This window comes from Xenopus tropicalis, chromosome 5 (genome assembly GCF_000004195.4).
Source record: "Xenopus tropicalis strain Nigerian chromosome 5, UCB_Xtro_10.0, whole genome shotgun sequence".
In the NCBI taxonomy this organism is placed as follows: domain Eukaryota; kingdom Metazoa; phylum Chordata; class Amphibia; order Anura; family Pipidae; genus Xenopus; species Xenopus tropicalis.
In genome coordinates, this window is record NC_030681.2 from 49620216 (window position 1) to 49764394 (window position 144179).

At 39.1% G+C, this 144179-nt stretch overlaps 4 protein-coding genes across 5 annotated transcripts; 1 reads left to right on the forward strand and 3 right to left on the reverse strand.

The window, feature by feature from the left end:
- The first annotated feature begins 3941 nt into the window (after positions 1-3941).
- Positions 3942-65520, forward strand: shprh (SNF2 histone linker PHD RING helicase, E3 ubiquitin protein ligase). Of its 2 annotated transcripts, none has more exons than XM_031902141.1 (30): positions 3942-4048; positions 8817-9453; positions 9611-9740; positions 10945-11163; positions 12453-12531; positions 14020-14170; positions 15037-15142; positions 15794-16050; positions 16650-17219; positions 18876-19127; positions 19786-19864; positions 20249-20412; positions 21509-21765; positions 22894-23015; positions 24627-24715; positions 31315-31407; positions 32051-32158; positions 33171-33313; positions 36288-36461; positions 49595-49657; positions 50545-50770; positions 51206-51349; positions 52224-52325; positions 53506-53577; positions 54681-54869; positions 56653-56745; positions 57897-57983; positions 59754-59932; positions 62437-62517; positions 64341-65520. In XM_031902141.1, the coding sequence occupies exons 2-30, from the start codon at positions 8842-8844 to the stop codon at positions 64435-64437; spliced, it is 4938 nt and encodes a 1645-aa protein (XP_031758001.1). In that variant the 5' UTR covers positions 3942-4048; positions 8817-8841; the 3' UTR covers positions 64438-65520. The 2 variants fall into 2 exon arrangements, with proteins under 2 accessions (XP_031758001.1, XP_031758002.1); XM_031902142.1 differs by lacking the exon at positions 3942-4048 and adding an exon at positions 6980-7143.
- A 12521-nt stretch (positions 65521-78041) lies between these two features.
- Positions 78042-90175, reverse strand: sult6b1.6 (sulfotransferase family 6B member 1 gene 6). Its single transcript, NM_001142102.1, has 7 exons — positions 89939-90175; positions 87677-87786; positions 85088-85177; positions 83570-83696; positions 80976-81070; positions 79747-79903; positions 78042-78352 (listed from the first exon to the last, which is right to left on the reverse strand). The coding sequence occupies exons 1-7, from the start codon at positions 90135-90137 to the stop codon at positions 78225-78227; spliced, it is 906 nt and encodes a 301-aa protein (NP_001135574.1). The 5' UTR covers positions 90138-90175; the 3' UTR covers positions 78042-78224.
- A 3249-nt stretch (positions 90176-93424) lies between these two features.
- Positions 93425-110529, reverse strand: sult6b1.5 (sulfotransferase family 6B member 1 gene 5). Its single transcript, NM_001097337.2, is given in 7 exon segments — positions 93425-94107; positions 95598-95754; positions 98891-98985; positions 101024-101150; positions 102636-102725; positions 106669-106778; positions 110287-110529. Coding segments are annotated over 7 exon segments (906 nt in total). The 5' UTR covers positions 110486-110529; the 3' UTR covers positions 93425-93979.
- Positions 110530-115496: 4967 nt separating this feature from the next.
- On the reverse strand, positions 115497-129451 carry sult6b1.4 (sulfotransferase family 6B member 1 gene 4). Its single transcript, NM_203993.1, is given in 7 exon segments — positions 115497-115687; positions 116170-116326; positions 117487-117581; positions 121381-121507; positions 125656-125745; positions 127302-127411; positions 129184-129451. Coding segments are annotated over 7 exon segments (918 nt in total). The 5' UTR covers positions 129395-129451; the 3' UTR covers positions 115497-115559.
- Positions 129452-144179: the final 14728 nt, after the last annotated feature.

Here is a 144179-nt window from a genome sequence, read left to right on the forward strand (position 1 = left end):
CGGAAAGGAAAAACCCAGTGTGGAGGAAACCTCTGGGGAACCACTGCTGAAAGGAATGCCCTTCCCTCTGGCCATTTAGAGGTTAAAGGAACAGTAACACCAAAAAATGAAAGTGTATAAAAGTAACTAAAATATAATGTGCTGCTGCCCTGCACTGGTAAAAGTTGTGTGTTTACTTCAGAAAGTCCACTATAATTGATATAAATAAGCTGCTGTGTAGCCATGGAGGCAGCCATTCAAAGGAGAAAAGGCACAGGCACATAGCAGATAACAGATAAAACACTATTGTATTCTACAGAACTTATCTGTTATCTGCTATGTAACCTGTGCCTTTTCTCCTTTTTTCCAGCTTGAATGGCTGCCCCCGTGGCTACACAGCAGCTTATTATATAAAGTATAGTAGTGTTACTGTAGCAAACACACCAGTTTTACCAGTGCAGGGCAACAGTGCATTATATTTTTATTACTTTAAAGCTCTTTCATTTTTTAGTGTTACTGTTCCTTTAATGCAGTAACTGGGGGAAAATGTTGGACTATGGAAAGACTTCTTTGGGTGTGTAGAGGTGAGAGGTTGGCTCCGATGCTCTGTAGCTCGCTTTACTGGGTCCTGATCAGAAACAAATCAGAAAAAGGAAAAATTAAAGAAGTTAAACTTTTAATGTACATAAAGCTGTTTATTCTTAAAAACTTTTAAATATAAATTCTCTTTATCTTCACAAGTCCATAGAACCTATTTTATTATTATGTTGCAGATACTGAGACAAAGTTAAGCCAGTGAATTACAGTGCCTCCTGTTCTTACTAGGAGATAATTCAACCAATCAGCAGGCAGTGCATTAGTGATGGCAGAGCTGCTTGCAGGCACAAGGACACTGTGCTCTTTTCATAGGAGACAATAATGAATTGAAATTTCACAACTTCTGGAAATATGTTTTGTTCATACTATAGATTTATTTTAGTCTTTCCATCTCAGAAGGATTTCACACACTTCCTATAAAATATTTGTATAAAAGGAACTGCCCTCTATAATTATGTGAGACATATGGCACTGGGTATTGCTGCTTGACAGGGCCACTGTTTGATTTTCAGGTCTGGTTAAAGGGAACTGCATTTGCAGTACTCAGAATGATCAAACAAAGGCATCATGGACTAATGCATGGCTTAATGGCAATATTGCTAACAAGTCCCTTAATATAAGGACAGAAAATTTGGGGCCCCAAGTTATTTATATGGGGCCTCCCATGAACACAAATGCGCAGGACACACCCCTTGCTTGTGCATTATAAACATCTGATGTTGCTCTATAATAAGCAGTTCATATAAAGATTCCATTGAATAATGTGCTAATAAGACATTCAGTTTATTGGGGGTCAGTGGAGTTTGCCCTAAGTAAACCCCTTTCCACCTACCTGCCCCTGCTCTGTGCTGTCATTGCTTGATATGCAAGTTGCGTATGTTCTTGCATAAGTTACATAAACGGTGTGAGTTTAGGGGCCCAGATATCTTGCTGTGGGGCTCAATAACTAGTCAGTAATAGTTCATAAAAAGCTCAGATCACACATTCCTAAGGAAGGGGGAAATGAGTTCTTATGCATTCTTATGGGAAGGGGGAGCAGGACAAGGGAGGGGGAGAGATTAGAGAAATGAGCAGACTCAAGCCCCAAACCTGAAGGAACCCTAAAAGAAAGGAAGTCTGATACCAAAGAACATGTTCCCAAAAAAGGAGACAAGAAATCCTGTGCTTCTTTTGATAGAGGACTCAGTGCAGTGTTTCTGTGAGTGCTTATGGCTGTAAACAGACCTTTCTGATAAAGCTTACTTCGTTTTTACCTTTCCTTCTTCTTTAATGTGCTAATAAGTCTGTTTGATTGGGGGGTCAGGGGAGTTTACATGTACGTTACATACAGTAAGTTTCTTTCAAGGTAAAGTACATTTTGTATAATTAACATCAATTTTCATAAGCCTAGGGGCCCAATAAAGTTGTTGCGGAGCCCAATAACCAGTGGTTCCCCTGCTGAAAAGTTCATGGACCTATCAGCAAAAACAATAAACATGATCTATAGGAAACTTGTCTAACTTGTGGCCATCCAAGTCTTGATGAAATGCAACTCCCAGTGTAAAAAGACGGAGGCTCTGAGAGGAGCGGAGGAGACGACCAGGAACGTGCAGGGAGACCAGTGAAGAAATGTAGTGAGGAGCAGAGGAGTGAAGGGCTTTGAATGTTAGCAGAAGGATTTTGTATGCTATCCTTTGCTTAACAGGCTGCCATGCTAGAGAGATTATGGGATATATTTATCATGCTGTGTAAAAAGTGGAGTGAAGCATTATCTGTGATTTTGGCCAGGGCAACCAATCAGCAATTAGATTTCAACAGTCAGAAAATTCAATCAAAGCAAAGCATCTGATTGGCTGCTATGAGCAACATCACCAGTGATGTTTTACGCCACTTTTTACACAGCAAGATAAATATACCCCCAAGTGAGGATGAACAGGTTCCCTCTTAGGAGAGAGCAGGAGGATCATGGCAGCAGCGTTAAAGATTGATTGCAGGGGAGAGAGGTTGGACTCTGGAAGGTCGGTTAGTAGGAGATTGCAGTAATCTATGTGAGAAAGGATAAGGCCATGGATTAGTGTTTTAGCAGTAACTTGGGAAAGAAAGGGTCTATCTAGGCAATATTGCGGAGGAAAAAGCAGCAGGTTTTGGCAGTATTATTAATATGGTTACAGAAGGAGAGGGACTGGTCAAAGATAAACCCAAGGCAGCGTGCTGAATTAACAGGGTTAATGGTCATGCTGTCAATAGTAATAGTAAAAGGAGGAGAAGGGTCAGATTTGGGCGGGAAGACCATGAGCTCTCTTATAGCTAGGTTAAGTTTGAGGTGGTGTTGGTTCATCCAGGAGGAGATAGCGAGGAGGCAGTTAGCAATCTGGGTTTGGACATCAGAGGTTAGTGAAGGGGTGTCTAAATATATCTGGATGTCATTCACATATAAGTGATATTTAAGACCAAACGAAGTGTTAAGGTCTCCTAAAAAGAGAGTGTACAGGGAGAACAACAAAGGACCAAGTACAGAGCCCTGAGGCACCCCCACACTAAGCTGAATCGTGGTAGAGGATTTGTTAGCAAATGCAAGAGAGAAGATAGGAAGAGAACCAGGATGCAGCTTGATCCCGGATGCCCAGAGAACACAGAATTTGTATATGGACAGAATGGCCAACAGTATCAAAAGCAGAGGAAAGGTCCAGGAGAATGAGGACTGAGTAGTGTCCTTTGGCCTTGGCAGTCTGAAGATCATTTGCCACTCTACATAAAGCCGTCTCCATGGAGTGCACAGGCCGAAAACCAGACTGCATAGGGTGCAGCAGATTATGGGTGCAGAGGAAGGTATTGGAAAGATCATGTATAGTTTAACATTTTAAAATATTTAACTGTTGCACTAAAAGTGTACCAGTCATTTCTTCATAAAGAGTAATGAATAGGTTACTTTTGCCAGTCACCTTGTGGGTTCCTTGGTCTAAAGATGCAGATATCTGCTGAGTTTGATGCCACCCCAGGGACTGTCTGCAAGGAGTTCGCCTGTTCTGTGTGTGGGAGATTCTCTGAGCCCTGTAGTTTCCCTTACACTCTAAAACATACAGACAGGCTAAACTGTGTTCTAACAGAACACACCCTATCGCAATCTAATACTAAAAGTCTGTTACAAGCCATCTTGGCCTGCAGCCTCTTTATTACCACTTATTTATTACCACCAGTAGCGTGGTACTATACATTATCGTCTTTACACAGAGCTATAAAGCTCTGTACAACTGTGTGTGTTTATCCTACTGTCAATGCGATCCTATAGGAACAACGTTCTTAAAGGGCGGGATAACATAGAGCGACAGCGATTGGCTGAATCACAACAGGGGCTGGGCTTGTGGTAGAGCATTAGGGATCGTCTCAAAATGTTAAACTTTGCGGACCTTGAATAGACTGAGAAAGAGGCTCTGAGCCGCAGATCGAGACAGAAAGAGCGCCGCGCTGTGCACATTAGTCAGTCAGAAACAAGGTGTGTATGTCGTGCACTTCTTATAAAGAGTTCTGTTTGTACAGTAATGTTACAGAGATTTCCTAATGCAGATTTACAGAGAGTGTAATGAGGTTGGATCCAGTGAAACACACTACTTGCAGACACATAACATATACAATGACCAGTTATATAGAGGTACCCCAATATGCTATAAACACCCCATCTGCAATCTGCTGTTGTACAAAGATATTTCTGGATGCTAATATGTACACTGTGCAATTTGTTGCAACACAGACACCCTAAGATGCGAAAACTGTAATGTATTGTTATACAGAGGCACATCTTCAGTATGCCAATGTATATACAGCGTCTGCTATGTATGTATAGTGACCCAGGTACCCGCTCTAAACTCATGATTCGGGAAAGTGACACCAGCAGCACATAGACTATAATGAGTATGTACTAAACTCCTTGCTTACATCATAGGAAAGTATTGTGGTGGGAACAAACCCAGCTCAAGCAGTATGTCTGCCCAACAGTGTGTATGCACCCATATACATTGTCCCTTTATCAGTATGTACAGTACAACACAGTGCCAATTTTATCCACAATAACCCAAGAACACATTGCAGGATAAATGCAATGCCAATTTGACCTATCAGAACATAGCAGAATGAATAAAGGAAATTAACTGATGTTGAAACCTTCAAAATCTGCTATGTTCCCCACAAATCAGCCAAGTTAGCAGGCCAGTCCTTACCGACCCAAAAGTGCAAAGGTGACCCTGTTTTTTTCTATCCAGAAATGTTAGGAGGTTTGCAGTGCGTCTGTTCTTTAATGTGTCTTGAATGAACCTATATTGTCCCTATGCACTTTCTCCCTCTTTAATATATATATACCCACAGCAGTGTGCCTGGTAGTACTGCCCTTTTAAAGCATGACCCTGGAAAGCTATATCTAAAGAAGGATTGTTAGTGATTCAAAACATGTTGTGCTTGATGCTAAGCTTGAGGTGAGAAGAAAGTAGCTATTCAGTGTCTTTCCATGTAGGTTAAGACCGCCTATAGGCTGTTGGCATTTGCACAATGTTCCACAGCCTTAAGGTGGCCATACATGTAACGAAGATCGTTCCCACCCTCCACAGACTTTCAGGGCTGCATTGTCAGATATGGAGGTAGAAACAATAGGAATTCTATCTCCTGCCGATTCAGCCCTGAATGTAGATTTTGCTTGGGCGCCTTCAATGGCACCCGATCAAAATCGTTTAACCCGGCCAATCTGCAAGTCAATATCCGCAGCCTTTTGCAATATCGGTCGCCTCATTGAGCCGCCATACACAAGGTTTTGTACAATATCATCGGTGCGTGTATGGCCAGCTTAAGGGCTAGTATTTACAATTTTTTTTTTACAAACTATATGGCAAAGCATTGTCCCTGTTGCAGTGTATTAATAGTTTTGTGTAAGTTATATGTCACATAGGGAAATTGTTAGCTCTTACTTGTACCTGGCTTAAAATAACTTTTGTCTTTTTCTGTAGGGCCATATTCAGGGGCTGCAGAAGATGATTCCAATTTGGGGTTCTGGGGAGGGAATATAAGGCTAATGCCAGATTAGGCGTCAGGAGTATTTTTTCTGCAAACGGAAAAGCACTTGCCGAAAATACCGTCAACCGCCTCCTACCCGTGCCTGCGCATAAAAACGTGAGAGAATGCAAAGTCTTGCGTTTTTATGCGGATATCGGCTACATGTGCCTGCACCCGAGCGTATCTCATTCATTCCGGCACGGGTAGGAGATGGATGGCTGTATTTTCGGCAAGCGCTTTTCCGCTTGCTGAAAATATATACGCCAGACACCTCGTCTGACATTAGCCTAAGTGCTGCACCAAAAACTATAGCCAGTGCCCCCCTTACATTAAAAATCACAACCAAGGGTAGAAATTTGAAGCGGCCACATACTTCCCACAATTCTGAAAAATACAAAGCTATTGGCAACAGTGAATAGAAATACTATCCAAATGCAAGGCTGGGCACATAGAGGTTACCTGGCAGATCATTAGCCATTCCACTGGTAGCCCTGATCTGCCTGTGTAGAAGTTGCTGAACATTTGAATCTTAAGCTAGCCATACAGATAAAGATCCCTTTAGCAAAGTCGCCAGATGAGCAAATATTTGCCAGATTTGGCACCTACATGTAGGATCAAATTGGGCAGGATCCAAATGTTTGGCCCTTTAGGAGAGGGCAGCATTAATGCTCCAATGCTTGGTCCTCCTCTGACAGGACCAAACTGAGTTTTAGGTTGATATCTGATTTAGGGGCAGTCATACAGCGGGGTGAGTGGGGACAGCATAGGGAAGGCCATCTTAGGGTGGCCTGGGGCCCTGAAATGCCCGCACACCTAACCAGTATGTTACCAGACTGGCTGGTAAAAAAGTTTCTTGATGGTTATGTTATTAGGAAGTTAAAGCAATATACATATAGAAAGGCTAGTATTTTTTTTTCCAAAAAAATGGTGGCAAACCTGACTGCAAAATGTTTTAAATTTCCGTGTGGATGGGTTCATGCAGGAGTTATATACATTTGTATAAAGGGAAAACATTAGAGTAGCAGACCAGACACATGGTTAAGGACATACTGTATGTAAGTGCTGGAGACTAAGTACTGGGTAGAAATAATGTAAGCACTGCTGGGGGAAAGAGTAAGGGGTTCATGCAGACAGGAGGTATATACATGACCGCAGAGAAAGAAAAAAGCATTAATAGGTGGACACGATACGCTGCGGAAGCCATAATATAATTTTGCCAGATATCAGGTAAATCACGCAGTAGCTCTGATTTTTGGCTTTTGTACTTTCCAAACGTCTATGGATTTGCAGACGATCCCTAACTCTTCAGTGCTCTGCCCTCCCCTGTTGTTGAGCAGCCAATCATTTTCACTCCCCTCCCTGTACTGTACAACAGCTCCGTCCCTCCCCTCTCGCACAAGGTTCCTGTTTGGAATCATTTCCGTGTGGCAGAATGAGAGCCCTGCTCTTTGGTGTTATGGCTCAATGAGCAGTTTATAATTGGAGCAGGAGACAGACAGACAGACAGACAGACAGACTAGGGCTCGGTTCTTTAGTCAGGCAGGAAGAAAGGTGTGTATGCTGTGCCTATTGCTTTTTTAATAGATGTTTTTTTAATGTGCTACAGAGACACCCCAGTACAAAGCTGGACAGTAAGGTGCATTTCAGGTGTTGCTTAATGTTTTATAGAGGTGCCAACGATATTTCAGATGACCTGGAGAGATGTCCGCTAAACCCATGTTATTAGGCTATCCTTGAGGTCAGAAAAATGGCCAATAATTATCTCCAAAGTTATATGTGGATAGTTGATATCTCTGTCTCTGGTGATGATGTCCATTTTAAGCAAATGATTTTAAAAATGTTTCCTGTAATAAAACAGTTCCTTGTACTTGATCCTAGAACCTTGTATTATGTGTATATAAAGAAATGCCAGTATGGTAGTACACAGTGTACCGTGTGCTAGTATCCAGTCTATTAATATAGTATTTATATAACTCCTTTATTCCTTTATGGTGTCTATCCAACAGCATGTATGGACTCCTGCACTTTCTAGTATGTATATGTTTCCTACAGTGGGCCTACCCAGAAGCGTAGTTGGTCCTTCTGCACAGGGTTTATCAATGAACGCTGTGCAGAAAGACCAAATACTTTTCTGGATCTTCTCACAGTGCCCTTTCACCCTCATCATATAAAAAGTGGATAGATCCCATAACTGTGTACTTATTCTTCCAGTATGTAAGTACAGTCTAGACAGTCCAGTATGTGACTGTCCTTTCTCTTTCAGCATTGATTTACCTACTGCACTTTCTTTCTTCATTACTATTTACATAACCACTGCAATGTCTGCTTGGCAGTGTGTATGGTCTACCATTTATTAGGAAGGGGGATATAAGGGGTTCTGGGGAAGTCTGTTTACTGTTTTTTCAGTGTTGCTGTTTCCCTATAAGAAATATTGTAATTATTAAAAACTTGTCAAAACTTTTTTTTTTTTTTTTTTAAATAGCTCAGAGGAACAGCTAATCAGGCAAGAATAAAGGTTAATGTAAGGACTAAGACACACAGAGCTACTTTGAAGATATTTGTCATGGCTACAAAACGCCAGAAAATACCCTTCCAAAACAGTACTGATAATTGTCTCCGCTAAAACACACATAGGGGCAGATTTACTAATCCACGAATTTGAATCCCAAATGGGAAAAATTCAGATTGGAAACGAAAATTTCTGAAGATCGCAAATATCCAGAAAATGCTTACGAAAAAATCGTATTAGTCACGATAATATCATATTGGCAATCCGAAAGTCACAAAATTTTCGTACCGAACCATTGTAAACAGCGGTAAAACCTGTCCGATTTTTTTGTGCAAGCGTACAAAAAAGTTGTGCAGACGCCCGAAAAATTCGGCGAAAATACACTTGGATCGTTCTAACGAACACTCCGAGCGTTCGTGCTTTTGTAAATGTGCCCCATAGAGTGTAATTCCGTGTGTTGTAGCCCTTAATGGCAGTGGCACATGGGGAGATTAGTTGTTCGTTACCTCGGGTGACTAATCTCCCCGCAATGTCATCCCACCGGCAAGAGGGTAAATCGCCGGTGGGATGGCATATGTGTCGCGGGGCGACTAATCTCTCCGTGTGCCACTGCCCTAAAAGTATACTGTCGTTTGGTTTATATATCCCATATCTGTACTTTATTTTAAAACAATTGATCTTTTTGATAATTCAGATCTTTTTTTTTACTTGTAAGTGGGCAGTAAGAGGGCACTTTCAAGATGAGTAGCCGTAGGAAGCGTGCCCCTCCGATCAGGCTCAGCGATGAGGAAAAGAAACTTCACTGCTGGAATATGCATGAAGATAGGAGATTAGAAGACTTTACACTGGAAGAGGAAAATCCAGGAACTAGCACATCATTCTCATTTCATGATGTCAAACATGCCAAACTGGAGCAAAAACAGATTACTGAATCATTATCGGAACCTTTAAACCTACCCCTCCAAAATGACACTGACATAACACCAACTTTGGTGCCTTTGTCTGTCCATCTTAGCATGCTCATTTCTCCTGTTCCTACAGAGGAAAACTGGAAAGCCTTGCTTGGTGTGTTCAGTCTCCATCTTTCATCTGGGCAGAGTGCTCATAGTATATTGCAGAGACAAAGCTTCACATTAACTAAAGATAAACCTTGGTCTTCTCAGCTGCTGATGCGCATCCATGACAGAGAGGAGGAAATAGATGAAGGGACAAGCACAAGTTTCAGCAGTTCTGAAGAGCTACTCCAGGTGGAGACATGGCTTTGTGAAGATCTGCTGGAAGACTTGAGATGGTTGCAAAAGAAGAAACTTATTGCACTTTATTACAGATCAGCAAAATCTAGTGATATAGAGGTATTTGTAAATCTGATATTACCATGCACACAATTACAAATATCTAAATATACTATTGGCATCCGTCAGTTCATATTTTAATGTTTAAGGACTGTTTTTCATTCCAAGACATGTCACTGTGCTTTTCAATCTCAGAATTTAATGCTCTGGTTTACAGGTTGGAATCTACCTGTTGGAGGCTTGCTTGTCAAAACCTGAATTTTTGAGTCAAGGAAATGGAAGGATGAAAAAAGCTTGCATTCTCATGCAGAGACTGATGGAAACATTTTACAACTTTACTATTCCAGGTGAGCAGTGGTTGAACACTGAAATGGCTGACATGAGAAGGCAGTGCTTAATTCTACCTCTCTTGAACAAATTGGCAGATTTTGCCTACAAAATGCAATAGGATGGTTTGGTCTGAAGCTGCTGGCTTTACTCAGTCCCCCTCCATATGGTCAGTTATCGTTGAATTGCTGAATTCTTCATTGCTGACTGGAGCCAGCAAGGACTCATTATTGTTAAAGAAAGATATCTTAAATTGTCAACTAAACTGATCATGTTTTTTAATATTTATTATAAATACATGTATATTTTCTGTAAGAGAGAAACTCTCGATACCAGTTCATAGTAATTTGATTTTGCCACTGACTAAAGAATCTGGTCATCTGCCATTTAATATAAAATAGTATTATAGGCTTTGTGGCCATAGTGCATAAAACAAATAGTTAGTGGGACCTATTTACAATATTGCTGTATATTTGCACTAGTAAACTCCCTGTATTCATCAGCCATTAAGTTTTGTCCCTTTCGTGCAGTTAGGATAAAAGCTCTAGTATGGTTTTTGTTTGTTTACTGCACTAGTACAAATATAAGTCTTTTAATAAAGAAGAACTACTGTGTTTAAATTATTATTGTGCTTGATTTTCCATTTCCATCCTTGAGATATACATGTGGAGGAAAATAATTTATCATATTATGTTGACGTAAAGGAATATTGTTATGGAAAACATGTTTTATCAAAAGGCATCAGTAAGTAGAGCTTCTTCGGCAGAATCCTGCATTGAATTCTGTTTTTCAAAAGCGCAAACAGTTTTTTTTATATTTAATTTTGAAATTTCACATGGGGCTAGCAATATTCTTAATTTCCCAGGGATTATTGTATTTTCACCTTCCTAATGCTCTCTGTTGAGGCTGGGTTATAATGGAATCCAAGCGATTATAGGCAGCACTCCATCTTAATGCATTTAAATGCCTTTATTGTCATAATGCGGGCAGCAGCAACGTTTCGAGACTAGTTGGCTCTTTATCAAGCTAACAATCAAGTGTACCTGTATAACACAGAACCACCTGGGGGTATAATGGGTCCAGTTGGGTCCTATTTTTAAATAGGCCAATGTTCACATGATTGAGAGCTTTCTAAAATTGTTTTGCCCTGCAGCTGTAACTAGTTACACAATTGAATGAACACTTAATAACACTTTGTTTTGATGTTTTGATTTTATGATTCAGATGTTATTGATGACAATGAGGAGGAGTCTGACAGAGAGCTAGAGAGACAAAACATTGAAGAGCTTTATGATTATGTAAGGCAGACCCACCAACAAGAAGGCAACCTTTTGCAGCAGGACGTTCAACACCCAGCTTTAATTCCAGTGCTCAGGCCTTACCAAAATGAAGCAGTGAACTGGATGTTACAGAAAGAAAACTTTATGGAAGTGCCTTCAACTGGTAAAATAATCTATTTTTATTTTATACTCCTGTCTTCCTCCTTTATTTTTATTTATCCTATTTGTTTCTATCTTTATTGGAAATGTTTAAGTGCAGCCATTAAAGAATGCGTTTCCTGTGAGTGAATTAGCATTTTACGTAAATGTGAATGTATTTTCTCATTTATAGGTTTTCTCTCATTAAAGAGCGAGTTTACACATTTTTTTCACACTTTTTTGTGCATAGAGCTCTTTTTAGTTAGGGATGCATCAAATCCACTTTTTCAAATTCAGACGAATACTGAACAGAATCCAAAACCTAATTTACATATGCAAATTAGGATACAGAAGGGCTAAGGATAACTGAATATTTTTTAACTTCTGTGTTTATGTGACAAAAAGTCACATGATTTTTTAGGATTCGGTTCGGCCAGGAGAGTGGATTCTTCCGAATACGAATCTTGCTGAAAAAGCAGAATCCCGAACTGAATCCTGGATTCTGTGCATCCCTATTTTTATTTTAGTGTGTGTTCCATTGTAATGGCTTTCCATTATCTATCAGGTTTTTTATTGTTAATTTCTGAATTTAGAATTGGTCATTGTAACTACTTGAGTACACGTATGGGGTCTATAATCCTGAAACCCATAATCTATAAATCACCAAATTATGTGAATGTCGTTACCTATAGAGCCATTTTAAGCAAACAGTTCTTATTTTTTATGATTTTGTTTTGTCTGTAACAACAAGATACACGTATGGGACCTGTTATCCACAATGCATAGGACCTGGGGTTTTCTGGATAAGGGGTCTTACTGTAATTTGGATCTCCATATCTTAAGTCAACAAAAAATTAATTTAAACATTAAATAAACCCAGTAGGATTGTTTTGTCTCCAGCGAGGATTAATTATATCTTAGTTAGGATCAAGTACAAGGTACTGAAGCAAAACAATCCTGTGTGTTTTTGTTTTTTTTTAAGTTTTTTAAGTAGATTGTGGTGAAGTTGTGGTGATCTGAATTACAGAAAGTCCCTTATCTAGAAAGCCAAAGGTCCCAAGCATTTTTGAAAATAGATCCCATACTTGTACTTTGTATGGGTACCTAAGGAAAACAATTCTGCCATACACTGTCTTTAAATGCATACTGCAACCATGCAGCATGTATCTAAATTAATTGCTAACTAGCCATGTGAGGATTCAATGTATGGTCTATATTTAAGGTGTGACGTGGCAACCAGTAAACTAATATAAGCCAAATTAAAAAGATATAGTAAGAGGTTTAAATATTTTTTTTGTTTGTTTTTGAACTTAGAAAATACTTTGCACCCGTTGTGGCGAGAAGTCTCAACACTGGAAGAAGTTAAAATCTACTATAACCCTTTCACTGGGTGGTAAGTTTTGCAGTATATTTTTACAGATTCTTTTATTACAGAAAGGAGGACCATCTCTATTCTAAAATAAACCACTAACTATAGTTAAAACTTAATTATTATTTTTTATAAAAAGGTTTTATTTATTATGTTGTGTTGAAAAACCCAACATACTGTTCTTCGACTTCAGCTTATTCTTCCGCTTCTTCTTATTCTTAGCGACCCCATTTTCTAAACGCTACTCCTCCTACAGTTTTAGGGGTACAACACCCAAACTCTCCACACTTCTTCGCCCTATAGCGGAGCAGGTTGCTTGTGCTTTTCTAAGCGACCCCGCCCCCCGTCTTTTTGTGGCGCAGCTCCAAACACCCCAATTTTCCCGTTGACTTTGACAGGGAAGATTTTCAAACTGCTGCCACACTTATAGCTTTGAAGCTACACACCCCAAACTTGAATAACATAATAATGGGGTCACCCCGAATGAAACAGCAACATTTGTTAGATGACATTAAAGTGGGAGGGGCCAACAACAGCCAATCAGATTTCACCCATTGACTTTTATGGGGAAACTGAAACTGTTGCCAATGTTACAGCTTTGAGGCTGCACTCCCCAAACTTGAATCACATAGTCATGGGGTCAGCCTGAATGAAAATATGATGATTGTTGGATGGCCAAAATTGGGCGAAGAACGGCCAATCAGATTTACCTATTGATTTGGCGAAAATTCAACCTGCTGCCTTTCTCACAGTAATAACACCAGGTTCCCAAACTTTGCAGGGTTAGGTACCGGGTAACTGCAGTTCGAATTTCACCTATTGATTTTTATTGGTTTGATGCCAGGGTTCCCAAACTTTGCACAGTCACTGGCTGACAACATATTCAGGGTTAGCCACCAACAGCCAATCCATTTCCACCCATTAAATTTCATTGGTTTATATTTAAACTGATGCCATTATTTAAATATTAATATCAGGGTTGTTAAGCTTTCCAGAGTTAGTCGCTGGGTATTTGCCATTCAAAGTTAGAAAAAAAAGTGTGCGGAGCCACCAACAGCCAATCACATTTCACCTATTTACTTTCAATATTTTATGCCTAAGTCCCCAAACTTTGCAAAGTTGGTCACTTTGCCATTCAGACACTATTAAAACCAGGGTCCCCAAACTTAGCACAGTGGTTTTTACTATATAACTGTGGTCCAGTGTTAGAAAAGTGGGCGGAGCCAACAACAACAGATTTCATTCAGTGACTTCACATTTTTCAACCCAACATGAAGTTTGCTCTCAAACTTCCCTTTCAGTTTTCCTTATACTTTTAAATATAACTGTTTTTATGTTTGGAGATCCTTTCTTTTTGTACTTATTGTGCGTTTTAGTAAGAAAAGATTCATCTTGCAGACTAAATATTGTACTCTGCAAAAAAAAGAAAAATTTGTTTTTTTGTATTCAGATGGATATTTATTGACAGTTCACTGTGGATCTGTCTTTTGTCTTTCACTTTATTAATTTCAGTGTTATTCGAGAACGCCCTGTTCCCGGTCATGAATGGCCTGGGGGTATTTTAGCTGATGAAATGGGACTTGGAAAAACGGTAGAAGTATTAAGTCTAATACTCTGTCACCCACGGAAAGATGTCAGAAAGGATGTGTTGACATTACCTGAGGTAATATGCTTGCCATGTAACAATAACTGACAGGAGGGGGGGAGGGTTTAAAATAATATATGGTCATAAAGCAAAAATGCTACACAAATAGTTTAATTAGTTTAATTAAAAAAGTATTGGGCATATAAAAATCATGTTGATTTGAGATTGTATTTATTAACCTTTGTGTACATCTATTGATGATATTGTTTCCTTCTTTTAAAACTTATATTTTTGCTTTACTTTTTACTGTAATTTTTTGGCAGATTTGGTAAAACTTACATTTTTGTTTCCGGGCAATTCTTTTTTTAATTTTTATTTATGATGACGGTGTTCACGTGGGGTAAACCATTTTATGCTGTGGCAAAAGTTTTGCACATTTGAACCTTCCAAAAGACATTTTTAGTTGTATTATAATGCTCATCCAAGGGAAAGTCTTGCTTTTGGAAAACATTTCCCCACTGATTTTTGCATGGGGAAAAATTCTTAATAATACTTAGTCATGCAAAAAAAAAAGAATTAATTTCTTTGGAAAGACCTCTCTCAAAAGGAAAACAGAAGAAAACAGAGAAAATAGAGGAAAAAGTTTGCACATTTTCCCCAAATATCAGCAAAGCTGCCTATGTGTTTGTTTGTGTATCTTCCATTTGGCTTAATCTAAGTAGTTGGTCTATCTTATATTGACTTAATGTCGCATTCTCAAATAGTTAAAGAAATTATTTATTTAAGCCATTAATTTCTTTATCCCTAGTTGATTCTGCATCCAAAGTTACTTTTGGAAAAATATACTGCTGTTTTTCTATTTACATAACAAAAAAGTGAACAAACCTGAATGTACAGTATGTGCAAATACATCAGAGAATCTGAAAGTTGTTTGATTACCTTAGGGAAAACTAGTGAATTATTTCATACCACCTCCACCTATGAAGTCAGCAAGAAACAAGAAGGAGAAAGTTGCTGATTTCAAATCAAAGGAGAGGATACAGTTCCCTAGTGAGTATGCATCAAATACAGGTGATAAAGCTCTTCAACAAATAATAATAGCAGAATTCATCCAATATATTTTCCAAATGTAGTCTCCTGCAGCTGGCACTTCACTAAGGTTCACTAAGGCACTTCACTAAGGAGAGATAAAGCTTAAAATATAAAATAATTTCAGTTCCTCAGGTGGTGGCCTTTTGTTCTTTTATAGATGATAAAAAAAAAAATACTTGCTATCTTTATATAATTTCCTTCAATGTACTTGTGGGAACACAACTCCAACCTTGACAGCCTATCCTCAGTCTGTCTTACAGGTTATTGTTTCATTCCTGTTACCAGTTTAGTTGCACGTCTCTGCACTCTCTCCAGCTCTTTTTAAGGACAGTAGCAAAATTGCATTGTGTATTCATGGTGCATCCTTACCCAGAATCTACAAAGTGGCACAATTATGGTTTCATCCCTTGAATTAGTGTCCTTTTTATGCAATACAGCACTTTATTTGCTTTAGTAGCCACTGATTGGCACTGTCCAGCATTATGCACTGTTCAGCATTTATAGACAAAAATCCCCAAATCTTTCCATTATGGTGCAATCTAATGCTAATCTACATGCAGTACCAAGACTTGTGTTCATAATTTGGACTGATAGGCTTTTTTCCCTTAGGTTTACGTGTGATGATATTGGCAGCAATAAAAGAAATTAGTGTGAAAAAGGGAGCTTCCATAATTGCCATCTTTAAGTATATTAGTACCATCTACAGATATGATGTTCAGAGGAACCGAAGACTTCTTAAAAGGACCATTGAGAAACTAATATCAGAAAAAATAGTAGAGCAGGTAAAAGGGCACGGACTTGCAGGATCTTTTAAACTCGGGAAAAACTACAAGGAAAACAAAATCCAAGACAAATCACAAAAACTGGTAAGCTATATAGTTGTGTTTAGATCCTATATACTTATTCTTACAGTTTAAGTGCCAGTCATGTTGGTTGCTCTTCCCAGTTGATTTTACCAGTATACTGTACAGGTACAAGGATGCTTACCTGATAATAGATGCATGTCTGATTATGTGTTCCATTCCATCAAGAACAAGTGGGCTAAAAGGGAAAATAAACCTTCCATAAATCTCTTCCAGTGCACAAAGCAGGCAGAACTTTATTAACACAGAAAAAATAAATGTGTAGATAATCAAACCTATTACCTGTCAGACTAAACATACCCCCAATAGTCCTTCCAAACAACTTAGGTATAAAAATATGGTCTATACTGTCTTGTGCTTCTATCCCACAGCAATAAGCCAAACTTCATTACAGATGTTAGAGGGGTCGCCAAAGATTATTCTTTCTACCACAACTGCAACAGTTATTTTGCTGCTTTCTAATACAGGGAAATGAATGTGTAATTTTGTTTCAAGATATTAAATTGAAATCAAGGCTGATATAATGTTGTTTAGGTATTTGATACTGTATATTTGCTTCATCAAATCATAATCCAAACTATTTTCATTTCTAATTTTTACAGAAAACTAAATCTTCTAAAAGGTTACAGCACAGTTTATCTGAACTCAGGGATCATGAGAAAGAGCAGCCTGAGAAGGTTAAGTGCATCCATGCTGCTGCAAAAGATCATGACTATTGTACACAACATAAGGAGAGTACTACTGACACTGAACTGAAAGACAAGGGCGAAGTAAAGGAAAGAAATGTTTCTAAACTAAATGCTAGTTTAGAAACTAAGCATGAAAATGTCTACGCAGATCATCCCCATTCTCAGGAGCAAGTGTGTCAGACTGGTGCTGTTTTTCCATTCAATACTGCAGATTACCGATTTGAATGTATATGTGGTGAACTGGGCCTCTATGATTACAAAGCCCGTGTACAGTGCCTACAGTGCCATCTATGGCAACATGCAGAGTGTGTAAATTATAAGCAAGAAAACCTGGGGGTCACACCTTTCTACTGTCCTCATTGTCTGGTTGCCATGAAGCCAGTTCCCACTGGAGCAACTCTTATCATTTCTCCCAGCTCCATATGTCACCAGTGGGTAGATGAAATCAACCGCCACGTGCAGTCATCCTCACTTCATGTTATGGTGAGCAAACTCGGACCTTGTAGATGCTTCCCAATTATGTCTAGAAATATTATAATTAGGGATGCACCAAATACAGGATTCGGTTCGGTATTCGGCCAAGATTTGGCCCCTTTTTGGCAGGATTCAGATTCGGCAAAATCCGCAGTCCTGGGCGAACTGAATCCAAAAAATCACGTGACTTTTTGTCACGTAAACATGGGAGTTGCGCGCATGGGCGACATTTAACCTTCCCAAAACTTAATTAGCATATGCTAATTAGGATTCGGATTAGGGTTTGATATTCGCCCGAATCCTTTACAAAGAAAATTTCAAAAAAGTGTATTCGTTGCATCCCTAATTACAATGTAATATTCCTAATGTGTAATGGTACATTTGCTGTGAAAAGTCCTATCACAATCAGCTGTTTGTGACTTCTAATCCAAAGCATGGTTTGGTTGAATTGCTGGTCCTCTTTCTCTGAGATGCCACTGTGTATGCCCTGTCACTGTAGGGGATGAGTTATGTGCTCATTTGCTGACATATTCTTCAGTATGTAGCTTATTCATCTGAGCACATCTGCTTTATATGTTCTTATTGTCTGACTGAGCATGCTGTACATGTCTGCAACATACCATTTTCACACATGCACACTTGGCACTGCTTACTAATCTCTGTCTCATGCATGTACCCAGACACCATCATGCCTGTTTAGCTTTGTTGTATAGTACCAGAAATATTGCTAAACTGCCTGTGCATGAAGCTGTATAAGTGGATGCCAAAATCTAAGTATTTGTTGAAGCATGTTTTGTTGTTTGCACATTTAAACTTTGGTATCCAACACTGGTCTAGTTTACTTACTCATTACTGAATTCTGTATTGTGTTACAGTATATCTTTACATTCCAGTATTGTTCCTTGTGATTTCTATTTTTATGCAGGATACCTCTTAGGCTTTGGTGATTATTTTTTTTGTTGTGTTTTTGACCTAGTCTGCCTCATTTCTTTAGAACTTCACTTTAAAGTGTTTGCTGTTGGGTGGAGAAATGCTTGTATGTGCAGAGTACTGCTCTGGTACCTGCACCTACCTGTAACTGCTTTTTTGGTACCTGATCTACTACTTGCTTATCATCATAAAGCCAATATCATCCTATACTAGAAGTAAGGTAATCATAAACCCAGAAATGACATAAATTGTGTTAGGTGAAAGGTGACAAAAGACACAAAGAAGCTTACTTTGAGACTTGCATTCGCACCCACTGACCTGCTTCTGTAACTGCACATAACTGCAGGTTAACCTACTGCAGGACTGTAGTTGTGGGAGATTTGAAAATCTTGTTCTTTCATACCTGCCAATTACTAATTAGTTGATGGTTTCTCCTAAAGCCATGTTAGTAGAAAACTCGTTTCAGAATGAAATTAGTTTTACTAATAAACACATTTTTTTACTATTTTGTTGGAAACATCTCTAAAAAATTTTTTTTTAATTATTATAGTTCATTTGAAGTAAAAATTCTTTGGTGTTACTATAATTCAGGGCTTTGGTAAACATTGTCAAAGATGTGGGTATTTAATTCCATTGTGTAACCGGAGTTTATATTATTCTATAATCCCAAATTCCTTCTACTTATTCCAATGTCTCTGTTGTTATCATTGATTTATTAGTTCACCTTTCCTTTAGGTATACCAGGGTGTAAAAAAACATGGCTTTCTGCAACCTCAAATGTTAGCAGAACAAGATGTGGTTATAACTACCTATGATGTACTCCGATCTGAGCTAAATTACGTAGATATTCCGCACAGTAACAGCGAAGATGGAAGGAAGTTTCGAAATCAGAAGCGTTACATGGCTGTACCAAGCCCTCTGGTTGCTGTTGAGTGGTGGAGGATATGTCTTGATGAAGCCCAAATGGTTGAGTGCACAACAGCAAAGGTAAGTGAACCTGATAACACTGTTTTAATAAACACTGTGTATTTTAATATGTGACCATGTAGGTTCAGGTTAATGCAATTCTTGGTATTACATGTTCATGAGTATGAAGGTCAGAGCTCCTATTATTGACACTCTGTGCATTACATGGTAATAAACCTGCAGCTCCAAGCCACCTCCGGCTACCTAGGCTACTAAAGGTTTTTACAGTAGAAAGCTTTTTCTCTGTAAAAATCATAGATGCCATGACATATGGAAATCGCAACGTATATGATTTGTGTGATACTTAAATCATAGTAGAGAATTTGTACTGAAGACGTTAGATGATTTTTCATTTGTACAGGTAATGGTAGAGATATAGAGACGTACTGCAGCTTATTATTTTCTGTAGAACTGTGGCTCTTGCTTGCACCTACAGGCATGTGGTACCTCTTCTTCAACAATCAAACCTGCCTCCTTCCTCCAGACTAATATTCTCATAGCTCATCCAGTGATGTCTTAATGCAGCTTAATTCATTAGATCTTAGGTTCTTCTTAAGGCCTCTGTAATATGTTGTCAACCTTTATCTTTCACTTGTACATGCTCTCCAAAATCCACCTCTGTTGTTTTCTGGAATTATTAGCACCGCTATAATTTATTTGGCAAACATTTTTTTTTCAGGCCGCAGAAATGGCCTTACGTCTTAGTGGGATCAACAGATGGTGTGTAAGTGGCACTCCAGTACAGCGTGGCCTTGAAGGTAAGAATTTCTTGTAAATAATAGTTTTGTAAAAGGCTGTATTAGCGTACTGCTAAAGTAGAACTGCCAAAGAGAGTATGACAAACTAGGGCAGTTTATCAATGAGATGAAATTGAGTGTGATGTACATTAGCTAGCTAGGCTGCTTAGAACCATGTTTGCCCCCTTATCCTTGATCAAGTTAAAATATGGTATATCAGACCTTAATCTATAAGAAGGAGCACCAAACACCTAAAGTTTCTTTGCTAGTATATGTATGCATGAATGCTTATTTATATGATATACATTGTCTGTTTTTAATCTGTAGATAATCGTGAGGGAAATACAAAATTCAGACTTCATTTGTTCTGTATAATAAAGTGTTCTTTTTTTTTTTGGGGATTAGATTTATTTGGATTAGTTTTATTTCTTGGCGTTGATCCTTATTGGGTCAAACACTGGTGGGACCAGCTTCTATATAAACCCTATTGCAGAAAGGATCCCTTTCCGTTATATAAATTCATATCCAAAATAATGTGGAGGTCTGCAAAGAAGGATGTCCTTGACCAGGTAAATTGTATTAATATGATTGTTATTCTTGAGTAAGCACTGGCAATAATAATTGTTTTAAAGGAGAAGGAAAGGCTAAGTCACTTTGGGGTGCCAAAATGTTAGGCACCCCCAAGTGACTTTAATTGCTTACCTTGTACCCCGGGCTGGTGCCCCTGTTAGGAGAAAACAGCACCAGCCCAGGGTACCTGTAGCAAGCGCTTCCTCCTTCCTGCTTCATTTTGCCGGGACCCCACGACATGCGCTTTTCACTCTACTGCGCATGTGCGTGCACGTGAATCAGGAAGTAGGGAGCGCTGCAGCTACCCCGGGCTGGTGCTGTTCTCTCCGAACAGGGGCACCAGCCCGGGGTACAAGGTAAGCAATTTAAGTCACTTGGGGGTGCCTAACATTTTGGCACCCCCAAGTGACTTTGCCTTTCCTTGTCCTTTAAAAGGCTTTGATTTGTATAATATATACCAAAGGCAGTATAGTTGGTGGAGTCTGAGTTTATTTTTACTCATTTCCTAAAAGAGCTGCCCAAATAATAGTTGATTCCAGTGAGCTACCTAAGTGAATAAGCAGTAAATAAACCTGGGTTAAAGGAGAATGCAAGTCAAAATTTAAAAAGCATACTGCCCAATAGTCCTCCTATTGTTTAGTAAAAACGCCACACTTTTGGCTCAACTAATCAAAATATTTACTCAGTCACACTTACTTCACATTTTCTAGAATAGGCAGCGATCTCTAAAAAGGTATTCTCCCTTCCTTTCCCTCCTTGCTTCATACTGCACATGTGTTTCATTCCCTCCCCCCTCCCCTCTGCCAGATCCGCTTCTGATTGGCTGGTGGGCATGTGTAGCTCAGAACAGGAGACATGATCAAGTTACACACATGCTCAGAGAATAGGAAGGCTGCCGCTGGCAGCCTACAGGAAGGGAAGAGAGATTTCAGTGATGTCACTGTAGTCTTCACACTGCTGTAGGCTGCCAGCACCATATCTCAGAGAAGCAAGCAGGGATCTGGGAATTTAGATATGCAGTAAGTACTTAAAAAGAATGCCTTTAGACTTACTTTTAATCTATATTAACCTTTCATTGTCCTTTAATTTCTTCAGATTCAGATCCCACCACAAACTGAGGATGTTCACTGGCTTCATTTTTCTCCTGTGGAGAGGCATTTTTATCATCGACAGCATGAAGTTTGCTGTCAGGATGCACTGGCGAAGTTTCGTAAAATAACAGACTGGGCTCTCAAACTAAGCAGCTTGGACAGGAGAACTGTATCCTCCATACTTTATCCTCTGCTACGACTGAGGCAGGCTTGTTGTCATCCCCAGGCTGTAAGAGGGGAATTCCTACCATTGCAGAAAAGGTAAAGCGTTTTTGCTTTACCTATAACATTATAAAATATAACTTGCATGGGATGGTGAACCAAAAACTGGTGAAAGTGTCTTACTAGAACTAAGGCAAACCTGCTTAAGGGCATTTTGACCCCTAAAATTATCAAAGAAGGAATTTTCCCTTCTCCCATAACCCAGCAAAGGGGCCTAGGGTATAGACATCACTAACTTTTCTCCAATCACCTGTGACAGTGATGATGGAGGCCTAGATTCTTGGGCAGTGGATGACAGAAGTATATTCTATTCACCCATTTGATTGTTTGTTAGAACAACAAGACAAGATGCTTTCCATATTTCCACACAAACATATTGCATTGGACACTAATTATATCTTTTGTAGCTGGTATAATATGCTAGTGAGTCTTCAACCCTAGCTTTGCTGCTGTGAATTGGCTTGGGAAGAAAAGTTTCCTTTATAGTGTATGAACATAAACTATGTAGCTATCTGCTAACAGATATATATATATATATATATATATATTTAATTTGGAACCTTATATTTTGCTCAGATCATTTAAAGTTTACATCCAGATAAAGTAAATTATAAAATAATGAAATGCAAACTTATACCTTATTATATCCCAGCTGTTGTTAAAGGCCTGAGAGATCTAAGGGGGGTGACCTGCATTCAGCAGGGCAGAGTGCAAAACACAGATTTGAAACACTTTGCACTCTACCAGAGACACAGGTCCTTTCATTTCAAAATGGAGCAGAAGGACCAGTGTCGTCTTAATAAAGGCAAAAGTGTAATCATGAGGGGCTGGCTAGGGAAAGTACATAAGCATCCAGTTTCTTGTCACCTACTAAACTCCTAACTTGCATGCCATTTAGACAAATTAGTGTAAGTTATAGAGCTACAGTGAGCACATTTTGCTATGGAGCCTGTCTTTATCGCCATCCAAGAGGTAAGCACAGGACTGCTTTGGCTCACCATCATAGAGCTTGGCACCTTGTGCTTGTTTTTAATCCACCTAAATTGCAGATCATAGCATTGCCCCAGAAGTGCTCTGGAACTTGCACCTTGGGCTTTTGTAAATGACCCCTCTAGTGTTTGAAAATCTCTAAATTAGACTAATACTGGTTTGTTCACTTTTTTAAAGCACAATGACCATGGAGGAGCTGCTGACATCACTACAAAAAAAATGTCGTACAGAATGTGAAGAAGCCCATCGCCAGCTTGTTTGTGCTCTTAATGGCCTAGCTGGAATTCACATTATCAAAGGTATGATAAAAAGTTTTAGAGAGAGAGCACAAAATTATAATGATTCATAATATACTGGCACTATGTTTTGCTTGGTAATAACATTTTCTGAAATTAGTTTTATTAGAACTTTGCTATCTTTAAATTGCTAAGCTTGTGTATTGTGTGTATACGGAGCATAAACTTTTTGCACATCATTACTCTCTTCCTAAGTATATAGTTTTTCCTTTATTATCTCTTTTTCTTTCGAAATTATGGAAATTAAGAGTTACTAAATGTCAATTTACTTTTACCATTAGAATTCAGACTTAGGGGCTGATTTACTTACCCACGAACGGGTCGAAATGAGTCCGATTGCGTTTTTTTCGTAATGATCGGTATTTTGCGATTTTTTTGTATGTTTTGCGATTTTTTCGGATTCTTTACGAATTTTTCGTTACCAATACGATTTTTGCGTAAAAACGCGAGTTTTTCGTAGCCATTACGAAAGTTGCGTAAAATCTGGCGATTTTTCGTAGAGTTAAAACTTGCGCAAAAAGTTGCGCTTTTTTCGTAGCATTAAAACTTACGCGAAACTTTGCACCTTTTAAGTTTTAACGCTATGAAAAATGCGCAACTTTTCGCGTAAGTTTTAACGCTACGAAAAATGCGCAACTTTTCGCGTAAGTTTTAACGCTACGAAAAATGCGCAACTTTTTACGCAACTTTCGTAATGGATACGAAAAACTCGCGTTTTTACGCAAAAATCGTATTGGTAACGAAAAATTCGTAAAGAATCCGAAAAAATCGCAAAACATACGAAAAAGTCGCAAAATGTTCGTTTTCAAGTCGGAACTTTTCCAATTCGGGTCGGATTCGTGGGTTAGTAAATCAGCCCCTTGGTGTTTTTCTGCAAGTGCACATTTCCTCTTTATGAAAAGTTGATTTCAATGGTTATTTTCTTCATGTGTATTTCCATGCACGAAGTGCATGTTTTTGCATTGCATTTGCATTGACGTTGCATTTAATACAGGGAGTAATGTACCCCCTATTGTAAAATATAAGGCTATTATAAGTCACTTAATAGTTACTTGACCGTATAAGAGCAAGAAAAAATATATTTAAAGAATTATATTTTTATAATCCACAACTGATGATATAAGGATTTATAGGATATTCACCAGAAACCGTACACCAGCTCTTAAGATGGCAAAAACCATTATATTATAAACAAAAATTGTTACTCATTTGCCCAGTGTTTAATGATTTTGTCATTTTAAAAAATTGCAGAACATTTGCTCAAGCTGGATGAAAATTCCTATAATTTGCCATCTGTTGAAAATTCTTGCAGGAGAATAATCGTTTTGTTTTCATATTGGTATAAATAAAAACACAAAATAAAAGTTGAAGTGAAAAAAAGGAAACAAATTCCCGGGGAAAAAGGTGAAAGCTCAAACATTGATTTTTTGCCATTATTATAAAATTTGCCTCTGTGCTTGTCCCATACTAGCTGCTCCCACAGTGACAGGTAAAAGGCTGTTAGCTCCAGCTCAGCTTTTAGCTTATTAGTTAGTATGTCAGTGTATTTGATGAACAATATTTGATTATGTTACTATATTTAAAGCTAGAATTGATTTTGTTTGGATTTTGCAGGAGAATATCCTGAGGCAACAGAATTATATAGGGAAGTATTGAGATCATCGGAAGAGCACAAGGAAAAACTTAAAACTGACTCTTTGCAGGTAAGATTTATAAGCTGTTTGTTACAGGACAAGAGAATCAGAAAAATATATATTTCTCTGGCAGGTGTCTGTGGGACACAGGGACCTTGGGGTATAGTATCTCCTAGCAGGAGCAGGACACTAGAAAGAAAGAATAGGAAGGAAGCCCCTCCTCCCTAGTACTATACCCCCTTGCACTTCCTGTTAACCTCAGTTTTTTTCTAGTGTCCCTAAAGGAGACAGGACCTTTACTCTTCTCTGGATTCCTACATGGAAATAGAGTTTTTCAGCGGTCAGGCTAAGTCTGACACCAGGGGCTGACCTTTGGACCTCCACCAGGAGAGTTTCCTGACTAGGTTCCCCCCTCCGTGGGACTACAGAGCTCTGAGGCCATTAAGACTCCAGGGGAGCGGGCCATAGCAGGTTTCCTGCCTCTCTAACCGGGTGCAGACGCTGCACAGAGCCTCACTTGCCTTCTACCAGGTTCAGTATTGTTCTTGTCTGTCTGCCGGCTCTCCCTTCGCTCCCCCTGCTGTTGCCTTTATCGCCGCTCGGTTCTTGCGTTCCACCTGTGCGTTCCACGCCATCTTGCGTTTTTTTCTCCTCATCTCGCGAGATTTCGCCTGCTTTCTCTCTTGGCGCGTTTTTTCTGAGAGACTTCGCTCACTTCGCGCTCTTTCTTCAGAGACTCGGCAGTGCGGTTCTGTTAAGCAAGAGACTCGGACACAGGGACCATTCTCTTTCTTCTTTCTATTCTGGCTCACTGTCACAGTAAGGGGGAAGGAGAAGGGAGAGGGTGTCTCTGAGTTTATCAGGGGAGTTACCCAAGGGGTTAACCAAGGGGCCACCGGTCTCCTCATACTCAGGCACAGGCTATAACACATGAATTAATATTTATTATATTCATTGTATATTAGATATATTTCATATATCTTGAACTTATAAAAAAAAAAAAAAAAAAGTTTTTGTTTTTTCCTTTTGATATTCTGCTGTAAGGTATTAAGTTACACAGATACCTATCAAGGGCAGCTCTACTTCATTAGAGCAGTTCCTGAGGCATATTATACATATTATACATTCTGTGCCTTAACTGTCTTGCTTCACAATAGTAGCTTAGACATTTCATACCGGCCTTTTCATTACCACATGGCAGAGGGTAATTCAGATGGCCCCTTCTCTCGGGGGGCTTCCACCTCCGCTAAGGTCAAATATTTGGCATGCGCCAAATGCTGCAAGCGCCTTCCTTCTGGTAGAAAGGAGCCATTATGCTCCGCATGTTCCAAGCCAACCACAGAGGTTATTTCTAAGGCTCAGGATTTACCTCCTACAGCTACTCCGGAGACTCCACTTATCCCAATAGCATTGGAAGCTCCGTTACCCGCTGCCTCTTCACAGGCTGAACCTCCTCAGTGGGCGATCCAGCTATCTACAGGAATTCCCAAACTAGCAGACTGCTTGGGCAAGTTACTAGACAGACTGGATCATGATGCTACCCATGCACGTACGTCACATCAAAAACGCCAAAACCCAAATTTGGCAGATGACTTCAGTGACATAGAATCTCCACATCCAACTGCGGACTGGGAACATTATTCCCTAAGCGAAGGGGAGATTTCATCCGAAGATGATGATGATGTGGAGGAGCCTACCCAACACTCCTCAGAGGCTATAGACTCCTTGATTTCGGCAGTCATCTCATGTTTGAATCTTAAAACTCCAGAGGCTGCTCAGGAATCTTCTCAGCCTCTATTCAAGAGACAAAGGAAGTCCCTTACCATTTTTCCTTCCCATCAACAACTGGACAGTATCATACAGTCCGAATGGGATCACCCTGAAAAGCGATTCCAAGCCAGCCGTCGTTTCCAACGATATTACCCTTTTCCTCAGGAATTTCAGGAAAAGCTATCCAATCCTCCTTCTGTGGATGCTCCGGTATCCAGGCTCTCCAAGAACACGGCTTTACCTGTTCCCGATTCCTCATCATTTAAGGATCCCATGGACAAGAAGATGGAGGGATTCCTCAGGTCCATCTTCACGACAGCGGGAGAGAGCCTTAGACCAGTGCTGGCAGCGGCCTGGGTCTCTAGAGCCACCCAGTCTTGGACAGACTCTCTACTTGACTCCATTAACTCAGGGACTCCTAGGCACGAGCTGGCAGCTCTAGCTACCCAGATTAAGAGTGCAAGCGAATACCTAGGAGAGGCTTCCCTAGACGCAGTCCAGGCAATCAGCCGCACTTCAGCTTTATCAGTAGCAGCCCGCAGGTCTCTCTGGCTAAAGATGTGGTCGGCGGACCTCTCTTCTAAGAAGTCTCTTACTGTCTTACCATTCAAGGGAAAGTTACTATTCGGACCAGAGCTGGATAAAATTATCAGCCAAGCTACGGGAGGAAAGAGTACTTTACTCCCTCAATCAAGAAATCGCACTACTTTCCGACGAGGTCGTTCCTTTCGTACCAAGTCGTCCAGAGCTGCTCCTTCCAGAGACTATTCATCACAGAACTCCTTCAACCGTAACAGGTTCCAGAACCGGCCTAAGCCTTCCTGGCAGAATAAGCGCTCCCAACCCAAGCCTGCAGATAAGTCCTCACAATGACTATTCTATGACAAGCCACGATCCGGTAGGCGGTCGCCTCCAACTTTTTCAAGAGGCTTGGCTACAACTTACCACAGATCCATGGGTCCACAAACTCATCGCTTCGGGCTACCGTCTCGAATTTTCCTCAATGCCCCCTACCCGATTTTTCATGTCCCGTCTACCGGCAGATCCCATCAAGCAGGAGGCTCTCTTGTCCATTGTACACGAACTCCTCAGGGAAAAGGTGATTGTACCAGTTCCATCAGGCGACAGATTTCGAGGTTTTTATTCCAATCTCTTCATCGTTCCCAAGAGAGACGGCTCCTTCAGACCAGTTCTAGATCTGAAGCACCTCAACACCTTTCTACGCGTCTCACGTTTCAAGATGGAGTCACTAAGATCGGTCATTGCCGGCATGTCTCCAGACGAGTTCCTGGTGACCCTGGACATAAAGGATGCCTATCTCCATGTCCCCATTTTCCCTCCGCACTGGAGATTCTTACGCTTTGCTATCAAGAATCGACACTTCCAGTTTACCTCCCTCCCCTTCGGACTCACATCAGCACCCAGGATCTTTACCAAGATCATGGCGGCAGCAGCTGCGACGCTAAGGTCTCAGGGGGTATCCATAACCCCTTACCTGGACGACCTCCTACTCAAGGCTCCTACGTTCGCATTGGCGATGTCCCAGCTGTCCGTGGTTCTGAACACCCTGACCTCTCTGGGATGGAGGATCAATACCACCAAGTCATGCCTCATTCCCGCTCAGCGGATGTCCTTCCTCGGGTTAATATTCGACACAAGGCTTCAGAAGGTCTTCCTCCCTCCCGAGAAGATCTTAAGGATGCGGGACATGGTTCGCCTTCTTCTCTCCACACCATCTCCTTCCATACGACTGGCCATGCAGGTCCTGGGCACGATGGTGTCGGCCATCGAAGCTGTGCCATTTGCTCAATTCCACCTACGACCACTCCAGTGGAACATACTGGACCAGTGGAAGCGCAAGAGTCTGTATCAACGAATGCACCTTCTTCCCAGGACCAGAGCTGCGTTGGCATGGTGGCTAGACAAGTCACACCTATCCAAGGGGCGCACTCTAATAGAGCCACAGTGGCTACTACTGACTACAGATGCCAGTCTAAAGGGATGGGGAGCGGTACTACAACATTTCACAGCCCAGGGAGTCTGGTCCGCGTCAGAGAGTCGTCTACCTATCAATATCCTGGAGATCAGAGCGGTTCGGTTAGCCCTTCTACACTGGCAGAACCGACTCAGGGGACAGGCGGTCAAGATTCAATCGGACAATGCCACAACAGTAGCTTACCTCAATCATCAGGGAGGCACGAGAAGCCGCCAGGCCCTAAAGGAGGTCAGTCTGATATTGACTTGGGCAGAGTCGAGAGAAGTTCACCTATCAGCAGTTTACATCCCAGGACTAGAAAACTGGCAGGCCGACTATCTGAGCAGACAGAAGCTAGATCCAGGAGAATGGGCCCTAAATCCCAAGGTATTCCAGGACATCGTAAGCAGGTGGGGACTTCCGGAGGTCGACCTCATGGCCTCGCGAACAAACCGCCAGGTACCCTCATTCATGGCCAGGTGCCGAGATCCCATGGCAATAGCTGCAGACGCACTCACAGCAGAGTGGAACTTCTCCCTGGCGTATGTCTTCCCTCCACTTCCACTCATACCAAGGGTTCTCAGGAAGATCAGGAGAGAACCCTGCCTACTAATTCTGATAGCTCCCCATTGGCCCAAGAGGGCGTGGTTCACGGATCTAATGTCGCTCAGCAGGGACGAACCCTGGCGACTTCCTCTACATCCCGACCTACTGACCCAGGGTCCTATCTGTCATCCCAAGCCTTCATTCCTAAATTTGACGGCATGGCTCTTGAGTCGATAGTTCTCTCCAAGAAGGGCTTCTCTAGGGAGGTGGTCCAGACCATGATGGCAGCCAGAAGACCTGTATCTGCTAAGGCCTATCACAGAGTCTGGAAGATTTATTGGGATTGGTGCCACACCTACAACTATACCTTCCAGGAATTGTCAGTTCCTCGAATACTATCCTTTCTGCAGTCAGGTCTCGACAAGGGTCTCTCCCTAGGATCCCTGAAATCCCAAATCTCTGCTCTATCTGTACTTTTTCAGCGGAAGATAGCTACTTTTCCAGATGTGGTCACATTCCTTCAGGGAGTTTCTCGATTACATCCTCCCTTCCGCGATCCCATTCCTCCATGGGACCTCAATTTAGTACTGAACGCCCTACAAGAGGCACCTTTTGAACCCATGGCTACCATTCCCATAGCCTGGCTAACATGGAAGACAGTTTTTCTCATAGCCATTGCCTCGGCTCGCAGGGTCTCCGAACTCAGTTCCCTCTCCTGCCAACAACCATACCTTATTTTCCATGAGGATCGCGCAGTTCTGAGAACTACTGCTTCATTTCTACCCAAGGTGGTCTCTTCATTCCACATTAATCAGGACATCACTATTCCTTCATTCTGCCCGCGACCAGCTTCTTCCAAGGAAGTGGCTCTACACTCCCTCGATCCAGTCAGAGCGCTCAAGTTCTACTTACATCGTACCAAGGACATACGTTCTACTAACTCCTTATTCATTTTACACACTGGTGCTCAAGTCGGTTCCCAAGCTTCAAAATCCACGATTTCGAGATGGATCAAAGAGACAATTCGCAGAGCTTACATTGCAAAAGGGAAATCTCCACCTTTGAAAATCAGGGCCCATTCCACGAGGGGCATAGGAACCTCCTGGGCCTTTAGAAATAAAGCATCTGCTGAACAGGTCTGCAAGGCTGCGACCTGGTCATCTCTACATTCCTTTACCAAATTCTATAGTTTCGAAGTGTTTGCAGCATCTGACGCACTTTTCGGGAGGAAAGTTCTTCAGGCTGCTGTCTGTTAATTAGCAGTCTTCCGCTTCCGCCCTCCCTTAGGGCATAAGGGACAGCTTTGGTATGTCCCCAAGGTCCCTGTGTCCCACAGACACCTGCCAGAGAAAAGGAGATTTTGTGATACTCACCGTTAAATCCTTTTCTCTCAGGAAGTCTGTGGGACACAGGGCTTCCCCCCCTGGAAGCGGTCATCTGAATTTTCTGTATACTGTATATATTTCGTTCCTTAGTTATCTTGTTGACAAAACTGAGGTTAACAGGAAGTGCAAGGGGGTATAGTACTAGGGAGGAGGGGCTTCCTTCCTATTCTTTCTTTCTAGTGTCCTGCTCCTGCTAGGAGATACTATACCCCAAGGTCCCTGTGTCCCACAGACTTCCTGAGAGAAAAGGATTTAACGGTGAGTATCACAAAATCTCCTTTTTTATGTAAAACCTTTATAGAGAATTAAAAGCATTGTTTTAAGGGGTGATATGGGGAGGTATTTTGATTATATGATTAATTTTAGATTTTACTAAAAATATTTTTTTCAATATAGTATCCCTTTTTTGTTTATTCTGTTAGCACAGTTAGTGGACACCAATTCTAAACTTTTAAACTGAAAGATATGACATTGTGAGAATGTTACCTTTTTGCATGAATTCAGATTCTTGATTGGCTTAATTTGCATGCATCCGGAAGTAAGGAAACTTGTGCCTCTGCCCCCTCCAGGGTCTGTTTGCTTATGTTTTATCAACTACCCCTCAAGCAAAATCTGGTCTTCAGTTTCTTTTTTTTTTTGTAGCAACGTGTACTTTTTTTTTAAAGAGGACCTGTCACCAAGACATAAAAAAACTGTACAACAAAACACACATTCTATTTGTCTGAAAACATCCATACATGTCATAAAGATATTTAAAAATCTCAGTCATATATTGCTTATCCTGCCTCTTTGCGTCAGGCATATAGGCAGGGCAGGCAATTACTTTCATTTTTCATTCAGCACTTCCTAGTTATCATTGCATTCCTCACATTTCCCTTTCCTCCTTTTTGTCAATAATTGTGTAACCTGAGCAGGGGCATCAGGTCCCTCATTCTGGCACATGAACAAAGTTTATTAAACCTTATTTTGTATTTGTTCTGTTTTCATTGCAGAGGCTTCATTCCACGCATAATCTGATGGAGCTGCTTGCTGCTAAACATCCTGGAATCCCTCCAACCTTACGTGATGACAAACTAGCAGATGAGGTAACAGCCTATTTAGTACAGTCCATCGTTATTTGTGTATTTCATAAATAGTGTTCATTTTTGTGAGTGGGGAGGAAAACTTGCTTAAAGGAACTGTAACACTAAAAAATAAAAATGTATTGTTGCCCTGCACTGGTAAAAGTTGTGTGTTTGCCTTAGAAAGACTACTATAGTTAATAGAAATAGCTGCTGTGTAGGCATGGGGGCAGCCATTTAAATTGAAAAGGCACAGGTTACATAAGAAGATAACAGATAAACTGTGTAGAATACAATGGGAAGCTATGCTACTTATCTGTTATCTGCTTAGTAACCTGTGCCTTTTCTCCTTTTTTCAATTTAAATGGCTGCCCCCATGGCTACACAGCAGGGTATTTTTATAAGCTGTAGTAGTGTTTATGAAGAAAACACACAACTTTTACCAGTGCAGAGCAATAGTATATAATATATTAATTATTTTTATACACTTTCATTTTTTGGTGTTACTGTTCCTTTAAGGTCTAATGTATCTCTCACACACAGGTTTATTTGGATTGTCTTCACTCTATTTATATATAAAATATACAAAAAGACAGTTGCTAGACAACAGTGTATCATATGGTTTTATAAAATGGTAATTTCAAATAAATTCTTTCCATATTTCTAGACTAAACAACTTAAAGAGCATTATATGAGCAAATCAAATGCAGAAGTGTCTGAAGGGCACCAAGCACTACAACCTGTTTTGCAGTCAATACGTGAACTGCAAAGAAAGGTACAGTATATGTTACTAAAGACTGTTTACATTGATTTGTTAAGACCTGTGCTTAAATGTTATCATTCCAATAAATAGTTCTTTTTAATAAGCATGGATTCATTTTTTATTAGTCTCATTATGAGGCATTGTATGTTTACAGAATAGCATATCAGTCAGATTGAAAAATGTTTTATTTTAACCGGTTACTCTGATGTACAACATCACATGGCTATCACTAAATATCCAGTAGCCAGTATCGCTAAGTAAACTCTCTGTGTGCAGGTTTGCATCCTTCATACTTTGTAGCTGGGAGCATGATCATTGTCAAAATACAATGTTAACAAGCTATCTGATCGCTTGTTGGCCATACGCGAGTAGATTTTAGCTGCTGATTTGACTCTCTCGTTTTGAATGGGCAGCTTATCTGCCCAAATATGGGACATTCCGACAGGCTTACCCCCAACCCTTATCTGGCTGAAAATCGGACAGATATTGGTTGGACAGGTTGAAAAGCCTCAAAGCAGTGATGACTGCGTTGGCTTTGATGGCCTGTATCCCTGTCATTGTGCTTTAGGGCCAAACAATCATATCAGTCCAATATTGCCTACCTCAAGGTGCAGATATCAGGGAAAGATCTTCTTGTCCGACAAAATTTCCAGATGGACAGATCTTTCAATGTATGGCCAGCTTAAGCTCAGTTTGACTAAGGACCTAGGTATCTCTGGAGTGGGAGTGGACAGGAAGAAAGAAACACTGCCTGACCTACAGTTTATTGATACTGACACAGCTGCTCTCATTGATAGGAATGTGTAAGGCAGAGTCACTGGGCGGAACCAGGTTGTTAGGCACCATTGATTCTAGTCGCTTACTTCCTACCCTATGGCGGTGCTCCTCTCTTTTAAAAAATATACCAGCCCGGGGGTTTCTTCTCTTTTGACAAAGAAGGTCTTTACATAAGAAGTAAGGATTAGGTCAGACTGTAAAATGCGTTATTTTATTTTGTAAAGCCTTCCTTTATTTCTTCTCCTAGATACATTTCTCCTCTCCTTGGTGGCTTGATGTTATCCAGTGTGCAGTACAGTATGCCATTGATGAGGAACTTGTTCAGCGTGTACAAAATGAACTGACTAGCATCTATAAGCACCAGACAAACAAACTCTCCATGGCAGACAAGTAAGATAAAAAAGATGTTTAAGTCGGATTGGCCTTAAATGAAGTTTGGAATTGCAGCTGCCTTTATGTTAGGCCTGCTACATTCACAATATCCCACTTTATTGGCAGGAACATTAGGATGTGCCGGTAACTCCCCTTTGCAGTTTTTTTCCCATCATGGGTTCTAGATTTCACATCATTGTTTTTTTGCATTTATTTCAAATGTTGCAAGCAACAATTCATTACATTGGTTAAAATCTTTCCCAGTATGGCTCCAATATATTATGATATTTAAAGATTGTGGTGCCCCCAAATTAAAGAAAAAGGATGTAAACTTTTAAAGGGGAACTTTAAAAAGCTTTATGTAATGGAAATATCAAACTTTCTATATATAATTCATTGAAAATTCTGTTTTTCTTTTTTAAAATTGCTTTTATTTTTAATTTTCTAACAAAACAAACAGGCAGATAGTGCCCCGCAATAAAAGAGTGAGGAGAGAAAGGAATGAAGAGGGGAATAGAGAACATATGCATCTTGCTTGCTTTGAAGGAAAAGTAACAATAAAAATTTTAAGTAAAAAATGTATTCTACCCTGCTCCAATAATTGCCCTATCCTGCACCCCATTTATTATTTTGAATGCCATATTAGAAAATACCTGCTAAAACTTGGCTTCCGGTCATTTGAAATAAGGCGATATTGCGATGCAGGGCAGAATCCACTATACCAGTGCTGTCCAACTGGCGGCCCGCGGGAAGGCAGAGTATGGCACACACAGGCAGGGTAGGGCAGGCAGAGTATGGCACACACAGGCCAAGTATGGCACAAACCAAGAATGGCACACACAGTGAAAGTATGGCACGCAGGCAGGGTAGGGCAGGCAGAGTATGGCACACACAGGCAGGGTAGGGAAGGCAGAGTATGGCACACACAAAGGCAGGGTAGGGCAGTCAGAGTATGGCACACACACAGGCAAGGTAGGGCAGGCAGAGTATGGCAGGTTTTTGCTGTACTACAACCATTAATTTGGGTATGGTCATGTGATAATATGGGTGTGGTTTCAAGTGGGCGCAGTTTCAAAAAGGGGAGTGGTCAAAACTGGCTTCCATTATCGACCCTCCACCACGTAGGTCGGAAAAATTCCGGCCCTCGGTACAACAGAAGTTGGACAGCACTGCACTATACGACGATCGAATGATTGAATTAGTCGAATGATTGATCTATTGAATTAGTCTGTCTCTTGAGGATATCAAAAAATGGTACAAGTTCTCAGCCGTTTCCTCCCAATGCTCTTTATTTAAGGTATATTTCTGTGAAAGAAGGCCTCTGAGGCTGAGATCAGTAGGCAGTATATTTGAGAGACCAGCTTGGGGGGGGGGCACTCTTGTCTTAGCAAGTTTTGTATAGGATACTTCTCATAAACTAGAGATACTTCCTGAAACTGTTCTACAAACCCCTCCCTCAGTTGTAAGTATTGGTACAATTTGATGACTAGACTCAGGTTGTTGTATGAGGAAAATAGGTTTCCTTCCAGTATATCCCCAAGCCGCCTAATACCTGCTATAGGCCAGATGTGAAATTGGGGTAGTTGGATGAACTGAATAAGGTTATTGTTCCAGAGGGTGAGCTCAGGGGAGAGCAAAGGTGGGTCTATACCTAGCTCATGCAATGCCATGAGCCACAGCCTATGGGTAAGCTGTCTAATAGGAATACTGTGCCCAATATTGTGCCTTATAATGCCATGTTCGGGTTTTTAGCACTTGGAGCAAGCCACCAGTGGACATATGCCACCCGGGAGGCTATGTTATACTGTACATTTGGAGATTAGGTAACCCCAAGCCACCTCTGACCTAAAAAAACAAATAGGGAAATCTTTGGAAATATGTGTGGCCTTATTGTTCCAAATAAAGGTAGTGGTATTTGTAAAAAAATATATAATAGTATAATGTATATATATAAATATAATATATAAATATAATATAATACATATACAAATTTAGGGAGGAAGACCATTTTAAATAGGGTTACCCTTCCCCAAAGTGTGAGCAGGAGCCTTTGCCATATATCTACGATTCTGGCGTAGTGTTGGATTATTGGATCTAGGTTTACTAAATGGTGCCTCAAGGAAAAGAATGAAAAAGGCCAATATTTACTGTTTGGCAAGATTCTTTAATAGGTTACTTAACATAATATAAACTATTTGTTAGTTAAATATTCATTCTGGGGATATAGATTTCCTTTAAGGGACAACTGATTCTGGTACAAACCCTGCATGCAGAGAGAGAGGATTTCTGTTAGAGTGATCTCTAATACATCTAAGCAAAATGTGCACACCCCACCCGAAGGATATATCAGATCTAACTGACAGTCAGCTTCTGCTTGAAAAAAGGATGAACATAGATGCTGAGAGGGGAATAGCAAAGCACAACATGATTATTTCATAAACAGTACAGAATTTTTAATTGATTATGTTTAGAAAGTTTTTAAATTCAGTGAGATGAAGTATATTAAGTTTTTATTTTTGCTGTAGTTCCCCTCTAATGGATAAAATGTAACTTTAGAAACGTATCATTTGGTGGCTATGCCTTCAGAATTTTGATAATATCTTCAAAATATATACACAGCATTGGTATTTATCCTCTACTACTAGATCAAAAGGTGTAGTGTAGATCATTACACTGGATATATAGACTGTTTTGTGATATCATACAATTTACTTATGGCCCAGGTTTTCTTTGTTTATTGTTAAAACATGTAAAAGATTGTACAGACAGGATACATAATTTATTGAGAACTAGTTGTGACAGAACCATTTACTTCTGTGTACTTGGCAGAGTTCTGATGATATGTGCATATCTTATGGGCTTGACAGGCCCCTAGGCAACAGTGTTTCCATTTATATGCTAGTAATAATAAGGTGTGTCTGTCCATTAAACAATTATGCTTTGGTAGCCATTTTCCCATATAACTATTGATGTGATCAATACTGCATTCCAGGTTTAGGGATTGCAGAGGTCTTCAGTATATAGTCACAACACAGATGGAAGAGTTGAAGAAATGCCAAAAACTTGTCAGAGATGCTGTAAAGAATCTGGAAGGTCCTCCATCCCAAGAGGTTATTCAGGCTTCCACCATCTGTCATCTTCGACCAGCCCGCCTTCCTCTTAATAAGTATGTTGTATCAGTATCAAACTAGAAAATCTATATTTATTGCTGTCACTCAAGTCATGCAATTGACAAATAAGCCATTTACTTGACAAATAAAAATGTCTAGTATAGTGTGTTTTTATTCAATGTCATGTACAGATTTTGAAGTATAGATGCATTAGCTCTGGGCAGCTGTATAGAGTGCACCTTAAAGGAGAACTAAACCCTAAAAATGAAAATGGCTAGAAATGCCATATTTTATATTCTAAACTGACTGCGTTAGCCAGTCATCCAAAAGTTTTAGCATCTCTGTAGTACTAATGATATAGGTCTTTACAGTTGTCACAGGAGCTCTTGGATTCTGTTAGAACTGTCTGGGACAGTACATATGCTCAGTGCACTCTGAGCAGCAGTTGAGAAGCTAAGCTTAGGGGTCGTTGCAAATTATCAAGCAGAAAATGAGACTGGCCTGTCATATAAACTGATGCTACAGGCCTGATTGTTAAATTCTGATGCTAATTGCACTGGTTTTCAGAGCTGCCACATAATGTGAATCTAATGGATTACTAATCAGCTTTATATTGTTACATTTATATTCTATATATACAGTATATTGTGAGTCTGTCCCTAAGCTCAGTAACTGACAGTAGCATAGAGAATGTGCAGTGAATCATCAGAAAAGAAGATGGGGAGCTACTGTGGCATCTTTGGGGGCACAGATCTTCCCTGCTAAAGGGCTGCTGTTGCCTTCGGCAGGTACAGAAACCCAAAACATAAAGTACAACATTTCTAGCCTATTTCTTTAGTTTTCCTTTAATCATTAGAAATTAAATGATTACAATTGTGAGTGTTCTGTTATAAAAGTACAGTATTCCACCAGTGCTATAACTGAGAGTAAATATAAAATTAAAGTAATCTTATGACTTTTTGAATTACACTTTTTTTTACTAGTGGCTCTAGTATCTGGATGCCACATCTTAAAGGACATGTAAAGCCTACATTTGCTTACAGTGTATATCAGTTGGGCATGTCTCCCCCACCCAAATGGCATCATTTGTACTGCATATATCCCCCTCCATTTGCTAGCACCATCACATTTTCTTAAAGCAAATAGCAGCTTTCACCCGTTAACCACAATCAGATAATTTAAATCTGCAAACAGCATAGACGCACACAAAGACCCTTATTCAACATACATTTCATCAAGAATACAGGCTTACACAGGCACAACTGTCTCTGATAAAAGTTCTGCTTTGTTTGAGCACTGTAATGGTAAAGCTGAGCTCAGGAGAAAAAAAATGAACCAGCAATGCCATCTCTTCACTGGCTGCTAGATGGAGGGCATGTTTAGTAATCTGAGCTTAGAACCACTGAGCATGCCCACAAGCCACAAGTCAATGCAAGTTCCTGAGAGAGGGGGCTGAGTGGGTTACAGGAGGAGAAGAAAATCTAAATGATAAAGGGGATACTGCAACCTTATTAATAACCTCTGGACAACCAGTGTGGCAGATTTGAAAGATTTCAAAGAGGCTGGTCACTGGTTACATTTTTGTGTGTGGGGTTTACATATCCTTTAATTACCCTAGAAATCATGCAAGAGTTTGGACGTCAGAATGGAAGATGAATAATTACACTGAACATCACACCCTCACTGCGTCTTGTCATTGACATTGACAACCTGATTTTCAGTATTTCAGTGTTAGGCTGGACATTACCAGAATAAAAAACAAACAATTAAAAAAATTATAATAGATAAGAAAACACTGATTATAAAATAGCATAGTGTTATTAAATGAAAAAGGCAAAGTTTGCCTTACATAAACAATACACTGATAGGCTAAATTATTGAAATGCTGATTTAAAATGTAGCATTATGCAATAAATTTGTTGAAAAGCACTAAAATCAGTAGTTCTCTGAGGCGTATAACTTATTTATATGTACTACATTAGTGGACAGATGTAAAATTCCCCTCTCAGCCATTGGATCGCAGATACAGTGGTGTGAAAAACTATTTGCCCCTTTCCTGATTTCTTATTCTTTTGCATGTTTGTCACACTTAAATGTTTCTGCTCATCAAAAACCGTTAACTATTAGTCAAAGATAACATAATTGAACACAAAATGCAGTTTTTAAATGAAGGTTTACGTTATTAAGGGAGAAAAAAACTCCAAATCTACATGGCCCTGTGTGAAAAAGTGATTGCCCCCCTTGTTAAAAAATAACTTAACTGTGGTTTATCAATTTCAATTTTCAATTTCAATATCAATTTCTGTAGTCAACCCCAGGCCTGATTACTGCCACACCTGTTTCAATCAAGAAATCACTTAAATAGGAGCTACCTGACACAGAGAAGTAGACCAAAAGCACCTCAAAAGCTAGACATCATGCCAAGATCCAAAGAAATTCAGGAACAAATGAGAACAAAAGTAATTGAGATCTATCAGTCTGGTAAAGGTTATAAAGCCATTTCTAAAGCTTTGGGACTCCAGCGAACCACAGTTAGAGCCATTATCCACAAATGGCAAAAACATGGAACAGTGGTGAACCTTCCCAGGAGTGGCCGGCCGACCAAAATTACCCCAAGAGCGCAGAGACAACTCATCCGAGAGGCCACAAAAGACCCCAGGACAACATCTAAAGAACTTCAGGCCTCACTTGCCTCAATTAAGGTCAGTGTTCACGACTCCACCATAAGAAAGAGACTGGGCAAAAACGGCCTGCATGGCAGATTTCCAAGGCGCAAACCACTTTTAAGCAAAAAGAACATTATGGCTTGTCTCAATTTTGCTAAAAAACATCTCAATGATTGCCAAGACTTTTGGGAAAATACCTTGTGGACCGACGAGACAAAAGTTGAACTTTTTGGAAGGTGCGTGTCCCGTTACATCTGGCGTAAAAGTAACACAGCATTTCAGAAAAAGAACATCATACCAACAGTAAAATATGGTGGTGGTAGTGTGATGGTCTGGGGTTGTTTTGCTGCTTCAGGACCTGGAAGGCTTGCTGTGATAGATGGAACCATGAATTCTACTGTCTACCAAAAAATCCTGAAGGAGAATGTCCGGCCATCTGTTTGTCAACTCAAGCTGAAGCGATCTTGGGTGCTGCAGCAGGACAATGACCCAAAACACACCAGCAAACCCACCTCTGAATGGCTGAAGAAAAACAAAATGAAGACTTTGGAGTGGCCTAGTCAAAGTCCTGACCTGAATCCTATTGAGATGTTGTGGCATGACCTTAAAAAGGCGGTTCATGCTAGAAAACCCTCAAATAAAGCTGAATTACAACAATTCTGCAAAGATGAGTGGGCCAAAATTCCTCCAGAGCGCTGTAAAAGACTCATTGCAAGTTATCGCAAACGCTTGATTGCAGTTATTGCTGCTAAGGGTGGCCCAACCAGTTATTAGGTTCAGGGGGCAATTACTTTTTCACACAGGGCCATGTAGGTTTGGATTTTTTTTCTCCCTAAATAATAAAAACCCTCATTTAAAAACTGCATTTTGTGTTTACTTGTGTTATCTTTGACTAATAGTTAAATGTGTTTGATGATCAGAAACATTTTGTGTGAAAAACATGCAAAAGAATAAGAAATCAGGAAGGGGGCAAATAGTTTTTCACACCACTGTATGTACTTAAATGAGAGCTGCATGGTATCCTATAAAGTAGTCCGTTAACCCTTTAAGTGCCAAGGGACGTAGATTCTACATCCTAGGTACCAAGGGACCAAAGTGCCATGGGACGTAGAATCTACGTCCAATGGCACTGTCGGGTTTACAAGCGCTGCGCTCGCTTTTAAAGCAGCGCAGCGCTTGTAAAGCCTTCACAACCCCCTAGGCAACGAGCGAATGAAGACATACATACCGATCCGGTCGCCCAGCCGCACCGATCCGGTCCCTCAGCCAATGACAGCAGTGGACACGCATTGATGACGTGTCCACTGCTGTCCCTTTAAATATCGCCGCCCCCGCGTCGCCTCTTCACTCCTGCTGCGCACATGTGACTGCTGGAGCCCCCCTGCTGCCTTCCTGCTGGATTGGTCGCCTTGATTGCCTGCCTGCATTGTGTGAGCTGAACTACAACTCTCTAACCACTGTTTATTTTGCTTATTTCTATCTCAACTGTCTAAATTTTTTTTTTTTTTTTTCCCATTTCTTCTTCTATCTTTGTCATTATTACACTTTTACACACATACACACTTATTTACAACTTTCCCAAGCACACACAGACACTTACACACACACTTACACTTAGAAAAAAAAAAAAAAAATCTTTCTTTCTTTTCTTTTCTTTCTTTCTTTGCTTTCTTTGGCAGTCTTTTTTTTTACTAAAACTTTATTTCTGATCTTGCTCTATAATTATCTGATTTATTTGGTTGCATTTTAGTGTTTTTTTTGCATTTTCATAATTGATTTCTGTTTTTGAATTATTCTATTGCACTGTAACTTTTTTATTGCTATTGGGTGCTGAATTTGCAGTGACGTTGGTGGATCCAGGGCTCTGGCCACTGATTTCATTGCAATAATTGTTCTTCTGTTGGTTTGAGTGGTTTTATTTGAATTTACTGATTTTATGGTGTTTTATCTTTGCATTGTTCTTTATTGTGTATTTAGTGCCCCTAAAAGGTTGCTTTTGCAGTGACATTGGTGGATCCAGGGCTCTGACCACCGATTTCATTGCAATTATTGTTCTTTTGTAGGTTTGGGTGGTTTTATTTGAATTTACTGATTTTATGGTGTTTTATCTTTGCATTGTTCTTTATTGTGTATTTAGTGCCCCTAAAAGGTTGCTTTTGCAGTGACATTGGTGGATCCAGGGCTCTGACCACCGATTTCATTGCAATTATTGTTCTTTTGTAGGTTTGGGTGGTTTTATTTGAATTTACTGATTTCATGGTGTTTTATCTTTGCATTGTTCTTTATTGTGTATTTAGTGCCCCTAAAAGGTTGCTTTTGTAGTGACATTGGTGGATCCAGGGCTCTGACCACCGATTTCATTGCAATTATTGTTCTTTTGTTGGTTTGGGTGGTTTTATTTGAATTTACTGATTTTATGGTGTTTTATCTTTGCATTGTTCTTTATTGTGTATTTAGTGCCCCTAAAAGGTTGCTTTTGCAGTGACATTGGTGGATCCAGGGCTCTGACCACCGATTTCATTGTAATTATTGTTCTTTGATTGCTTTTAGTGGTTTTATTCCATTTGGTTTCAGTTGTTCTAGAAAGATCCAGAGGTGCTAAGTTCAGATTGTTCTAGTAGTTTCTATTGCCAAAGGTTAACTCCTGGTCATCCCTTGCTGGCTTGAGTTTATCAAAAGGTTACAGTGAGGTTTTTTTTTTCTAGCTTCTCCTATTACAAGTGTTGTCTTGCTTGCTGCTTTTTTTTTTTTTTTTTGCTTGCTTGTTTTCACTTTGCCTGCTGATTGCTAGATTTGCAGTTGTCGGTATATTTCTGGCACAATGGCCAAACGGTTTTACAGCACCGAGGAAGCTGCTAGGTATTGCATGGACTCCAGCTCAGAAGAATTTAGCGATTCTGGGTCTGAGTATGTGCCATCTGACCACTCTACTGAGGAATCAGAGATAGACGATAGTGACACGGTTAGCGCAGAGGTTAGTAGTGGTGGCACGCTTACTGCTGAAGAGGCAGAGGCTGGTGGTAGTGCCCAAGATGTACCCATGGAAGTAGAAGAGGGTGAGGGTAGCACTGATGCAGCAGTTGGAGAGCCTGCGTGGGGGCCTCCCTGTAATTATGTCCCTGAAATTCCCCCTTTCACTGCAGTCCCTGGCATCAGTGTGGACACCACTAATTTTGAAATTATAGATTTTTTTAATCTCTATATTACAGAGGCCATCCTACAGGACATGGTCCGTTACACAAATTTGTATGCTGAGCAGTATCTTGCCAGCAACCCTTTACCGGGTTTTTCAAGAGCCCAGGCATGGTATCCCACAAATATAAACGAAATAAAAAGATTCCTGGCTCTTACATTGGCAATGGGACTCGTAGAACGTAATTCTTTAGCTTCCTACTGGGATACCAATACAGTCCTTTCCATCCCTCTTTTTTCAGCCGTTATGCCAAGAAACCGTTATCAAATTTTATTGCGGTTTCTTCACTTTAACGACAACACAACGGCTGTTGCCCCTAATGAGCCCGGTTATGACAGGCTTTATAAATTGAGGCCCCTTATAGATAGCCTGTCTCAGCGCTTCGCAGAGGTTTACACCCCCTCCCAAAATGTCTGTGTTGATGAGTCCCTTTTGCTCTTCAAAGGGCGCCTAAAATTTCGCCAATATATCCCAAGTAAGCGTTCTCGCTATGGGATGAAATTTTACAAACTCTGTGAAAGCAGCACGGGCTACACTAGTTATTTCATGCTGTATGAGGGAAAGGACACTAATTTGGACCCCCCCGGTTGTCCCACTGACTTGACTACCAGTGGTAAAATTGTTTGGGAGCTCATAACTCCACTGCTGGGCCGAGGTTACCACTTATACGTGGATAACTTTTACACAAGCATCCCTTTATTTAGAGCCCTAAATTCTTTGGACACCCCAGCCTGCGGCACAGTCAACCGTAACCGCAAAGGACTGCCCAGGGAATTGCTGGATAAGAAACTGAAGCGTGGAGAAGTACATGCTCTAAGAAGCAATGAGCTCTTGGCCATAAAATATTCAGACACCAAAGTTGTTTTTATGCTTACTACTATCCACGATGAGACCATGATTGTCCAACACAGAAGTGGCGGTAGGCCCTCAAAAACAAAGCCACTGTGTAGTAAAGAATATAGTAAGCATATGGGTGGTGTTGATAAATCCGACCAAATACAACATTATTATAATGCCACCCGAAAAACCAGGGCCTGGTACAAAAAAGCAGCAATTTATATGATCCAAATGGCCCTTTATAATTCTTATGTCGTTTACAAGGCGGCAGTACCAGGCCCCAGATTGTCTTATTACAATTATTTGCTGCAGTTGCTCCCTGCCTTGTTGTTTGGTGATGTAGAGGAGGTTCCTGACATGCCAGTTAACGACAATGTTGCCCGAATGGTGGGTAAGCATTTTATAGCACAAATTCCACCAACACCTAAAAAAACATATGCCCAGAGAAAATGTAAGGTTTGCCGTTCCAAGGGTGTTAGGCGAGATGTCCGGTATTATTGTCCCAAGTGTCCTAGCAAGCCTGCTTTGTGTTTCCACCCATGTTTTGAAGTGTACCATACTGTGGTACACTATGAGAGGACTTGAATTTTGTGTTTTTATAGGTAGGTTATGGTTCTCTGGGTTTGTTGGTGGAATAAGGATTTAGCATATCAGAATAGTGAACTTGGCATGTTCTAGGTTTTTATGCACAAGGTTTCAGGACTCCAAACTTAGCTGTGCTGGCAAAGTGACGCTGTTTTTTATTTATTGAGTTTATCTATTCTGGCAGGTCCGTACTTATAACTAGGTTATAGATATATGTGATGAAAAGTTTGGTAAGGTGTGTCATATTGGCAAAAGTGTTGTTTTTTTTTTAGTAAAGTAGGGATTTATGGTGTGTGATTTTGTTTTTTGCACAGGTTGTCAGAAAAACAAAGTGTGCTTGTAGCTTGTGGTTGTTTAGACTTGTTCTTGGGCATTCAGATTTTTGTGTTTGAGCTATGGTTATTCAGGCTAGTTGCAGTGTTTCTTTGGTTATGGGGTAGGACTTATATTGTGCTGTTGGTATAGCGAACTGAGGTGCTGGGTGACTGACAGGGCGCATGATAAAACTTGTGGTGTGTGATGAATCAATGAGATGTTTTTATCTCTAAAGCTGATGCCACAAGTCCTTTTACTGGCACCTCAAAAGCTTGCCTGTCAGCGCAGTTATCTGTGCATAGTTTTGTATATTACTTTGTATTTCTGGGCAGCATTTAACTACTGTAAGTGTAGGCCTTGAGTTTTTTGCAAAGGTTCTTGAGCACAGGATGACAGATACATTATGGTTTTTTGTGCTTGTAGTACAAATTGAATATCTACTGTATGTTCTGGTTAGGTTACACAAGTTGCAGCGGCTCTCTAAATATAAAAACTTTGCGTAATACTGGTGTGCCACTGGTGACTGCTGCACGGCACGTAATGGTGCACATAATTTTATCTCTGATGCTAATGCCCCAAGCTTTATTGTTGGCACCTAAATTCCTAACCTTTAGTGCAACTTCTAAGGACATTTGCATCATTTATGGGCCAAATTACTATGGATTTTTTGGCAAATATCCTTCTAAATGTGGTGCAGATTTTGTCATTTCTAAAGTAGTGTAGGAAGAAGCAAAAAACTGGTATCATAACACCACAGGAAAGATGGAACTCAAATCAAAGATGCTCCACAAAACAGAAATAGGTGAGTAAAGTACAATTTAGGGGTTTATTTGGGGGGGGGGGGGGTAAAGTAAAAAACTGCAAGGGGTGCATAGAGTGCATTTTCAGGTTTGGCGGCCATGTACTTATGTGCAACCAGACATATGGGGTGTAATTTTATTCAGGGTAACTTGCTAATTGATACTGAGCAAGTTTTTTGATAGTTGCCATAGAGATTTTGGGGAGAAATCTAGGTTTGTATCTGTTTTTTCCTTGATTTCTGACCAAAGCACCGACTTCTGCAAGGGACTGCGGCCGCAATTTTCCATGTAGAAAGAGGAGAGTGGCGTCTCTGAATAGCTGATGGTGTGCACTTTTCAGAAATATATAGTTTGTGGGGGTTATTTTACAGGTATGGGGGGTTAACACTGAAAAACTGCAGGAAGTGCACATAGAGCTCAGTGAAATTGCCCTTTTGCATTGCCCCTGTTTTGGGGCATTTGGTGGCCACGTCTTTATGTGCACCCATACATATGGGGTATCGTTTTATTCAGGGGAACTTGCAAATTGATGTTTAGTAAGTTTTTGGTAGTTGCTATAGAGATTTTGGGGAGAAATCTAGGTTTGTATCTGTTTTTTCCTTGATTTCTGACCAAAGCGCTGACTTCTGCAAGGTACTGCGGCCGCAATTTTCCATGTAGAAAGAGGAGAGTGGCATCTCTGAATAGCTAATGGTGTGCACTTTTCAGAAATATATAGTTTGTGGGGTTTTTTTTACAGGTATGGGGGGTTAACACTGAAAAACTGCAGGAAGTGCACATAGAGCGCAGCCCCCAAAATTTCAACTGAAATTGCCCTTTTGCATTGCCCCTGTTTTGGGGCATTTGGTGGCCACGTCTTTATGTGCACCCATACATAGGGGGTATCGTTTTATTCAGGGGAACTTGCAGATTGATGTTTAGTAAGTTTTTGGTAGTTGCCATAGAGATTTTGGGGAGAAATCTAGGTTTGTATCTGTTTTTTCCTTGATTTCTGACCAAAGCGCTGACTTCTGCAAGGGACTGCGGCTGCAATTTTCCATGTAGAAAGAGGAGAGTGGCGTCTCTGAATAGCTAATGGTGTGCACTTTTCAGAAATATATAGTTTGTGGGGGTTTTTTTACAGGTATGGGGGGTTAACACTGAAAAACTGCAGGAAGTGCACATAGAGCGCAGCCCCCAAAATTTCAACTGAAATTGCCCTTTTGCATTGCCCCTGTTTTGGGGCATTTGGTGGCCACGTCTTTATGTGCACCCATACATAGGGGGTATCGTTTTATTCAGGGGAACTTGCAGATTGATGTTTAGTAAGTTTTTGGTAGTTGCCATAGAGATTTTGGGGAGAAATCTAGGTTTGTATCTGTTTTTCCCTTGATTTCTGACCAAAGCGCTGACTTCTGCAAGGGACTGCGGCCGCAATTTTCCATGTAGAAAGAGGAGAGTGGCGTCTCTGAATAGCTAATGGTGTGCACTTTTCAGAAATATATAGTTTGTGGGGGTTTTTTTACAGGTATGGGGGGTTAACACTGAAAAACTGCAGGAAGTGCACATAGAGCGCAGCCCCCAAAATTTCAACTGAAATTGCCCTTATGCATTGCCCCTGTTTTGGGGCATTTGGTGGCCACGTCTTTATGTGCACCCATACATATGGGGTATCGTTTTATTCAAGGGAACTTGCAGATTGATGTTTAGTAAGTTTTTGGTAGTTGCCATGGAGATTTTGGGGAGAAATCTAGGTTTTTTATCTGGTTTTTCCTTGATTTCTGACCAAAGCGCTGACTTCTGCAAGGGACTGCGGCCACAATTTTCCATGTAGAAAGAGAAGAGTGGTGTCTCTGAATAGCTGAAGGTGTGCACTTTTCAGAAATATATAGTTTGTGAGGGTTATTTCACAATTAGGGGGGGTTAACACTGAAAAACTGCAGGTAGTGCACATAGAGCGCAGCCCCCAAAATTTCAACTGAAATTGCCCTTTTGCATTGCCTCTGTTTTGGGGCATTTGGTGGCCACGTCTTTATGTGCACCCATACATATGGGGTATCGTTTTATTCAGGGGAACTTGCAGATTGATGTTTAGTAAGTTTTTGGTAGTTGCCATAGAGATTTTGGGGAGAAATCTAGGTTTGTATCTGTTTTTTCCTTGATTTCTGACCAAAGCGCTGACTTCTGCAAGGAACTACGGCCACCATTTTCCATGTAGAAAGAGGAGAGTGGCGTCTCTGAATAGCTAATGGTGTGCACTTTTCAGAAATATATAGTTTGTGGGGGTTTTTTTACAGGTATGGGGGGTTAACACTGAAAAACTGCAGGAAGTGCACATAGAGCGCAGCCCCCAAAATTTCAACTGAAATTGCCCTTTTGCATTGCCCCTGTTTTGGGGCATTTGGTGGCCACGTCTTTATGTGCACCCATACATAGGGGGTATCGTTTTATTCAGGGGAACTTGCAGATTGATGTTTAGTAAGTTTTTGGTAGTTGCCATAGAGATTTTGGGGAGAAATCTAGGTTTGTATCTGTTTTTTCCTTGATTTCTGACCAAAGCGCTGACTTCTGCAAGGAACTACGGCCACAATTTTCCATGTAGAAAGAGGAGAGTGGCGTCTCTGAATAGCTGAAGGTGTGCACTTTTCAGAAATATATAGTTTGTGAGGGTTATTTCACAATTAGGGGGGGTTAACACTGAAAAACTGCAGGTAGTGCACATAGAGCGCAGCCCCCAAAATTTCAACTGAAATTGCCCTTATGCATTGCCCCTGTTTTGGGGCATTTGGTGGCCACGTCTTTATGTGCACCCATACATATGGGGTATCGTTTTATTCAAGGGAACTTGCAGATTGATGTTTAGTAAGTTTTTGGTAGTTGCCATGGAGATTTTGGGGAGAAATCTAGGTTTTTTATCTGGTTTTTCCTTGATTTCTGACCAAAGCGCTGACTTCTGCAAGGGACTGCGGCCACAATTTTCCATGTAGAAAGAGAAGAGTGGTGTCTCTGAATAGCTGAAGGTGTGCACTTTTCAGAAATATATAGTTTGTGAGGGTTATTTCACAATTAGGGGGGGTTAACACTGAAAAACTGCAGGTAGTGCACATAGAGCGCAGCCCCCAAAATTTCAACTGAAATTGCCCTTTTGCATTGCCTCTGTTTTGGGGCATTTGGTGGCCACGTCTTTATGTGCACCCATACATATGGGGTATCGTTTTATTCAGGGGAACTTGCAGATTGATGTTTAGTAAGTTTTTGGTAGTTGCCATAGAGATTTTGGGGAGAAATCTAGGTTTGTATCTGTTTTTTCCTTGATTTCTGACCAAAGCGCTGACTTCTGCAAGGAACTACGGCCACCATTTTCCATGTAGAAAGAGGAGAGTGGCGTCTCTGAATAGCTGAAGGTGTGCACTTTTCAGAAATATATAGTTTGTGAGGGTTATTTCACAATTAGGGGGGGTTAACACTGAAAAACTGCAGGTAGTGCACATAGAGCGCAGCCCCCAAAATTTCAACTGAAATTGCCCTTATGCATTGCCCCTGTTTTGGGGCATTTAGTGGCCACGTCTTTATGTGCACCCATACATATGGGGTATCGTTTTATTCAGGGGAACTTGCAGATTGATGTTTAGTAAGTTTTTGGTAGTTGCCATGGAGATTTTGGGGAGAAATCTAGGTTTTTTATCTGTTTTTTCCTTGATTTCTGACCAAAGCACTGACTTCTGCAAGGGACTGCGGCCACAATTTTCCATGTAGAAAGAGAAGAGTGGTGTCTCTGAATAGCTGAAGGTGTGCACTTTTCAGAAATATATAGTTTGTGGGGATTATTTCACAGGTAGGGGGGGTTAACACTGAAAAACTGCAGGAAGTGCACATAGAGCGCAGCCCCCACATTTTTAGCTGTAATTGCACTGACAAAAGGTATTTGGCTTTTGAGTGAAAACTACATTGCACCTAGAAACCTGAAGGTCTGTAGTTTCTAAAGATACCAAACATGAGGGGATATTTTAGATTTACATATAAGTTATGCTGCATTAACTGTTACAAGCGCTTTTCTGCTTTGTTCTGGTGTGATATTGTACAAAGTATTGCTTTAGTTTGGGGGTTACTTCTGGACAGGAACTGTGGGGTACCACCACATATTTGGTATCGTTGGACTTGGGAGTATCAGGGCTTTTACAAACAACAAAAAAAAGTGTGTAAAATTAACTTTTCTATGGAAAAAAAACTCAAAATATACAGAAATTTTTCATAATTTTTTTTTTTTTTTACATATTTCACCCAAAATACACATCATATCTCCAGAAAAGTTATAAAATTTGGTATGTATGTCGAAGCCCAATTAGTGACGAAAAAATAAATAATAAATAATAATTTCCCTAGTTTCATGGAGGTTTTCCTACCAAAAAACATTGTTAAAGTGAATGAGTACAAAATGCTTAAAAAACGTCTGGCACTGGGGGGAACCGAAATGACGAATTCGGCTGGCACTTAAAGGGTTAAAGGGTAGGTTTAGTCCTGTTATCACAGTAAAAAACAGGACACCACAAACATTAGAATCCCTTGGAAGTATCTTTGCTTTTGCCAACCTGTAATTAGCTTTGGACTGTTGTCCACTGAGCTTTCCGTGTACATGTATTTGTTTAACCTTATGTTTATGGAGGAACTTGTATTTTATTGATTAGAAACATGAAAAATGGATGCAGCTTGGGCTATCAAAGTGATATATTTTTTTTAATATGGAGTATTGTCTGTAGGCGCTGAGAAGTGGGTTTCACAGAGGCTTTTGTAATGTATTTTGTTTTATTCTGCAGCTGTGTTTTCTGCAAAGCTGATGAATTATTCACAGAGTATGAGTCAAAGCTGTTCGCCCACACGTAAGTACACTATTCGAACAGAGGGATGTTCCTTTGAAGAACAGACTGGCAAAGTCGTTCGTGTTGGCGTTGTTAAACAAATAAGTGGTGGTTTAGGCCCACTCCCTACACTGCCTTCTTGTTCCTTTCGTTTTGCAGTTGGTTTTGTAATACAAATGTTAATGATAATGCAGATTTTACTTCAATAAATTTGAGTTTTTAAGTTCAAGTTTAAAAAAAAAAAAAAAAAAAAAGGAATATGGATGGTTCTGATACCTGGCTGTTAATAAATAAATTGATGCAAGGCGCCCATACATAATTTAAGCATTATTAGGCATCTGTGAAGAATATCACAATTAGTACACTACACTTCTTCATAATGCACAATATAGATGTCCCTTTATCCCCTATTGCATTTCATATTACTGTAGCTTTTTCAAATATTGTAAGAGAAACAGTTGAATAATTTAACCTTATTATGGAAAATGGTGCCTTATTAAACCATATTGTGTTTAATAAAGATAACTGTTACCCCTGTTAATATGGTGCATATTCTATTTTCTTTTCTTACAGTACATATTAAAGTATTACATCATAGCAGAACCCAGTGTGTACAGAATCTCAGCATGCCATTGTAATTGTGCTGCAGTTATTTGCACATCTTTGTAAGTGACTGTGAAGGCACAAAGATTTGCAGCTGGTAGTCAATTGACACATGTAGGCACAAGTTTCACCTTCTAGGTAACTTGGTAAGCACAAAGAGGCTGCGCCTAAACAGCTTTGTCCAGCTTCACCAAGCATAGGTTCAACAGGCACAGCACCTTCCTGCAGTTTTTTCTCTTTAATGTAGTCAGATTTTTTATTGTAATAGAAAACAGGCAGTAATTCTGGCACTGTCTACCTTGCAGCGTGAAAGGCCAAACAGCTATATTTGAAGAGATGATTGAAGATGAAGAAGGCCTTGTGGATGACCGACTGCCTACAACCAGCCGTGGTCTGTGGGCTGCTAGTGAGCTGGAAAGATCCCTAAAAGCAGTTCTGTCATTTGCACGGACACACCGCATGGATGCAAGGGTGATAGATGAAGGAGCCATATTTATGGAGCTATTTGATTCTTGGAAAAAGGAATATAAGGTAGGGTGATGCATTTATAGACAATTCATAGGTCCAAATAGCTATCTTTATAATAGATATTAGTATTGTGTCTAGCATTTGTTTTATTATTTACTTTCTGAACCTCTTAGATAACTACAACATACATTGTCTAAACCTAACTTTTTCAGTGTAACTTTCAGCATTGCCCTCCTGAGGCCCCATGTGCTACCTGGAGAGGGTAAAAATGGTACAAGCAAGGAGGTTGGAAACGTATATGATGAAAAGCTATGTCCAGCTGCCAATTTTTGTAATATTTAAATAAAAGTATGTTAATTAATGTTTCTTTGTTAATTAATTAACCCTACTAATATAAAAACAGCTCCTTGTTCTTTTTACTTCAGGATATTAACAAAATATATTTATTGTATGAACTATTTTGTTTGAGCTAGCATTCCACTGATTGTGTCCCCTTAGTTACTTCATGAGTATTGGATGGTTTTGAGAGATCACGTGTCTGCAATTGATGAGCTGGCTATGGCTACAGAGAGGCTAAGAGTTCGACTTCCAGATGAACCAAAGCCCAACCCTCCTGTTCTCCATATCATTGAACCTCATGAGGTAAAAATGAGAGCCGTAAGCAATAGGTGGTTTGAAAACAATACCTTTTATACAGTTCATTGGTACAATGGAGTTTTTCAGTTAAAAGTTTAATTATATTTTTAGTCTTATGTATACTACTTCTCCATAATAACATTTGCATCTCTTATAGTTATCTTAATTATCTTAGTTATGTCTTAGTTATGTCTTAATTCTATTTATTTTAAATGGCCTTTCTAGTCTCTCTTCTCTCTTCATACATTCTTTCAATAAACCCCACATTGTGCTACTATTTGGGGCACATTTATCAAAGGCTAATGGTTGGAGTCATGTTTAATGACTTGACAATCCAAGTGAGATTTATCAATGTGATCCTAAAATCATGATCTTCGAGATTTATGATATATCAAACTTAAATCTGAGCTGGAAGGATCCTCCAACTGATTTATCGAAATACACTTAAAACCAATGGAAATTCTAATTTTGGGAATTAGGAGTCACCAGAACCCTAATATTGCTGAAGACTGGAAATATAAACGTATATATTCAAGCATAGTTTCTTGGATAAAAATTGATTGACCTGAGATAACTCAAGATTATGATAGATTGTGTTGGATAATTGAAGAGGACAACATGATTTTTGATAAATGTGCTCTGTCTTTTTTTTACCATAACATACATGTACGTTGTTTCGATAGTCTGAAGATCATACAGAGTGACTAATTCAGTTGCTTTTTATTAAATTGGATAATAAATACATCATGTTTGAGTACTTTTGTGATTGATTAGAAATATGTGGGGTTTTTTTGTAAGTTAAAGCATTAATTCCGCTTTCCTTACATGGATCAGTAATACATTAGTCTTTAAGGATACCAAATATTAATTATCTTTCCAGGTGGATCAAAACCGGGTGAAGCTTCTGAATGATAAAGCAGTTGCCAAATCACAATTACAGAAGAAACTGGGGCAGCTTTTATATCTAACAAATTTAGAAAAGGTATTTTTAAAACTCTTGTACTCTGAATTGTCTCAAATCTTTTGACTTTAGGAGCCTCAATGAAGATCTAATTTATTGTAATGAGAAGTAGAGGCTAAAAAAAATGTTACAAATGCTGTATTTTATATACTATCTTTATAATAGAAATTAGTATTGTTTCTACCAAAATGAGCTAGCATTTGTTTTATTATTTGGAAATTTTATTATGCACATTTAAAAAGGAGATTGTTGCATGGAAAAAAGTGTGAAGAAACAAAATTCCCATGAATTCAACATTTAGGGGCCCATTTACTTACTCACGAACGGGCCGAATGCGTCCGATTGCGTTTTCTTCGTAATGATCGGTATTTCGCGACTTTTTCGTTACCAATACGATTTTTGCGGAAAAGCGCGAGGTTTTCGTAGCCATTCCGAAAGTTGCGATTTTTTCGTAGCGTTAAAACTTGCGCAAAAAGTTGCGATTTTTTCGTAGTGTTAAAACTTGCGCAAAACGTCGCGCCTTTTAAGTTTTAACGCTACGAAAAAAGCGCAACTTTTCGCGCAAGTTTTAACGCTACGAAAAAATCGCAACTTTCGGAATGGCTACAAAAAACTCGCGTTTTTTCGCGCAAATCGTATTGGTAACGAAAAAGTCGCGATAATTTCTGAAAAGTCGTAAAGGCGCCGAAAAAATCGCAAAAAATACGAAAAAGTCGCAAAATGTTCGTTTTCCAATCTGAATTTTTCCAATTCGGATTCGAATTCGTGGGTTAGTAAATCAGCCCCTTAGTAAATAGAATATAATTTTTGTAATGGACTTTTTGGAAATTGATATCAGAATTTTAACAAAGACTTCTGTCCTTAGCATAAAGTTAATGAATATGTTAATTGTATGAATATAACATTTCTTAGAATGCTTTTCTAAATTATGTTGCAATATAGAATATTTTTTTTGTTTCAGAGCTATTCAGCTGTTAAATTCTGCTAATATAATGAATTTTGTAACAACAGCGCAAAAGTGCTTAGCAGAGGGCCCTGACCAATTTTACATTCTTTTTTAGGGATTGCATACCTTTTAAATGTCATCAGTTCAGTTGTTTTCTAGTCAACTGTTGTCAGCTTGTCTAATAGTATTAATTTATCTCTAGCTGTTAACAAGAACATTTAAACTGTATCCACTAAACATTCAATCATCTTTCAGTCTCAGGACCAAACTACAGGTGGAGTAAACCCAGAACCTTGTCCAATATGTGCTCGACATCTTGGAAAGCAGGTATTGTTCCTGGACTCTCTTTGAACTGGTTAGTTGAGGTTCTTCTACAGTACACCAAAAGTTTTGACAGCTTTTTTTCTGGAAAGAAGTACCAAGTGCTAAAAAATGGATTCTGTAGCTTAAAGACCTTAATGGCCCCTAAGATCAGAGCAGTGACTAAAATGTGTTTTTCCCTAAGCAGAGAATGACACCTTCCTTGTCTCTTTGGAGACTGCAGGCTCTATTGGGGCCTTGCAAAAATCCAGATGGGCAGTCCCCTTTAACTATGAAAATTAGGGCTTTAACCCAAATTGAGGCTAAGTCCTTTCAAGACACTGTCTACGAATAGGTGGTAGAGGCATGTATATACTCCATGCTTACCAATTAAAGAGGCAATTTCTTTGCAACCTGTCATTCAAAAAGGACAGGGGGATTTACCCCAGTGAAATTTTGATGACTGGGACAATGTTACTGATTCATACCTACCCTTTGCAGGCAGCAACTATAATGCTTTAATACAGTACCATACATGCCTTCACTCCACCCAGACAATCTGTGTTTCAAAGGAGGGACATTATTTCATGTCATTTGGACCTTCCCAATAGAACTGTATTTTGGGTGAAAGTGGAGAAGTTTGCGGACCAGTGCCTATTCTTGCCAAGGTAACATTTCTCAAGTCCCTGCTCCCAGGGTTAGCGGAGAATGTCCTGTGAAGGTATAAACATATCCTCCTGAGACTTCCTGCGTATGCTATGAATGTGATAGCCCTTAATTGGAGATAACCTACATCCCCTACTCTCACAACCTGGGAAAGGTTGATAACGGTGCTATCCCCCTTCACAAGCACACCTGTGTAAGCTGAGGCTGCTTGGATAAATTTGACAAACTATGACGCCACTGGACAGCTGATCCTACCACAACCTCAGCTCCAAACTCAATTTGTTTTAGTGCATACTGGATGATTTTCTTATGATGACTTCTTTTCTTCCTTGTTTCTGTGTTGTAAAGTTTAAAGGGTAACCGTAGTTGTCAATTTAACTTACATTTATGCTATGGTTTTCCCTTTTCAATGGATTCAGTAACAAACTAAATTTTAAAGTGTTCTTATTTCTTTTTCATCCCAGTGGGCGGTGCTTACTTGTGGCCATTGCTTCTGTAATGAATGTGTAGCGATCATCGTAGACCAGTATAGTGTTGGCACCCGCAGGAGTGCTATTAAATGTGCAATCTGTAGACAGACAACTTCACACAAAGAGATCTCATATGTCTTCACCAGTGAAGGTGCAAACCAGGAGCAAGACATCCCTGTTAAGGTAAGTGTTTCCCTTAAATTCAAGGTATGCCATTACATATTTATCACTGTTGTACATATTTAAAAGGATGGTTCACTTTTTTTAAAGGAATACTGCCATGGGAAAACATGTTTTTTTCAACTTCTCCAGCAAAATCCTGCATTGAAATCCATATTTTTATATTAAATTTTAAAGTTTTACATATGTCTAGCTATGTTCTTTATTTCCCAGGGTGCCACAGCCATGTGACCTGTGCTCTGATATAATCAGTCACTATGTACTACTACAAGCGGGAGTAATATCACCTACCTCACTTCTCCCCCACAGCCGATCAGCAGAACAATGGGAAGGTAGCAAGATAGCAGCTACCTGACACATGTATTGCTAAAAGTGGTAGATATGGGAATAGCACTCAGTAGTAAAAGAGTCCGGATTGGGACTTCTCCAGTTACAGTGAGCAGGAGAAACAATAGGTGAAAGCAGTTCTAATGTGTAGCATTGGCTCCTTCTGAGAGCTCAGACATAGGCACAATGCACTGTGATGGCTGCCCTCATACCAATATTACAATTAAAGACGTTCGTTGGTTCAAGAACAACATTTTAAATGAATTATTTAGTGAATTAATTGCTTTGTAAACAGTGTAATTTAGAAATTAAAAGTACACAATAAAACTCATGACATAATCCCTTTAATATCTGTAAAAGATACATTTTTTTTCTGAAAATAAACATAAGAAGGGGTTTTCTTGCATTATTTTTTCAGTAAAATATAGGTGTTTGCCTTTATTGTGGACAGAAATTTTTTATGTATCTTAACATATGTTCAGAGACTTTGTAAAGACACTCAGTACAATATATATGTTGATGCAGATGTGCAGGAAGAGGTCTATGACCAATATTTAAATACTGTATTTTATTTATATTTCTTATTTGATATTGGGGAGTAGAGCTCTTAAGTGCTTTATTAACAAGCACATGTGCATTGGGGAATACCACTTACAAGTCTGATTTATGCCGAAGTTAGGGGAACTGTAGGGACAGGATAGGGCAGCAGAAAATAAAGTTAATATGGCTTTTCAAACACAAATATATCTGTTTTTCAATACTATTATACTTGTATATCATTATATCAATATATCATTACTTGTAAATTATTACACATATTATTTTCAGGCATTTTCCAGAAGATCTGAGAAATGTCTGCCACTTCAAAGATGGTGGAAATTTAACAAATGAATGCACATTATTTAACATCTCCATGTATATACAACATTATATATATATATATAATTTGTATTTATATAGCTCTACCTGTCTATCCAGTGTGCATTAAAATATGGGAGGACATTTCTTTGTGCCCATGCAGTGCCTGTAATTAGTATATTGGAAGTATGCAAATAGTCTTATGCACCATTTTTGTGCCTGTAAAAAATTATACATCCCGTTATTCTAATTTAGTATACAAAATAAAAAGTTCTGTCACCAGTAGGTGGCACTGTTATGCAAGTAAAATAGAAGAAACCTAAACTAATTTTACTTTTAAAAACATTTTAAAATCCTTGGGTGTAGAAAACGCTTTACTGTGTCTTACACTAAATATGTAAAGTATAATTTATCTGCGCACCTTTTAAACTGAACCTTACTGTTAATTTGATAGTTTAAAATGATGTGTCGGTGAAACCACTTACTTTTTTGTGTTTTTGTAATTATTTTAAGTCGTCGGCCATATCAAATCATGTTAAATTTGTGCAGAGATTGGTGAGCCAGTGCCAGTTTGACAGTTCCCTTCTTGTTTGGTTCAAAGGGAAGCCATTCCACCAAAGTAGAAGCTGTGGTCAGAACACTTATAAAAATTCAGACTCAAGATCCAGGAGCCAAATCTTTGGTTTTCTCCACGGTAAGTACTTTAAAAGGCACTTTCCTGTGAGTAGTTGGTAATTACACTTTGCAGTGACTGTAAAACTTAAAGCTTTAAAGCTGCACAATATGTTAATCAGCTCCATTTTTTCCTGCAACCCTCCCACATGTTGGGTATCACACAGATGCAGGACCTCTACCATAGTATGTACAGTAACAAAACAGCAGGCAGGCACATCCGGTATCCAAAAACGCGAATTAAGTCTAAAGCAGCAGCTTGTAATCTTAATAAAAGTTTAAGTTTTTATTTTAATCCATATAAAACAACAACAGCAATAGCCTTGGCTATTGCTGTTGTTGTTTTATATGGATTAAAATAAAAACTTAAACTTTTATTAAGACTACAAGCTGCTGCTTTAGACTTTATTCGCGTTTTTGGATACCGGATGTGCCTGCCTGCTGTTTTGTTCCTGTATATTCCCACATGGCTCCCTAAGCTGAAGGTCTGGGGCATGAGCACCTGGACCCATCACCATCAGGGGTAAGACTTCACATATAAATATATAACCCACAATCAAGCTTTCGTCCTGTGAAGAATTTTGTATATTTCTCTACCATAGTATGCCTCAGATGGATGGCTATAACAGAATCACTGACTCATTAGTTTGTCATTAGTGCTGTAGTGGTCAGGTAGGAGTAAAGATAACTTTTAGTATTGTTACAGATACTGCAAACTGGTTAATTGTTGGCCTGAAAAAATCTGCTCTGCACTGAAATACCCTCTGTGTTACTGCACCCAGACCAACCCAGTGCCTTTTAATGCAGACAAAGGAGGGAGCAAAGGCCAGTGGGTTAGCTGATACTTGGCCTGCATTTATATGCAGGCCGACAATCATCCCTGTCTGGCAGTAGCCTAAGAGACAGGAACTGTAGCTAGAGGATGGCATCCTCTTTATATATTGTGCCAAGGGCTAATGGCAGACGTACTGAATCAGTGAAAGCAGAAATCATCTATATATTAATAGGTAATTGCTTTATGAATCAATAATGCCTCATAAACACAAACCAGAGGCACACAACACATAATTTTAACATGGTGCTAAAAGGGAGGGAGCCATATGCAGAAAAATCTACAGGCATATAATACCAATATTTCAAACCTTTCAAACTAATTCTTTTCTCCCTTTTAAGTGGCAAGATGTGCTGGATATCATTGCAAAGGCTCTACAAGACAATAACTTGGTGTTTTCACAAATCAATGGCATTCATAAATTTCAGGTACGAATAAGATATTTGTGGGTGTTAAGAGTAATTTATTGGAGTTGTCTCAAAGCACAGTTATGATTGTGTTTTATTTATGCTCTTGGGAGATGCGGATTACTGATATTAGACCTCTAAGGGCTTTGTCATGGGTATTACAGTGCAGGTGCTTATTTAACCATTCTGAGTAGTGACAGAAAAGTAAGGCTAATACCACACTTAGCATATGGCGTATATTTTCGGCAAGCCGAAAAACGCTTGCTGAAAATAGCGCCATGCGCTCCTGTGTCTGCACCCGAATGAAGTCTCGCGTTTTTTGGCAAATATTGGCTACATGTGCCTACACCCGAGCTTATTTCATTCATTCGGCTGCAGGCACAAGGTAGGCTAAATTTACAGTAGAGGGGTGTATTCTCACCAAGCGTTTCTCGGCATTAGCCTTACAATTGCAAAATAAAACCATTGCTCTACAGTCTTTGATTAACATATGCAGCCCTGTTCAGTACTCCTCAAATAGCATCTGTAGGTCATTTATAAACACTGGGCAAATTTGCACCTGGGTAGAAATTCACAGCAACCAATTAGATGCATGCTTTTTTTCCACCTGCAGCTGACTGAGAAAAGCTAATCAATGATTGGTTGCTTTGGGTTACTGCCCAGGTGCAAATTTGCCCAGTGTTTATAAGTGAGCCCCACTGAATCCAGTTCCAGTGCTAACCCACACAAAACAGCATCACTTTGTTCTGTGTGTGGCTCATTGAATGATCATGCATTACAGCTTATGAACAGATTGCTTCCTTTTTGAATAAATATGGGGAAGGAGCCCAAAGCTAGACAGTACCCAATAATAGTTGGTTCTTAGCCATTGAGTAGTTTTGAGCATTTGAGGCTTTTTTTCATTTACATTGTTTGAAGTTTTTCTGGGCACAGCTTTTACTATTTCCGTGCACTGCAGAAATGTTAGGGCAGTGCACCTACATTTACTTTATCAATTGGTACGTTAGAGTCCTGTTTCTTAACCTTGGGTCCCCAAATGTAAAACATGAATTAAACATTAATTATATTTTGATAACAACTGACCCAAGGTTAAGAAACAGGGTGTTAGCAAGTACCTGGTATGTGACTCAGAAGCCTAAGGCTGATGCCACACTGAGCATATGACGTATATTTTCCGCAAGCGAAAAACCGATTGCCGAAAATACCGCCATATGCTCCTACCTGTGCCTGCACCCAATGAATGAAATCAGGTAGGCACATGTAGCCATTATCCGTCGAAGTCTTGAGTTTTATGGGGGATATCGGCTACATGTGCCTGCACCCGAGCGTATTTCATTCATTAGGATGCAGGCAAAAGGTAGGGGAAATTTAGCGTAGCGGGATGTATTTTCGGCAAGCATTTTTCGGCTTGCTGAGAATACACCCGTGTGGCATCAGCCTTAAAGAGCACAGTTGCATTGCTCACGCTCAGCATCAACTGAGGCTATCCCATCCTGCCCATAAGCACTCACAGTCAGTAGTAGTGACATGATGTCACTCTCTCAGGCACTGGGTAAAGTTAGTGTTAGTAACTGACTCATAGTTTTTTCTTTTAGAGATACATTGTGTGATGCAATATTTCTTTGCTCTGGATCAACTAGCAGTTAGGCAGGTTATAACTTGATGGACGTGTCTTTTTTGAACCTAACTTACTAAGTTAGAACATAATTGCAATATAATGTTCCTTCACTGTATTTTGTGAGTTTGATAGAAAGTTATTTGTAATTAATAATACCATTATTTGCTTTTCAGGAAAATCTTTCAGCATTTAAATATGATCCCAAAATCAACATCTTGCTGCTTCCCCTGCACACAGGCTCCAATGGACTCAACATAATAGAAGCTACTCACGTCTTACTTGTGGAGCCAATTTTAAACCCTGCACATGAACTTCAGGCCATTGGGAGAGTTCACAGAATTGGCCAGACCAAGTTAGTTCTGTATAACTTCTTCTTTCACCCCTTCATATATGAGACTAGAAAACGTATCAATCTGTATGTTATGCATGATATTGTTCCACATGTGTTTCACTATTTTGCACATCTACATAAATCCAGCAGCGCATTCCAAAGATGGTGCATATGATAACCATTGGGATTGCAGCTGTGCTGTTATTTTGCTCATGAGCATTAATATATGTAAAGATATTTGGGTAAATGATATAACCTCCCTGGTGGAATTTTTGTACAGGAACAGTAAGATGTTGGCAGGTGGTACATGCTTGACATATTTCTAACTTTGAGGGAAAACCTGGAAAGGATACATAGCAGCTATCTTCCAAGTCCTGCCTGGGCAGGATGGAGGTCAGAAGTGTTAGTGAGGAACATGTGTTCACAAGGAGCGGAAGTGGCGACTGGAAGGGGGAGCAGGAGAGCAGGGCCCTCACCATATTGTTTTCTAACAAGCTGCAATTTTAACAGTGAAACCACACTGCACATCACTGAAAACTATTTAGGCCATCCTCTCATTCTAATGCATAGCACTTTTAGATTCAGAAAACTGCATTAACCCCAGGCATGCCAGATCATTGCAGCTGCACAGTGATGTCTCCCATTCTCTAATCATCCTTCCAAAGACCAAACTCTGCATACCTTTCCTATTTTTTTACATTTAAGTCACTTTTCTTTTTTTCTTTTTCCCGCATTTTTTAATTTACTTTAACCATTGCCATTTCCCTTCACCTATCCTATATCCTTCCTTTTGTTACCCACAATTATTTTCCTTTTGGAATTCTGTGCACTTTATTCACTTAAATTTCTGCTCTGAGTTTCACCTTCTGTGCTGCAGTGCATCTGCTCTTCACTTCAGGATTTCCCCACCATTTTTACTCTACTCCAGTTGCCAAATTAGCTTGTTTTGTCTTTACTGTGCTCCTCTTAAATTATTTTCTTTTACCTTTGCCCTGCAGAAACTTGGCTCACCCCCTTCCCTGCAATAATATTCACTTATCTGTTTTTTGTTTGTCTTTACAATCTCAAAGATATTCAGAGGGCTCCTATAATCTGGTCAGAAAAAACACTGGAATTAGTTACCAGGCACCTGTCTAGTCCTTGGTCATGTAAGGGCATGGGTACATGGATCAATTTGTCTGCTTATCCCAACCCTGCGCTTTTCAGTCGGTGGGCCTGCACTGAAATGACAGTATCCACCCAGGTGCAGACACATAAAGGCTGATGCTAAGGTAGAGGCTGATACTCTCCCTGCTTGTGGCCAAGAACCAGCCCTGTGTAGCAGGAACCTAAGCCAGTATTAAGGTGGCCATACACGCACCGATATTATCGTACGAAACCTCGTTTCGTACGATAATCGGTGCGTGTATGGCATGTCAGCGAGCCGACCGATATCGCAGGAAGCTGCTGATATCGGCCGACTCGCCGATCGGCCAAGTTAGAAAATTTTGATCGGGCGCCATAGAAGGCGCCTGACCAAAATTCTCCCTTCAGAGCTGAATCGGCAGAAGGAGGTAGAAATCCTATTGTTTCTACCTCCTTACCTGCCGATTCAGCCCTGAATGGTGTGTGGCGGATCTGACGATGTTTCGTGCGACCGACGGTCGTACGAAACATCGTGAGATCGCCACGTGTATGGCCAGCTTTATACATGAGCACTCTGCAAATCTTGTCTCTCAAATCTTTGAGAGACAAACAATGTGCTCAGCAATAAGTGTGAATGCTCTGCTGCATAACACAATGTCTACATCATAGCTTGGCAGTAGTGAGGGACAGCAGGGGGACCATAGTTGCCAGATTTATTTTTCCAAACCAGCCAGTCAGTTCTAAATCCGTCCCAAAACTAGCCAAAAGCCACTTCAAAAGTAGCCCAAAAACATTCTTAAAAATAAAAGTATATCTTGGAAACGCACATAATCACTACCCATGCCCTGTGCTCCCTCTCCAGGTACTAGGATGACTGTTGTTTACCTGTCATCTATGCCCAGTCCATGCAGAGTATTGTAGTTTTTCTGCTTCGGGCATGCAGGGTTTTGTAGTGTAAGCTTATGGTAAATTAGGTAATTAGGCTACCATAAACCATACCAATTTTACCCAGTATGAGACTGTTTCTCTCAGGCGTGAGCCCTCGTTTTTATTGTAGTTTGCACAGCATGTAAAAAAAAAAAGTCTTGTTATTTCAACAAAGAAGATTGAACTTGGTAGATGTCTTTTTTTTTTAACTATATTACGAAAGGTTCCTAATAATAAAACTCCAAATGCAAACACTCATTGTTGTACATGCTGTGCAATATGTTGGCACTTTATAAGTATGCTTTATAAATATATGTAGCAAGTAGATGTTTACCCATAATCCACCATTGCAGTGGAGATAATTTGCCTTGTTTTATCGATAGCATGGATGGAGATCTGGCAAGCTTTATGAACGCTTTTAAAGAAATGAAATATTTCTTAAAAAAAATTTACCTTTACATTGCTGTTTTCAGATCTACAATTGTTCATCGATTCCTAATAAAGGCAACTATTGAAGAAAGGATGCAAGCAATGATTAAAACTGCTGACAGGAGGTAATGGGTTTCAATTCTTTTTATTTTTTAAAAACTTCAAATTAAGATTCATATCAGGGAATTCTGCATTTTTCATGTTGGCACAATAGCTCAATAACAACATATTTGTACTTAGCATGCTGATATGATAAGCTCCACTTGCTATAGAAGAAAAGAAAAGGAAATATGTTTGAGCATATTGTAACATTTCAAAACACTTGGCAAATCACACAAAGGTGAAAAAAGTAATACAAGAATTAGATCTGTTATCCAGCAACCCATTATCCAAATACCTCCAAATTATCGGAAAGCCATCTACTTTAGAGTCTATTTTAAGCAAATAATTCTAATTTTTAAAAATTATTTTCTTCTTCTCTGTAATAATAAAGCAGTACATTGTACTTGATGGTACCAAAGCTGTGGTAGTCCATATTGGTGGTAAAACAATCCTGTTGGGTTTATTTTCATGATTTTTAGCAGACTTAAGGTATGGTGATTCAAACTATGGCAACATCCCCTATCTGGAAAACCCTAGCGCCAAAATATTCTGGATCTTATACCTGTTAAATGTCAGTGAATAGTTAAAAGAACACCCAATACTTCATTCATCAAACAACAAAATGTGCCGTCCTCCCTCTGCATTCCCTTTTCGACTAGTCATATTGTCTTAAGCATTTACCATATGGATTCCTCACCTTATAGAAATAGATGCCTAATCTTTCTAAATAGTATTTCTATAATAACACACTATATTAGTAAAATTTCTAATACACATTGGTAATGTAGGACAGCCCTCCTTGATCCCAGGTGCTTTTGTGCCCCTTAGCACTCTTGTCTTCCAGAATACCTAAATAAGGCCTGTAAAAATCAATGTTGTTATAAGTGGATGTCTAATAGATGTATTTTTGAAGGCTATAGGAGTTATGTGTCAAAGTACAACACTCTAACTAATATTTCTAACCTCTAGTCCACATTTTATTTTTAAAAGCACCAATGACCTTGCTTCTTTTCGAACTCTGATTCAACATGCTGTTCTGTTGATATTGCTGTGACTTGAGTGAAAGCTGAATAGTTAAAGGACCAGTAACACAAATTTTTTACATTAAACCTATGCCTTCTACACACTTTTAGTAGCATATTTAAAATACAGAAATGTTAATAGCATAAGTAGATTTTAAATAAGGACCATTACCAGGTATTCTCAGGGCTCAGGCTGTAGCACTTCGTTTGACACACTTCCGGGCAGCTTCCCCCTCTTCACCCTCCCTCTCCCCTGTACAATATCAGCAGTGGGCTCCGCTCACACAGAAATACAAACAGAGCAGGAGATAAGAAAGCCTCCGTCTCCCAACCCTCTCCCTAACCAGTACAAAAAAAAAAACCTATAAATAACTTTTAAAGCAGTCTCCTCACGCTCAAAAATGCAGGAAACTAACTTCCGGTTTTAACAGGAAGTCGCCACATCGCCTTTTTTAGCTGTGCCCTATACAGCCAAGGATTTTTATTCAATAACCACTTATCATATTTAAATTTCGGTCTGTTATATATGTTAGCTAAAGCGTATACAATGTATATTTGCAATGTAAAAAAATTGTGTTACTTTTCCTTTAAGCATAAAATTGTATTGGCAGTTTGCCAATTAACAGGCTACATAATAGTTTATATGATTTTAAAGGGTTCTGAAAATATAATCAGTCCCTCCTTGCCATAGAAACAATCATAATAAAACATACTAAAAAAATAAAAGTGGCGAGCATTGGCTTTGTCCTTATTATAGCACTTTAAATGTTAAAAATATTGCTTACAGGTTCCCAAAAAATGTACATTTTACTATTTTTTTTCAGTCATACAAGCACATCAATGAAGCAGTCTGAAACATCGGCCCTAACTGTGGCTGACCTGGCAGAATTATTTACAGAAGAAAGAGAAGAGTTGGAGTGAACCACCATTCATATAGTCAAGTTCCATACATTCCAAGCTCCATGAGCATCCCCACAGAACTAACATACCATTGTGTAACTTTATATGCTGAATTCTTTTTATGTTGAATGATGAAAAAATGTGCAAGCAGGTCATAAATTCCTCCACTTCACTTTGTATAAATTATGAAGGAGTAATCAGACCAGTGAGCCATAGGTGGAAGCTTATCTGAAACAATTTTGCATTGTAGCATAAATGAAAGACATTGTGGATATAAGAGAAAGAAAAAAATAAGCAATGAAAATACCTTAAAGAGGAAAAGTCACCTTACACAGCCTTCACTGTATGGGTTATGCACAAACAATATAATAGCAAAAACTGGGGGTTACAGCTTCCCAAGTGAACGCTACATTTGCCTAGTGAATATATTATGGAGGTTTTCTGTGATACTGATGAATGAAAGGAAGCCCAAGCCCTTCTCAACCTCATTCCAGATCTTGATTAGATCCTGTGTAAAATAAGTCTGTTCTGCATCTATTGTGCTTTTGGGTACTCTAGGCTAGAGAAGTTCAGCATGCTGCCTTTCAAAAGGTAAAGCAGGATCAGCAACAGCTGGCTGCACAAAATTATGCTATTTCAGATGTAGTTTTGTAGAAATGTGAGTCCTGCTATTTGCTTACTGAGACTATAGAAATTGGATCAGCACAGTGAAGCAGGCCTGTCCCCTTGCACATTTATCTTTGCACACTCCATAGCACACAAATACTAGATGATGATGCCTGGTTATGAACAGAGGCAGATATGTTGGACTGGTGCCATAACATCAACGGCATTCTGGGGGTGTCAAGGTGCCTATTCATTGCATAAGTGAGTGAGAAGAGAAGCAATAGCTGAATAGAGATATATTTTTGTTCAGATTTGCTTTTTCATCTTTTCTTAAACTGACTAATGTTGTAGGACTAGGTGGACCCTAAGCCTTCCTTTTTTTTTACATATTTTGATTATTTATGGTTGTAAGCTGCCATATAACAATATGGGGCACATTTACTTACTCACGAATGGGCCGAATGCGTCCGATTTCGTTTTTTTCGTAATGATCGGTATTTGGCGATTTTTCGGAAAATTGTTGCGACTTTTTCGTTGCCATTCCGAATGTTGCGCAAAATCTGTCGATTTTTTTCGTAGCGTTACTACTTGCGCGAAAAGTCGCGACTTTTTCGTAGCCTTCGCGCTGAGTACGAAAGATTCGGATTCATTCAAGCTTCAGTATGGTGACTTTCCTTGGGCCAGGTTGGAGCTGCAGGGTGCCATTGAGTCCTATGGGAGGCTTCCAAAATCATGCTAAGTCTGAAAGTTTTGCCCGCCGCTTACGAGCGCTCAATACGAAAAAGTTGCGACAAGATACGTAATGCATACGAAAAACTCGCGTTTTTTCGCGCAAATCGTATTGGTAACGAAAAAGTCGCGACAATTTCCGAAAAGTCGTAAAGGCACGAAAAAATCGCAAAATGTTCGTTTTCCAATCGGAATTTTTCCAATTTGGATTCGTGGGTTAGTAAATGTGCCCCTATGTGTTGCAAAGTGTGGAAAAAGAGATTACCACCATGTATCTGTAAGCACTAAAAGCATGTTTCTTTACCATCTCCAGAGAATTCCTTGATAGCAGTGAGCAATGTGACAGCTCGGACACCTCTGAATAACTGCAAAGCTGCAGGACATAATCTCTGGTCGCAGTGTAATGTTTTACATAATGAAAGATTAGACCAGTGTATGTTATATAACCGAGAAATGTCATCTGCTCACTGGAAGTTTACTTGCCTTTTCTCTAGGGATGCCAAAAATCCACCATTTTCAGATTCGGCCGAACCCCCGAATCCTTCATGAAAGATTCGGCCGAATACCGAACTGAATCCAAATCCTAAATTGCATATGCAAATAAGGACAAGGTAGAGTTAAAAAGAACTGCAGCGTGCAACAAAAGATTTTCAACTTATGTGTTTATGTGACAAAAAGTCACATGATATTAAGGATTCGGTCCAGCCAGGAGCGTTGATTTGACCAATCCCAAATCCTGCAAAAAAAAGCCGGAATCTCTGCTAAATCCCAAACCGATTCCTGGATTTGGTGCATCCCTACTGTCCTCTAATAGCTCTATATTATATATAGCATTATAGGTAGGCCAGACCTTCCTGGTTTCTTTTCTGTACCACCCAAACCTTATTGACCTGTATATATGTTCTTGCTGTTTGCCCAGCTCCTTATATCTGTTTTTTAGATACTTTTTTAACCATTGTGTTACTGAAATCTTGTTTCATTACAACTGATAACTGTTGTTTAGGTTTTATCCGTCAGAGCTTCCTTGTAATATCAGCTCCGTAATGCAACAAAATATTGATAATTTTTTCTAAGAAAAGTTCTGTTTTAATTCAGCTTTAAGTAGTAAAAAAAAAAAATATTTATGTTTTCTGTCTGTTTTTAAGTATTTTATATTAAATTATTTAATGTAGCTTAATTCATTGTATCCTTCCATATGCCTCATTGCATCAATCTGTGTGCCAGTAGCCATTTCCATCTGAATATGCTGATGAAAAAGAGATTTGCTCTCTGCATAACTATGGGGCTCAGTTATGGGAAAACTGAAATACCGGTATGGGATCCGTTATCCAGAAAGCTCCAAATTACGGAAAGCCCGTCTCCCATAGACTCCATTTTAATCAAATAATAAATCAATTTCTTTTTTTCTCTGTAATAATAAAACAGTACCTTGTATATCCCAACTAAGATATAATTAATACTTATTGGATGCAAAACAGTATTATTATATATTGGGTTTATTAATATTTTTCTGTTTTTTTAGTAGACTTAAGGTATGGAGATCCAAAATAAGGAAAGACCCCTTATCCGTAATACCCTTGGTGCCGAGCATTCTGAATAATGAGTCCTATACCTGTACCTCTTTGTCTTAAATGGGAAAAAATGAGAAATGTTATTTATTATTTCTTATTAAATCCACCAATAGATGAATGTATCTTTTCTTATTGTTTTTTCATTGTTTACTGTTGCATAAGCAAACTCCCTCTGCCAAATTCTTTCCTTCTACAAACATGCTTTCAGTTTGGGGAAATTTGCCAGTCATTTCCCCAGTCTAACAACTTTTTTCTGTTATGAGTTAGTAATTGAGAGCAGTTGAGTTTTTAGCAGCAGGAAACATATTAGGATGAGGGATTAAGCTAATTAACTATTTAATATTTCATAACTTTAAAGAAATAAAAGTATTCACCACTTAAAAGTGTTAATGGTTTATTGTCATAGAACATTGTATCATACTACATTTAATTTTGTGTTTTGGCCCCGATCAACAGAAATAGACTTTTTCATGTAAAAGTAGAACCAGATCTCGGAGCTTTAAATATGTTACAATAAAAAAAGCAGAAAGAAACTAGTCTACACACACTGTAATAGGACACACCTAAATCATCAATGGTGCAGGCAGTTCTTTACCAAAGGTCACATATTTAGCTACATAGAAATCACCTGAGTGAGTTTGAGTGATTGTTATATAACTACATCTGGATAGTCCCACATCTTGTGAGTCTGAATTGTGGTGCAACCTACACTGTAAAGACACAAAAACACTCCAAGCAGCTTTGTGAAAACGTGATTGAATAGCACAAGTCGGGATGGATACACATACAGTCACTTAATATCCCTTAGAGTTCAGATAAATCCATCATTAAGAAATGGAAGAGCATGGCACAGCTGTAAGATCTCACCTAGGGTTTTCTAGAAGGTACACAGGAGGCTCTGAAGTAAAGTGCAAGAATAGTTTATGATCTGATGGAGCCAAAAATGAAGCCTCATGCTGTGTGGATGCATTTCTGCAGCAGGCTCTAGGTGGCTTGTGAGAGCAAAATGGATGCAGCAAAATACAGTTAAATACTGCAGGAAAACCTGATGCAGTCTGCATTGGGAGCGTTGCCTTCCAGCAAGACAGTGACCCAAGTATGAAGCCACAACTACACAATGATGGCTTACAAACAACACTGTTGGTCCTCCAATGACCGAGTGAGTGTCTAGATCTTAATCCAGGGGTGGGCAAACTACGACCCGCAGGCCACATCCGGCCCCTTGGCCTTTTTAATCCGGCCCGCCGACGACGCCAAGTCTCATCACGCGAGACTTGGTGTCATTGGCGGGCCGGAATTAAAGAGACGAAGGGGGCGTAACGCTGGCCTGGTCCGGCCCGGGGGTAAGTAAATGTGGCCCGTGAGCCAAAAAGTTTGCCCACCCCTGTCTTAATCCAATAGAGAATTTCTTGCGGGACTTGAAAAAGGGCTGATCCCTTACAATCTCCTGCAACCTGACAGAGATTTTGCAAAGATGAATGGGGGAAAATTGCAGTGTCCAGATAGAGCCCTATCCACAGTAATTGCTGTCGTAGGTGCAAATCCTAAATACTGACTGAAGGGGTGTAATTAATTTAAAGCATTTAGCAGAGGCCTGTTTTCTACAACCTAATTCTGTTGATCAGTGTAAAAAAAATACGATGTGATTTCATGTTCTATGGAATAATACTTGAAAACATCCAAGGGGAATTATAACTTTCTATAGACACTGTACATATGGTCACTTTTTAACAGTTTGTATGAATCAACATTTGTTTAATTCATTGTGCACTTGTCTGTAGTACAAAAGCTTAGCATTGTAAATATTTTATATTTAAGCGATAAATAATAGTAATACCTAAAATAGGAGGAAAGGGAATTTCTGTTTAACTGTTGGTTAGACTGTATTTATGTTTCTAGAACAGACTGCATACCAGATTTCTTACAGATATTTGTATGTAACTTTAACCTGCAAAGCTTTGTAATAAATAAGAACTAATTTAAAGACCATTAAGTTGGCTTGGAATTTAGTTTACTTTACAAAGCTGTTTATGACTTTGAAGCTATATTACAATATTAATCTACGGAAGCATACACAGAATACACCATCAAACATTTTAATTTAGAATGCATGGTTCCAAAAAGTCAGTATATCCTACTGTAGGTATTGCACCTCTCAGCCATACACACAGCCAAAAAAGCAAAGGTTCTCATCAGAATTTCTCAGAATCAAAAAGGTTGCCATCAAAAAGAAGTTGCTAAACATTGTTTGTTTCTGTGGTCTGCCAACAGATTCTGTTTAAAAGGCAGATGGAGGGGTGCAGATAGCATTTACTAATCAGCTATGAAATCCAACACCTGGCAGATTGCTATGCTTTAGTAGACCTGCACAAAGTTAGCTCTTTTTTATTACATTAGCTCAATGGAGCATCACAAGAGAAACATTAGTCATTAGGGTTCACTCCCCAATTTTCCATGCGGGGGTGGGGGTCATGTTTGTTTGATCTTAATATGTTTTATGTGTTTATTAACAATGTAGTGCAGGTTGACATTTTTTCAAAGGGAAGCTCTTTGAGATGGCTGGCCACCCAACAAGCACAAGATCTTATGTCTGTTGGGCACTTGGGGGATGCAGTATGTATCATACATTCAAGTATCCCCTAAAGTTTGACAATAGAAGAACTAAAACAAAGTCACCTGGCCTGAAACCCTGCATGGCCTTACCCATGCCAGCTGCCTATAACTTACCACATAGCAGGCTATTTTGTTAATAATGACATTAGTGCTGCACTCACTCAAGTGCCCAACTCCTCAGCACAACAGAGATGAGATTATATGCTTGTTGGGTGGCCTGCCACTCATTCTCTGAAGCAGAAAAATAAAAAAAAATATATCATTTGTACAATAGGAATAGCAATCAACAAAATGAAAATATTGGGTTTTTAACCACGTTAAAACGTGTGTGCAGCAGGTAAAACTCAAACTTAAAGGAGAAAGAAAGGTAAAAACTAAGTAAGCTTTATCAGAAAGGTCTATGTAAATACAGCCATAAGCACTCACAGAAATGCTGCACTGACTTCTCTATCAAAAGATCTGTTGTGTCTGTAATTCATTTGCCAGAGATATGCAGCTTTCTGCTCTCTCCCCTCTCCTGCTCCCCCCTCAGTCAAGAATGCTAAGAACTCACCCCCCCCCCCTTAGGAATGTGGATCTGAGCCAATCAGCAGGAAGCTAAATCATAGGGGCAGATTTACTAATCCACAAACGCTTGGAGCGTTCATTCGAATGCTCCGAGCGTATTTTCGCTGACTTTTTCGATGCTTGTGCGACTTTTTCGTACTTTTCAGAAAGGTTTTCCCGCTGTGTACAATAAAACAATACTATCAGATGTGAATTTTTTAAAATTAAGTAAATGTAACCACTACTTATAAACGGGTGTACTTTATTCTCTGCTGCTCTGGGTTTTTTATTTCCTCGGGCTAATTCAAGGTAAGAGCTAGAGTTGGGGTGGCAATCACGTGGTCTCCATTTTTAATGAACACTCTTTCCCCTGTGCTATTATATCCCAATGGCAAAGAACAAAAGGAAGATAATTTTGATAGGCCACAAGTGCAACAACATAGATGCACAATATTCATACCATGGCAGAACTATGCTATGTATATTACCAGCAGGTATAAAGAAATAAAAACATAACTGAGTGCAATACTTGGCTGCTTTTGGGTAACTCACTGTATCAAGCATCGCTTGTGCCGGGCAGGGGGTAACCCTAACTGTAATTGTTCTCCCAGGTTCCGATACTGCCAACCCTTTGTGATTTTGTTTGGTTGATACTGTTGAACTCTGATTCTAGAACATTATAGAGTAACCTACACAAAGAGCTAGGGCAGAATACCATAGGATGTACAAACTGTGCTTGGCTGGGAGTGCCCTTCCCTTAGTCTTCTCCAGTTACAAAATAAGTCCCCTCCCATTGTTTGGTTGATACTGTTGAACTCTGATTCTAGAACATTATAGAGTAACCTACACAAAGAGCTAGGGCAGAATACCATAGGATGTACAAACTGTGCTTGGCTGGGAGTGCCCTTCCCTTAGTCTTCTCCAGTTACAAAATAAGTCCCCTCCCATTTTACTTTCACAAAGAATTTGTTGTGAGTGTTTCAGAAGGATTGCTATGTGTTTCTGTGTGATTGCATGATTCTGTTATTATTAACCCTAAGCGGCCTTTCTTGTTGTTTTAAAGAAAGGTAAATAAATCTTATCACTTTCCTTCTGCCACGGCCATGCGTGCAGAGAATCCATTATATGTGTGCCTTTATTGTATGGAATGTCGTAAGACTTGCTTGCTGCCGTGCAATGAATACATGACTCAGCAAAAGGAACTGGCAATAGATTTGCAATGCTTCTACTTTTTCTGGGCTTGTTTGGTTTGGGCAGCACATATAATTCTAGGCTTATTTAATAATACAGTTATTGTTTTCTTCATTGTAATGTTCTAAAGAGTTATTACACCTGTCTCTTAATTATATTTAAGGGAATGTTTTGTTTTCAGTGCCTATGATTTCTTAAACCAATTGACATCATAATGCAGTAACAGTCTAAATAAGTGTTCAGTTATATCATATACATACAACATTTTATTACAGGTAAAGGGGAATGGGGAAAGAAGAAATTATCTTATCCAATAAATTTCCTTCAAAACTAGTGTTATCTTGGGGGTATACAATGCAAAATATTAGATGAAGAGAAAGATAACCCCTTAATTATAAAACACTTTTAATAATTGTTTCCCACTGTTTCATTCAGCTCAAAATACTAATCAGAGGTTTAAATAAATAAATAAGAAAAGGGCAATTATTTGAAAGTACTGGCTATTTCAATACTGTCACTTAAAAATACTTTTTTCTAAATAACAATTCAATTCAACACAATACTCACAATTTCTCTCCAAAACCATCAATTGGTGACTGAATAAATTAGATACATTTTTTTTTATTTAAGTGCCGATTTTTTATAATCTCACTTAAAAAGAACTTTGGAAATCAAATGCATGTGCTATTCCTTCAAAACCATTAATTAGAAAAGTGCTAGTGCCACAAATTCAAATATCACCATATATGTGTAGTTTTCTTATTAAAAGGTCAAATATGAATAAAATACTACTGAATCAATGAATTAACAAACTATCAGACAAATTATTGATTGATAATTCACCTTATTAGGTATTATAGAGAGAAAAGGAAGATCTCTGACTCTTGCTGACTAAGGGCTGTGACATACGAGGAGAATAGTCGCTGCAACAAATCTCCCTTGTCGCGGGTGACTAATCTCCCTGAAATGGCATCCCACCTACTAGAATGTAAATTGCCGGTGGGATGGCATACACGGCGCCGCAATTTGCTGAAGTTGCCTTGAGAGGAAACTTCCGCGACTTTGGCAAATTGCGGCGCCGCATATGCCATCCCACCGGCAATTTACATTCTAGTAGGTGGGATGGCATTTCGGGGAGATTAGTCACCCGCGACAAGGGAGATTTGTCACACTAATCTCCCCGTGTCACAGCCCTTATTAAAGGGATACCACAAAGCAAAGATAAGGCAGATACCAAGTGGCTGTGGTCTCAAAGTTTACCTTGCCTAATACTTATTAGAGGACTAAATTATCCTATAAAACCGCAAACCTCAAGGATCTTGAAGGGAAAAGATAAGAGTTAAGGAGAAAGAGTTTTTCAAATCACAATTAGAAGACACGGTCATCTTAAAGTGGACCTGTCACCCAGACAATAAAAAGCCAAAAAGACAATAAAAGCCATTTTCAAATTAAACATGTAACCCAAAGTTATTTTTTTATTAACACATCTATACCCATTATATAAGCATTTAAATATCCCAGCTGTCAGTCATATATTGCCTGCCCCGCCTCTATGCCTTAGGCATAGGGGTGGGGCAGTCAGTTACTTTCACTTTCAATTCAAGACTTCTTAGATGCCACTGCCCTCCTCTCATTCCCCCTCTCTCCTTATCATCTAATTGTGTAACCAGTGCATGGACATGGGTATCAGGTCCCCCCATACTGGCACAGAAACAAGATTTTGGCAGAATGCACAACTTGCTTTAATAACAGTGTCCACAAAATGGAGCCTGCCTGTTTTCTGCAATAGTGAATTCCAGTGCTGAAGGAAAAACGTTTAAAAAATGTATATAGTGTAAGTGAAGTTTATTTTGCTTGACAAACACAATAGAAAACAATTTGTAATTATTTCTTAGGGTGACAGATCCCCTTTAAACTGCACCTTTTTTCCCGTTAAGCCACCCAGCAGCCACCAACAAAACCTCAAGTATCATTCCAGTAGTAAAACATGTTCATATATTAAAATCAAAAATACTATCACATGTTAAAAAATCTTCTCCACAGTGCCTTGCCGCACGTTTCATAATTAGCTTTCTCAATTGATGGTTTTGGAGAGAAATTGTTAGAATACAAAACTATAGCACTTGCACTTTGTTGAATTGAATTGTTTTTTAGAAAAAAAAGGCTTTTTTAAGTGACAGTATTGAAATAGCCAGTACTTTCAAATAATTGCACTTTTCTTATTTATTTAGCAGAAATCACTTTATTGAATCAATTAATGAACTCCTGATTAGTATTTTGAGCTGAATCAAACAGTGGGAAGCTATTGTTAAAAGTGTTTTCTAATTAAGGGGTTATCTTTCTCTTCTTCATCTAATATATACAAGATTGTTATAAGGTAAATCACATTTTAAAGTAGAAAAGTACAAATTTTATAATAAAATAGCCTATATGTGGTAATTTTAAGGGGATTGTCTAACAAAAGGTACAAAGTTTATAGCAGGTCTAGAAACACAGATTTGCTTAAACAGGGACCAGTAAATGCTATCTGCTCATTGGTTGCGATCAGGTCCGAACTGGGATTAAAAAAAAATGCCTGGCATTTCAAGTACACAGAGGCCCTAACAGCCCCCCACCAGCCCAATACATAGTGACTGTCAATGGCAGCCCTTCTGGCATTTGCCAGAATAAACAGATTGCCAGTCCAGGCCTGGTTGCTATTGGTTTCTAGATCTGATACAAATGCTGTACAAATGAACCCAATGGTATTTAAATTGATTAAGCTATTATTTAAGAACTTGCATTTCCTCAAGTTACAGTGGTTGATTTAACAATGTCCAAAGTTTATAATTTAAATTTCAGCATGTAAGAGCTTTTGTGAGTTCCTTCTGAAGTCAGTTAAAAGTTGTTCTAGGAAAAAGTGATGTTTTTTTTTTTTTCAATTTGAGTTTTTCTAATGTTTTGAAAATTTGTTGAACCATTGAAAATGTGAGTTAATGTTGAAGTCAGCATGTTGTTTTAGGCAACATTTATGCATTTTTTTCCCAATTTTAGTTTTTCTAATTTTTTTGAGAATTTGTAGAACCATTGAAAATAAGAATAATATCATTAAATACATTATTTTCCAGGGATTAGTTAGATCATTTTTTTTTTTATTTAAATGTATTACTAACTAATCAATCAAAACAATTGAGTCTAGTAAAACTAATACTGACAAAGTCAATAACTGATAAGTAAGCCTCATGTTAGTGTTTTTATCAAAATTCATATCTGTGTACTTCATATTTTTTTTTTAATTTAAATAACCTTAACATTTTAAAAAATGTAAATGCAACCAGGGATAGTTTCATTTCAGTCACATGCCTATTACAAAGTGCAGTAGTTGGCAGTTGGTAAAATTCAATGTTTTTAGCAACACCTACATGGTCAATGAGAATTTTAGGACTTATTTCTGTGCTTCCATGTCAGTTTTTACTAATTATATTTTTTATACTTCAGTTTGTTTGCTTTCTCTCTCTTTCCTTTAAAGGGATACTATTTTTTTTCTTAAAGTGCTGCAATTGTGTGGGATGGCATATGATCAGTAAGGAGCTTAAGAATCCAGGTTGCTGCCTGGCACTAGGTTTTTCTTAGGGGGTTGGAACAGAATTTTGGGTTGCTGCAGAGCCAAAAGTTTGAAAAACTTTTTAAAAAGCGTCAGAATCTGTGATCAAACAGTCAGTTGATAATATAAATAACCACTGACAAACCATTTTGTGTTTTCTATCGTTATATTGAAAGATAAAAAATAGTTCCCAGCGCGAGGCTGCTACCCATCTTACACTCACATATCCATAAACCCTGAGATACTGTAACAGAACATGTTGCACTGTTGCTCTTATATATTTATTAACCAGAGCAGAAGTTCACCTTTGTTCAGCAACTCTCCAATATGGAATCTCAGCAGGTATCTGGTTGCTAGGGTGCCATTTACCCACCAGAAAAGTAATGCAAAAAATAAAAATCAATGACCAATGACGTACTAAAAGTTAGAGAACATTAAAGGAAAAGGAAAAGCATTTTGGTATTTTACTGCCAATAGATTAGTCACAATAGTGCCAGGTAGAACACTATATTTATTCTATAGAAAGCTTTACTGTAAACAGCCCTAGAAGCTTGCTCCGTTTGTTTACAATAGCAGCTGCCATTTTAGCTTGGCCTTCCTAGCTTCCTGCTGTAGCTCTAGCTGTTGGTAGCACAGAAAACACATTTCTAAGGAAGGGGGGAGTGAGTTCTTATGAATTCTTATGGGAGGGGAAGCAGGAGAAGGCAGAGAGGAGAGAACTGAGCAGACTCATGGCCCAAACCTGAATGAGCCCTAAAGAAGTCTGATACTGAAGAACATGTTTACAAAAATTAGATAAAGTGTTTCTTTTGATAAAGGACTCAGTGTAGCTTTTCTGTGAGTGCTTCTGGCTGTATTTACATAGACCTTTCTGATAAAGCTTACTTAGTTTTTACCTTTAGTTCTCCTTTAAGGGTGTGCCTATAACTGGGAACCAACACAGACACAGGGGAACATACAAACCCCTTGCAGATAGTGCCTTGGCTGAAATGAAACTCAGGACACTAGCGTTGCCACCGTGCTGCCCCTTACGTGTGGAGCCATGCACATGCTAAATAGCCCTGCTGTTCTGCTACTTACTAGTTTCAAAGCACCATGTAAATTACAAGCACCTCTGTCTGGCAGTTTGACATGAGTTAATGGTTTCTTTAACCCTTTGCCTGCCAGCACATAGGACATAAATGCCTGTAATGTTTCTGTACAAGCATAGGGAGCTGTGATGACTCAACCAGGTGGTCACAGGAATGACCCCAAAGAGCAATGATGTCATTAGCATGTGTCAGTTGTTGGAGTATTTCATTTAACACCCCCGCCGCTGCCCCCTTCTTTTCTGCTGCTTGTGGATTTCATTGGAGTTTTACTGCTGCCGGCTGTGGTCCTCCAGTGGTTCCTGTGCCTGCTGCCTTGCCTGCCTCCAGGTAACACATTTGCACACCCATCACACAGATTCTGCACACTTATTGCACATTTTCATCTAATTTTACTTTTTCTACTTTTACCCCATCTACTTTTCAACACAAATACATGCACACACACCTTTTGCAAATACACATACACATATATGTTTTTTCTTACTTTGCCTGTTTTTTTTTCCATAATAGCTTGCCTAGGGCGGCATAAATGTAGTGGCGGCATGCTGCCCAGCCGCACATAAAATTTGCTCAAATATGGAGCACTGTGGACAGGACGTGCAAAAAACCTTCAAGGGGGGGGAGAATGGGGGCCGAGCTTTGGGTGATGTAAGAAGAAATCCGTTGCTGTTCTTCTGCATTGCTTTTTATTACATGTTTTTTTTTTTGTGTTACCATCATTTTGCAGTGTGACTAGTGATTATATAGCCTGATCGCTAATCACACAGCACTATCAGTTCTTATTTTATGTTATTGGTTTTATTATATTATAGTGAATTTATTGCATTCTCAGTTTTGTGTTTCTGCTTTTTACTGGTTCATGCTGTTACTAGTGCTCAGGTATTTACTCTATTCACCACTATCCACTTGATTCCAAGTGATTTTATTGAATTTTCAGCTTTACTATTACCACCATTTGTGTTGTGACTAGTGATCGAGCAGCTGAAATCACAAGGTATGATCACTTTTTTTTATGTTGTGTTGCTTTTTTTTTTTACTCTTTACCATAATTTTGCAGCATGACTGATCAGGTATTCTAAACATCACAATCTTACTTCCTAATCACTGATCAGTTGTTAGATTGAAGCTGTTGAATGATTGGCATACGTGGTTCTAATTGTAAGGTTTTTGGATCATGAGACAAGTTTTTGTGCCAAAAGGCTCTGCTGTGTGAGAGATTCTTAGCTGTCGTGACAAGTGCATGGGGCTAACATTCTTCAAAGGTGCAGGGAGTTCAAAAATGTAAGAGATTTGTTTATCTTATCTTTTTTTCCTCTCCGGTTTTGCAATAGTTTTACGAGTAAACTGACCTTGCATAGTGTGGTACGGCTTTTTCTGGCTGTTGCTGACACTGTGAAAATTACTGATAACTTGTTTTTATTTACTTGTTCCTCTGATTGTGAGCTCTTTGGACTAGGGTATAACTATATGAAGAGTGTATATATTTTATTTTTTGGCAACATAAAGGTTTAATTCTGTTAAAGAGGCTGCTGCACAGTGCATGGCTTCTGCCTCCGAGGAGTTTACTACCAGTTCTTTAAAGTCCTTCTGGGATACCAATAGGGTTGACACCTTTCTTGAATTTTATGATGATTTGAATGACAGCAGCTACATTTACAGCAAGAACTATACCGCACCTACAAACCCAAAGATATGTAGTTTCATCGCTTTTATTCTTTTGAGCTCTGGTGCTTGGAAAAAGAAAGATACATGCTCAGTTCTGTACTGATCGGGGGGAAATTGATGTCATGGAGAAAAAAATGGCTGCCAAAAAGTAAACAAATGGGGATAAAAAGTTAATTTATATTCAATACAGTGATTAGTAAATGTCTCTGCTCCTCATTTGCAGTATACATTGTACTGCAACATTTCTCCTAGTTTTGTTCCAGCTAAACACGCTTCAAATTTTGCATCCATTTCTTGGTTTTGAGCTTCTGTGAATGTATTTCTCCAGTCTCCAACTTCACCTTTAGAAAAAACACAAACAAGTGGTTAATGGGTGGCCATAGAGGACACCGTACTCGATGATTTGAGCAAAGTTACTGTGAACAAGGCTCTGGGACATGATAGACTACACCCACAATCACTTAGAGAGCTTAGTTTATTTAGTCAGTCCATTTCTGTTTTTATCAGATTCCCTCTCATCTGGTAGGCTGCTCATTAACTAAAGCAAAGCTGATCAATATTTAAAAGGGGTTTGTATCTCAGCCTGGCATTTATAAGCATGTTTGACATCTGTAGCTGAGGTAGGGTTGCAACCTTTTTTGTGGCCCCTTACCCGACAATGACGTGAGGCAGATACAAAAAAGAAAAGGCAGGTCTGTGATACAGAGGAGGCGGGACTATGATGTGAAGTGGGACAGAGCTACTAAACTGTTAGGAAAACTGATAAGGAGCTGCTGGGTGGGAGAGGTAATGTGTGGGATGGAGGGGAGTGGGGGAGGAATTGGGGTGGGCCAGAGGCAGAACATTAGGGATTACAAATTTACCAGCAAGTACATTGCCAGGTAATTTTTAATATTGGCCCAAGCACTGGCTGGTATTTTACTGGCTAGGCTGGTGAAATACTGGCAGGATGGCAACCCTAAGCTGAGAGGATACTGGAGGTTTATTTCTAGATCGGTATCAACACCAAAAATGAACTATAACTCCCATCTTAGAAACTCTGAGCCTGTCTGGTGTCTAAATGTATAAGACATACCAACCACACCAACAAAAGACTATATTCCAGCAGGTCCCAAGAATCTAAGCATAGTAATTAACTATGTGCAACAAAATATAAAATATTATGTATATTTTATTTATATACTGCTTAGGTTAAAATACCCTATCCTATAAAAACAAACAAACAAAGCTCAGCATTGGATGGGATTCTCTGATAAATAAATGTGCATAGAGGTGATCAGTTGCCAACAAGGACAATTGCTATGTCACTGTTTTAATAGCTGCAGCTGGTAATGTGAAGTTATCAACTGGTGTTTGGTATCAGGTTGCTCAATATCCTTGTGGATATCCTTTAAGGAATAGCTCCCAGGAGTAATGCCAAACTGGCAATAAGATCAGTCTCTATAGCATGTTGTTAAGTAAATGTCTTCATTATGCTTTATCTATGCCCCAAACCAATTTATTAGGCACAAATACATCACAAGTTATCATAGCAAGTGTGAAAATATACACCAGGTTACACTGATTATAATATTGTTAAAAGGGATGGTCAATTCAACCTCCCTGTAGGCCTCCCAAGAAGTGATTCAATGTAAGCTACAAAACACCCAGTGTGCCATGACTCCTGCTGAGTAACCTCTAACAAACTTAGAAATCAGTAGGTACCGATAAATATTTGAAACTCATCTGTTATCACCTTTTCTAAAAATTATTTTTCCAAATGCACCATGAGATTCTTCAGATTTCTCCTTCATGGACTTGAACGTGCCCTTATCAGCAATTCTCTGTATCTGTTCCTCATTTAGAGAGAGCCCAAAGAATTCAGAGATCTGTTTTACTGCTGCCTCCAGGTCCTGCACAAAAATATTGAGTGCACAAAAGTCAGTATTAAAAGGTATTTAATTTGAAGATAAAAAAAATGGGAATGAGAAGAAAAAATAAAGGAATGGGAAGAAAAAATAAATGTTCTTACACGTAAAAGGTATAGGGCCGATTTATGATCGGTAATTAACTATGTGCAACAAAATATAAAATATTATGTTACAAGGAAACCATGTATGAGTTAAGGAACTCACAAAAAGTTTTGGAGGAAAAATACTCTTTAGTTGAGGTATTTTACCCAAGCAGGCTTTCTTAAATAAGCAAAAGTTTAACACCTCAAAGCTGCCGAACTTTTTCTTGTTTAAGAAAGCCCATTTTTAAATAATAAATTGCTGCCTTGGCATGCAGGGATCTTGACCCCTGCATGGGGTTTGTATGTTCTCCCCGTGTACTTCTATTTCCTGACATTAGCTCTTGTGTATGGGCGGTTGAGACTTTAGATTAAAAACTTTAGTGGAGCAGAGACTGATGTGAATAATGAAAAAACCTCTGTGCATTAAATCTAGAGATGCACCAAATCCATCATTTTTGAATTTGCCCAAAGAATGAGTACTCCACAAAAGATTTGGCCAAATATTGAGCCAAGTCCTAACCCTAATTTACATAGCAATGTTAAAGTTACCTAGAGACTTAAAGTCACATTACTTGGATAATTGGAGACACATTTATGAATCTTTGCCTGTCGGGGTTCAGGCAAAATGTTGCAGAAACTGAGAGTGAGCTTTTAAACTCATTTGAGTTTTTTGTAATCAATTGCTGTGGCTTGTTGCATTCATCCTTGTGTGCAAATGTTATCTTAGGACCTAATTGCAGGAGTCCAATAAAAACCCACTGGTTCCTCTGCAGCATAGTGAAATGTAGTCATAAATAAGCTCTGCTGTATAAAATATGTCTAGTTCTGATCATACCCCTAGCTTTGAGTGAATGTCTGTACTCTCAGAAAATGTGACCAATTAATTTTCAAGAGTAGCCATGGGCATAGCCCTAAGCATTATTGGGACAAACCCAGCATAAGCAGAATGTAAACATGGACATTAAACCTACCTTTTTCATTTCTTCAAATGTTACTATCATAATATTTTCATCATCAATATGTTTGTTCCATTCAATTACATGATCAAAATATGATCCCCAACAAACTGAAATGGAAAAATTCAGAAAATACTGTCACTGAATAGAATGTAATAGGTAACTACACAAATCCAACATAATTCAACTAAAGGTGGCCATACACGTGGCGATCCGACGATGTTTCGTACGACCATCGGTCGCACGAAACATCGTAAGATCCGCCACACACCATTCAGGGCTGAATCGGCAGGTAAGGAGGTAGAAACAATAGGATTTCTACCTCCTTCTGCCGATTCAGCTCTGAAGGGAGAATTTTGGTCAGGCGCCTTCTATGGCGCCCGATCAAAATTTTCAAACTTGTCCGATCGGCGAGTCGTCCGATATCGGCAGCTTCCTGCGATATCGGTCGACTCGCCGACATGCCATACACGCACCGATTATCGTACGAAACGAGGTTTCGTACGATAATATCGGTGCGTGTATGGCCACCTTAAGAGTATTGGATACCCTCTGCTGTGTTCTTAAAGCTTCCCAAGTTGAAGACCAAGTTAAGGAGAAAGAAAGGTTCCCCCCCGTGACGATAATCACTTATCTGATACCCCAGGCCGGTGCTCCTGTTAGCAAAAAACTGCACCGGCCCAGGGTTGAGAGCGAGTGATCCTCTTTCTCCCTTCTTCAAAATCCAAGGGCTGATGCTTGCACAGTAGAGTAGATAGCTTTTTTTGTTAAAGTTCTATTTTTTACTCAACTGTGCATGCTGACATCCGCAAAGACAGAAGAAGCAGGAAGAGCATCACTCCTCACAATTCCCCCGGGCCGGTGCAGTTTTCACCAGCCCACGTTTTAGGTAAGTGATTACAATCACTGGGGGGGCTAACATTTGGTACCCTCCAGTGACAGAACCTTTTCTTCCCTTTTAAAGTGATACTAATGTCATTACAAATAAACTAGACATAAAAGTGACTTCCATATAAGATACTTCCTACTGAATGCAATATTTGGTATTTGGATGTGAAGAATTTGCCTGTTCTGCCAAATACCAGTCAGCTGAACTATGTTCTCAGGCCAATGATGAAGTACAGGCAAACATTTGCTTTGCGCTCTATTGATGAGCCATTACATCAGTAGCAAATATTTTTTAATTTTTCTTCTATGGTGGCTAAATTTAACTTGTAAACACACTAACCAGGGACTGTAGTACATTCTGGTTATTTTTCTGAAAAATCTTTAGAACATTATGCAAAAGCTAAAGCAGTTCTATACAACTAACTGCTTCTAGAGTTGATTATTATGCTTTTAAAAACCTTTATTAGGTTTCAGCTAAATTTGGGCCAGCAGAGCTACATTGTCAGGCAAGTGATGAAGTGCATGCAAACGTGCAGTGTAGGTCATTTAGTCTGCCTAACACATAATCAGTTGGCCTACCACAGATAAGCTGCAGCCATTGGTGGCTTATATCAGGTGCTTTTAAAATGCCTTACAGGTATCGGACCCCTTACCCAGAAACCCATTATCCAGAAAGTTCCGAATTACAAAAGACCATCTCCCATAGACTCCATTTTAATCAAATAATTCACATTTTTTAAAAATGGTTTCCTTTTTCTCTCTAATAATAAAACAGTACCTTGTATTTGATCCCAACTAAGATATAATTAATCCTTATTGGATGCAAAACAATCCTATTGGGTTTAATTACTGTTTACATAATTTTATTAGCAGATTTAAGGTAGGTGATCCGAATTATGGAAAGACCCCTTATCTGGAAAACTCCAGGTCCTGAGAATTTTGGATAATGGGCCCCATGCCTGTATTAGGTTTTAGGTACAAATGAATGGAGTGTAAAGTAAAGCAGCAGGCTGTGGGAACTAGAATTGTAGTTTCATTGAATTCTTCTGCAGAATTGTTTATGGTCAGTGATTCATGTCTATGGTGCTGTTGTTGGATATAGAATTAACTGAACAAGTCTAGCTTAATAGCATGCTTTAACAGCCTTTAAGATTTCCCAGGGGCACCCAGCCCTTAGCTTCACTTTTTAGGGGTTATTGGTCTCAACTATAAAAAGGCAGAAAAGATATAGCTCTCTGTGTCAAAGACTTTTTCTTGGCCAACCCAGGTCCTTCATTGCACACAGTACTAGAAATTGTGAATTCAAATATTTTTTTTTGTTTGAAGGTAAACTGTGACCAATCATTTATAGTGTTAATTGATAACATTCCTATATATCATAGCAGCTATGTACACTAATGCTCATGCGAATCCTTATATCCACATGGCCCATCTCTTCAGATAAAGGATTTCATTTCTGGCATAGCCAGTAACCCCATACAAAAGACTTTGGGGATTGAGTTTCCATTTTGGCTTCTCAAGTGCATTGCATGTGTACCACCGTATTAGCAGTGTTTGCTCCCACAAGTGCTCTTTTTGGCTTTATTGCTTTGCAACCTACTTTATGAATTTCTACTTATTATCTAAACACATTACCTAAGCACTCGTGAATAAGAAGTATTAAAAAAAACTTAAAATCTGAATATAATTGTACAGAGCAGATGCTTTAAGTGATACTGTACCATTTCCTGCCATAAAATCTTCAAAAAATGTGTCCCAGGAACTGTATGTTGGTAAAGCTGGGTTGTTGTTGTAGAAATGGAAGTAAGATAATGCTGTGTCTTTTGGATTCCGAAATACAACTAATGTCTGTTGAAGAACAATCAACATATATTTTGTTAGCATGATTTTTCTTTACAATCTTGCTATTATTTAATATTTTACAAGTCCGTGTTGTATGCAGTGTAAGCAGTGGTTCTAATCATTGGAGCTAAAACTTTTTTCTAAATGACTGCTGGACTACAAATCCCAGCACACTTTAACATTTTGTGAAAAGTATTCAGGGAGCTGTAGACCAGAAGCATCAGGGTTGTATTATTAAAGCAATATTGCTCAATATAAACTTCTTAAACTCTCAGCAGCAGCTACTGTACATTAAAAGAATACTGTCATGGGAAAATATTCTTTTTTCAAAACACATCAGTTAATAGAGCTTCTCCAGCAGAATCCTGCATTGGAATCCATATTTTAAAAGCACAAACTGATTTTTTTTATTTAATTTTGAACTATCACACTGGGCTAGCCATATTCTTCATTTCCCAGGGTGCCACAACCATGTGACATGCTTTGTTAAACTTCATTCACACTAAACTCCTGAGCTGCAAGTTGGAGTGATATCACCCCCTCCCACCACCCTGCAGCCGTTCAGCAGAACAATGGGAAGGTAGCAAAATAGCAGCTAAAAATGGTAGATACAATAACAGCACTCAATAGTAAAAATTCCAAGTCTGGCTCATGACTCCTTCAGTTACAGAGAAACAATAGGTTATCTGAAAGCAGTTTTAATGTGTAGTCAAGGCAAGAACTAGGGGTAGGCAGAAGAAGCACCTGCCTGGGGTTTGATTACCCTCAGAGTTGCTTTTCCAGCGCTCCCCCCTCCATCTGCAACATCAGTGCACATGCACGTGCCCGCACTTGGGGGGGGGGAGGCTGGATGGACAAGGTGGCCGGCCAGCTTGGCCCACCACTGGTGCTTGCTTCTTCTGAAAGCATGCAATTATGAAAGCAATACACTGAGGTGGCGCCTACATGCCAATATTACAGCTAAAAACAATACATTTGATGGTTCAATAATTCAATGGTAGAGTGAATTATGTAAACAGTGTAATTTAGAAATAAAAAGTATACCATAAAAGTCATGACAGAATCCCTCATAAATGCAATCATCCAATGATAATCTCACATAATCTGTTTAAATCAGGCTCCATTTTCTTTGTCTTACAATTGGAGTTGCCCTGCTTGTATGAGAAGAAGACCCAATTTGGAATCATTGGAAACACAGGTGAAGCAATTACTTGACCACTGTATGTATTAACAAAACAATGTCTGTATGGACACTGCAATATTTATATTTTTTGTCCCTGGAAAAACTACAGGGTTCTAAAATGGTCCAACTACCCAGAGTTTTATACTGTGAGATTTTGATCAGCATTGTGTTGTGTAAAATAAGGAATATATATAAATAATAATTTTTTAATTACCTTAAATTGCTTATTAAATAAGCTTTTTGGAATTCCATCATAATTTAAATGTGTTGCCAAAACTCTTGGCGAAGATTCTTCTTTAAGATTCTGAAATTTAAAATGAAAGGCATAAGGTGGGAAATAACATTAGTTTCAATTATAATAAGTGTTTCAATGGTATTGTACTACTGCTAGGATGTATTAAAATTGGCATTTCATGTGTATTTTATGTAGTTGTGGCTTGCTTTACTTGCCTCAGTTAGGAGATGCTCCTACACCATTTTTATGGGCAACATTGGATTCCAACATTGTGCTCTACTGAGTCTGTGCTGACTATGCATTACTGTGTTGTCTAAGGGGCTGATTTACTAACCCACGAATCCGACCCGAATTGGAAAAGTTCCGACTTGAAAACGAACATTTTGCGACTTTTTCGTATGTTTTGCGATTTTTTCGGCGTCTTTACGAATTTTTCGTTACCAATACGATTTTTGCGTAAAAACGCGAGTTTTTCGTAGCCTTTACGAAAGTTGCGTAAAATCTTGCGATTTTTCCGTAGCGTTAAAACTTACGCGAAAAGTTGCGCCTTTTTCGTAGCGTTAAAACTTAAAAGGTGCGAAGTTTCGCGTAAGTTTTAACGCTACGAAAAAAGCGCAACTTTTTGCGCAAGTTTTAACGCTACGAAAAATCGCAAGATTTTACGCAACTTTCGTAATGGCTACGAAAAACTCGCGTTTTTACGCAAAAATCGTATTGGTAACGAAAAATTCGTAAAGACGCCGAAAAAATCGCAAAAAATACGAAAAAATCGCAAAATACCGATCTTTACGAAAAAAACGCAATCGGACTCATTTCGACCCGTTCGTGGGTTAGTAAATCAGCCCCTAAGTGTGACTAAAAAAAGCTTCTTTGTAATCATGGATTCCTATTGAGTCCATAGTGAGGTCTACGAAACACCAGATTGGAATTTCCAAATCAATTTATATAAATTCTAACTGCTACTTCCTGGTTTGCGCATTGCCATTCACAGAGTATTTGAGTGTATTCTAGGGTAGAAAGACATAATTACAGCCTTTCTAATGCTACGCTAAATAAACACATAGGAGCTAACATATTAAGTGGATCAAAAGGATTCCTGAGGGATTCCTAGTCCTTCAGACTCTGATGGAATTTCGATCGCTTCATGGATCATGTCAAATCGACTTGATTACAATCTATATTTAAAATTCTCCTAGTTTTCAGATATTTGAAACCTCAGACCCCCAAAAGAAGGACTGGTCTGAGATATGGAATTCAATTATTAGCTATATGAAATGGGAACGATCTCAAAAATTCCAGAATATTATATTTAAGCTTGAATGTCCATATATATACATATACAGTATAAGAAATTGAATGTCCATTTAGACTGCAAAAACCAGGAAAATTCACCCACATTTTAATTATTCCTATGGGATTTTCAAAGCGTATTTATCAACTGGTGAACTCTCACCCACTGATAAATACACTTCTACAAGTTCCATAGGAATGGATAGAACGTGGGTGACTTTTTCTGTGGTGAGCTCTTATCTCACATTTTTATAAATCTGCCCCTTAGTGTGTGTGTTTATAGCAGCAGAATCAGGTAAGGTCAGTTGATAGTAGCAATTAATGATGTGTTTACTGCAATGATGTTTGCTTACTATTTTCCTGCTACCAGTTTATGCGCACCTTCATGGATCTGAACTAGTTATGGCTAACAAATTACTCACTAAGTTACTCTGAAGAAGAGAGTTGGCATTTGTTGCCATGTCTTTCTTTCAGTTAACCAGTCTTCAACTTCTTTTACCACTGAGGCTTGTAATTTGGACTGTGACTAGACCATGATCATCTACCTTAAATTAAATAAATCTAATACAGACAGACTATACATTAGAAAGAGGACATATAGGGGTATTGTAAGAAATTGTCTTAGGCTAAGGACCCAGGGAGCAAGCTAGTCACTTGTGATAGATCGCTGCTACCACGGGCGACTAACAGCTCTGAAATGCCTTTCCACCAGCTACAATAGGAGTCGCTGGTGGAAAGGCAGACAAATCGCTTCAAAATTCCAAAGTCACAGGAAGTTGCCTGCAGGAGGAAACTTTGTACGACTTCAGCAAGCCAAAGCGATGTATCGACCTTTCTCCCAGTGAAAAAGCATCCCAGAGCGGTTAGTGGCCTGCGGTAACAGTGATGTATTGCGGGTGACTAATTTGCTCTGTGGGTCCTTAGCCTTAAGTTTGCTACATATCTAGCAAAGCTGGTTACACTTAGGCAGATTTAAGCTGATGATTCAGCCCCTTCAAACCAAGTTAGCAACTTCTCTTGCCAACGGCCTGCCCAATATTATATGTCCTCTTTGTAAAATATTGCTGCTTTTAAAATCATATCTCTATACATTAATAAAGCAGTTACTAATCTAGAATCTGATAAGGGTATAATAATGTATGATGGTTATGTTACACAGCAGTTTGTCTGTGTTTATCTGCACAGCTTTCTCAAGAAAAATTGATGTGACACATTGGCAAGACAACTGACCTAAAAAATTACACATATTGACCTTGGATACCACAATATCTTACAAACCTCAAATTTGTTTTCTCCAGTGAATTCTAATACAGGTATAACTGCAGCTGGATCCTTTTTGTGCACGGCATGAACCATGTCCTGTAATAGATGAATTGTCCAGTTTGTGCCTTTGAAAAGCAAATAACATTCATTAAGGATCATAAATATTTTAAAAACATCATTGGTTCATAAACATAAATAAGAGTGTGAGCCAATCAGAAGTGACAGGATGTAGTAAAATATATTGGAATGCATCACACTTTCATGGGTGGCAGGCAAAATTAAGCAGTCCCTAGAAATCGCTGGGTGGTATTGTTTTAGGACTAAAGCCTTAAGGGTAATATGGCTGCCACAGTTTTCTTTTAGAATGCCTTTTCCTTGATAGCATGAACAGTGCCCTACTGTCACTTACAGCTTCTGTCATAGGCAATGCTTTCCCAGTCTTTTGAATGAGCAGTGATGCAGGTGGGAAAGAAATTTCTGAATGCCACAGTTCTCCTTGGCCTGAAGTCTTCCCTTATGTGGTGTCTATATCCAGGGCCGGAACTAGGGGTAGGCAGAAGAGGCAAGTGTCTAGGGTGAAACAGTGGGGGCGCTAGCCATGTACCTTTTAGCTTACCCCTATTCCGGGCCCTTGTCCCCCCCACACCGCCTGAATGCCCACATTCCCTCCCACCCCTGTCTTCAGCATGGCCCTGCGCTCTAGTTTGCACATGCGTGCTCACGTGTGCGTGGCTGGGCCAGGCGTGGTTGCCCAGGCCCCCCTGCCATCTTCACCTGCCGCTGTCTATATCACTTATAGGTTCATACATATTTACAGTAGTGAAACTAATGTAAATGTGAAAAATTAAGCTATTTTGGGCAAGACCCACTTAAACGCTTGCATGCTCGCTTGCATAAGTTATTTGTTGTTTTTATTGCAAAACCCTGCAGAATAAGTTGGCATTTTATAAATACTTGTTAATAATAATAATAATAAAATGTAAGAGTAGGGGCCAGACAGGGAAGCACATGGAAGTGGGAGGGGGCGAAACAGCAGAGTCATGTTTATTTGATTGGTTTTGGATTTTGTCTAATTTATTCATCATTATTTTAATCCTAATTTTAATTTGTGTTTGTATACTATGTGCTCACAATACACACAGACTATTAATTTATAAGGTGTAGGGAATAAATCTGTAAATAAGATCTGTGTAGTGTCTTTTTCACAGAAATTAAAGATTCCCAGCCTTCAAACTTTGGAAACATTCCTCAAAACATACAGTTCCATATCCCCCTTATAACTACTTCCAGATGACAAGCTCTGTCTTTCCATTCACTGCAATATAATGTGCTCAGTGCATAGTACGGACTAGAACCACCCCTCGTCACACATAGGGAATCCCTAAACTGACATTAAATAGTGTTTAGACATCTGTATGGCCCCGCCCACTTGCACGAGAAGCTGAAAGCCCTTTCTGCTCAGCTGGTGCACTTTGAGCTTACTGAATGATAATAGAGAGCTGGGCAGTTAAATGATTTTAGAACTTAGCTTTATTGATTACAATAAAGTCTATGGGCAGTAGTCTCTGGCTCTTCAACACCCTGTTTTTAGCTACAAGGGCTAATTTGTGTCATTACAGATAGGGCAGATTTATCAAAATTATTCATAAAAATTATATAACCAATTAAATAATATAGACTCTTGCACTGCATTTTAGGGGATCTAAACCAAATTAAGAACTATTTTACATTTGCTCTTCCTAACACTTTTGCAGTTTACATTACATTTGAGTTTTTAGTGGTTTCTTAGATATTACCAGTTTTGACTGGCAGTGCCAAGCTTTTGTCTAGCCAGCCATAGAGACTATGCAGATGGCATATCCAATAAATGCAACTCCACTGGGTTTGTCAGGTCGCTGACAGGACAGAATTATATTTTCCTACTGGGGAAATTTAGCAAATGGTCTGTGCCAGAGAGAAGCAAGGCAAGAAAATGTTCGACACCTTTGATATATTCTTAAGGGAGTCACACAGAACACTGTATAGGAATAACATTAGGTTTGATACAGTGCTACTAATTTGCTTCAGAAATATAGAAAATAACTGCTGTCCATATTCCTGAGGGTTACATTGTATTTGCTACAGACATAAACTAAACTAAATTATGTTATATATAGGAGCTGACAGAGGGGTTGCTGTTGTGTCTGTTCCCATTGTTCACGTAATATAACTAAACAGAAAAAAAGGGATACATTTATATTAGCAATTTAAAAATGAAATAGAATTTAATGAATTTACCACATTTGGGATATGCTGCAATCAACATATCATCTTCTCTTGTCTCAAAAGAATTTAGTGCGTCAAAGGTCTCTTGGTTACACAAAATGGAGGGATATAAGACCCCATTGTATCTGCTTAGCATCTTGTCAGGTGGTGTATTCTTTACAGCATCCATCAGTTTCTTTATTTCTCCAACAAATTTCTCCCTGTTAGCCATTTTCTTCCCTGATCCAAAGGTGCTATACTATTGCAACTGTGCTCCGACTGCTTTTTGCTGGACTTTATCTGTAAAGTAAACTAGAGCTAGTGGAGGTGGAACTTGTGTTCCAGCCCATCCTTCTGCCTGAACCATTACACTTCCATTGCATTTTACAAGAACACACCCCTTTTCCATGTTTGGAATTACTGCACCAGAAGTACAAAGTGCACTAGAGGACAGACACAGTGGCTCCCACTATTTCATGACAAATTGTGGCCCTATGCATTCTCACACTGTCACACTGCGGCACCTGATACCTATAGCAGGTATGGTTGCCACCTGTCCAGTTTTCACCCAGACTGTCCAGTTTTTGGAAGTGCTACCAACTTATTGCAACTGTACCTTGTATTTATTTGTATTTATTGTTATACTTTGTATTTATCTATTATTATTTTAATAACCCCCTGTTTGTATTATTCTATTCTACTGTACAGCGCAGTGTACATAAGTAGCGCTTTATAAATAAAGATATACATACATATACACAAGGTGAAAACTGCCTGCCCAGATTTCCAAATTAGGAAATCTAGGCAGGTCTCTGAAATGAATGATGCAGCTCTCAGCCAATAGCTGCATCCTAGCCCTCACCCTCCCCGCCCCCTGTTGGACTTGACTTCAGCAAAAGGTGGCAAACCTAGCTGCATGGTCTGCAGGGGACTTTCTTTCAATGGTTATTAACAGTTTTATGGTATTTGTCCCTATCCAGGAAGTTCACTAATGAGAAGCCACCCAGAATTTTTGTATGGGGCTGAAAATAGGCTGACCAAAGTCTCTTATAGCTAAGCCCCCTGACAAGTTTCAATCCCTTACTGTGGCATAGCCAAGGCTCCTAAGCTGTCTAACCCCATGCTAAAAAACCTGTCTGGCTGAAGCACCTAGTGCTCCTCACTTGGAAACCCTCTCTGTCTATCGTGTCAATGGTACCCTGCTTATATACTTTCTGTCCTCTGTTTCCCTCTAGTGGCTGGAGTCTGAACTACACTTGTCACCTCTCACTCCCTCTAGTGGCTAGAGGTTCTATTACACCCATTTTTCCCAAACTTGCAAAAACCCTGTCACCTAATTGCCTTACTGCAAAGAGACATTTTACAAGTATTACTAACAATTACTAAACCCTATGCTGGGGAACTAGCAATCACTCGGACACCCCCTTACAAGCTAGCAGTAAAAGGGTCAAAGGATAAGAAGATTTAGCATACCATAAAATATCAATGGGGTAATGTAGTAAATGGTCTTAAGTTTCCTCTTGTCTAGTTGCCCATAGCAAGCAATTTTCACTTAGCATTGTAACAGGAAGAAGTGTGGAAGCAAAAGACAAAGCTCTGCCCATTAATTGGTTGATGTGGCCTAGCATGTATGTGTGCCTTGGCTTGTTTGTGTGCACCGTGAATCCTACGATCCCAGGAGGCGGCCCTTAATTCTTAAAATGGAAATTTTCCAATTAGGGTTACCCAATAGCACATACTACTAAAAAAGTATATTTAAATGAAAATGGTTTATTTAGATGCATAAAAGACCCAATTTTTTTATATAAACTCATTAAAACTCATTAAAAAATGCCAGCTGTAAATCATATTTTGCCTCCCCCGTCTCTATGCCTAAGGCTTAGAAATTGCTTTCACTTTTATTTCTGCACTTCCTTGATGTCAATACACAGAAAGAAGTCGCCAGCGCTCGGTCTAACCCACGCTGTAGTGTTGACCAGCTGCTAGAAACACACTATTGTGCCAGCGCTCGGTCTAACCTGGAGTTGACCAGCTGCTATAAACGACAAAAAGCCATTAACTATACACAAAGTGAAAGAAAGTTTGCCAGCGCTTAGTTTGCCTTTAAAAATAATTTTTATAAAAAATGAGGTGTTATTACCACACTTTGGCCAAAATATGTAAGCTCACGTGCCACGTCAAGGCCCCTCATTGTACGTGAGTCCTACATTGTCTAATGACTTTGAGTCTGTGATGCAATTAAAATAAAGTCCCCCAGAAAACAATGTGACTGAGTAGTAAGACCTATTGCACCTACCTTTAGCTCAAAAAGGCTCTAGTGGAAAAGCAGGGAGCTTTTAAGCCCCAGCTCATTAGCACACACATGAAAGTGATTCATTGGTTTAAAGGCTACATAGCAGCTAGAAGCAAAATTTGGCTACAATTTGTACACAAAACACAGAAAGAAGTCGCCAGCGCTCGGTCTAACCCACGCTGTAGTGTTGACCAGCTGCTAGAAACACACTATTGTGCCAGCGCTCGGTCTAACCCACAATCTGGAGTTGACCAGCTGCTATAAACGACAAAAAGCCATTAATTATACACAAAGAGAAAGTTTGCCAGCGCTTAGTTTGCCTTTAAAAATAATTTTTACAAAAAATGAGGTGTTAGTACCACACTTTGGCCAAAATATGTAAGCTCACGTGCCACGTCAAGGCCCCTCCTTGATGTCAATGTACTCCTCACATGCTCCCTCCCAATTCATGGTCTATAATTGTGTATCCAGTGCATGGGCATTGGCATTAGGCCCCCCCATTCTAATGCATAAACGAGATTTTACAATGATTTACGCTGATTTGTGAATTCTAAAACATGAAGGAAAGATGTAAATAATTTATAAAGCATAAGTTTGTGTTGCTCAACTAACACAATAAAATAGGATTTGGAATTATTTGTTAGGGTGACAGGTCCCCTTTAAGACTTTTTATTACATTATCCACCAAATAACCTAAGCCCTGTTCCAGCTCCATATTTAATTGTTTTTGTTTTTCTGAGTATGGGGAAAGAAAGGTACATGCAGAGTTCATGTATGGATCAAGTGGAAAGTGACGTTGTGAGTAAAATATGACTGCCGCAAAGTAAGAAAATTAGCAATTGTTCCATATTTAAAATTAGGAAAGGTGAGTGCTATGTTGAGCATATAGGCTTTTGAGGGCCTGTACCTAGGGCAAACCTTAAGTGCTTAAATAGTAAAAAAAAATGCCGCCCCCCCCCCAAAAAAAAAAATATTAAAAAAATCCGGTGGCAGAGTAGAGAGGGTGAGGGGGTACCTGGAGGGCCATGGGGTGTGTGCATGATAGGAAGTGACATAATGTGCATGTGTATGACGTCACTTCCTCCCAAGCACATGCACTACATCACTTCCTGCACATGCACATTGAGGCTTGCGTGCGGGTGCAATGAGGTCTGGTGCTGCCCTAGGCCAAAATACAGAACTGAAAAGGAGACAAAAAAATAAAACTAACACAGGGTAATAAGTAGTTAAGATACATTTTCTTATCCTTTAATTGTAATATTCAGCATGTGCACATTGGTGTGATGAGATATATGTTTCAGCCTGTCCTTTAACTGCTTACAAACTAGAGGTGTGACTTGCAATGTCTACAACAACTACTTCCCAGGGGTCACCAAAACATCATGCTAGCTTCTTAGCATGTTCTGCTGGTTTATGGCAGAACATTTCCCAAGACATAATGTGCCACATTAAATTCAACGGGAAAACTTATGGATGAGATTCAATTTGAGATGCAATTCAATTCAGAAAGACTTATTTCACTATTATCACATGAAAACTCTATTAAAGCCTATGGAAAAAACTGGAATTGAATTAGGAGAAATGTTTTTTCTCCTCGATTTGAATCTTGTCCATGAGTTTTCACACGATAAACCATGAGATAACTTTTCTCACTGAACTGAATCTGGCCTGATGTGTTTTTGTTTAAATATTTAGAGAAAATTCAGTTTTTAGATTTCTTTATTCAAATGCAAAAGCCATAAAATAATCAATACAGTGGTTGTACTAAATGTCTCCGCTTCTCATTTGCAGTACACATTGTACTGTAACATTTCTCCTAGTTTTGTTCCAGCTAAACAAGCTTCAAATTTTGCATCCATTTCTTGATTCTGAGCTTCTGTGAATGTATTTCTCCAGTCGCCAACTTCACCTTAAAAAAAAACCCAAACAAGTGGTTAATGGGTGGCCATAGAAGACACCGTACTCAATCATTTAAGCATGGGGCATGATGGAATACACTCACAATCACTTAGTTTAGTTTATTTAGTCATACTATTTCTACTCATCTGGTATGGTATGAATTGAGTGAAGGAAAACTGATTCCAATATTTCAAAGGGGTTTGTGTCTTAACCTGGCATTTATAAGCATATATGTTTGACATTTGTAGCTGAGAGGTTACTGGAAGCCTTTATCTAGATCATATTCAAGATTGTACCCTGGAGAATGGCAGAAAAAGTGGTAAACTGCATGACATTGACATAGTTGGCCAGCTTGAATATACTGCAATATATTGACAGACAAACTCTACAAAAAGGCATTTTAAGTAGCTTAATGCACAAAATGCAAGTCTCTTGACTTTTTCTGTATGAATGTATATGTGGTCACAAGGCTCAAGCAATCCTAAATTGGCCCCCAGTATCAAGAAATGCAATGCACTTGGGGTTCAAAAACATACAGGCTACTTATATCCTTTATGGGATTAATACAGGTGAATTCATGATGAAAAAGGACTGTAGCAAGTAATGGCAATCAGCAACACTAGGAAGGACCAGTGAGATAATGTATTAAAAGGCTAACCACAGATGTTTCTTTTAAGTGTTACTACCAATCTAAGATAAATCGTACTATTCGTTTAATGAGAAATGTCAATAAACAGATATGTTATGTATTTGGAGATAAGGGTAACCCACTTTACTCATTGGACCACACTGTAATACGCCTATTACTGACTTTCTATATGCCTGTTACAATTACCATGTACAAAAAAAACAATAAAAAAAATTTAAGTTACAAAAAAAAAAAATATATTAAAAGGCTTATCAATTCAAAGAAGGAGATTCAACCCTATTGCAAAATACTGGCAAGGCCCCATATAGAATATTACGTAGTGGTCCCCAGTAGTGAAGCACAGAATGTTCAGGTGAGAGCAACTAAGCTGATAAAGAGTATTCAAGATTTCAGTTAAGAAAGGCTGGCCAGGCTGGGATTGTTTAATGTGGAAAAGGGCACAGGGGGAATATGGAATTGTTCTGACATGTTATATACCAATCATTTTTTCCAGAGGACACAAAAGCATCCCTAGAGATTGTAAGAAAGGAGGTTTCATTTTAAGGTAAGAAAAAGGCTGTTTACAGTAAGAGCTGTGGCTGTAGATCTAGTTGTATTGGGAGACACATTAGATAATTTCAAGAAAGGTTTGGTTGCCTATTGAAATTGTCCATTTGTCATTTTCAAGCATCAAAACAAATGCACCAGGATATAGTGATTACAATGTTAATAAAAGGAATGGTAATTTCAGCCTTTGTGTACTTGACCAAGAGGTGAGTTTGTGCAAGCAACAAAACACAATCAAACTTCAAAAGAATCACTAGATACTGATTCATATATATATATATCATATCAAATGTATTCATTATCACCTTTTCTAAAGATAACTTTTCCAAATGCACCATGAGATTTTTCAGATTTCTCCTTCATGGATTTGAATGTGCCCTTATCAGCAATGCTCTGTATCTGCTCCTCAGTCAGAGAGAACCCAACGAACTCAGAGATCTTTTTTACTGCTGACTCCAGGTCCTGCACAAAAATATTAAATGCACAGTCAGAAAAAAGAAATGTGTGTGTGTATATATATATATATATACACATATTTGTTTAAAGGAAGAATGAAACAAAGTAGCCTGGAAAAAAAAATGTGAAATTAGAGCTCACCACAGAAAACTTCACCCACGTTTTGTTCATTCCTATGAGATTTTTAGAAGTGTAGATATCCGCAATTGAAAATTCAGAGTCCTACCGTAGGTTCCAGTATTCAAAGAAAGTACTCATCAACAGGTAACAGGCCCCATGCTGGCTGTACAACTTTCAAATTCAATCCAAATAACCTGGAGAGTACACATGTTCTTCAGTGCAACAGTGTAATTTATTGAGATATCACTGCACTACATGTAGTGAAACATTTGGTGCGGTGATATCTCAATAAATTACACTGTTGCACTGAGGAACATGTGTACTCTCCAGGTTATTTGGATTGAATTTTTAGAAGTGTATCTATCAATTGATGATTGTTTGTTTTCCCCATGTTGATTATAAACTTCAGTGTGGCAGAGACTCATGTGAATTATGAAAAATCCTTTGTAATGCACTGTGTATTAAATCTATAATGTTTGAATTTGGCCAAATACTGAACTAAACAAAAAGTTGGGGCAAATACCAAACCAAGTCCCAACCCTAATCTGCATATTAAAGTTTAAGAAAAAAAACATTCAGAAATTGCAAATGAAACATTGTTGTGTTTGGTTCCCCGGAGCCTTAAAGTGACATTACTTGGATACTTGGAGGCAGATTTATGAATCTTGGCCATCTTAATAAAGGCCAACAAGTGCAGAAAATGAAAAGTGAATTCCTTAATGCACTTGCCTTTTCTGTAATCCATTACCTTGCCTTGCTACCAAATGGATTACTTACTCATGTTTTCTGCAATCAATCACTGACAGATTCTGCAATTCTTTGCCTAACCTGAATGGGTGAAGATTCATAAATCTTCCCCTTTTGGCTGAATCTGAATCCTGCAAAGAGTATACAGAACCAAATACCAGATTCATTTAATCCGTGATTAAATCTGCGCTATATAAATAACTAACGGTCGCTCAGTGGGTAGCATTTCTGCCCAATATAAAATGTGATAATAATGATGTAAGTTCCACTGGGCCAGGGACTGATGTAATGAAGAAAAATATCTGTTAAGTGGCTCGTAAATGTGTCAGCGCTATATAAATAACATAATAACATAATATACTAGGGGAAAAAGGTGGGGGTAGGAGAGCTACAGTATAACACATTATCAAATGTTAAATAAGAATAATCTTCCTGCATTTAGCTATCAGCTGCCATGAGACAGACAATGCAATACACATTCAAACAGCCTCTGTTACCTTAAAGTGATACTGACACCAAAAAATATGAACTTACTTCCAAACCTACCTATAGGTCATGTTGACTGTTTTTTCCTAAAAGTCCTGTTTCTCTACATAAATCCTACTGAAGATCCTGAACCCGACAGTCTGGCAACCCGACTGTAGCTTCTCAATCTGTCAAAAGGACTATGTCATAAACTGGGAGGATTCAGCTTGCCATTTGCTTCAAAGAGTTCCCCCTCCCTCCCTCGCTCCTCGTGAACTAGATAGCAGGCAGGCTTGATCTTTCCATTGCCTGCCTGCTTCAAAGGGCTGTGCCCCCTCTCTGCTCTTCCCACGAAGAATTTAAATAGCTTTCCCTTGCCTGCCTGCCTGCTTCTAAGGACTCTCCCTCCCCCCCCTCCAATTACACACAGACAACGGAGCTGAGCTTATGTCAAACAACGGCTGAAAGCAAAAGGGGTGTTGCAGGTTTGTGATTGGGCATATTTATTCACTTGGGAGGCATTTAAATTAAAACCCGGAAGAGGGGAACTAACATGGCTGCTCCGTGGGTCTGTAATTCGTGCTACCATAATTATGAAGCGAAAAAACTTTGCAGATTTAGTTTATAAGGAATTTAAAGCTGATACAAATCAGCAAGAAACACAACAGCAGGTGTAAAAAAAAAAAAAATTCAAGTGGCTGTCAGTATCACTTCAAGTAACTGGAACAGTCCTATAAATGTCAAATGGTGCCTATTGCAGCAGAGTGAAAAGTATCTGTAAATAAGCTCTGCTGCTCAAGTGTATCTCTTTAAAAGCATATCCCCATTTGCAAGTGAAAGTTGGCACATACACTGCAAAGAATCGTGTGTATGGACATAAAGTGCACATACTTACCTGCTCATACTTATAGGAAATAACTGCCTGACACAGATGACACATGCTAAATCGTGATTCCCAGACCAACCATGCCATAATAATATTAGTGATGAGCGATTTTTTTCAGCAGGCATGGATTTGAAGTGAATTTCCGCATTTGGCCATTGGCAAATTGTTCAGCTAAACTTCTCTGAAAATTCCCTGCAGAAAAATTTGTTGCGCGGGATTTTTTTTTTGGTCGCACTTCAAATGGGTGCGGTCGCGTAAAAAAAGCATGGGCGACAAAAACAAAAAGACGCAGCATAAAAAAAACCGCGGGCAACAAAAAAACTGCGCGACAAATACGTTTTGCGAATTTTCTTGCCGTTTCGTGAATTTTCTTGCCGTTTCGCAAATTTTATGGGGAAGCGAAATGAGACGGATTCACTCATCGCTAAAAATAATCCATGACTGAATATACTAAATGTGAGGGACTGGGCAGTGTATAGTTTGGCTTAGTCCATCTAGAATATGAGCTGATTGGTTCATGGCTGAGTGTTTTTCCCACTACCAGAGTCAAATGGGAATATGTGTGGCAGTTTATTCACAGTAGAATTGAAATGTATTGCTGTCCCTATTCCTTAACATGCTCCATACAGTTAGTTTTACTCGCTTTTAACAATAATATGGGAAATGTATATAGTTGGTTTCATTTGGTATATGATTTTAATAGCCAGTACTGTACTGCACATTCACACACAAATATACTGATATGAATATCCCATTAACTGGAATGCCATAGTAATTGCAAGATAAGCAGTGCTGTGCCTCAACTTTTCTGTTCCCCTTTGGGAATTCCTATTAAAACTGCAAAGAGTAGCGAAGGGAATAGTTTTAAGCATCATTATGGCAAACCCAGCATAAGCAGAACTTAAATATGGACATTAAACTTACCTTTTTCATTTCTTCAAATGTTACTATCATAATATTTTCTTCATCAATATGTTTGTTCCATTCAATTACATGATCAAAATATGATCCCCAACAAACTGAAATGTGAAAAATGCAGAAAATACAGTCACTGAATGGAATGGAACACAAATTCATTATGATTTAACTAAGATTACTAGATACTCTCTACTCTCTGCATCGGGCAAATTATTTAACATACCACGTGTTTGGGGGCCAGGTTAACATAAAGTGATATTAATGTAAGCAAACACCTAAACCAAACATACATGTGATTGACATATATTGAATGCAGTGTTTAGAATTTGCCTGTTTGCCGAATACCAACCAGCAGAACTAAATACTAAAGTATTTTCTCAGGGAAGTGATGTTCATGCAAACATGTAGTGTAGGGAATTAAACCTACCTAGGACATCATTTGCTGCCCTCTACATATGAGCTGTAGATCTCGGTGGCTTACATCAGGTACAAATGTCATTTATATTAGAACTTTCCTCTATGTTGGCTAAATGTAACTTTTTTCAAAGGTAGATTTTTATTTTATTGCGTAGAAATAAAGATTCAATGCATAGCAGTAATTTGGTGGTAAAATTCCACTGTATATAACAAGACCAACACACATGTAATTCTTAGTCCAGCATAGCTTTCCTTTAGTTTTAGTAGGTGATATCCTGCATCAGTTACACCTGCAAGAGTCATGGAGCCAGGGTCCCCATATTTTAACAAATTTTACCCAAGTGATGTTTTGCACATCAACTTAGTTCGGGCACCATCAACCATTTGCCATCTGGTTAGATTAAGTCAAATATGAGCCAGTGGATCTACATTGTAACGCAAATGATGAAGTGAATGCAAACGTGCAGTGTGGGGAATTAAGCCTACCTAGGTCAGCATCTGCTTACCTTCCACAGATGAGTAGCTCTTGGTGGCTTACAGTACGTCAGGTACAAATGTTATTTATATTAGACCTTTTCTCTATGGTGGCTAAAAACCTTTTTGAACACAGCAAGCGTAAAACTATAACCCTGCCAATGGTTTTGAGACCACAGGATTCATGGAGAGCTTTTTATATGGTCTATTATTCATATCTGGGTTGCAGTTCTTATATATAGCACCAACTACTGAGGTCTAGGTTATTAACATTCTTTTAAAGCCTTTAATGTTTCACAGAAGTAGCCAGAAAGGGTGCCACCTATCTCCATCTTTACTTGCAGTGACACTAACTAGGGTTATTGGCCTCAACTATAAAATTGGCGAAAAACACAGCTCTCTTCATAGCCAATCATATCATCTATTGTTTAGCCAATCCAGGTCCTTCATTAAACACAGTTCAAGTATGGGACCTGTTCGGAACCTTAGGTTTTCCTGGTACGGGTTCTCTCTGTAATTTGGATCTTACCTTCATACTGCTAAAAATAATTTAAACATTAAATAAACTCAAAATGATTATTTTACCTTTAATAAGGATTAATTATAGTGAATTAGGATAAAGTACAAGACACTGCCTTTTTATTACAGAGAAAAAGGAAATCATTTTTAAAAATGTGAAGTATTTGATTAAATATCTATAGCAGATGGCCTTTTCATAATTTGGAGCTTTCTGTATAATGGGTTTCCGGATAACAGATCCCATACCTTTACTAAAAAAAATTTTTGGTTTGAAAGTCAACTGGGACCAATGATTTATAATGTTTATTGATAACATTCCTTTACATAATAGTAGCTCTGTACACTAATGTTCATGTGAATCCCAATATACAGATTTGATTATACAGTTTGACTACACACATGAAAAGCCCATCTCTTCTGATCAAAAAAATGTAGTAGTTAATCAGTTAGGTCTTCTTTCCTAGTTTCCCCCTACAAGTCCACTTTTAAAATGTATTTCTTTCATTTAGCTTCACTACATACTTAGTGCAAGACCATCATTTTTTTTAACTATCTAATTTTACATTCATTTATATGAAATACACATAAAATTAAATTTAAGTTTATTGCATAATTTCAATCTAATTCTGTTTATTTTCTAAGCACATTGTCTAAGAACTCATGAATAGGAAGTAGAAAAAAAACTTAAATTGAGAATGTAATTTTAAACAGCCTTAAGTGATACCGTACCATTTCCTGCCATGAAATCTTCAAAAAATGTGTCCCAGGAACTGTATGTTGGTAAAACTGGGTTGTTGTTGTAGAAATGGAAGTAAGATAATGCTGTGTCTTTTGGATTCCGAAATACAACTAAAATCTGTAGAACAGTCAACACATATTTTGTTACCATGAATTTTCTCCCCAATCTTACTTTTGACATTTTACAAACCCATGTTAAATGCATTAAAGCAGTGGTTTTAAACATTGTTGCTCAACCACACTTGAAATAAATGAAAAAACTTCCCAAACTTCAATTTGTTTAAATTGGGCTCCAAGTTCTTTCTTACAGTAGGGGTTGCTTTAATTATAGTATAATATAACAAAGCTTAAATTGCACAGGACTATTTGTATGTAGTTGGTGAATTGTATTTATACTTTGGCCAGATTCTTTAGAGAACTATAGGACTGTAGTGGAACAATTGTATGGAGAGTTTAGAACTTCTTTGACCTATGGTTTGGGGCCCTATTTATAAGACCCAATTTATAAAGTAAAATATCCTGCTACAATGGAAAATAATAATAAAATTGAAGTGTTTTTTTAATTTTAAACTTAACTTTGGGCTGCAAAGCAGACTTACTGGCTTAGTTTGTCTGAGAATTGAATATATTTAAAAGTTTTCTATTTCCATAAGAAGCTTGTTTTATCTTTTTTGTTTTTGTTAAGTTTAAGTTTAAGTTTGCAGTCCCTGGCTTTAGAAATCTGTGCTCTGACACCTCACCTCATTACTTTAGGATTGAATGTGATTTTTCTAGGCACTCTGAGCAAAAGGGCTACAGTATGAATAGAAATGTCATTGCAAACATGTTCAAACTTCCTTTCCAGAATAAAGAAACAAATGATGTTTTAACGGAATTGTGCATTTTTTAGTGGGTAATAGAGAATTTGGTAGCACAGCTTTGGATATAATGTATTGTTGAATTTTGCATTTGAAAGTCCAGGGCTTTAACAAGCATGAATTCTTGCGTTATTTTGCTTAAACAAATTTTCTCTCTTTTCTTTCTCTGAACTTTGTGTTCTGATTCAGCCTTTTCTTTGCATTAACCACTTTGTAGCTCTACCAAGTGTATTGGTACATTGGTTACATATACACTCATGCTAGGAAGTTATTCTGGTATTTGTGGTTAACCACACTAAATAATTATTACAAATAATTGTCTTGAAATTGTTAGACAGAGCAAGGTTTAGTCAACCAGATAAGGTTGTGGCAGAGGCAGATTTAGGCTTACTATCTTATTTTTGACTTATACCAATGCTACCTAATGGAAGCCTGCAAAGATTACATTAGAACATTTCTTTAAAGTGTTGAAAACCCTGGCCAGCGTGCATGAGAAAACCCAATTTAGTATAAAGGGAAACACATGCAGAGCAATGACTTTACCACAAAGTAATACAGAAACATTTTATATAGACACTGCAATATGTTTTTACTGTGTTCCATTAATAATCTGTCCCTCAAAAAAATCCAGGGGTCAGTGGTCCAACTGGCCAGCGTTTTATACAGTGAGATTTTTATGACCATCACGTTGTGCAAAACAGAGAATATACGTGTAATTTATTAGATTTAAAAAATAGTCAATTTACCTTAAATTGCTTATTAAAGAAGTTTTTGGGAATTCCATCATAACTTAAATGTGTCACCAAAACTCTTGGTGAAGATTCTTCTTTGAGTGTCTGAAATTTGAAATGAAAGGCATGAGGATGGAAAAAACTGAATTGATCCTACAAATCTTACCACAAGTTACCATCACTTAATAGTGGAACGTATATGAGTTTCATTTCCATTTTGTTTTACATAGTTACATAGTTAGTTACATAGTTACATAGGGTTGAAAAAAGACCAGTGTCCATCAAGTTCAACCCATCCAAGTAAACCCAGCACACCTAACCCACACCTACCAATCTATACACTCACATACATAAACTATAAATACAACCACTAGTACTAACTGTAGATATTAGTATCACAATAGCCTTTGATATTCTGATTGATCAAGAACTCATCCAGGCCCCTCTTAAAGGCATTAACAGAATCTGCCATTACCACATCACTAGGAAGGGCATTCCACAACCTCACTGCCCTCACCGTGAAAAACCACCTACGCTGCTTCAAATGGAAGCTCCTTTCCTCTAATCTAAAGGGGTGACCTCTGGTGCGTTGATTGTTTTTATGGGAAAAAAGAACATCCCCCAACTGCCTATAATCCCCTCTAATGTACTTGTACAGAGTAATCATGTCCCCTCGCAAGCGCCTCTTTTCCAGAGAAAACAACCCCAACCTCGACAGTCTCACCTCATAGTTTAAATCTTCCATCCCCTTTACCAGTTTAGTTGCACGTCTCTGCACTCTCTCCAGCTCATTAATATCCTTCTTAAGGACTGGAGCCCAAAACTGCACTGCATACTCAAGGTGAGGCCTTACCAGGGACCTATAAAGGGGCAAAATTATGTTCTCATCCCTTGAGTCAATGCCCTTTTTTATACAAGACAGCACTTTATTTGCTTTAGTAGCCACAGAATGACACTGCCTGGAATTAGACAACTTGTGATCTACAAAAACCCCCAGATCCTTCTCCATTAAGGAAACCCCCAACACACTACCATTCAGTAGATAGTTTGCGTTTATATTATTTCTACCAAAGTGCATAACTTTGCACTTATCAACATTGAACCTCATTTTCCAGTTTGCTGCCCAGTTATCTAATTTTGTCAAATCGCTCTGCAAAGCGGCAGCATCCTGCATGGAACTTATAGTTTTGCACAATTTAGTGTCATCAGCAAAAATAGAAACAGTACTGTCTATGCCCACCTCCAGGTCATTAATAAACAAGTTAAAAAGCAAAGGACCAAGGACTGACCCCTGCGGTACTCCACTAACCACACTGGTCCAATTAGAAAATGTTCCATTTACAACCACTCTTTGTACTCTATCCTTCAGCCAGTTCTCTATCCAATAACAAATATTATGTTCTAGGCCAATATTCCTTAATTTGATCATTAACCTTCTGTGAGGTACTGTATCAAACGCTTTAGCAAAGTCCAAGTAGATGACATCAACTGCCATTCCAGCATCAAGGTTCCTGCTCACCTCCTCATAAAAGGCGACTAAATTAGTCTGGCAAGATCTGTTACGCATAAAACCATGCTGGCACAAACTAATAGTATTGTGAACTGCAATGTATTCAAGTACCCTATCCCTTATTACCCCTTCCAAAAGTTTTCCTACTACTGATGTCAGACTAACAGGCCTATAGTTTTCAGGCTGAGAACGGGATCCCTTTTTAAATAACGGCACCACATTAGCAATCCGCCAGTCTCTTGGCACCATGCCAGACCTCAATGAATCCTGAAAAATTAAGTGAAGAGGTTTGGCAATCACAGCGCTCAGCTCATTTAATACCCTGGGATGAATCCCATCCGGCCCTGGACCTTTGTTTACCTTTACATGTTCAAGTCTCTTTTGAATTTCCTCCTGAGTGACCCACGCGTCCGTAGCTAAATTACTAGAACTGGGCATATTACAAGGGAAGCCTTCATTATCTGGCTCCTCAGATGTATAGACAGATGAAAAATAAGAGTTCAAAATTTCAGCTTTTTCCCCGTTTTCATCAACCAACGTACCCCCCCGTGATAATAAAGTTCCCACCCCTTCTTGCTTCATTTTTTTACTATTCACATAATTAAAAAATAATTTTGGATTCTTTTTACTCCTAGCTGCAATATCCCTTTCCATCTCTATTTTAGCTTGCCTGATAGCTTTTTTGCATGCTTTATTTGCTTCCTTGTACCTGATGAAAGTTTTCGCTGTCCCAGCTAACTTGAATGCCCTAAAAGCACGTTTTTTCTTACCAACCTCGACAATAACACTTTTATTCAGCCATAAAGGTTTTGCTTTGCGATGCCTCTCCTTGCTTACAAGGGGGATATACTGTTGTGTATACCTACAAAGCAATGTTTTAAAGATGTTCCATTTTCCTTCTGTGTCTAACCCCATGAAAAGCCTTTCCCAGTTGACACATTGCAGAGATGCCCTTATACTGGCAAAGTCTGCACGTCTAACTTCCGTTTATTTCTTCATTACACAGCATATCCTTTTGGCAGCCCTATGTCTGGTATGTGCATTTATTATCCAAAACTTAAAACCAAGAGAAAACATTTAGAGTTCTTTGTATCATGTTTTCTGGCACATCTCCACTTGATGATGTAACTGCTCTGCATTTTGCTGTGAATACCACTGGCATAGCTAAAGGCTTATAGGCCCTGGGGTGAAATTTGCAATGGTGCCCTATCTTGGCACTGCCCCCCTCGCTCTCACCCCATGCCATCAGCTTTCAGCTATGAGCCCTGCAGTGCTTCTAGATTTAATAATAACTTAGATGTATTGCCAAAGTTCTCAGTGACAATTTTTATTTGAGTTTTTCACATTTAAAATTCATGGCATTGATGCAAAGTAGTGGAGGGGGTGGGCCCTTGATTTGGTTCATCTCTTAACTCCAAATACACCAGTCTGACACTGTGTGCATGTTCCTAGTTGAAATGAATGCTGGCATTTAGAGACCCCAAATGCAGGGAAGCTTTTTTAATTCCTCATGTGTACTTTCCACCTGTGTACGTGTGTCCTCCCACCTGTGGTGAACTTAATGTTAGTGGATTTTTAGGCCTGGAGTCTAAAGTACAATACGCTGATTTCTGTGGTGGTGCTTCAAAATGTTGGTAGTCTACTGAGTTTTTGAAACATACAAGTCAAAAATTTCCATAAAACAATACATGCAGATCTCTAAATAATACATGTTTGTAATGTATATGCTTATATTATGCAAAAAGCAATTTCTTATTTGTTAGTCTTTAGACCCTTAAATCTTGCTACAGAACTGGAATTACATAAAAATTTAGAAGCACAGGTTGGCCCCCAAAAATGATGTATAGTTTTCCTAAAAATTTCACTTCAGGAAATGCAACCTAAAGTAAATGGCTAGCAAATTCAAAGCCCTGCTGGCAAAACCCATGTTACAAGGCTCCTTTTGATGTGAGACATGATGCCAGATCAACAGACTTAATAAGAGCTAAAGACAAATTCAGAAATAATTTTAGTAAAATGTTATCTAAAAGACAATACCTGAAAACTGTTTGCTTAAAAGACAAATTCACACAAGTGGAGATATAGGTTTGTGAATAAGGTGGAAAATCTGACAAATCTATTTCCACTTTTATTTTGTCTCAATTTCACCGCTTTTGTAAATGCCCCCTAAGAGGAGCTCCAATAAAGCTGTCATAGAGCAACAATCCTTTTTTAGTCCATATGAAATCAGGTATATATATAAAATTCATGATGCCTAAATGATGAGAAAGACAATATATATTCTCTTTAAAAAAAAATGCTGCAGTTATCAGATAATGCTTTCCAGCTCAGATTTTTTAAATTAGAAAAGCAGTTCCTAAGAGAGAATTTAATTAGTCAGAAAAATTCATGATGATTATGTCACACAAGCATTTTGTCCATGTGCAGAATTCTTGTAAATCAATTTCCATTATAATAAATTGCTGTGATACATTGATGAGACTGTTGACCAAAAAATATTACACATATTAACCTTGGATACCATAGAACCTTACAAACCTCAAATTTGTTTTCGCCAGTAAATTCTAATAAAGGTATAACTGCAGCTGGATCCTTTTTGTGCACAACATGAACCATGTCCTGCAATAGATGAAGAGTCCAATTTGTTCCTTTAAAAAAAGCAAATAGCATTCATTAGTGATCATACAAATTTTCAAAACATAATTGGTTAATATACATACATCAGAATGTGAACCAATCAGAAAGTGACAGAATATACTGGAATACATCACACTTTCATGTGCATCTTTCAGGGAACAGGTATTGGACCCCTTATCCGGAAACCCATTATCTAGAAAGTTCCGAATTACGGAAAGGCCATCTCCAATAGACTCCATTTTAATCAAATAATTCACATACTTAAAAATGGTTTTCTTTTTCTCTGTAATTATAAAACAGAACCTTGTACTTGATCCCAACTAAGATATAATTAATTCTTATTGGAGCCAAAAAACCCTATTGGGTTTAATTACTGTTTAAATATTTTTTTTTGGCAGACTTAAGTTAGGAGATCCGAATTACGGAAAGACCCCTTATCTGGAAAACCCCAGGTCCCGCGCATTCTGGATAATGGGTCCTATACCTGTACAGGTATTGGACCCCTTATCCGGAAACCCGTTATCCAGAAAGCTCCGAATTACGGAAAGCCTGCCTCCCATAGACTCCATTATAAGCAAATAATTCAGAATTTTAAAACTGATTTCCTTTTTCTATGTAGAAATAAAACAGTACCTTGTAATGGATCCCAATTAAGATATAAATAATCCTTATTGGATGCAAAACAATCCTATTGGGTTTAATTAATGTTTTACTGATTTTTTAGTAGACTTAAGGTTTTGAGATCCAAATTACGGAAAGACCCCTTATCCAGAATACCCTTGGTCCCAAGCATTCTGGATAATGGGTCCTATACCTGTATTTGAAATTCTCCTGTAGAGATAGGGCAAGTTACAAAACAGCAGACTTGAGCAGTCCAATGAAATTGCTGGACAGTAGCATTTTAGGGCTAAGGCCTAATGGATGAAATGGCTGCCACATTGCTTTCAAAAAACCTTTTCCTGTCTAGCAGTGACAGACAGAGGAACAGCTAAGCAGGTATGCACTCCTGAGCATTCCGTGATGGCATTAGCAATGCTTTCCCATTTTTTGAATGAGCAGGCGAGGATGTTTTGAACGCCAAAGTTCTCCCTGAAAGAAGCATGACAGTCGACTGGTGTCCATATGCCTCCCTTATAGGTTCAAACTATATTAAGAAACATTAAAGTCAACGTAAATGAAAAAAAATGTAAGCTGTTTTGGTTGGGGCCCTATTTACCTCTTGTAATTGTTATTGGTTGTTTCTGGTATGTATTTTTGTATGTTTAATGTATACACCCATTTATTGTACCTAGCTAGTTTTAATACTGTTAGCCTTGCCATTATACCGGGCTCTCATACAGGGGGAAATCGAGGATAGTCCATTAATTTCCTCAGTAGGCAGGTTTTCCAGAGCTTCCAAAGAGCCTACAAACCTGGCCTGGAGTATGACATTGGAATTATCTAAATTTTGTATTAGCAACCAGTTTGCATAACTGAGCTGATCAGCTAGATAGTAATAGTACAGGTTGGGAAACACAAATCCCTCCTTGGCATAGGACACTATCAGAGTTTTGTAAAAGACATGGGGCAACTTATTGTTCCATAAGAAGGGTCTTATTGATGCATATATATAGTATGTCACATACCATTTTTAGAATTGCTACTGCAGAATTACAAAGGATGTATAAATATTTTGGCAAAAATATCAACTTTATGATGTTTATCCTACCCCACAGTGTAAGTGGACCCGCTGCAGTGGGGGATCAGCTTCTTGACTAGGGTCCAAGTAAGGGTTTTCATGATTTCAATGAATTTGTAAAACCTTTTTGTTGTGTAGAGAGTGGAATGATTTTAATGATGGGTGGGGTTACTCTGTGCTTATATATGTGCTTTAGAACCCATGGGATCACAACTGCCTATGACTAAGTACTGGTAGGGTACGAAACGCATAAGGCAGCATTTTGAGGGTTGTTATGCTTTAAATAATGATTTTTGAATAAAATGTGATTTTTAATTTTTTGAACTTTTGTGTTTGGGATAATTTTGTACTTTGCTGTTTGGCTTGCTCTTTAAATCTGGGGGCTGTGTCCCATTCGCTTTGGCTCATTTTGACTGGCCATTGAGGATCCCTTTTTTGGTATAGTATATCTAGTGGAAATATAACAGATTTGGTCCAATTAATACATATGCCAGCATAGATAGTGAAGGTGGAGAATGTATCTAAGACAGCTTGTAGTGAGGGACCCGGGTCAGCCAACATCATTTGCATATAATGAGATTCTTTCTTCAATGGGACCATAATTCAGCCTGATTAGTTGTAGGGATTGCAGGATCTGTGTGGCCAGTGGCTCAATTGCTAACACAAATAAAAGGGGTGACACTGGACACACCCGGCATGTCCCTCTGCTCAGTAGGAACGTTGAGTCATTCGCTTGGGATTTTTGTACAGTAACTTAATTCACTTTATGTATTGGTCACTAAAGCCATAGAGTTCCAGTATTCCACATAATTAAGGCTACTTGATGGAGTCAAAGGGATAGTAGGGATATGGGGTGGTAGGATCCTCACATTTTGGAAACCTTCCCCTCCTTGTGAATTGAAGCAATGAGGGCACTGGCAGAAATGGACAGCAGCTGGTTTGGTGTCACATACCGTGCCTGTTATCTTATCCCACACTGTTCTATACCATGCTACTGGGCCAGGTGCCTTAGAGGTATACCACTATCTGGGTCAGAGGCCTTAGAGGTTGCCATGGTATTAAATGCTTCTTGTATTTCTGCTACCATTATTGGGCAGTATGTGTTGGGGTGCAGTTTTGGGTGCAGAATGGTGTCCTCCTGGAATGTCTGGGGTCCTGGGGTCTGTAAGGATTGTCCCTGCATGTATTTTTATTCTATGTATGATTGTTCTGGGGTTGATATTTTAGACAGATATAATTTGGAACCCTATGATGTGTAAGTTTTACAGGGAACATTTAATTTAGAGTTGCAACTTTGCTTATTTTAAAACAGGGCCCCCCACCCGTCCGACCCCCTCCGAGCGTGCCTAAATGAAACTTCTGGTCAGGGGAGGCAGGAGGGAGACCGGTCGCTCAATATAGTGCTCTGCGGGGATCGGCTCTGGGCTGCCGGGGCCCACTGGGTTTTTTTTCTGGTGTCCGACCCTGACTGCAGCCGGCACTGATTTGTGTGTGATCATGTTGAGTGAATTTTAGTCCACTACTAAAATGAGTATGTTACATGCTAGGTGTCCAGGTTTCATACAGTGCTACTGATTGCTTCAGAAATACAGAAAATCATCACTGTCCATATTCATGAGAGTTACATTGTCTTTGCTACTTTGTAAGAAATACATTGAAGAAAATCCACAAAAGAAAGAAATATACCATTATGGAGTATCATTATACCATGTTATGTTTAGGGCTGAAAGAGGGGTAGCTGCTGTTTCTGTGTCCATCATTCACACCATATCATTAAACAGAAAGAACCGGGAAACATTTATATTTGCAGTTTAAAATCAAATAGTATTTAAGGAACTTACCACATTTGGGATATGCTGCCAACAGAATATCATCTTCTCTTGTCTCAAAAGAGTTCAGTGCTTCAAAAGTCTCTTGGTTACACATTAAGGCTGGATATAAGACCCCATTGTATCTGCTTAGCATCTTGTCAGGTGGTGTACTCTTTACAGCATCCAATGCTTTCTGTATTTCTCCAGCAATTTTTTCCCTGTAAGCCATTTTCTTCCCTGATACAAAGGTACTATACTATAGCGACTGTGCTCCGACTGCTTTTTGCAGAAATGTATTTGTAAAGTAGCCTAAAGCTAGAGGAGGTGGAACTTGTGTTCCAGCCCTTCCTTCTGCCTGAAACATTCAGCCTCACTAAGATGCTTGAGTATATAGCAACAAGAGGTTTCTTTCACTCAAATCCAGGAAGAATAAAGCCGAACACTGAAAAGAATCTATACAAAATGCCTAAAGTATCCAGAGCTCTACAGAACAAAGCAAAGTGACATTTTTGTACGTTTAAGCTGTCTGAGCTGTTATTATTTAACCACATTTACTCAGTTTGAATTAGGTTTAGTAAATCATGTATGTTTAATTGGTCTTTTTATAAATAATTTTGATAAAAATGTTTCATTCCTTTATATTTTGATTCAGTTCAGACACTTATGTGCTTATTTATCAGTTTTCAAGTTTGTGGAATCGAATTATATTTATATTCGAAATATAATTAATAACTTCAACTTCATATTGATGTATTTCATGTTAACAAAAAGGAATTACTCCAATTTTAGATTACTTGACTTTTGTGAAGTTCCACTGGCTAAATGAGTTGGAGGTGAAGTGAGAGCTGAAAATTCAATAAATCCATTTTATTTTCATAGTGACAGTTAAAAGAAATCACTGTCACTGCAAAGGGGATGTTCACCTTTCACTTAACTTTTACTATGATGTAGAGATTAAATTCTAAACCAATTTGCAATTAGTCTTCATTTCTCTATTATTTGTGTTTTTTTTTGTTATTCCACTTTTTGTTCAGCAACTCTCCAGCAGTTATGTTAGCAACCAGGGAATGTTTTGAATGAGAGACTGATAAATTTATAGGAGAGGACCTGAACAGAAATTTAAGTAATAAAAATAACAATAATAAATAATAGCCTCACAGAGAGGAGACACGGGAAGATTTCTATACAGAAAAGTATACAGCAGCTCAGTAGCCTTATCACTTGGGTCACATAACTCATCTTTTGTATGTTACCAACTGCTGTATACTATAAGGATATTAGAAGTCATCTTAAAGCTTGAACCTTGAGTCTTCAGTTTCTAGGAAAATAGCAAATATCTTGATCTTGCTTGTTAAAAATAGAGGTCACTGGAGGTCAGAATGCATCAGAATATTTTACATTTAACACACAATTTCGAATGCATAGCAGAGAAACTTAACATTTTTTGACTGGTGGAACAAGTCAGGCAGGTCGGCTTCTAGAACCTGCATAACTAGATATTTTACTAATGAAAGCATAAAGAGATACTAGAACAGTCATGTATATTGAATGTGTCAATATAGACTTATATAGACTATTGTACATTCACTGTACCACATCATTCATATACTTCCTTCTGCCATTTACTATTCCCAGGTCGTCTTTGGTGAACACAAGAGTGTGCATAGACTTCTAAACACCCCAATTCCATGGTTCTTAGAAATTTCAAATAATTTAGCTGCACTGTACATTTGAGGACAGGGGCAAAGCAGTTACAGGTGCACATTCTTCTCATAGTTCTACAAAAGTGGAACAGCCAGATTTACTATTCTTGCTTGCTTCAGGCATACAAATTAAGTTCAAATCTCTGCATGTAGAACTGGATTGATAATTGGATGAAATATTGCTAGACTGTCTGCAGTGGGTTGCCCAATGAAGGGGCAGATTTATCAAAGTCCGAATGAGTACGAATAAGAAAATTTCGTATTTTTTCTTGTTTATTGAACTTTGCGCTAATTCTACAATATTTTTGTTAAATTCCACAACTTTTTCGTGTTTTGCGTCAAATTGTGCAACAAAATTGTTTTTGCTGCAACGACTACAAAAGTTTCGGAATTCATTCAAGCTTCAGTATCTTTACTTACTTTTGGCCAGGTTGGAGCTGCAGAGTGCTATTGAGTCATATTGAAGGCTTCCAAAATCATGCATTGAAGTTTCAAAGTCAGAAAGGTTTTGCGCCATTTACGATCGTTTGGATATGAAAACTTTCGCAACCACAAAATTTTCACACATCAGAAATTATCATAGTTGCTCCGAATTGTTTGCAATCGGACTTTTAACAATCCGAAAACCGTACTTTGATAAATCTGCCCCTAAATGTCAGCATAGTATCAACTCCTCGAAAATGTAGCCTCAACAAAGTAATGCTTTTTTCTCAAACCTAGGGCTGATTTTAAAGATATTTAATCCAAAGCTGTAAATACTGAGATGTTTCATCTCTGGACTAAAACACGTACAATGTACAGAGTGGGAAGTGTGTAGCATTTGTATAGATCCTTGTGCCTTATAGTAATTTCATCATTTAAAAAGTTAGACATCCCCTTGCCTTACAAAGCAAGCCATTAAACAGTTCAGTGTACATACTGTTGCTCTACAATATCATATCCTACATAACGTCATATCAAAGAATCGAAATAATTCTAATTCTACACCACTATATTTTGCTGCACTTCACATTTACCTGAAAATAAGCCAAACTCCAGCATTTACCTTTTAATACAAGCAATAATCTGCTGGTTTGCATTCAGTATCTAAATGATGACCAAGGCGGGGTGCTCCGAAACTCCACTCTACCTTATAATTTTATTGAAAGGGCGTAGAGAAGTAACTAAAACAATCACTTGGTTCCTTACCTGTTTTTAAATTATAAGATGCCTTTTCTATACCTGCATTGGGGTTTACGAGTAAGTGGCTCAAAATGAATCGTATGTTGTTCTATGCCCCTGTCCATATTATACTTGGTGCACTTTTGGGTTTGGTTGGGTTTAAATTGTTGTATTATATCAGTTTATATAACTGTTTAAATGACAAGGAAAGTTCAATTCGCTGGGGTGCCAATTTATTAGATCCCCCCAACCTCAATGCATTAGATCACAATCTTTGTGCTGCCCCAGCAGTTAATATTGTATATTATGTTTTAAAGTTAATGGTTTATATGTATTCTCATTGTTACACTGCCACCTAGTGACCAAGGTCGCATTACAACTTGTTTACTTCTAAGTCTGTATACCCTCCCATGCCCTTCCTTATGTGTGACGTCAGTTCCTCCCATCATGCTATTCATGTTCCTGCTTGCTATGTGTGAGAAGCTACTCCAGGGGTAGGGAAAGCAATATTCCTTTTGACCTCCAGCATTTGTCCATCCACCCCAACATTTGTTCACCCACAACAAATAAAAAACCTTTGTGGATTCCAAGTGTCTGGGGAGTTCTGCTATCTGGCACAGATCGCCCACAGTGGTTGCATACCCCCCAACTGTCCTGCTTTAAGCGGGACAGTCCCGCTTTCTATAGCTCATCCCGCTGTCCCGCATTTTCGTAATAGATTACGGAAATGCGGGACATTCATAGAAGGATCCGTGACAGCGGGATAAGCGCTCCGACTCCTTGCGCTGCTTCTCTCAAGTGGCTCCTTCGCCGGCGGTCCCTGGCCCTTTTATAAGGTAGCGCCCGTGCGTAATGACGTCACACGTACACACGGGGCGCAACCTTATAAAAGGGCCAGGGACCGCCGGCGAAGGAGCCACTTGAGAGAAGCAGCGCAAGGAGTCGGAGCGCGTATGGGGGCTCTGTGTATGGGGGGCCTCTGTGTATGGGGGGCACTGTGTTTGGGGGGCACTGTGTATGGGGAGCACTGTGTTTGGGGGGGCACTGTGTTCGGGGGGCACTATGTATGGGGGGCACTGTGTATGGGGGGGGCTCTCTGTATAAAGGGTACTGTATATAAAGGGTACTGTGTATGGGGGGTACTGTATATGGGGGGATCTGTGTATGAAGGGCACTGTGTATGGGGGGCTCTGTAGGCTTTCTTAGGTAGTACAGTATGAGGGTATAGCACATTTGCATCTGATCCCGCCATTTCAACTATATAAAAGGAGTATTTTTAGAAAAAAATGGGGTGTGTTAATTGGGGCGTGGTCACAAAAGTGGGCATGGCCAAAAAATTGCCGCGCTGCGCACGCCAAATCTTTTTGTCCCTCTTTTTGTTTTTCAAATGTTGGGAGGTATGTGGTTGTGCCCAGCTCCATACAGGCCCAGGGAGAGGGGTCTCAGGGGAAACTCAGCCATTATCACAACAATTGGAGTCAGAATAATCTTCTTTCCCCAGACAGGTGCTCTGCTTGCAGAATGCACAGTATAGTAAAGTAAAGTGAAGTTTTTTTTTACTGCAAATGCAGTCTAGTGCATATAGGTAAAGATGCAATAGCCGAAAAAATTGTATAAGGTGTGTAGCGGTGCTAATCATGCATTGGCCACACCGTACTGTAGTGACCACTACCCATCTTATCCTATTTACCCAGGTATCCCTTGCATAAAGTTAGCAAATTGGCACCCCCAGTGAATTTTACTTTCCTTGTCCTTTAGTGTTCTGAACACACAAACATGGTCTTTAAAGGCTTCTTTTTACGATTTTTCATTCTGGAAGACTCATACACAGGAACATTGAATGCATGACTATTAGTATGCATGCTAAATGCTAGTGTTTTTAAGGTAAATACAGTAGATGTGTATTTGTCAGTTCAGAAAAATGAAGCAAGTTACCTTTAATTTAAATAACAGTAGAATGTAGATCTGAGTGCTAGTTGCTACAACCAGGCAAGATAAAATTGAATTTTTAATATCCATTTTTTAGGTGCGCTTAAACCTGCATGAAGAAAAAAACCCATGTATAAGGCCTGTTAGACACCTTCTGATGGAACTGAAGTCAACCCAGACAAATGTAATGACATAATTTGCTTTGAACGTTTGTCAGTTAGAAAGGAGATACCATGTGCTTTTGGTAGTACAGGCAGAACCTATTATCCAGAATGCTTAGGACCTAGAGTCTAAGTCTACTAAAAAATAATTAAAGAATTAAATAGTCCAACAGGATTGTTTTGTCTCCAACAAGAATGAATTCTGGCAGGTACAAAAATTAAAAGCAGTTGAAAGTCATGTACACAGAATGCTATATAAATACACAACTACACACACACACACAACTGACAAAACCTTTTTTATTACCAAACAAGCGTCATAAATCCCTCAGCCACTCTCATGAATGGCCTATTTACAATACACATTATACTTCAGCATTTCTCCTAGTTTGGTTCCTGCTAAACACGCCTCAAACTTGGCATCTATTTCTTGGCTCTGAGCTTCTGAGAAATGGTTTTTCCAGTCTCCAACCTCACCTACAAGATAAATTGTGCAAATGATTATATCAGTGTTTGAAATACAGTATCCATTATTTAAAAATGTACTGTAGCTTTATCTGTATAAACACAACATGTTACTCGCTGTACAGAAGAGTTCCAAATAGAAAAAGCGACAGAATGATCTGCCATGCCCAGCATGGCTAAATTTTGTAGCCAAGCACCCCATAAATACCATGCCAGATTTACAAAAACAAACCCTTTTTTATGGTTGGAATGACACTCTGTGGCGCCTGTATTTCATGACAGGCACAGTGTCACAGAGTCACATAGACTCACATAGACTCAGTGTGTCACAAATGTTTCACAATTCCAACTTTCACTATTTTGTACAAAAACTCAAATTTTTGAAGAATATATCTGGGACAGGGGGATGTGCAATAAAAATTGGTTCTGTCCTGCAAAAAGCAGTTGGGAAGTATGCAATTTTGTTCTTTGCACATGAATTTTCAAACTTTTACCTTTTCTTAAAAATATCTTTGCAAAATCCTTCCTAGTTTCAGTCATTTTTTCTTTCATGGCTGTGAATGTGCCTTTTCCAGCAACTTCTTGAGTTTGTTCCTCATTTAGACTCAATCCAAAGAACTTGGATATCTTCTTTACTGCTGCCTTTAGGTCCTGAATGGTAAACAAATCATTATACAACTATTATGGCAATATTCCAGATTTACCTGGCAGGTGGATACTAGCCAATTACAGTGACAAATCACTTCTGCAGCAGAACTCATTTATAATCAGTCCTGTAGCCTAGAGTTGCACCAAATACACTATTTTCGTGCAGTTTATGTGACAAAAAATCATGTGATTTTGAGGGTTGGGATTCAGTTCGGCAAGAGGCATGGATGTGGCCGAATCATGCTGTTAAAGGCAGAAACTTGTCTGAATCCAGAGCTGAGTTCTGGATTCGGTTTATCCCTAATTTCTGACAATAGCAGCAAATTGCACACTGAGTATGTTCAGTGTCACTAACACTATAATAATGGGATAGGGAGCTACCTTGGACAACTTTAAAGACATGGGTCATTTCTGTTAAAGTGCAGCTGAATCTCAGTGGGCAATTACAGCAATTTCAGTATATATGATAATACAGATAGACACTGCTTTAGGGTTCAGTTGTCCTTTGGAGGATACCAGCAATAGTGTATACCTAAGTGTAATCAGAAGTAAACAACATTATTCTCAAGTAAGTTTTCCCCATAATAAATCTGTGGATTTCTAAAGAACAACTTTGCACTGTCAGAAGGCTCATGTGCTCTAAGATTGATTCTAATTACTGTAGCTGATCATTTACTAGAGGGCATAATAGTAAGCAAGGCAGTAACTCATGGCAATCAATTAGTGATTAGCTTAGACCTTCACAGCATTAAAAATTGCTTGCCTGATACCCCAGGCTTGGGCTATGGTTTGCAAAAAACTGCACCAACCCATGTTTTTTCCATATAAATCCTCTGTCTTCTCTGGCTTCTTCCATTTTTTTTTTGTTCTGGTCCAGACAGATAAAAAGCTGAACTTAGATGGCATTTTTTCTCTTCTGTTCATGTGCCCGGGTCCCAAATCAGAAGAAGGTCACGCCAAATGAGCTTCTATATAAATACCATGGGCTGAGGTATTGGGTAAGTGATTATAATAACTGGGGGTGCCTAAAAGTTTGGTACATCCCCCCAGTGATTACACCTTTAGTTGTCCTTTAAACAATTAATAGCAATGTCATACAGAGAACCCATAGAAAACCCGTACAAAAATAAGCAATTCATAAAAAATGCAAATATTAAACCTACCTCTTTCATTTCTTCAAAAGTCATTATCAAAACACCTTCATCATCAATGTGTTTGTTCCACGCAAGTGCATGATCAAAATATGACCCCCAACAAACTGAAACAGAAATAGAAACTCATGGAAAGAGGTTATAGTTTTGCTCACCTACACTAGTCCACTTTGTCATAAAAAACAATAAATTTTGAAGTACTTATTGGTCTAAGGGCATATACAGTGGCTTGCAAAAGTATTCGGCCCCCTTGAACTTTTCCACATTTTGTCACATTACAGCCACAAACATGAATCAATTTTATTATTATTTTTATTTTTTGGAATTCCACGTGAAAGACCAATACAAAGTGGTGTACACGGGAGAAGTGGAAGGAAAATCATACATGATTCCAAACATTTTTTACAAATAAATAACTGCAAAGTGGGGTGTGTGTAATTATTCAGCCCCCTTTGGTCTGAGTGCAGTCAGTTGCCCATAGACATTGCCTGATGAGTGCTAATGACTAAATAGAGTGCCCTTGTGTGTAATCTAATGTCAGTACAAATACAGCTTCTCTGTGACGGCCTCAGAGGTTGTCTAAGAGAATATTGGGAGCAACAACACCATGAAGTCCAAAGAACACACCAGACAGGACAGGGATAAAGTTATTAAGAAATTTAAAGCAGGCTTAGGCTACAAAAAGATTTCCAAAGCCTTGAACATCACACGGAGCACTGTTCAAGCGATCATTCAGAAATGGAAGGAGTATGGCACAACTGTAACCCTACCAAGACAAGGCCGTCCACCTAAACTCACAGGCCGAACAAGGAGAGCGCTGATCAGAAATGCAGCCAAGAGGCCCATGGGGACTCTGGACGAGCTGCAGATATCTACAGCTCAGGTGGGAGAATCTGTCCATAGGACAACTATTAGTCGTGCACTGCACAAAGTTGGCCTTTATGGAAGAGTGGCAAGAAGAAAGCCATTGTTAACAGAAAACCATAAGAAGTCCCGTTTGCAGTTTGCCACAAGCCATGGGGGGGACACAGCAAACATGTGGAAGAAGGTGCTCTGGTCAGATGAGACCAAAATGGATCTTTGTGGCCAAAATGCAAAACGCTATGTGTGGCGGAAAACTAACACTGCACATCACTCTGAACACACCATCCCCACTGTCAAATATGGTGGTGGCAGCATCATGCTCTGGGGGTGCTTCTCTTCAGCAGGGACAGGGAAGCTGGTCAGAGTTGATGGGAAGATGGATGGAGCCAAATACAGGGCAATCTTGGAAGAAAACCTCTTGGAGTCTGCAAAAGACTTGAGACTGGGGCGGAGGTTCACCTTCCAGCAGGACAACGACCCTAAACATAAAGCCAGGGCAACAATGGAATGGTTTAAAACAAAACATATCCATGTGTTAGAATGGCCCAGTCAAAGTCCAGATCTAAATCCAATCGAGAATCTGTGGCAAGATCTGAAAACTGCTGTTCACAAACGCCATCTAATCTGACTGAGCTGGAGCTGTTTTGCAAAGAAGAATGGGCAAGTATTTCAGTGTCTAGATGTGCAAAGCTGGTAGAGACATACCCTAAAAGACTGGCAGCTGTAATTGCAGCAAAAGGTAGTTCTACAAAGTATTGACTCAGGGGGCTGAATAATTACGCACACCCCACTTTGCAGTTATTTATTTGTAAAAAATGTTTGGAATCATGTATGATTTTCGTTCCGCTTCTCACGTGTACACCACTTTGTATTGGTCTTTCACGTGGAATTCCAATAAAATTGATTCATGTTTGTGGCTGTAATGTGACAAAATGTGGAAAAGTTTAAGGGGGCCGAATACTTTTGCAAGCCACTGTATATTAAAGTGTGGAAATAGAGTTTGCTGCATTGCCGCACTAGAGTAAATCTTTATTGATTTCTGTGGAACTTTTGGGGACATATTAATCATGGGTAAATTCATAATAATACACACCAACTCTGCTCTGAAATATTCCTGTCTTGAAAACCAATGGTGCCACGCAGAAGTATTGTACAGAAAGGGAAGTAGTGACTACAGGTTGGGTGCAGGTCATACAATGGTAACATGTGGGGTCGGGTATGGGTTAAAGTTTTGCGGTTTAGGGGTGGATGTGGGTTGGGTTTTTGCTGACCTACACTGCACAGAGACCTGCTACGTGTCCCTAGAATACAGCATGGACTGTGTCAGTGCTGTGTTAGTGAGGGGTATATGGAAATGGAATATAGGCATCAGGAGTGACATGAGGTAGAATGGGGCCTATTCGGGCCATTACTCTTCGGCAGGTGGCAAGGACAAGGTTCAACTGCACCTCCTGAGTCCAACAGAGGTCCCAGGGAGCAAGTACTTTCTAACTGAAAACTAATGGGCGAGCACTAATTTACACAATTGCATAAATGACCCCTTATGTCTTTTGCCAGAGCATGGTTGTGCAGACTGAGAATCTCTGTTAAAACATTAAGGGCTCTGGCACACGGGGAGATTAGTCGCCCGCGACAAATCTCCCTGTTCGCGGGCGACTAATCTCCCCGAATTGTCATCCCACCGGCGACAATGTAAGTCGCCGGTGGGATGGCAAATCGGCGAAGTTGCCTCGGGAGGCATTTTCGCCGATTTGCCGAAATCGCGCCACCGCATGTGCCATCCCAATGTAAGTCGCCGGTGGGATGGCAACTCGGGGAGATTAGTCGCCCGCGAACAGGGAGATTTGTCGCGGGCGACTAATCTCCCCGTGTGCCAGAGCCCTAAGGATTCCACAAGTAGGTTGTGTTTTATTTACGTATCACCTGAACTCCTGCTCCTACTAAAGGCCAAGATTGGGGAGTAATATGCCTTAGATAGGAAAAGAATGACCAATTCCTATTATAAAAGAAGTTATCCCTAATCACTTTAGACAAACAGCTGTTCCTGATGATATAATTGGTTAGAGATATCTATGCATTAGTGTTTTGCCCTTGGTCTCTTTGCCTTCCAAAAAAGTCATCTTGTTGTAAAATTTGCTCCATTAATACCACACACTACGGCGCACATTTATCAAAGTACGAGTTAGTACGAATGTGAAAAATTCATATTTTTTCTAACTTTTAGGACTTTGAGTATTTTCTACGATATTTTCATTAACTTACGCAACTTTTTTGTGCTTTGCATCAATTTGTGCGACAAAATCGTATTTGACGCAACAACTACGAAAGTTTTGTTATTCATTCAAGCTTTGGTATCGTGACTTTCCTTTGGCCAGGGTGGAGCTGCAGAGTGCCATTGAGTCCTATGGGAGGCTTCCAAAATCATGCACTGAAGGTTTAAAGTCAGAAAGGTTTTTGCGCAGTTTACAATTGTTTGGATACAAAAATTTTGTAACTTTCAGATTGTACCACAATATTTTCGTACGGCCACGGTACAAATTTTCACGCAATTAAACGCACAGCAGAAATGATCGTATTTAATCCGAATTTTTGCCAATCGTACTTCTAAACATACGAAATTTGGACTTTGATAAATCTGCCCCTACGTGTGGCATTAGCCTTTGATGACGGAGTCACTGTTATTGTGTATAAAATGTAATTATATAATATGGCATATGCTCAGTGGGATTCTTAAACAGTTTATAGCCCAAAGTCTTTACTTACTGGTGTATAGTTCTATCTAAAAGCCATCTGAATTAGGGCTACTATCCACTGTCAAAGACAATCCGCTGCCATAATCATTGCTGGACTATAATGACTGATTCATTTTATACAAATATTATTTTCCAACTAACTGTTCCAAAGGACACAAAGGCAATAATAAAAATTATTTATTTAAAAAATTTTTGGTGGGATTTATTTCCCCTTAGGGGAGAACCATGGAAGTCTATGGAATATATCAGCACATTACGTGGCATTACTTTTTATAGCAGAAATACTTACCATTTCCACTCATAAAATCTTCAAAAAATGTATCCCAAGAACTATATTTGGGAAGCACTGGGTTGTTATTATAAAAATGAAAATATGATACTGCTGTGTCTTTTGGGTTCCGAAATACAACCATCATCTATTAGAAAATACAAATACATTAAAACATACATTAAAATTAAAGCAAGTTAATATGAATTAATCTGTTGCATTTGTTTTATTATTTTTATATTGCAGATCCTCGGCATTCACCTATATTAATTCCCTAGTCATGCCAATCTGTTCTATTTTCTGCTGCCTCTTTTCCTAGACTGTGCAGAGGGGTGGCGGCACTCGGAACTGTAGGATAGGAACCAATCAGCAGCTGGGCTGACCTGATAAGGAACTGAAGTCTGTTTTTTCTTGTGTGACTGCAGGGCTGTGATTGGCTACTCCCCTCATACTGTGCTTCTGGCAGGGACCGTTAGGACACGACCACCCCTCATTTGAAACATGGACAGTGACCTGAGATAATCTATAGGAGCTCTAATAAATGGGTAATTTTTACAGATCAAAGTGAAACCAACACCATATTTTATTCATAACTGCCTACAAGATTAGAGGTTTTTTCATTTATCCTATATGTCTACTTTAAAGGAGAAGGAAAGGCAAAGTCACTTGGGGGTGCCAAAATGTTAGGTACCCCCAAGTGACATAAATCGCCTACCTTGTAGAGAACAGCACCAGCCCGGGGTAGCTGCCAGCGCTTCCTCCTTCCTGCTTCGCGTGCGCACGTGGGCTGGTGCTGTTTTCTCCTACAGGGGCACCAGCCCGGGGTACAAGGTAGCCGATTAAAGTCACTTGGGGGTGCCTAACATTTTGGCACCCCCAAGTGACTTTTCCTTTCCTTCTCCTTTAAGTTGGGAATAATTAAAAGGAAAGAAGGAAAAATAACTATCCCTGCACCCTGATCTCTATTTAATGATCTCCTGTCTCTCACAATCCAAGAACAATTTAGGGTGAAGACACACTGGGCTACTAGCAGCAGCTACTTTTTTAAGGCTACTGCCTGCATAGACAAGAGGATTGCCTCTGCTAGAACCAGTTCTTTTCTTCTGTGTATACAGTAGAGGAGCCAGTGGGCCAAGTCCCACCCAATAGCTGCACTGTTGCCTCAGCTCCAACTACACAGTGGTTGGCACAGGATATGGTGCTTAAAGGGTTACACACGATAAATGTAAACAAGGCACCTGGGCCAGATGGAATACACCCTCGGGTACTGAGAGAGCTAGGGGCAGAATTGCAGTGGCCCTTGTTTCTGATATTCTCAGACTCTCTTTCATCAGGTATGGTACCTAGGGATTGGAAGAAGGCGAATGTCATTCCCATATTTAAAAAGGGAGTAAGATCTCAGCCTGGCAATTATAGGCCTGTAAGTTTGACATCCGTGGTGGGCAAGTTATTTGAAGGCTTGTTAAGGGATCACATTCAAAATTATGTAGTGGAGAATGCCATTATGAGCAGTAATCAGCATGGCTTTATGAAGGACAGGTCATGTCAGACCAATTTAATTGCTTTTTATGATGAGGTAAGTAAGAAGCTGGACAGTGGGGATGCAGTAGATATAATCTATTTGGATTTTGCGAAAGCATTTGATACCGTTCCCCACAAACGACTGCTTTCTAAGCTAAGGTCTATTGGTCTTAGTGAAGCCGTTTGCACATGGATAGAAAACTGGCTACAGGATCGGGTACAGAGGGTGGTTGTTAATGGTACATTCTCTACTTGGAGTAAGGTTCTCAGTGGGGTCCCTCAGGGTTCTGTACTGGGTCCACTTTTGTTTAATTTGTTCATAAATGACTTAGGGGAGGGTATTATGAGTAATGTATCAGTGTTTGCAGATGACACAAAACTCTGCAGACCAGTCAATTCTATCCAGGATGTGACATCCCTGCAGCAGGATCTTGACCAACTGGCAATCTGGGCAGCTAAGTGGCAGATGAGATTTAATGTGGATAAATGTAAGGTCATGCACCTGGGATGTAAAAACATGCAAGCCCCGTATACCCTTAATGGGACTGCACTAGGCAAATCCATAATGGAGAAGGACCTTGGAGTCCTTGTAGATAATAAACTTGGCTGTAGCAAGCAATGCCAGGCAGCAGCTGCAAGGGCAAACAAGGTTTTGAGCTGTATTAAAAGGGGTATAGATTCACGGGAGGAGGGGGTTATTCTTCCCCTTTACAGAGCGCTGGTAAGGCCCCATCTAGAATATGCTGTTCAGTTTTGGTCTCCAGTGCTCAAACGGGACATTATTGAGTTAGAGAGGGTCCAGAGAAGGGCAACTAAGCTGGTAAAGGGTATGGAAAGTTTCAGTTATGAAGAAAGACTGGCCCAGTTGGGTCTGTTTACACTGGAGAAGAGGCGCTTAAGAGGTGACATGATAACTATGTATAAATATATAAAGGGATCATATAATAACCTTTCTAATGTTTTATTTACCAGTAGGTCCTTCCAACGGACACGAGGGCACCCACTCCGTTTAGAAGAAGGGAGGTTCCATTTAAACATTCGGAAAGGATTTTTTACAGTGAGAGCTGTGAGGTTCTGGAATTCCCTCCCCGAATCAGTCGTGCTGGCTGATACATTATATAACTTTAAGAAGGGGCTGGATGGATTCTTAGCAAGTGAGGGAATACAGGGTTATGGGAGATAGCTCTTAGTACTAGTTGATCCAGGGACTGGTCCGATTGCCATCTTGGAGTCAGGAAGGAATTTTTTCCCCTCTGTGGCAAATTAGAGAGGCTTCAGATGGGGTTTTTTGCCTTCCTCTGGATCAACTAGTAGTTAGGCAGGTTATATATAGGCATTTTGGTTGAACTTGATGGACGTATGTCTTTTTTCAACCCAACTTACTATGTTACTATGTTACTATGTTACATGTAGAGACAATTATCAGTAAATGATCAGCATTGTCATTTTTTATTAGCCACAACATGTAGCTGCTACTAGTAGCTCTGTATGTCTAGACCAGGGGTGGGCAAACTTTTTAGCTCAGGGGCCACATTAACTAACATACGGGCCGGACCGGGCCGGGACAGCGTTACGCCCGGGGCTGCCATCAAAAATTATGGGGCCTCTCAGCTCCCCCCCAGCGAACCGCTGCTTCCTCTGTCCCGTCCTTCTGTTCCCTGGCTCCCCAGTGCATTCTTTTATATGGTTGCGCCCCATGCGTGCTGACGCTGTGCGCACGCACGGGGCGCAACCAATCAGGGCCCGTCATTCTTTTAAGGGGGCCGGAGACAGCCGGCCGGATTGAAAGGGCTGACGGGCCGGATGTGGCCCGTGGGCCGTAGTTTGCCCACCCCTGGTCTAGACCCTTAATGCTTCTAGAGTAAAAGCACACTGAAATTTTTAATGGGCACATCCTATACAAAGAGTTAGCTTTACAGAAACGCATATAAAACAAGACATTTGTTACCAATAAATAACTTATCTGTAGATGTGGGGTGAATATATGCAATCTTTCAATTAAAAAAAAATTTGCACTTTATGGCAGAACCTGTCCTGTATATGTGCTTGCCATGTAGGAAACGTGCTATGCTTTTTGCTCTCACAAGCAAGTTGTTATCTGACTGCCTATTTCCCAGTGGGTGTTTTCCCGTGGGAAAGGACATTAAATCTGAACACAATTAAAAATCATGTTGCTCAGTTTTTATTGTGTGCATTGTTGGCTTCCATTACTGTAGCTACAGAACAGTTGGCGCGTGTATTGCCGCAATGCTTGGCAAATATTATATTAATGAAGTCATAATTTAATGGGTTTGTTGACTTTTAAACTAACTTTTAGTATGATAATAGGCATTGACATTTTGAGACAATTTGCATTTGGTTGGTTTTATTTATTTTGTTACTTTCAGTTATTCAGCAGCTCTACAGTTTGGAAGGTCATGCTGGTTGCTATGGGTTGTTGACCTTAGCAACCAGGCAGTGGTTTGAAAGAGAGACTGGAATATGAATAGGAGAGGGCCTGAATAGAAACATAGGGAAGACTAAGAACAATAATAAAATTGTAAGCTCACAGAGCAGTAGTTTTTCTGACCCCCATATGAAAGCTGGAAAGATGTAGAAGAGGAAGGAAAATAACAGAGAAACTATATAAAAAAAAAAAAAAACACAACAAAGACCAATTGCAAAGTTTCCAGGATTAGGACATTCTATAACCTACTAAAAAGGTGAATCAACCCTTTAAGAAAAACTGATGAGCCATTTACTTGTGCTGCATTGTGCACTGAAACCCAAACTCACCTTCAGTTTCTTATCGAAAAACCTTTGGGGAATATTATCATAATGTAAATGTGTTGCTAAAACTCTCGGCGATGGTTCTTGATTTAGTTTCTGAAAAACACAAAGTTAAGAAGTAAAATATGTGGTATATTTATGGCATTAGTTCTTGTATTTAGAAAACAAACTCAAATGGGTTAATCATGACAGTTTAGCAAAAAAAACCTAATTATTTCTGTTCATTTTCAAAATGGTGTAAAAATCAATGGAGAAACTTGATTATTAACTTGCTTTAGAGCTGAACATGCACTCCCCATTAACTTCTAGGGCATCTTGGTAGGGTGTAAGTGCCATTATTTTGAATTTTACATTTTTTAACTTGAAAAAAAAAAAAACCAGAAAGTTCCAATCACGATTGTTAATAAATCTCCCCTGCTTCAGCTTCATGTTGACTAAGACCTTTGTCTCTGGGTAGTCCTTGTGGGTGGCATACTGTATGTAAAGTGTCTCTGCATGGCATGCAGGTCATATATCCTATTTTTTTTTTTAAAAACAAAAGTGACACAAATAATGATGCAAGTGGTGGTATACAATAAAGGGTCAGGATATCAAATATTTGGTTAGAGAGTCAATAGATCTATAGCTATAGAGTTAAAAGATGATACACTTCACTACCTAAGGACCCCTTCCCCAAACATAGCTACATGCGGTATTGGGAGGAGGCCCTCGGGATAGAATTGTCTGACCTTACCTGGTCAAAAATTTGGGACAACGCCAATCACATAGTCACCTGCACGCAGCAGAAAGAAAGCGTCTACAAGGTAATGATGAGATGGTACATGACACCAGATAGGCTATCAAAAATTTATCCAAACAGTCTCCCACACTGTTGGAGGGGATGCACAGCCAGAGAAACCTTAAGCCACATACTATGGCAATGCCCCTTGGTAACAAGCTACTGGAAAGAGGTAGGCAACCGCATCACCTCAGTACTTGCAATGCCACTAGATATCCAACCACCTCACCTTTTACTGGGACAACCCATAGCGAGACTCAAACGCCCAGTTCAAAAACTTGCAAACCACATCACAACAGCTGCACTACTAGCGCTCACCTCCAAGTGGAAATCACACAATATCCCCAACATATCCGAGGTTATAACAAGGGTGGAGAGCAATAAACGATTTGAAACTATGACTGCCCTTATAACTAATAATGTGCAATTAAACGATAACATATGGTCGCCTTGGGAAGCCTACTTAGCATCAAACGCAAGGGAGAATCCAGAAACTCACACAAGCACAAACAATATGTCAGATGGAAACTAAAAACCACACCTTAACAAAGGGGTTGCAGAACCACAAGACTCACGGTAACAGGATCTGGATCAGAGAATGCACTGTTTTATTATTTCTACAACTGTTGAACCTATGTTATTTTCATATATGTATTAAAAGTAAAGTACAATGTACTAACTACCAAGATGCCCTAACCAGCAATGTTTTATATGTACTATGCATTTCACATGATAATTTTTCAAATAAAAAATTTGAGTTACAAAAAAAAAGATGATACACTTTGTGATAAAATAGCAAAACAGGATATTGGACACATGTTGTGCATATTTTTGATATTCCAGCAAGACTATTATCATAGCCTTATATACAAACCTCAAATTTGTCAGGAGCTCCAAATTCTAGAATTGGAATGATGGGTGACGGGTCTTTATTGCACACTGCCTTCACTATGTCATTCAGTAGATTCACAGACCAATTGGTTCCTAAGAAAATGAAGGAGACATATTCAGAGAAAGCGGATTTATTTTACTGACTGTTGGCCCCTTGCCATGCTCACATTCCACTGCAAACATTAGACAGCCAACAGGAAACGTATTGTATAACTATTGTATAACTGAGCAATCCCACATTCTTTCTGCCAGCAACTTACACATGCAAATCTGAATGTAGGGTTTGCCCAGCCTAAATCTACCTGCCTCCTGGGAAAGCAACTGCTTTTTTGTCTGGCATATTGCATGAACAACACAGTAATGAATATTTCAGCCCCAAAACCCCTGATAATGAATTTCACAATGTTCAGGGGGATGTGGATCTGAAACACTGAATCTGTGCTTAGTCCAGAGGGCATTGTCTGATGCAAAACTGAGTAAAAATACCAGATTAAGGGGATGCGGGGCCTCAACATTGGGCAAATTTGCTCTTGAGTAAACCACAGCAACATTTTTTACCCAGCTGCAGGTAGAATAATGAAAACGAAAATGTGATTGGTTGTAACGGATTGGTTCTGTTTTAAAAAGCATTGGTATGTAAACCTTCCAACAAACTTTTTGGTTCAGAATAAAAGATTTATGGTGGTACAGTCACCCGCCTCTGAACTCACTCCCTGCTGCATGGCAGAAAGGTATTATTTTATTATTATAAAATGTGTTTTGAATTCCTGCACTGAAGTTTGCAACCAGGTTATTGAGAAGTATGCATTCCTTCTACACAGACTGTACTGCCAAATTTGTACAATTTGAAATAAAAATATAATTTAATCTGCTATAACTTTTGACAGAAGCATCCCTCTAATATGGCAGACCCCTTGTTTCAATCCACTGGAAAAGCACATCTGGTATACAATATTTATGCTTTTTTCCCCCATTGTGTAATAATGTTTACTCACTCACAGACCATCTCTTTATTGCCCACCTTATTATATACTAGTTCATCTGCTTGAGGATAACAGTATCACAAATGTACGAGCCCTAAGCAGATGCCCCTTTTGCCCATTTACGCCCTGCATAATTTTATTCTCATTACAGGGAAGGGGGTACTATAATTAATTTGCTGGAATGGCGCTCTAGTCAGTGGCGCTCAGCGCACCCCACCCTTGCATGTGCAGTACAGAAGTGACGTAATGTGCAGTACAGAAGTGACGTAATGTGCAGTACAGAAGTGACGTAATGTGCAGTACAGAAGTGACGTAATGCCCATGTGCATTGCGCCACTGCCACCTGCCACAGGCCAGCCAGAGACCCCTACCCCTCACCCCCCTCCTCCTCCACTGCCAGATTTACCTGTATATATATATATATATATATATATATATATATATATATATATATATATATATATATATATATATATATATAAAGGGGAATGCTGAAGTAAGGTTACTGAATCAGTTGAGAAATCAGCAAATACAATTGGCTGGGCAGCACTGACTGCAAACTGATTGCATTAAATTAAATGCAATGAGGGAAGCCACCCTATGTCTATTTCAGATGTTTCACATGATCTGTTAACCTAAGGCTAAGGATAAAGACATACGGAGCTACTAGTAGCAGCTACTTGTCGTGCCTACTAAAATAGACAGTGCTGATCATTTACTGATAATTGTCTCTACATGTGTTTTAGCAGAGGCAATTCTCAGTATTGTCTATGGCAGGGTATTTTCTGGAGTTTAATAGCTGTGAAAAAGTAGCTGTTACATGTGTCATTAGCCTTAGCCTTATGTAGAAGTGTATATCAGTAACGCTACAGTACCACTTACCACATTTAGGGTAAGAAACCAGCATCAGATCATCCTCTCTTGCCTCAAAGGATTCCAAAGCCTTAAAAGTCTCCTCACTGCATAAAACACTAGGATATAAAACTCTATTGAAATCAATCAGCTTCTTGTCTTGGGGTACCTCAGCACAATCCTCCATAAATTTCTTTATCTGCTTGCCAATCTGCTTGCCAATCTGCTCCTCCTTCGACATTTTGGGCAAAGGCAGTTTGCAAAAAGTTCAGAAAATGTGTTGTTTGCTCTGTGTTTCTTTCCTTTACACACTGTCGTCAGTTAGGAAGAAAGGGGTGGGGAATATAAGATACTTGCAGTTTAGCCCCTCCTTCTGTTTTTGCTACACATGACGAAACAGTACAACCCATTGGCTGCTCCAGTCCCTTTAGTGTATACATTTCTGGCATTTACAGCACAAATATGAGACCATGCTGCTCTCTAGAGGGGAGAAAGGAATGCTAGCAATAGTAACTGACCTGCTGGAGTGCCGGGAGACAGAGAAACTTGTGCTATTATACTTGTGCATCTTAAGCACGTTATTTTTTATATGTAATTATTGTCCTTTCTGCACTGCTGGTGTTGTCTCTTGAAACAATGTAGCAGAAGCTAGTGTTGCATGTAAATCAGCAGAGTCTGCTGTATTGGTTTGCAACCAGGGCAAGAAGAGAAAGGAACAGACAGAATCCGACTATTCGCCAGCTAAAACGTGCCAAGATCATGTAGATGTCAATAGCAGATGCCCCTTCCCATTCCTGTGAAACTTTAGAGGTTTTGGATTTTTGATGCTGTTTTTTTGTGCGACAAGTAGATGTTTCAGTGTGACAATTGGAAAAAAAATTGCAGTTTCGCAACTTTTCTGTGACTTTTTCCTGCATTGACTTTTTCAGTTCAGACTTTTCAATGTCATACAATAGTGGAAATGAGTTTTAATAATAATAGTAATTAATATAATATATAAAAAAAATTTATATATTTTTTTTTAAAAAATCTTAAATGTTGGGAAGTAAACAATTAGTTTACAACAAGAGGTCATGTCCCAGAGGTGGTGGTGGTAGCCCAGGCTTCTCCTGCATCAGTATGTGCACTGTTTTCAATTCAGAACAGGAGGCAATAATTTTGAAGTACATATAGCGCCTGCATAAGTGAGCACCTACGGGATATGTAAACTGTAATAAAAGTTAGTGCTCTTCTAAGAAATTTAGCAATGTAAACACTAGATATTTTAGACAGTTAAAAAGTGCTAATAGAATGAATTTTGTAACAACAGCACCACCTACTGGTTATTTTTGTGATGTTGCTTTGTTTAGAAAAATAAGAAGAGTCACCTGATGTTTATTTGGTTAGTATTAAGCAGAGCAACACCTTTGTTTTGCCCATTTTTCCTACCTTCTAACCTACAACAAGAAGCCCATCCCTGCTGCGATAATTTTATTTACTACACCTCATCTGAATGGAAGGAAAGGCAACAGCTGTTCTGAAATTATCCTGCACCTCCTTCCTGTAACTGCCAGGCACTTCCTCCCCACTAATCACCAGCCCAAAATTAATTAACGGTAAGAACCCACAAAGCGATTCAGTCACTCCTGTGATAGATTTGGTATTGTGGACGACTAACAGGTCTGAAATGGCTTTCCACCGGCAACAATAGGAGTTACTGTTGGAAAGCACTTCACATCAAAACGGTAATCCTCCTACAGGCAACTTTGCGCGACTTTGGAAAACGAAGAAATGTGAAGGGCTTTCTACTGGCAACTCCTATTGTTACAGATGGAAAGCGGTACAGATGGTCGCGGGTGACTGAACCGCTCCATGGGTTCTTACCTAAGGCTGAAGACACACAGAGCTACTAGTAACAGACTAGCAGCTACTTGTCACCACTACAAAAATAGACAATGCTAATCATTTACTGATAACTTTCTTTACATGTGTTTTAGCAGAGACAATTCTCAGCATTGTCTATGGCAGGGTATTTTCTGGCGCTTAGTATAATCATACCACCTACTCCCTGCCATATAGTCATTTTACCCCCTCTGACCTTTAATTCACCAATAATCCACAAAAGATATTTCTGGGATGAAATGGCTGCAGCATAATTTTATTAATTTAAAAACTGTATTAATTTAAAAATGAAAATAACAATTGTAGAGAAGCCCACCGCCACTGCAGGACTGCAGAAGCCCTGAATTTTTTAACGTTTCATGTCATTACCCCCAGCATGAAACACTATGTCCAAGTGAGTTTTCATTGCAACAGATGATCAAACAGATCAAACCACAGAATGACCCTAACACCAAATCATTGAACCAACATGCTCTTAAAACAGGGAATAACCTGTCCTTGACTGAAACTTGGCCTCCCTCTGAGCAAGTCGGCAATATGTAGCTCTTAAATTGGCTGGATTCCTATCTCACAATCATCTCCACTTTTACACTCAAACCTATTCTTGATGCCTCTCTAACTGCCCCTATCTAAAAGGAGTGGGTATTGTACTCCTGCCTAAGCCCCTACCATGTCAATTCCACCCTTAAAATCCAAATAAAGACATTTCTTGCCAGCATTGCCCCATCCTGATGTAAAAGGAAGGACCTTTCCCCTTTTCGTTTTGGATTTACATAACCTTTTATCTTCACCTAGCCACATATCACTTCTTTTTAACCCTCCTGGCTTGGTTTTGCTAGCACTCCCTAGTTTCTCTGAAATGCACCAAAAAAGGCCAACACACAAAAGCTCAAAAGCTCTGCCTGGGTTCATACCATTCACTCCAAAATGCTGCTAAATATGCATACATGCATATGTGGGCCCTGTACAACATAATTATCTGGGCCTCCCTCCTAATAGTTATAAAACACACATTGGTGGGCAGTGGCTCCATTGGTTAAAAAAGCACAGAATGGCACACAAAAAGCATACAACAAAGTCAGGACTCCTTGGTTGACCTACAGGACTTCAACAAACAAGTGGATCTTTGCGTGTGTGGGCACCTGAATACATTAACATATCCATTGCATTGGGACCATGGGGGTTTATAGGAGACTATTGATTTTATAACCATATTCTAAGGAAGAATACTTATTAACTCCACTGGAGGACAACTTGCTGCCCTGCTTTCCTCTCTCTTTTACTTTTAGGTTATTAGGCTACATTTCATAAAGAAGCACAGAACCCATATACCTTTTCTGTTGAATTGTTTTTATAATGTTTGTTTTGTTTGATTTAAGATAACAGTGTCTTCCCAGCTATGGTACTACTAACCCTCAGGACCCAAAATGCAGCAGGCCCCTCAAAACTGTCCACCCCTGTACTCCCCTCATGGTGGCCCTGCCTACACATCCCACACAAAAGTATACTTAAGAAGGTGGTAACAATTAATGGAATGAATAGGTAACAGCCTAATGGCAGGCTAAATGAATGCAACTATCCCTGCTTCTTATGACCAAAGCCCAATTTAAGGTGTAGGAAACAGAGCTTATTTTCATATAGAAATCATCATTCATCGATTCCCTTTTCAGGAATGACAAATGATGACTCAAGTGCAAATTACCTGGTTCCTTTTTGGGAACCACCCACAATGGGGATCTTTACAAATACTCAAATGGCAGGTATGTGTAGGCCCACCAGAGATAAAATAACAAGAAATTGCAACCATTATTAAAAATCACATGGACTTTCTGTGTTCAGTAGCCTCTATGTGCCAGTTTGGTATAACTTGTATCAATTTAAAACTATATGTTCACAAGTATAGTGAGCAAAGTGCAATTTCAAGCACAAATTGCCATGTTTTTTTAACCAAAACGCAGCATTTTTTCTAGTATTCTGTTATCACTGAGGACACAAATGGGCAGTTCTCTTGACACAATTGTGCTGGACCCTCAGCAAAATTTAATTGGCGGGCCCCCACTGCCCCAAGAAATTTGTTATAGAATAACCCTCAAGTACATAGTATAGTAAGGCAGCCAGTGAAGAAATGGCCTGCACATACTAAAGTAGACATGGTCCCCAGCTGTTCTGCCCTAGACCAACAGCCCTGGAAAAAATACAAAATGGTGATGCCACAAGAAAAAAGGCAAAAAAATTAAAAGAACCACACTGTAGAGCTCTTCCAGGCAAATCAAAATGAGGGGTCTGGTATCTCTGCAGGATGCTTCTGCCAAAAAGTTATCCCAGATGAAAGGTATGCTATTGAGCCCCCTATCCTGGTGGGCCCTGGGCAAATGCCCCTTTTGCCCATTTATTAAAATGGCCCTGCTGCACATACCACAAGTGCCTAGAATTCATTGTAATGTACAGATGCACTTTGTTGCAAATCGGGCACAGTTGTGCAGAATGAAGCTAAATTTACTTAGGATGAATATAGCGTGCTATGGACATTGACTTAAAGGGGTGGTTCATCTTCAGGTTAACTGTTAGATTGGAAACGATCATTTTGCGACTTTTTCGTATTTTTTGCGATTTTTTCGGCGTCTTTACGATTCTTGCGTAAAAACGCGAGTTTTTCGGCGTCTTTACGATTTTTGCGTAAAAACGCGAGTTTTTCGTAGCCATTACGAAAGTTGCGCAAAGTCGCGATTTTTTCATAGCGTTAACACTTGCGCGCAAAGTCGCGCATTTTTCGTAGCGTTAAAACTTAAAAGGCGCGACATTTCGCGCAAGTTTTAACGCTACGAAAAAATCGCGACTTTGCGCAACTTTCGTAATGGCTACGAAAAACTCACGTTTTTACGCAAAAATCGTAAAGACGCCGAAAAACTCGCGTTTTTACGCAAAAATCGTAAAGACGCCGAAAAAAATTGCAAAAAAGACGCCGAAAAAAATCGCAAAATTACCGATCATTACGAAAAAAACGCAATCGGACACATTCGGCCCGTTCGTGGGTTAGTAAATGTGCCCCTTAGTGTGTTATAGAATGGCCTATATATATTTTGTATAGTTTTCTAATTATTTGCCTGCTTAGTCTTTCCATCTTTCAAAGGGGGGTCACTGATCCCAGAAGCCAAAATCTATGGCTCTGTGAAGCTTCAATTTTATTGTTATTGTTCATTTTTATTACCTATCTTTTTATTTAGGTCCTCCTCTATTTATATTTCTGTCTCTTGTTCAAATCATTGCCTGGTTGCTAGGTTAAATTGGACCCTAGCAACCAGATAACTGCTGAAATTTCAAACTGGAAAGCTGCTGAACAGAAAGAGAAATAATTATAACTATGCAAATACTAGAAAATTAAGAATAATTGTAAATAGTGATGAGTAGTGATGGGTGGCATGGATTAGCTGCGAATTTCCGCGTATCGCCATTGGCGGATTGTTTCGGGAAACGGATGAAAAAATTCGCCGCACGTCCAAAAATTGTTGCCGGAGTCAAAAAAGAATAGTCGCGGGCGTCAAAAGAAAAGCCGTGGGACGAAATAATAGCCGCGGGCGACAAAATAATAGCCGCGGGTGACAAAATAATAGCCGCGGGTGCCAATTTTTTTGCCGCACAACATTTTCGCTGTTTCGCAAGTTTTTTGCCATTTTGCAGATCTTTTGAAAGATTCGCACATTTTTTGGTGAAGCGAAATGGAACAGATTACGCTCACTAGTGATGAGCGAATTTTTTTTTTGCCAGGCATGGATTCGCTGCGAATTTCGCCATTTAGCCATTGGCGAATTGTTTTGCGAAACTTGTGCAAAAATTCACAGCGCAAAAATTCGTAGAGCAGCAAAAAAATTGGCATTGTGTCAAATTGGGAAAAATTTGCCTGGTTGTGTCAAAATTGAGCGTGGTTGCTTCAAATTGGACGCGGTCGTGTCAAAAAAAGGCGCAGTTGCATCAAAAAAGTGCAGGCGACAAAGCAAAAGACCTGGGTGACAAAAAAAAAAAATAAGACGAGGGCGACAAAAAAGTCGTGCAACAAATGTGTTTTTGTGCGAGACAGATTCGCTTGTCACTAATTATAAATTGTATCAGATTAGTGTTCTCTACATCAGCGTTTTTCAACCGCTGTTCCGAGATGTTGCCTGGTGTGCCGTAGGTGAAGACAAGACTCCCCCGGTCCCCTCTGGGACACCTTCCACTTCCTGGCTCCCTGATGCCCGGAAATCGTCACTCCGGCATCGGATCCAGGAGGGCGGAGCAACCAGAGAGGAGAGGCAGCACTATCCTGCCCTGGCACAACCCGACCGGGGGGAGCAACTGCCCAGGCCCTGCCCGACAGACCAGATCCACCAGGGGCCAGGCCCATGCACAGCCGCCCTACTCCCCACCGGAGGACAATCCCGGGACACCCCTGGATGCCGCAGCCTGCCATGTAAGAAAACAATTAATAATAATATATATATAATATAAAATTTTTGTGTGTATAAAAAAAAAAAAAAAAAAATCAGTGTGGGGGTGGGTTTGTGGAGAAAATGTCCCGGAAAATACTTTCTTTGTGTTTATTTGATTCCTATTCAAGAGAATTACTTTATATATAGTCAATATAGGCACAGAGTTAAATTTTTTAACACTTTCTAATGGTGGTGTGCCTCGTGATTTTTTTCATGAAACAAGTGTGCCTTTGCCCAAAAAAGGTTGAAAAACACTGCTCTACATCATACCAAAATGTATTATAAAGGTGAATAACCCTTTAACTAATGATTTTACAAAAAAAATAATGTTTGCACGGCAAAAAAATGAACATTTTGACAATTCTTTTGGTGTGCGTGACAATTTCTTTCTGGTTTTTTGACGCATTATTTTTGTATTTCTGGAATTTTTCGCCATTGTGAAAATTTTTTCAAAGTTTCGCAATTTTTTTTTATCACAATTTTTTTTTGACGCACAGCGAATCTTTTCCACGTCGAGTTTTTGTGGCCATTATTTAAAAAATCTGCCAATGGTTAAACATGGAAATTCAATGCAAATCCATGCTGAAAAATTTAGCTCATCAGTATTTGCAGCTATTTCCAATCAATAACATTTGCAGGATAATATTTTTAATCTGGGTTTTGCTCACTCTGTCTTACATTTTTTATCTTGTTTTGGGTTTTTATTCCTATTCATTTACTAGACTTCTATGCAGTTATTTAATCAGATTGGGGTGTTTTTTTTAAGTTGAATGGGGGATGTTGATATGGATGGGAAGGATGATGATGTCATCAGATTGGGACACTGATTAGGTCATCAGTGTGAGTTTTCCCTCCATTTTTTGGTTTATAAGGGAAGAGGCTGTTTGTTTCTGTAATTTGTAGAGATCCAGTGGTTGTTAATCTCTGATCTGGTAAGTGCATTTATAGAATAGTTCTGTACTAAAATATGTGCTTATTATGTAATATCCAGCTTGATGATGTATAACAAAGTGAGGTAATTTTATTTATAAGGTTTGTAAAAGTTATTGGGATTGTAATATAAAGTATGGCACTGTTATGAGTGCTGCTGTAGTTAATGTGATATAAGGGAAGGTAACATTAGGTGGTACACAATGTATGGGCAGATAATGTAATGAAAACTTGGTATTAAACCAGTTGTTATAGTTTGAGCAGCTAAATGCTTGGGCAATATCTTTGTGCAAGTAAAAAGTTTAGTAAGTCCATTACACTGAATAATGGGATGGCCATAATTAAGCAAATTCTAATTTATAAAAATGATTTCCTAATTCTCTGTTATAGCATTGAATATAAGGCACTGTTATTAACCTAGTTGCATCAATCCATTTTGATGCCAAAACAATGCTATCAGGTTTATTTAATGTTTATTTTTAGTAGGTTATGGTGATTAAAATAAAGGAAAGATCCCTTACTCAGAAAATCACAGGTCCCAACACCAGGAAAACAGACCATATACATATATTGTCTTCCAAAGGGACATTTGGTTGTATATCCCTACAGTCCCAACAGCAAATCTCATATTAGGATTCAGTGACCACAGAAGCATGCAGATACTCTGGCAAGCTTTCAAATAGAAACAGAGATACAGATACTATTTTCAGTTAGTCCTTTGCTAGATACCCATTTGGTTTGCACTGCTAGTTCACTGGACATATGGAGCAAAGCTCCCAGCATTCTTGTTGAGCCTTTGCAACTCAATATATAGAAGAAACAGAACTGCAACCAAGGCACACTAAAGGCTGAAAGGTATAATATGTGGGATAACATTACAGTATATATAACATTTTTATATTCTGACATGTATGGTTATGGTACAGTTGAATTGAGTGTTCAAACTGCAATAATAGAACAACTGGATGTAATGCTATTATATGAGCTGGCAGGTGAGTGAGGATTTTGTGCATATGACTGAGGTTAGGGTGAAAGGGCTAAAGAATCTTTTTGTTTTCACCGATTCTACTTGTTAGGGTAACATCTAGCCGCTGTGGAATTTCAGCTTTGGCAAGTTACGTATGCTTCAATGTCTTTTGGGTAGGTATTAGTAGATATAGAAATTAATTAGGGTGGTGTCATTTTTCAGCTGTGCAGCTTTGTTTTACAGATCATTCCCCAGTGCAGAGAAAGTCTACTAGCAGATGCAGATAACCTTGGCCTGCAGGAGATTATGATTTGTACTGTATGTGAGTAGAAGAATAAATATGCATGGATTAGGATAGCCCAGCCCAGGCATTGCTTCTACAACTTTTCTTGATTTGGGAAACATTGTAATACTTCTACCTTGGCATTTTATGCAGAATCTTGGGATAAAGAATCTTTTTGTTTTTACAGATTCTTCTTGGACTGCTGGAGTTTGTGATCAATGTGTGAGTAAAGGAATAGAGGTACATGGATAAAGAGTTTATTCCAGACACTTTTTGTTTTGCAGGTTGGAGTGTAGAAGGTTTATTATCAGATGCAGATAACCTAGGATTGCTGAAGCATGCCATTATAATGTTAGTAAAGAAATAGCTGTGCTTAAATAATGAGAAATTATTCAGCAGGCCATCTTTGTTTTTACAGATTTTCCTGGTTTGCCAAACATCTGGCCCCTGTGGATTTCAGGCTTTAGATTGCATGGGATCCTCTTTATTTTGGTAGGTATGAGAGGATGAAGAAATGTTTTATGATGTTACTCTTCAGCACAGGTATCTTTGTCTTACAGGATGGATCCAGTATAGGTCTAGTAGCAGATGCAGATGGACTTCTGGAGCTTGTGGTTGGTATGTGAGTAGATGAATTCATGTGCATGCATTAGGAGAGAATTTTTTCATCCCTGCCATATCTTTGTTTATACAGATATTCATGGTTTGGCAAACATCTGGCTGCTGTGTAATTTGAACCTTTGCAGGTAACGTGTCATCCTCTTTTTTTGGTAGGTATAAATGGATGGATTAATTATGTTACCTATTTGTTTTTACAGGTTTTCCTGGTTTGGCGATCACCTGGTTGCTGTGATACTTCAGCCTTGGCAGGTTACATTGGAATCCTATTTCTTTTGGAAGGCAAGAATGAATAGTTTAATTATTACTTCAGCGTGGGCATCTTTGTTTTACAGGTTGGATCTAGCATAGAAAGCCTAGTAGCAGATGTAGATGCATTTAGACTGCTGGACCCTGATATGAATGTGAGTAAAGGTATAGATGTACATGGATAAGTCAAGAATTTTCAGCCCTGGCCAATTTGTTTCTACAGATTTTTCGAGTTTGTCAAACATCTGGCTGCTATTCAATTTCAGCCTTAGATTATGTGGGATACTCTCTTTGGTAGGTATAAATGGATGGACAAATTAAGGATATTATTATTAATCTCAGGCCTTTACTTGTTTTTACAGATTCTCCTGGTTTGGCAAATTTCTGGCTGCTGTGGCATTTCAACCTTGGCAAATTATATGGGATGTGGTTTCTTTAGGTAGGTAAGTGGATGGACAAATGATGGCATAATTCTTTAGCCCTGGCATCTTTGTTTTACAGATTGGGCCCTGGTGCAACAAAGTCCCAATAACCAATGCAGATCTTGGACTGTTGAAGTTTGCTTGACATGTGAGTAAAGGAACACATGTATATGGATAAGGAGAGTTATGCCTGGAATAAAGAATCTTTTTGTTTTTACAGATTCTTCTAGGACTACTGGAGTTTGTGATCAATGTGTGAGTAAAGGAATAGAGGTACATGGATAAAGAGAGTTTATTCCAGACACCTTTTGATTTGCAGGTTGGACCAAGTATAGAAGGTCTAGTATCAGATGAAGGTCTAGTATCAGATGGTTTTCCAAACATCTGGCCCCTGTGGATTTCAGGCTGTGCGGGATCCCCTCTATTTTGCTAGGTATGAGATGATGGAGAAATGTTTTTTGATGTTACTCTTCAGCACAGGTATCTTTGTTTTTACAGATTGTATCCAGTATTGGTGCAGATGCAGATAATGATGGACTACTGGAGCTTGTGATTGGTATGTGAGTAGATGAATTCATGTGCATGCATTAGGAGAGAAATTCTTCAACCCTGGCATATATTTGTTTATACAGATTTTCCTGGTTTGGCAAATGTCTGGCTGTGGTGAAATTTCATCCTTGGCGGATTAAATGGGGATCCGCTTTCTTTTGGTAGGTATAAATGTATGGACAAATTAATTATGATGTCATTCTCAAGGCTGGTCATTTATTTGTTTTTCCAGATTTTCCTGGTTTGGCGATCACTTGCTTGCTGTGCTACTTCAGCCTTGGCAGGTCACGTTCTTTTGGAAGGTACAAGTGAATAGACAAATTAATTATGGTGTTGACATACTTCAGTGCAAGCATCCTTGTTTTGCAGGTTGGATCCGGTATAGAAAGCCTAGATGCAGATATAGATATGTTTTGACTGCTGGACCCTGTAACTTGTACGTGAGTAAAGGTGTAGATTTACATAGATAAGTAGAGAATTTTTTCAGCAGCGGCATATATTTGTTTTTACATATTTTTCTAGTTTGTCAAAAATCTGGCCGCTATTTAATTTTACAGGTTGTACTGTATGTGAGTAGAAGAATAAATGTGCATGGATAAGGATAGTCCAGCCCAGGCATTGTTTACAACTTTCCCTGATTTAGGAAACATTGTAATAATTCTACCTTGGCATTTTATGCAGGATCCTATTTCAAATTATGGTGCTGGTATTTGTTTTACAGGTTGGGCCCTAGGGCTGGAAAGTACAACAGAAATAATCTTTGATCACAAACTCCATGTGTGAGTAAAGAAATCCATGTACATGAAGTTTATTCCAGACATCTTTGTTTTGCAGGTTGGACCAAGTGTCAAAGGTCAGATGCAGATAACCTAGGATTGCTGAAGCATGCCATCAGAATGTGTGTAAATGAATAGCTGTGCATAAAAAGAAATTCTTCAGCAGGCCATCTTAAGCCCGGGCGCTTATTTATTTTTAGAGATTTCCCTGGTTTGGCAAACGTCTAGCTGCTTTGGAATTTCAACCCTGGCAGATTACATGGTATCCTCTATTTTGGTAGGTATAAATGGATGGAAAAATTGTCATTCTTAAACCCAGTAATTTGCTTTTTCAGGTTTTCCTGGTTTGGTGATCACCCAGTTGCTGTGCTACTTCAGCTTTGGCAGGTGACATTGGGATCTTATTTCTTTTAGAAGGTAAGAATGAATACATACGTTATGGTGTAGGCATATTTCAGTGTGGGCATCTTTGTTTTACAGGTTGGATCTAGCATAGAAAGCCTAGCAGCAGATGTAGATACGTTTGGACTGCTGAAACCTGATGTATGTGAGTAAAAGGTATAGATGTACATGGATCAAGTCAAGAATTTTCAGCTCTGGCAGATATATATTTTTTTACAGATTTTTCTAGTTTGCCAAACATTCTCTTTCTTTGGAAGGTATGAGTGGATGAACAAATTACTTATAATGAGGTAATTTATTATCCTGGGAATTTATTTTCACAAGCTTTCCTGCTTTGGCAAACTTTGGCTGCTGTTGAATTTAAGCCTTAGCAGAATATGTGCGATCCTAGTTCGTATGAATGGATGGACCAATAAATTATGGTTTTAGTCTTTAGCACAGGTATCTTTGTCTTACAGGTTGGATCCAGTCTAGGTCTAGTAGCAGATGCAGATAATCATGGACTTCTGGAGCTTGTGGTTGGTATGTGAGTAGATAAATTCATGTGCATGCATTAGGAGAGAAATTCTTCATCATATATTTGTTTATACAGATGTATTTGTTATACAGATGGTTTGGCAAACATCTGGCTGTTGTAAAATTTCAACCATGGCAGGTTAAGTGGCATCCTCTTTCTTTGATAGGTATAAGATGATGGACAAATTAATCCTGAGCTTTTATTTGTTATTTTACAGATTTTCCTGGTTTGGTAAATGTCTGGTGAAATTTCATCCTTGGCAGATTAAATGGGATCCGCTTTCTTTTGGTAGGTATAAATGTATGGACAAATTAATTGTCATTCTCAAGCCTGGTCATTTATTTATTTTTTTTTCCAGATTTTCCTGGTTTGGTGGTCACCTTGGTGCTGTACTACTTCAGCCTTGGCAGATCACATTTGAATCCTATTTCTTTTGAAAGAAAGGAGTTAATAGACAAATAAATTATGATGTTTACATACTTCAGTGCAAGCATCTTTGTTTTAAAGGTTGGATCCAGTATAGAAAGCCAAGATGCAGATACAGATATGTTTTGACTACTGGACTTGTACGTGAGTAAAGGTGTATATGTACATAGATAAGTAGAAATGTTTCAGCACTGGCATATATTTGTATTTACAGATTTTTCTAGTTCTGGCCGCTATATAATTTTAGCCTTAGCAGATTATGTGGTATCTTATTTCTTCTGGTAGGAATAAATGGATAGACAAATTATGATGTTTTTCTCAAGATGAGTATATTTTATCTTTGTTTTTACTTGTTTTCCTGGTTTGGAAACTGTCTGCGCTGTGGAATTTCAGCCTTGGCAGATTACATGGGATCCTCTTTCTTTTGGTAGGTATGAGTTGATGGTAAAATAAATTATGATGCTATCGTTCACCACAGGCATCTTTGTTTTACAGGTTAGATCCAGTATAGAAGGTCTACTAGCAGCTGCAGATAAACTTGGACTGCTGGAGCTTGTGATTTGTACTTTGTGAGTAGACAAATAAATGTGCATGGATAAAGATAGCCCAGCCCAGGCATTGTTTCTGCAACTTTTTCTGATTTGGGAAACATGGTAATACTTCTACCTTGGCATTTTATGCAGGATCCCATTTCTTATGGAGAGGAAAGTCAAATGATGGTGCTGGAATTCTTCAACTCTGGCATCTTTGTTTTACAGTTTGGGCCTTGGTGCTGGAATGTACAACAACAGCTGGAGTTTATGATCAACGTGTGAGTAAAGGAATAGATGTACATGGATAAAGTGTTTATTCCAGACATCTTTGTTTTGCAGTTTGGACCGAGTATAGAAGTTCAGATGCAGATAACCTAGGATTGTTGAAGCATCCGAATGTGAGTAAAGGAATAGCTGTGCATAAATAACGAAAAATTCTTCAGCAGGCCATCTTTATTTTTACAGAATTTCCTTGTTTGCCAAACATCTGGATTTCAGTCTTAGCAGATTACGTGGGATCCTCTTTCTTTTGGTAGGTATGAGAGGAATGAGAATTTTTTATGATGTTACAATTCAGCACAGGCATCTTTGTTTTACAGGTTGTATCCCGTATAGAAGATCTAGCAGCAGATGCAGATAATCATAGACTTCTGAAGCTTGTGATTGGTATGTGAGTAGGTTTATTTATGTGCATGCATTAGGCAGATAAAATGTGATCACTTTCTTTTGGTAGGTATAAATACATGGACAAATTAATTATGTCCTTCTCAAGCCTGGTCCCTTATTTTACAAATTTTCCTGGTTTGGCAAACAATTAGCTGCTGTGGAATTCTAACCTCGGCAGATTACATGGTATCCTCTCTTTTGGTAAGTGTAAATGGATGAAAAAATGAATTATGCCATTCTTAAGCCTAGTCATCTATTTTTTCAGGTTTTGCTGGTTTGGCGATCACCCAGTAGCTGTGTTACTTCAGCCTTGGCAGGTGACATTGGGATTCGAATTCTTTTGAAAGGTAGGAGTGAAAAGGCTAATCATGGTGTTGACATACTTCAGTTTACGCATCTTTGTTTTACAGGTTAGATCTAGCATAGAAAGCCTAGCAGCAGATATAGATATGTTTGGACTGCTGGACCCTGATTTGGATGTGAGTAAAGTTATAGATGTACATGGATAAGTAGAGAATTTTCAGCCCTGGCATATATTTGTTTTTACAGATCTTTCTAGTTTGTCAACATCTGGTCACTGTGCAATTTCAGCCTTAAAAGATTATGTGGGAATCCTCTTTCTTTGGTAGGTATAAGTGGATGAACAAATTAATAATAATAATATCATTTATCATGCCGTGGAGCCTTTGCAGAATATGGGGGTTCCTAGTAGGTATGAATGGATGGACAAATTAATTATGGTTTTAGTCTTCAGCACAGGTATTTTTGTGTTACAAATTGGATCCAGTATAGAAGGTTTGTGATTGGTTTTTGAGTGGATTAATTAATTTGCATGCACAAGGAGAGCATTTTCAGTCCTAAAATTAATTTGTTTTTACAGGTTTGTCTGGTCTCCCTGCGGTATTTAACTCTTGGCTGGCTATGCAAAATCTTATTTTTTTTATGTATTTATGAATTGATGGACAAATTAATTATGGTGGTGGTGTAATTTTTCAGCCTGGACATCTTTGTTTTACAGGTTGGGACATTGTGTATCCAGATGTCCAAAACTTCAACCTTGGCTATTAAGTGGGGATGATGGTTATTCTAATGTTTTATGAGAGAGGAAATTATTTTAAATCTATAACCTGGGATCCTTGTTTTACAGGTTTTGTTTGGGGATTGCCATAGAGGAGCCTCAGCTGTGGCTGGTGAATGGATTAATGTCCTTATGGTAGTCTTGAGGTTAAAGGCTTATTCTGCTTTTAAGTTTGGAGTGTGGTTTGGGAATTATCCTGCAAAGGAGATATTTACTGTTGCGAAATACCTGAACAGATTACAAGATTTATTGGTTCAGCTTCA

Bases quoted from the DNA above. Each gene is read 5' to 3' on its own strand.
- shprh (XM_031902141.1), top strand. From the start codon at position 8,842: ATGAGTAGCCGTAGGAAGCGTGCCCCTCCGATCAGGCTCAGCGATGAG. The intron at 9,454-9,610 runs GTATTTGTAAAT...TCTGGTTTACAG, and splicing joins CAAAATCTAGTGATATAGAG to GTTGGAATCTACCTGTTGGA. The intron at 50,771-51,205 runs GTAGGGTGATGC...GTGTCCCCTTAG, and splicing joins CTTGGAAAAAGGAATATAAG to TTACTTCATGAGTATTGGAT.
- sult6b1.6 (NM_001142102.1), bottom strand. From the start codon at position 90,137: ATGGCTAACAGGGAGAAATTTGTTGGAGAAATAAAGAAACTGATGGAT. The intron at 83,697-85,087 runs GTAATTAAAAAA...GTTCTTCAACAG, and splicing joins TATTTAATAAGCAATTTAAG to ACATTAGTTGTATTTCGGAA. The intron at 79,904-80,975 runs GTAGGTTTAATG...ATTTTTGTGCAG, and splicing joins CATTTGAAGAAATGAAAAAG to GACCTGGAGGCAGCAGTAAA.